At 40.2% G+C, this 144,179-nt stretch overlaps 1 protein-coding gene, 2 long non-coding RNA genes and 1 pseudogene across 5 annotated transcripts; 3 read left to right on the plus strand and 1 right to left on the minus strand.

Moving 5' to 3' along the window:
* The first annotated feature begins 3,267 nt into the window (after positions 1-3,267).
* LOC148115550 (uncharacterized) lies at positions 3,268-7,563 on the plus strand (annotated as a pseudogene).
* A 19,035-nt stretch (positions 7,564-26,598) lies between these two features.
* Positions 26,599-27,918, minus strand: LOC117678999 (uncharacterized). Its single transcript, XR_015732684.1, has 2 exons — positions 27,571-27,918; positions 26,599-27,109 (listed from the first exon to the last, which is right to left on the minus strand). It is a non-coding gene; the product is annotated as an uncharacterized LOC117678999 (long non-coding RNA).
* A 131-nt stretch (positions 27,919-28,049) lies between these two features.
* RYBP (RING1 and YY1 binding protein) lies at positions 28,050-103,780 on the plus strand. Of its 3 annotated transcripts, XM_087887926.1 has the most exons (6): positions 28,050-28,781; positions 29,961-30,086; positions 90,976-91,152; positions 92,117-92,212; positions 94,311-94,400; positions 99,699-103,780. In XM_087887926.1, exons 1-6 carry the CDS (start codon positions 28,750-28,752, stop codon positions 99,949-99,951), a joined length of 774 nt encoding a protein of 257 aa, XP_087744052.1. In that variant the 5' UTR covers positions 28,050-28,749; the 3' UTR covers positions 99,952-103,780. The 3 variants fall into 3 exon arrangements, with proteins under 3 accessions (XP_087744052.1, XP_034296456.1, XP_087744051.1); XM_034440565.3 differs by lacking the exon at positions 94,311-94,400; XM_087887925.1 differs by lacking the exons at positions 28,050-28,781; positions 90,976-91,152; positions 92,117-92,212; positions 94,311-94,400; positions 99,699-103,780 and adding an exon at positions 41,465-54,174 and having other exon boundaries at positions 29,970-30,086.
* Positions 103,781-126,058: 22,278 nt separating this feature from the next.
* Positions 126,059-140,110, plus strand: LOC148115551 (uncharacterized). The gene is made up of 2 exons (XR_015732685.1): positions 126,059-127,340; positions 137,051-140,110. It is a non-coding gene; the product is annotated as an uncharacterized LOC148115551 (long non-coding RNA).
* Positions 140,111-144,179: the final 4,069 nt, after the last annotated feature.

Genomic DNA, 144,179 nt, shown 5'->3' on the forward strand with positions numbered 1-144,179 from the left:
TCATGGAAGCCATGAACCCCCGGACTGCCTCTGACATTTCACCAACAGATGGCAGGTTGAAATCCCCCATGACCATAAGTCTGGGGGTATCCACCGCCACCCCGGCTATTACATTGAGCAGCTCGGGCAGGGCCGCTGCTACATGGCAGGGAGCCAGGTACGCAATCAGCAAGCCCATCTGTACCCCACGACCCCACTTCACAAGGAGGGACTCACATCCGGCTATCTGAAGTACAGTGGTCTCCCTTGGATAAAGACTTTCCTTTATAATAGCCGCCACCCCACCGCCCCTACCCTGAGCCCTCGGCTGATGGAATGCACGGAAGCCTGGTGGGCACATTTCAACAAGGGGAACCCCCCTCCCAGCCCAACCAGGTCTCCATAATACCCGCCAAGTCAGCACCCCCCTCTTGAACCAGATTGTAAATGAGGTAGGGGGTCCTGTCCACCATTAAACCATCTTTCCAATTGGCCCCCATGTTTCCAGTGTCTTTCTTGGTGACTTTCTTGGTCCACTTGGAACTGAACCCAGATGGACATTTCTTCCAACAGTACATAAAATGGTATTGAACAATGCAAGATTGAATTTGAAACAGAATTATGTACTAAAGATAAATATGTTGTTGCTAGAACATAAAAACTTCTGTTGAAATAAGAACAACTGAAAGAATGTATGATAAAATGAGCTAAATTTTTAGTTACAATATATAAATGGAACAATGGGAAAATATATAAGTGAAAGAATTTAAATTTACATTATGTTCTAACTTCAAAGATAATTTTTATAACATGCTACGTTGCTATTATTTGTCACCAGAGAAATTGTCTAAATTGTATAAAAGTGCTTTGTATCTTTATTGGAAATGTAAACATGAAGCGACATTTTATTATGTTTGGTGGACATAAAAAAACCTCAAAACAGTTTGAATACAAATACACACTTTAATTCAGAAGATTGCGAAAATTAAAATACTACTGAAACCAGAAACTTTTCTTTTGGGACTAATAGACAAATAACTAGGAAAAAAGGCATGGCACTTTGTTTTTATATATGACAACTACAGTGAGGCTACTATATGCTCAAATGTGGAAAAATTTGATACCACCAAGAATAGTTGGTGAAATGATGGAACTGGCAGAGATGGCTAAATTAACTTTCTTAATCAGCAAAAAGGCAATATCTACATTTTTACTTCACTGGCAATCCCTTATAGACATTTTTTATGAAATGGAAAAAATGCATTCATGATTTATGTTTTGATGATTAGAAACAAATATTGATAATAGGAAAAATGTGAGGGTTTTTTTAAAGATAGAGCAAGAGATAATTTTGTAACCATACTTATATTTGCTGAAATTGGAAATGTTTCTCACTGGACTTTTCCTTTGTTCTATTTTGTTTTAGTCTGTTAGTTTTTAAGTTTCCTTTTAATGAAATCTAATTTAAAAAATAGAATAGCACTCTCTTTTTACAATCCTGTAATCTCTTAATTCAGGGTAGAAACTATTTGTAGAAAGTTAGCACCCACCCTTCTCCTAGAAAAATGAAACATTCTAGGAAATATTAAAAAGGCAGAATATTATATTTTCCTGGATGAGAAATGGAGAAACATGTTCTTTTAGGCAGGAAGCAGACTCACTCTTAATAGCCCCCACCCTCCTCAATAGCCCACAGCAGATGTCAGCATTAAAAGATAAAGAGATGGCTAGGTCTATTCATAAGCAAATACCCTCACCCAAGATCCAACAAAGATAGGATTAGCCCTCAGCCATAATAGGAATTGCCCCAAACCCTCTTCATTACATCATCACTCAGCAAGATTCAACCAAGTCTGTGACTCAAGACAACCTACAAAGTTGTCCATCTGCATGGCCCCATGGGAGTCTGACAACCAATCAGGATGCCCTTACACAGGAACAGGAAGCTCTAAGGCGGGGCCCAAGAGAGGGTATAAATATCTCTCTCTCTCTCTCTCTCTCTCTCTCTCTCTCTCTCTCTCTCTCTCTCTCTCGTGCTCATTTTGCCCAGGACCCAAAAAAACACCATTTGATCCTATCCACCATTAAACCATCTTTCCAAATAGCCTCCATGTTTCCAATGTCTTTCACCCCACTTGGAACTGAACTCGGATGGACATTTCTTCCAACATATTTTTTATATTTTATTTATATGCCTTTATTATTTTTATAAATAATTCAAGCTGGCAAACATATTTAATACTCCTTCCCCCTCCTATTTTTCCCACAACAACAGTGAAGTGGGTTCATCTGAGAGAAAATAACAGGCCCAAAGTCACCCAGCCGGTTTTCATGCCTAAGGCAATAATAGAACTCAGTCTCCAAATTTTAGCTGGATGTCCTAACCACTAGACCAAACTATGAAATCTGAGCATTCTGATTCATCAGTCATTTTCTTATCATAGAGGATAGTATTTTTAAAAGTGAAGAGTTGAGATCAGCTTTAAATTAGATTTATGTATTTGCAAATATATAAGCATTCATATAAATATATGTATAGACACTTAATCTCCCCCTTATTGGGGAAATAAGGCTTGAATTCAGGCAGGTTCTTCTCTGCAGCATTGAGAACTGGGGTGGGAAATTTGAAAAAGTGGCCATTCAAGGTATTGCCAGGTTGCTAACCACTATCCCCAGGAAATAGATGGAACCCTCCATAACTCACAACTCCATACACCAGTTTTGATTGCCCCACTGAAAATGTAGTTGAGAAGTTGATGCTTTCTCCTGATAAGTAAGTCAGAACCCTAAGGAGAAAACTGGACTCCCTCCTACTTCATGTCCCGGCCCAATTTCCTACACAAAACCCAAACATCAGAAAATTATGGGAATTGCAATCCCAATGCAATTCTAAAAATCATCAGTTCGGCCCGTGTCCAGTCTGCTGGAATTTACCATCTTTCCATTCACTCCCCACTTTATCATCTCCCAATATGGCCACTGCACTGACTTCGTGGACTGACTTCTGTTTCCTGGCCACATGGACAGGCGTTGCTCCATCTTCTCTCCCTAACCGGACAGAGAATCATATCTTGGGATATGAGTATTGAGAGAGTCGGCTCCTGGCAGTTATTTTAACATCAACACCATTGACACCTTGGACTATCTTGAGACTCCTCCCACTGCCATGAAAGGGCAATGGAGTTTCCAAAGTACAAATACCTAAGACTTATGTTTTCTCTTTGTTGGACTTTTTAATCATCATAGCCAACCCCCTGGCTATAAGCCACCATTTACTCCTGATATTAGATGTATTCAACAGCTGAGCTCCTTGGGCTGTGAGACTCCCCTCTCTCGCAGATTTGGCCCTCTACCCTATCGAGGGCCTACCTCGATGAGGGGTCTTGGAACCCCAAGAGGTGGCAAGCAGCAAAAAAGAGAGTGAGGGATTTTTTAACAAAAGCTTGTGTAAAGTTTTTAAGGGGTTTTGGGAAGGGGTGGGAAGGACCTGGGGGGGTCCACAGAACCTCAGAGCGGCTGAGTGGGTCTAAGGGTCAAGGCGGGAGGAGAGAGGGAGGGGGTTTAGATAGGGAACCAGGGGTCGAGGTGAAGGGCTATGCCATCAAAATAGTGGGTGGCAGGGGCAGATATGGTAGGCGCAGGGGGCCATATCATGTTCAGGGAGTACGCACTCGCTGCTTACGAGCAGTGGCATGCTCCGGCCCTCAAAACACCTCTTGTATTCCAGGTTGTGCAGAATCTCAGGGCCCGAACCTTCGGCTGCTGTTGTGTAATGTCAGGTCGGCGACTAATAAAGCCCCCCTCATTCATGATTTATGAGGGGGTGCAGACCTGGCAGGGATTACGGAGACCTGGTTGGGCCACGAGGGGGGGGTTCCCCTCGTGGAGATGTGCCCACCAGGCTTCCATGCATTTCATCAGCTGAGGGCCCAGGGGAGGGGTGGGGGGGTAGCGGTGATTATTAAAGAAAGTCTTAGTCCGAGGGAGGCCACTGTTCCTCAGATAGCCAGCTGTGAATCCCTCTTTGTGAAGTGGGGTCATGGGGTACAGATGGGTTTGTTGACTGCGTACCTGGCTCCCTGCCACGTGACAGCAGCCCTGCCTGAGCTGCTCGACGTAATAGCCGGGGTGGTGCTGGATACCCCCAGGCTTCTGGTCATGGGGGATTTCAACCTGCCATCCATCGGTGAAACGTCAGAAGCAGCTCAGGAGTTCATGGTTTCCATGACGGCCATGGACCTGACCCAGTTAGTTCATGACCCCACCCACATCGGGGGACACACGCTGGACTTGGTTTTTGTCTCTGGTCAGTGGTTGAATGATCTTACAATAGGGGACCTAGTTATTAAGCCCTTGTCATGGACAGATCATTCGCTCCTTCAGCTAGACTTTCGAACCGCTTCCCCTCGTCGCAGGGAGACAGAACCTACCAGGTGGTTCCGTCCCAGGCACCTGATGGACCCTGAGAGGTTCCTGACAGAGCTTGGGCCATTCCCAGAGACTCTGACTCGCAACTCGGCTGAGGAACTGGTGGCCGCCTGGGATAGGGCAGCAGCTGGAGCCTTGGACCATGTCGCGCCTTTGCGCCCTCTGACTCAGTGCCGATCTCAACCAGCTCCTTGGTTCTCTGAGGAGCTGAGGGAGATGAAGCGCCAGAAAAGATGCCTAGAGAGCGACTGGAGGTCCAGCCGCACCGAATCTGACCAGACACTAGTGAGATCTTATATCAAGACCTACCTAGTGGCAATAAGAGTGGTGAAATCCAACTATTTTTCCACTCTTATTGCATCTGCAGAGAACCGCCCAGCTGCCCTGTTTAGGGTGACCCGCTCTCTCCTATGGGTGGGAGCGAGGGAGGATCCCTTGCAGGGTAGAGCTGAGGATTTTGGACAATTCCTGCATGATAAAATTGCTCAAATTCGGACCGGCCTGGACTCTGATTGGATAGCCTTGGACGGGATGATGGAGGTGAGTCTTGAGAGTGTCACCTGGGAAGAGTTTGACCATGTGACTCCTGAGGACGTGGACAGGATTTTGGGGAGGCTTAACGCTACCACATGTTTACTGGACCCGTGTCCCTCCTGGTTGGTGCTGGCCTCCCGGGAGTTTACACGAGACTGGTTTCAGGAGATTACCAATGCTTCATTGAGTGAGGGTGTCTTCCCATCTGCCCTGAAAGAGGCGGTAGTGAGGCCCCTCCTCAAGAAGCCTTCCCTGGACCGGCTGTATTAGCTAACTATCATCCTGTCCCCAAAGTTCGGATCGCGGTGAAGGTTGTTGAGAGTGTGGTGGCTGGACAACTTCCTCGATTCCTAGATGAAGCTGTCTACCTAGATCCATGCCAGTTGGGCTTCAGGGCGGGTTACAGCACGGAAACGGCATTGATCGCATTGGTTGATGATCTTTGGAGGGCCCAGGACAGCGGTTGCTCCTCTGTCCTGGTCCTCCTAGATCTCTCAGCGGCTTTTGATACCATCGATCATGGTATCATGCTACGTCGGCTAGAGGGGGTGGGAGTGGGGGGCACCATGCTACGGTGGTTCTCCTCCTTCCTCTCTGACCGTACGCAGTTTGTGTTGACGGGGGCAGAGGTCGACCTCGAGGTTCCTCACTTGTGGGGTGCCACATGGGTCGGTCCTCTCGCCCCTTCTGTTCAACATTTATGTGAAGCCGCTGGGTGAGATCATCTGTGGCTTTGGGGTGAAGTGTCAACTGTATGCCATTGACACGCAGTTGTACATTTCAACCCCAGGCCACCCCAATGATGCCCTTGACATGATGTCCTGCTGCCTGGAGGCCGTGCAGATCTGGATGGGGAGGAACAGGCTCAGACTCAACCCCTCCAAGACTGAGTGGCTGTGGCTCCCGACGGCCCGATATAGCCAGCTGACACCATCGCTGGCTATTGGGGATGAGATCTTACCCCCCTCAGAGAGGGCTTGCAACTTGGGCGTCCTCCTGGATTCACAGCTGTCCTTGGAGGATCATATGACGGCCATGGCCAGGGGGGCTTTTTATCAGGTTCGCCTGATCTCCCAGTTGCGTCCCTTTCTGGATCGGGACGCCCTGCGCACAGTCACTCACACCCTCGTCACTTCCCGGCTGGACTATCGTAATGTTCTCTACATGGGGCTCCCCTTGAGGAGCACCCGGAGGCTCCAGCTGGTCCAGAATGCACCTGCACCAGTAATAATGGGGGCGACTCGTTGCTCTCATGTAACACCCTCTTGCGCAAGCTGCACTGGCTCCCGGTGGTCTTCCGGGTGCGCTTCAAGGTGTTGGTTACCACCTTTAAAGTGCTCCATGGCTTAGGACCTGGTTACCTACAGGACTGCATTTTGCCACCGATTGCCTCCCACCGACCAATACGCTCCCACAGAGAGGGCCTCCTCAGGGTGCCGTCAGCCAAACAGTGTAGGCTGGCGACCCCCAGGGGGAGAGCCTTCTCTGTGGGGGCCCCGGCCCTATGGAATGAATTGCCCCGGACATATGAAGGATCCCCGACCTCCGTGCCTTCCGTCGCGCTCTGAAGACCCTATTATTCCAGCAAGCTGGTCTGACAGGATAAAGGTTTTTTAAATTGGGTTTAGATAGGGGTTTTAAAATGATTTTAGTTGGATGTTTTAAATTTGGCCAAATGATTGAATTATTTTAATAAGCTTTTAATTTTTGTTGTATATTGTTTTTACTATGGCTGTTCACTGCCCTGAGTCCCTCAGGAGAAGGGCGGTATATAAATATAATAAACTAAACTAAACTAAACTAAACTGTGGAATTATAGCCCTTTATATTTTAAAATATTTTTCTGAAAAAGGTTTGTTGAAGGTTACGTGCTGCACACAATTTCTGTTTGATGAAGTATCTCTTTTACATGCATGGTTATGACAACCTAGTTTTTCTCACAGGAATGTCTAAAGTAGACCTGTGACTTAACTGTGCCAGAAAATTTTGTTTTGCTTACTCTAACGTGCTGTTCCTTGTTTTCCAAGCACAGCATGTTCTGCAAATTTTAAGTATGTAGCTTTGCTTATAGTATATATAACCTCACTGCTGTCTTGATTACTAGGTCATTCTTTGAAAATGGAAGATAACTGGGCTTATCCATCTCCAGAATGAAAACTGTAGTAATTCTGTTGTTCTAGGGCAAAATAAATTGTGCTACAATCTCTCTCTCTCTCCCTCTTCCTCCCCCCCACCTCCTATAGTTTTTCTATGCTACAGTTTTTTGAATCAGCAACAGAGATAGGTGACTATTAATCCAATCAGGAATAGCAAAAAATCACATCGAAAAAGAAAGATGATAATTTCATAAATTAAAATTTGAAACAAGTCCTACATAATTTTGAGTTCTAAACAATATGTGTTGTGTGACACATTAAGGAATAAAATTGTTTATTTGGTTTTGTCTTAATGTGAATATTGTCACCGTGATTGTAAGCAGTTTATGCAAATCTACTCAATGTTGGGTTATTTTATAAACCATGGCTTTTACTGCAATACGCAAATCTAGATCAGTATATTTTAACCAAAGTGCAGGGTTTTGCTCTTTTTTTTTTCCCCTTCAAGTTAGCTTTTGACTCCTAGAGACTGCTTGGACAAAACTTCCTGCAGTTTTCTTGGCAAGATTTCCAGAAGTGGTTTGCCCTTACTTCCTTCTCAGGACTGAAAAAAAGTGACTGGCCCAAGGTCACCCAGCAGGCTTTAGATCTAAGACAGGACTGGAATTCACAGTCTCCCACATTTCTAGCCAGATGCCTTGATCATTACACCAAGTAGCTCTATAGGAATACAAATTTATAAAAGTACGATACAGCTTTCATCCTAATAGAATTTTCAGAGATTTACTTACAAAACAATGTAAAATGAGATATTCCACTGGACTTGGGTTGAGATGGTGATGCAGAGTATATGAACTCCATCTGCTAATTTTAAATTTTTATTTTATAAATATTGGATAGGAGCTTTTTAATTGGATTCTAATTGAAGCACACAGCGTCAGGAACAGCTGTGGTTTATCTATGACAAGCTAAGTTTATTGCAAGAAGTATGGTATGCCAACAATAAATAAAGAATGTAAACTGAAGGTGGCATTCCAAACATTTTATCTTCCAAATAACACAAAAGAAGTTTAAAAAAACAAAAAGACTAAATAACAACCCTCCAAAAAAAAAGGTTTTCGCGGGTGTTTGTATGTAGGTCTTTGGTTATTCGGGTCTTCTCCCACGTAAAATTGGAAGTGTCTTGGCGACGTTTCGATGAAGTCTCATTCGTCATCTTCAGGCTGGTGTTCTCGGCTTCGTGCTCCTGGAAGCACGAAGCCGAGAACACCAGCCTGAAGATGACGAATGAGACTTCGTCGAAACGTCGCCAAGACACTTCCAATTTTACGTGGGAGAAGACCCGAATAACCAAAGACCTACATATATATATATATATATATATATATATATATATATATATATATATATATATATAATCTTATGTGTTTCTGATCATTTAAATAAATTTAAATTTAAATATAATTTAAATAAATAAATGGAAAACAAACTTCTTATGAAGCAAATCTCTAGCTTTAAGCATAATCTCTGCTTTGAAGAATGCCTCTTGATCATTCCTGGAACATAAAATGGTGGGCGATGGCGGCTGAGAAAAGTGAATGCAAAGCAGAGGAGTTACTAGAAAATGTATCAGTATGTCTTCTTGGTAAGAAATGTAATTGGTTATGCCTAGCAGGGCAGCCATTTTATGAAAGTTATTCAAAAGTCTATACGGTGAGGTCCTTGGTGTTTTCTTAATTTGGCTCTTTGCTTTTAGACCTTTTGTTATTCAACTAAGTAATATCAACAGTGCAAGCATACTAATTCCATAGTTGAACCCTGAGCTACAGATATATTCTTCTATTAAAAGCTTATGGTATGGTAAGATTTCAAAATTCCAACTACACCCACTGTTTTCCAAAAGTTGAAAACTTTTGTCTTACATTTACTGTTAATCCTTAAATGCTTTGGAATGTGATTTTTTTTTTTTTTGCTTTTGAAAGAACTTTAGAATCATATGCGTTTCCAATACAAACCTATTTCTGATATTTATTATATACCAACCACATATTGTTTGTTATACTTGGAGCCCACTGCAGCTGCAATTATCAAAGAAGGGATAAAATGCAGATGGAAGAAATCTGGCTGTCAGAAAAGTTGAGAAAAGACAAAACTGAAAAACCAGACAGCTATATTCTTCCAAAAAATCTTGCTAATAGCCACAAGCTAAAATCAAATATTTGTTTATTTATTTGTATAATTGACTATTGATTATTATGGTTTTCCACTATACTACCTCCACATTTCCTCACGTTAGGACTTTTCCCCATAACATGTGTCAGTTCTAAAAACTAGCTCACTTATAAAAGGACATGTTCAGACTGCAAGGTTGTTTATGGCATCCCCTTGTTATTTATTTTAATTCAATGCACTGGTAATACATGATCTGGAACTACTCAGTCATCCAATAGCTATGCTAGCAGTTTTTACAGCCTTGTAAAAGGAAGTGAAGAACCTAAGTCTTTTCCTTCTCATTATTGTTCTTTTCCACTGGAGCAAAACAGAAACCCGTGATGGCACAATTGTGATCAGTGCCACCTTGTTTACTTCTGGGAGGTCCTACCCATTTCTATTCCTTTACATCTCCCTGAGAAACTATGAAGGGATGGAAACATAGAGAGCCACTGAATGCCTAGAGAGTCTTTATTTTGTCCCTTCTAGGATATTGTTTCAACTGTCCGAGGTGGTGACATTAACTCTAAACATACCTCAGCTATTTAAATGAAATCTAGTTTATTAAAGGTTGATGGCTGGGTCCACTGACTTACTTTTTATGTTCATCCAAAATACTATCTCTTCCCCATTTTACAGTTATCCGTCATGCGGAAAGGCTAAAGGATGCAAAAAATGCCAGGCCTACAAGAACAGAGCAATTTATTTATCATTAAAACAAGGTACACAGGGAAGGAGGAAAAAAAGCAAACAAGCAATTCTTTTTCCTGTGTGCATTTATTTTAATATTAAAATTAGGCTTTATTAAGATCTTTGTTTTACAGGGTAAACACCACATGAGCAACAAATCAGCTTACATATACACGGTGACCGTGGTGGATACAGATTATAGGCAGGGGTGGGTTCTACTTACCTTTACTACCGGTTCACAAGGGGATTGTGCGCGCGCTGAGCTTCTGCGCATGTGCAGAAGCTTCTGCGCATGCACAGATCGCCTATGACGACATCTGGGGTGGTGGGCAGAGCCTCCCGCCAGTTTTACTACCGGTTCTTGTGAACCGATCCGAACCGGGGGTAACCCACCACTGATTATAGGACAAGGTAAGGAGATTGATTAATTTCACATCTTGTGTTAAATTTTGATAGGGCTTGCTTGACAAACTTGTTGTGTGATTCCAGCCAACTATGGCTTATTCAACCAACTAGGTTTAAAACAATTTATGGTTTAGCACAAGCTATAGTATTAAAAAGGTCTTTGACTACCAACAACTCGACCTCAAAATATTAGCATCCCTTGGTTCTCCCAGGAAAGACTGTCTGTACAATTTCTGCCTGGATGAGTTATGGCCCTCGCAGAAATGCTGAAGCTGAACAGTCAATCCTATCCCCACAACTTTCACTTGATGCTTGGAATATTTTATATTGCAAATAAAGCCAATGTTTAGAACAGTTAGAACAGAAAAGCCCTCTGCTTGTTTTCTTTTCACCACGAGCATTACTCACATGTTTCTGTATGCTTGGCTCAGCTGGCTTAGTCGACTTTTGCTCTGGATTCCCCTTCCACTGGATTCCTTTGCACTTAAAATCGTATTTTAATCGGTGTTTATTTCCATTTGCATTTTTTTACTTCTATTTATCATTGCTTCAGAGGTCCTTCTCAGACCCATTTATCATTTTCCATTATCCTGTTGCAGCAATCTATAAGCTGTCTTGGTGTCGATTCACACTGAGAGCCCGACTGTCCTACAAATTGTTCAGGGCTCAAAGGCCACTGTAGTTTTCCTTGGTTGCTAGCATCACAATGGCTGGGGGAGGAGTCAGAGCTCTTTGTTGTTTCTATGGATTATAATCAATAAGGCCCATTAGTGAGACAACTACATACATCACTAAACTTTGACCTATGCTCCCTAGAGCAGTCTCAAGGTGCTCATTCAAATACTGGCGACATCCAGGCTGCCATATTGCAAACTCAATAGGAAAGAGATCACAGATTTGCATTAGAGTGCCTTTACCATCTGCACACTCATTCAGTCTAAATAGTGGGTCTAGCTCTGGCTTGTGCGGTCCATAATTTAATACTATAAATCCTTACAATGGAAATACTGGTTGAACCATGTCTAATTATTATCTACTTATTTATTGTATTAAAAGAGAGTAATTAGTTCCCTGAATTAAGCCAACACCCATCTAGCCCAATAATTTGTATTGAAGTATGGTAGCCTCTGTGCATGCAAAAGCTGAAATGGCAGGGATGGTTTTCATCCTGTCTTAAGGCTACAGGATCCAAGTTGCTAAAATCAGGACAGCTGTAGAGAAAAGCAAAGACATAGATAATAATTCTTGCTGCTATCTAGCAGTTGTCCAAAGTTTGGCAAACCAGATAGTTTGACAATAAGGCATCCTATATTTGGACACAAAATTATTCTGGCTAATAACCCTTGAAATATTCTTTCTCCAGAGGTGGGTTTCAGCAGGTTCTGACCAGTTCTGGAGAACCGGTAGCAGAAATTTTGAGTAGTTTGGAAAACCGGTAGTAAAAATTCTGACTGGCCCCGCCCCTATCTATTCTCTGCCTTCCAAGTCCCAGCTGATCGGAAGGAAATGGGGATTTTGCAGTAACCTACCCCTGGAGTGGGGAGGGAATGAGATTTTACAGTATCCTTTTCCTGAAGTGGTGGGAATGGAGATTTTACAGTATCCTTTCCCTGCCACGCCCAAGCCACGCCCACCAAGCCATGCCACGCCCACCAAGCCACACCCACGGAACCGGTAGTAAAAAATTTTGAAACCCACCACTGCCTTTCTCCATGAGCTTGTAACATAATCTAACCTTCTATGTGTGAATGGGTTATTGTTCCCATGGTATTTAACAACTGCATAAAACTGCCAGATGGATATTTGGGTTGGGAGAACTGGTTTAACAATGGAGAAGATGCTTAAGTGAGCTTTCCCCATCCTGGTGCTTTCTGAGTAGCAGTAGTCAGTATGTTCCCTGGGAGGCTGCTGGTTGTAGTACCATTATCTCTTATTGGGGAAGTCTGACAAATACCCATGTTTCCCCGAAAATAAGACCCTGTCTTATATTTTTTTGAACCCTGAAATAAGCATTTGGCCTTATTGCCATGCGCTCAAAAGCCCGCTTGGGCTTCTTATCAGGGGATGTCTTATTTTGAGGGAAAACAGGGTATTAATATTGAGTGTCACACACTTTTAGTAGCAACATTTTATTCACTTAAATACAGACTGCAATATGTATCCATAACTGTTTTTAGGTTAAATAAGACTGTTGGTGAAGCATTGGTAAAGTTTCGTATTTAAAGGATATAATATTACTCTGTTGGTAAAACTAAATTAATGAATATGGATGGATGTCGACACACTCACAAACACTCTTGTAATGATTTAGATCTACCAAACCAGAGCAATAACACATTAAAAAGACAATGTAGTTTATGGAAAAAATGATTTCAAGTTATGTTAAAAATTTATATGAGTGTCATATAACATGACATGAGATATTGACATGTTTTAAAATCTTTTATAACTCAGTTGTTATTATTTATAATAGTTTCCATTTTTGAAGATAAGAACAAAGCCTTGGATTTTTTTAAAAAAATTATTCTAGGCAGTTAGAAAATGTTTTACATTCAATAAAATGTCCCTCTAAATAGACGGTTGAGTGATATGTAAATAGATGTCTGAGTACATATTACTGGGCTATGAGATTGTATAAAAGAGGAACACACAAGCAATAAGGAAGTCATGAACTTTTCTGCAATTCCACAAATAATAGCTTATATTTCTTACTAATAAAGGAGAATATTTGTAGCTCAGGGTTGAAATGAGGGTTCCTTGGTGCTCTCTGAGCTTGCTTGTTTTCTTGCAAATGTTTCATTACCCTAACTAGGTAACATCATCAATCCTAGTCCTATAATGACTAGCACTGATGAAGTTACCTAGTTAGGGTAATGAAACATTTGCAAGAAAACAAGCAAGCTTATTATTTGTGCAATAATGGTCAGTCAATTTCTCCTTATTTCTAAGTTGGTTCTCTCCTTAATTAGCTTCCATCTGTTGCTTCTTGTCCTGCCTTCAGGTGCTTTGGAGAATAGGGTGACCCCATCTTTTTTGTGGCAGCCCCTTAGAAGTTGGAAGACTGCTATCATGTTACCTCTAGTCCTTCTTTTCATTAAACTGGACATACCTAATTCCTGAAACTTCTGTTTGTATGTTTTAGCCTCTAGTCTCCTAATCATCTCTGTTGCTTTTTTCTGCACTCTATCTAGAATCTCAACATCTTTTTTAATATTGTGGTGACCAAAACTGGATGCAATATTCCAAGTGTGGTCTTACCAAGGCATTATGAAAGTGATATTAACACTTCATGTGATCATGATTTTATCCTTCTATTAATGCAGCCTATGACTGTGTTGGCTTTTTTGGCAGCTGCAGCACACTGTTGGCTCACATGTAAATGATTGCCCACTAAGACTCCAAGATCCCTCTCACAGTTACTACTATTGAGCTAGGTACCTCCTATTCTATACCTGTGCATTTGGCTTTTCTTGCCTAACTATAGAACCTTACTTTTCTCATTATTGAATTCTCATCATTATTTTTGTTAGATAGGGCCCAGCGTTCAGGTCTGTCAAGATTCTTCTGTGTCTTAAACCTATCTTCTGGAATGTGTTGGCTATTCCTGGGATGTATGAGGATTGTATTAGCTCTTCCTGGGGGTGGATGAGGGAGGGTATCCTGTTATATCTCTCAGCAGTCTTCAGTACCAGCAACCATGGTAGTCCTCTGAAATGAGTGCAGTTGGGGATATCATTTTGTGGTGGTTCTGCTACTGCATCTATGAGCACTTCTAGTCAGTGGTCATGATGAGTAAGAATAAGAAGAATAAGAATAATTTTATTTCTATACCGCCCTTCTCCCGAAGGACTCAGGGCAGTGTACAGCCTATCAAAAGCACAAGACAAACATCAATTAAAATAATTTAAAATTATTAAATAATTCAGCTCAATTTAAAACCCCAGAAATTTAAAACACCCAATTTAAAATTATTATGTTGATAGCCCGGCCTGGCGGAACAACAGGGACTTGAGTGCACAGCGAAATACCCGGAGGTCAGAGGTCTTACGCACTTCTGGGGGCAGTTCATTCCACAGGGCTGGGGTTCCCACAGAGAAGGCCCTCCCCCTGGGTATCGCCAGCTAACATAACTTGGTCGATGGCACCCTGAGGAGACCCTCTCTGTGGGAGCTAACTGGCCAGTGGGAGGCTATTGGTGGCAGAAGTCGGTCTCGAAGGTACCCGGGTCCTATGCCATGGAGAGCTTTAAAGGTGGTGACCAACACCTTGAATCACACCCGAAAGACCACTGAGAGCCAGTGCAGCTCGCGCAGAGGGATGTCACATGGGCACAATGAGTTGTGCCCATAACCACCCGCGCAGCCGCATTCTGGACCAGTTGGAGCCTCCGATTGCTCTTCAAGGGGAGCACCACGTAGAGAGCATTACAATCCAGCCGGGAGTCCAGCCGGGAGGTGACAAGGGCGTGAGTGACCGTGCACAAGGTGTCCCAGTCCACAAAGGGCTGCAACTGGCGAATCAGGCAAACCTGATAAAAGGCCCCCCTGGCCACGGCCATCATATGCTCTTCAAAAGACAGCCGTGCATCCAGGAGGACACCCAGATTGCGAGCCCTCTCTGTGGGGGGCAAAGATTCACCCCCAATAGTCAGTGATGGCGCCTGCTGACTATATCGGGACGCCGGAAGCCACAGCCACTCGGTCTTGGAAGGGTTGAGTCTGAGCCTGTTCCTCCCCATCCAGACCCGCACGGCCTCCAGGCAGCGAGACATCACATCAAGGGCATCGTTGGGGTGGTCTGGGGTGGAGATGTACAGCTGAGTATCATCAGCGTACAGATGACACTTCATCCCAAAACCACGGATGATCTCACCCAGCGGCTTCACATAAATGTTGAACAGAAGAAGCGAGAGGACCGACCCTTGCGGCATTTCCCATGTGAGGCGCCTCGAGGTCAACCTCTGCCCCCCTGCCAACACAAACTGCAAGCGGTCAAAGAGGAAAGAGGAGAACCACCGCAGAATGGTGCCCCCTATTCCTAACCTCCTCAACCGCTGCAGCATGATACCATGGTCAATGGTATCAAAAGCTGCTGAGAGATCTAATAGGACTAGGACAGAGGAGCAACCCCTGTCCCGAGCCCTCCAGAGATCATCCACCAACACGACCAATGCCGTTTCTGTGCTGTACCCCTGCCTGAAGCTCGACTGGTACGGGTCCAGATAAATAGCTTCATCCAGGTGCCGGGGAAGCTGTCGTGCCACCACACTCTCAACAACCTTCGCCACAAAACGAAGGTTGGAGACCGGACAGTAGTTGGCTAATTCAGCCGGGTCCAGGAAGGGCTTCTTGAGGAGGAACCTCACTACCGCCTCTTTCAAGGCAGCAGGAAAGGCACCCTCACTCAGAGATGCATTTATAATTCCCTGGAGCCAGCCTCGTGTAACCTCCCGGGAGGCCAGTACCAACCAGGAGGGACACGGGTCCAATAAACACGTGGCAGCACTAATCTTACCCAGTACCCTGTCCACATCCTCGGGAGCCACAGGATCAAACTCCTCCCAGATAACATTCTCAAGACCTACCCTCGTCTCCTCCCCTGGACTCATCCAATCGGAGTCCAAGCCATCCCGAATCCGAGCGACTTTATCATGCAGGAATTGCACAAAATCCTCAGCACGACTCTGCAAGGGATCTTCCCGCACTCCCCCCCCGAAGAAGGGAGTGGGTCACCCTGAACAGGGCAACTGGGCGGTTCTCTGCAGATGCGATAAGAGCAGAAAAATGGTTAGATTTTGCCGCTTTTATCGCCACTAGGTAGGTCTTGATATAAGACCTCACCTGTGTCTGGTCGGAATCAGATGTGACACAGTAGTGTTCAAACCCTTCAGAACTTCACCCAGTGTGGGTTCCTCAGGATTTTTAGGCATTCTCCTTTATTATTTAACATTTACATAAAACTGCTGGGAATGTCATTTGTTGGTACAGGATGAGATTCATTACATATTGATGACATCTATGTAATTATACCTTGCCACTCCAAGATGAGCCATTGGTGCCATTAAAGTCTGAACTAGTGTTTGGAGACTGTAAGGACAAAAGGATGAGACAAAACAAATTCAGATTAAATCCTGCTGAGATAGAACTACGGTATTTGTCTTCATTAGATATCATGGCAATGTTGTAACATCTGCTGTGGTAGTTATTCTGGGTGGTGTACAATTCCCTCAAATTCACTTAAAATTGGGAATTCTGGATTTGTAACTCCTGTTTAAACAACAAGTGGGAGTGTGGACAGGGAATCCTTTGCTCAACTTCAGCTAGTATACCACTGATGACTCACCATGGACCAAGAGCTCCTAGCAACAGTAACTCAGATTGTGACCATCACCCTAATGTAAAGCTTGTTGAGAAATAAGAAGATAACAGTAATAACCAACATCAACAATAAGAACTATAAAGAGAAAATAAAGGAAAGCTCAGCCCTGAGAAAGAGGAAGACATGAGAAATAAGTTCAGAATTATTCTGCCTTATTTCCATTTGACATACATCAGTAAAGTAGCATTCCAGAAATCTTTGCGCTGTCAGTTTTCTTTCCTGGCCTAACTCTGAGGGCTGACATTGACTCTTGATGAGTTAATCTTGTCTGAGAGGGTAACATTTTTTTTTAAAGTTGCTGCATTGGTTGCCATTAAGCTACTGGACCCAATTCAAAATGCTCATTATCACTTTTAAAGCCCTTTATAGTACAGCACCAGTATATATCAGGTGAAGTCTTGTCAAACTCAGATTTGCCCATCCAGCCTAGCCCTTTGGAGAGGACCTATTATGGGTTTTCTCCTCATGAGGTTCCTGAGTTGAAGGGCAAGCAACAGGCCTTCACAGTGGTAATGCTACTTAATGGAACACTCTCCTCCCAGAGAAAAGATGGCCTCAGCTTTACAACTATTTTTTACAATAGGTGAAGGTGGGCTTTTGACCCTTAGATTATTTATATGAGCTTTTAGTGCATGAGGCAGGGGGTTTTGTAGTACCCAGCCCAGAATCCATTAGCATTGGGATGTGCTATAAACGCTGTATGAATGAATGAATAAACAAAAACATACCCTTTGAAAGGTTTGATTTAATTTCTGAAAAACTCTCTTTTTTGAGGGATAGTGATTTCCAGAAATAAAAGGTGCAACCTGAAGAGCCATAGAATTCATAGATATCTCTGAAAATAAGAGATATCATGAAAAGACTATGTTTTCAAGACGTTTACTCATAATTTATTGAATTATTGCAACTGCTTGGATTTATACAACCTATAGTACTGTACAACCTGTACAGTAATCATGCCCTAGATCTGAGAGAGGTCACTTTGATTCACTTTGATGAAATGTGTTGCCTCTTCCAGTTGTTTGAAGTACCAGAGGATACTCTGGAAGAGGTTGTAGAGGAGATCGAAGCAGGACAAAGCAAGGTGGTATGGGTGCTTTATTTCACTTTTAGGAGAAAGTAGGTCCTATTGCTTTATAAAGGGGTGCAACATATGTGGTACAACTGGTGATGTTTACACAAAAGTAATTCTCATTGTATTTTACTCACATTTATTCTCAAATAGATATCCATATGATTCAACCTTAAATTCCATTTCTATTTATAGATCTGATCTTAACAATGTTTTCTCAGATATAAATCCCTTTGAATGTATTGATAAACATGCATGACTGGATTTTATTATTACTTTCAATCAATTTCTGTTGAGTGGGCTGATATCTCACACTCATCCACAATTTGTTTTAAACCAAAATTATTAAACAATCCATCAGATCTTAATCATCATTTACAAACCAAAATGGCTAGGTTCATATGTCCTAAGTCAGAACCAAAGGGACCACAGTTAATAGCATTTACTTCAATGGGTCTCAACCTTCCTAATGCCGCGACCCTTTAATACAGTTCCTCATGTTGTGGTGACCCCCAACCATAAAATTATTCCTAAAACCATTGAAAATATGTGTTTTTGGATGGTCTTAGGCGACCCCTGTGAAAGAGTCGTTTGACCCCCAAAGGGGTCCCGACCCACAGGTTGAGAACCACTGATTTAATTAATCAGATGTCTATCTTTTTCTATTCAGACAAGGCATCAAGACTGTTCACAACAAAATGGCTCTCTTCTTTAAGGAAGAGGGTAAAGGTGCTTTTGATTCCTAGACACTATATGGACAAAGCTATGCCATTTTCTTGGCAACAGAATGATGAGGGTTCGCTACTGTCTTCTTTTAGGATGGGTTTTTTAAAAAAACTTTTCCCAATCTAGCCTACAGAAGGGCTACAACATTTAGCTTGCAAAAATCCAGGAAGTCACTAGATGGCAGCAAAAAAAGAGCCTTGATAGTACAGTGGTTTAGTGCACCCTGTTATTAACACAGCTGCCTGCAATTTCTGCTGGTTCGAATCTCTCCAAGGCTCAAGGTTGACTCAGCCTTCCATCCTTTCTAAGGTAGGTGAAATGAGGACCCAGTTTGTGGGGGCAATAAGCTGACTTTGTATAAATATGCAAAAGTATGAAGGCTATTGCTTAACACATTGTAAGCCGCCCTGAGTCTCCGGAGAAGGGCGGCATATAAATCAAATTAAAAAAAAAAAAGAAATTTACTATTTGCTGCTAACTAGTGGCTGCCTGGATTTTGCAGCCTAGGTATGGTAGCCATAGGTTAATGTGTGAGCTTTCTTGATTGATTGCAATTCAGGTATTAGTTAGTCCCTAGTTAGCTGCTAAGCTCAGAGAAGGTCAGCCAGATGCTACCTACCATCTGTTTAAATTAAAGAAAAGGGGAGGGACATAATCCTGTTCCAGAAATAATGTATTGCATAGCCTGAAAGCTGTTTAGTCCTCCATATTTCAGATAAAGAAGTATTTGAAATAAGGAAGGAGGACCCTAGAGGCACCTTCAGAGTGTTTTCTATGGTGGTTTTTAAAGCAATCAAGTTCATTATCTTTCCTTCGAGGAGCTCAGTTAACAGAAAACATTCTACCTCTCAATTTATCCTTACAAAACTCTGTATGATAGACAACATTGAGAGACAAGTGTGTTAATACATATCTATAATTAACAATCATGGTTTCTTCAGTGCCATTTTCCGCATTTGAACAACTCAATGAACCATACACTAACATTTACAGAGGATGATTGATTGATTGATTATATGCCATCAAGTTGGTACCTACTTGTAGCAAACATATACATACATACCCTGTTTCCCCCAAAATAAGACATCCCCTGATAATAAGCCCAATTGGGCTTTTGAGCGCATGGCAGTAAGGCCAAGCACTTATTTCAGGGTTCAAAAAAATATAAGACAGGCAGTGGGGGGTTGCCCCCGGTTTGGACCGGTTCGCAAGAACCAGTAGTAAAACCGGTGGGAGGTTCCACCCACTGACATGGATGTCATCATCGGTGATCTGTGCATGCACAGAAGCGGGCGCGATGCGAACCGATAGTAAAGGTAAGTAGAACCCACACCTGAAGACAGGGTCTTATTTTCGGGAAAACATGGTAGCTTTTTTCCCCATGATAATCTGTTCCTGACCAGGCCTTTCAGGTCCAATATTGCACCCATTGCTACTATAGCTGCTTGCTTGTGGTCATCTTCTTTCCCAGACTCAGAGGTTTCAACAGAGTGCTAGGTCTTTGTATAATGTGGTCACAGTAGGATAATTTGGGCCTGGTCATTTGTGCTGTGAGTGAGAACTCTGAATTGGTTTATTTGATGATCCATTTGTTTCTATTCTTGGCTCTCTCTGGTATACTCAGGAGTCTTCTTCTATACCAAAAGCATCAATACTCTTCCTCTTCTGCTTCTTCAAAGTCCAATTTTTCCTTCCATATAGTGTCACAAGGAAGATCATTGCTTGCACAATTCTGATATTTGTAGGTACATTTGCTATGTACCTGCAAAAATTTTGTTGGCTAGTTTGTGGTGCATTTTTTTACTCAAGTGCGTTTTCAATGACCAGTCAATGGTACCAAGGAGTTCCATAGATCTGAATTTAGATTTCCTTGAATCAAGTCTTGCTAGGCTGATCATTGAACTACTCTACGGTGGCTCTTCAATAATAAAGAAAAGCTTGTTCCTTGTTATATCCTCAAATTTCATTTATTTTTGAGAATATTCACTCACCAAATCACTTTTCAACAGATAGATGGCATTTCTAAGAACCCAAACCAATTAAAAGCAAACTTCAAGGCTGGACTAAGTAGATTAAATACTTTGATTAGTGATGTAATGAGTTAACAATTTATAGTTAGCATTAATTTTATACAAAAATGCTGACATAGATTTGTAACATTTCATAGCAGTTTAAAAAGCTTTATGCTGGCAGTGCTGGTAAATAAACTTGGGATCTCATCAGCTCTATGCTGGTGAGAATCCAGACACAACAGAAATGATCAGGTTAGCGGTTGCTTTAAGGATGGCATACTTTGAAAGCAAGGGAAAGCTCCCTGCTAGCTGAATTTGTATTTGTATAAGGTAGACATGACACACCTACTTAGCAAAAGCAAAAGAAAATACGGTACATCAGCTACACTTAATAAATGAAGAAAAATGGAAAGCACGTCCATTCAGGATTCAAAATTTACAACTGGGGAGAAACATTTTTACCAATTCCTGTTCCTTTTGTCATCAAAGGATTTGGAGGGTCATCTTGTAAGGCAGAGACTGGTAATGTATGCCTTGGACACTGTTTTATATATGACTATGGCATTAGATTATACTCGTACAAAAAATACACCCCAGTTATCATCAATACACACTTAAACATGCCTTATTTCCAATCAATCCCTTTGAATTTATCAAATTTATATAGCTGCCCAATCACATGAATGTGACTCCGGTGGCATAACTGGCATATACTAAAAGAAATAAATAAAACACTTAAAGTTCCCAAGGTGTAGGTGTTGCTGTTCTCTCCAGATAAAATTTTCCCTTCTGGGCTGATAGTTAAGCTGCCACCATCTGTTCTTAAATACAGAGGTGTCCTTCCTATGGAATCTGGATGAGGCAGAATAGGAAATCCACAGGACTAGACATAATAAATTGTTCCAGTTTTATTTTTTAAGTAGGGGTTACCAAGGCCAAGCAGGGGCTGCTGATACAAACTCAGTGCTTTATTTATTTCTTTTAACAAAGGCAAGAAATAAGAATTTGAAAAATAGATTATCAGCCATTAGACTTAGATCTGCATACCAAAGTAAGCAATCATTAACTGACAATCCAGCAAGCAAAACAAAGAGGGAGAGACAGAGAAGGGAAATAATGATAAGGCTACCAGCTAAGCAAAGCACCACTGAAAAAAGATAAAAGAACTCAGATGTTTCTATCCACACATATTTACTAATTTTAGCTTGCCAGATTCTCCAGGGGTTTGGGCAGAGGGTTTGAATTCCAGATCCAATAGAGAAAATCTGCTTCAAAAATCCTTTGCTGATTTAAGAATCTATACTTGATATTGATTGAAGACAATGAAATGCTCTGAATCCCAGCACCCATCTCTCACTGAAAGAGAACAAGGGTTTTACAGGTATAGAATACTTACAAGTACTAGCTAGTCCGTAGACCCTTCATTTAAAGGTCTCATAGATGGATTGCAAAAATTCAGACAAATATTAAGACAGCAGGAAAAGAAAAACCAACCAAAAAAGTCTAATGAACACCTGGAATTTTGCAACTCAGATCTCATAGTCCCACTATCACTCCACCATAGCGCTACATGAAAAATGAGTTACTATACACATTACATTAGCTCACACAATGTATTGTATAAAACAGTTTATTGAATAAAACATAATTGGCTGGGAATACAAATGCGCTAAACAAAACCAAAACAACTATGGTGACCGTAATCATCTTTCTCCTTTTGCAAACAAGATTACCCCTCAGCAGGTAAGAAAAAGCACTTGCGTGAACTTTGGCAGAATTGAGAGATGGATTTAAAATGTCAGCATAAATCAACAGGAATGGCAGCACTTTATACTATCCTATGAAAGTCATTGATGCAGAAGTGTGACCTTTGATAATAGCCACATGAGATCACAGTCATCCCTACTTTATATTAATCTAAGAATTGTTCTCTGATCTCTGGAATCAAAACTGAAATCTCTTGACGGATTTAAAGTTGCACAATCAAGTTCTTAGATAAAAACACAACACCCAAAACTGGGTCTAAAAATTACATATTAAGAGTGTATTTCATGAACAGCATAATTACCTTGTGTCACATATGTTATAAATCATGTGAAATTACACTCTCGTAAGAAGGGCTGGCAGGCTTTCAGTGTCTAATGTTATAATATTTGCTAAGAAACAAAGAAGACTGAAGAACTACATAATTAATCTTTTGCTATGAAAGCTCAATGTTGTAATGAAAACAAACGCACAACTTTTCAAAGAATAAATTATTGTTCTTGTAGTCTGCCCAAGCATTCTAGTTTATCTCACAGTTATTCTGCATTTGTATGGAATGATGTTTAACATAAAGGAGGGTATGAATTGAATTTTTTTTGTTATTTAAATGACCTTGTCCAAATCTCTTCCTGGACACAATTTCTCATTACTATAGTATTTCTTCTTCAGAGGGTTTGTATCATGGGGAAAACAAATAATCTTATCAGTATTATCCAGAGTTCTAGTTTCTTTGTGAAATCTTTTTATTTACAGTTTTACAAGATGCCATCTGCAAAGAAGAGCAAAATAAGCTCTAAATGTAGAGTCCAAGGTCAGTTTCTTATAGTGACTGTTTGACCACCCAAACAGCTCTGAAAGAATCACCAGCTGGACAACTGAGGAACTTGCTATTTGCCAAAAGTACATGAAAGCATTCCTCTTCTGAACGCAGACTGAATCTTTCATACAACTCTGCCGTCCTTGAATTTATCTGATTTTAGAACATGTGGATCTTCACTATTTATTTCCTACAATTGCCGAAATTGCCATGAGTTCCTGTTTTTTCTCTTCCAGATAACTATTACTGGTACTTATATAGTCTTTCATTTTATCTTTCATGGAAAGTACAAATGTGATATCTTTATCAAAGTTCAGCTTATCTATGCTACTTCTCTTTTTTCTCTATTCCTTCATTTAAAAAAAAAGTTTTGAGTTTTTATTTATTTGTTGAATTCATATAGCCACCCATATCATAAAACAAGTACCTCTGGACATCATATAACAAAGCTCAAAACAATTAGATAATAAAGATCTCAAGTAATTAGTATTATTGTTGTTAAAAATATTTTAAAAACTATAAAAACAAACAGAGCCACCTCACTAACTCACCAGTCCCCTGGGGTTCTGAGACCTGATAACCAGGTTTAGTTAATAAAAAATAAAGCAGTTTCTGCTTTAGTTTTGCTCTTGTCTTCCATTCACCTGCTCTTCAATCTCTTTTCCTTCTCAAATTGCCTTTTTCTGTTATATTCAACATGGTTTGCATGTAGTATATAGTCTAGTTGGTTATGCAGCTTGCAAGACTTTTATCTACCTACATGTCTCTTATATACTTAGGCTCAATATGATTGTAGAGCATTTCTTTTTCCTTTGGACAGATGCATCTGTAAGCAAGGCAGCAGGCACTGGTGCTCTTTATTTTCACTTTTTGGCTACCTGTCCGCCTCTTCTTTGCTGCCTGTCTGCCTGTTATGGAGAAGGTAATCACACAGAACAGCTGAATCAGGACAAGCAGCATCCAGAACTTGCTCTCAAAATAAAATTAGTATTTGTCAGCTATTGTCCATATTTCTTTAATTAATACTTGAATCGTATTTTCACAGAAACCAACAGGTATTATTATTATTATTATTATTATTATTATTATTATTTAATCTTTAGTGAGATTCACAGCCTTTGAGGCTGGTTAATAGCTCAGCAGCTCGAGTCCTAACCAAGGACCTAGGAACTGTTAAGGTATCGTCGGAGGATGTAAGCTGTTCCGAGTAAGGTGGTTTTTTGTAGAGTCAAAATGTTCAAGTCCGGCAAATTTAGAATTTCTAAACAGCGGGGTAGCCCTTTGGGTATTGCTCCAAGGGCTCCAATTTCAATCGGGACAACACACGATTTCTTTTTCCACAGTCGCTCAACTTCAATTTGCAAGTCCCGGTACTTTGTGATTTTTTCTTGCTGCTTATCTTCAATCCGTGCATCACCAGGTATTGCAATGTCAATGAACCATACTTTTTTCTTTTCAACTATTGTTATGTCAGGTGTGTTGTGGACCAAGTGCCTGTCAGTCTGAATCCTAAAGTCCCACAAGATCTTGAGTTTCTCATTCTCTAAAACTTTCTCAACCTGATGTTCCCATCCAAACTTCTGGCACAATTTCCAGTGAATGATCTTAGCAACACGGTCATGGCGTTGTAGGTAGTCAGTTTGTGAAATTTTGCTGCACCCACTGATCAGGTGGTCAACTGTCTGATCTTTCTCATTACAGAAGCGGCATTTGCTGTTGGTGGTAACATGTTGAATTTTTGCCTTCATGCAGTTTGTGGCTAGGGCTTGTTCTTGAGCTGCCAAAATAAAGCTTTCTGTTTCTTTTTTCAGTACTCCTGATCTTAACCAGTTCCAAGTTAGTTTCTGGTCAGTTTTGCCTTCAATACTTTTCAAGTATTGGCCATGCAGAGCTTTGCTTTTCCAATTTTCAGCTCACTGCTCAATTACTTCTTTCTTATATTCTGCTTTTGTTTTAGTTGTCTTTAAAAGGCCTCCTTTATTTACTTCCTTAATCATTGGTTCTTCACTTTTCTGGATGTGTATTATTATTATTATTATTATTATTATTAATCATCATCATCATCATCACACAATCAGCCAGATGCTCAGACTGGATTTGGCATTTTCATCTATCTATCGAGTTCTTACCAAGGACCAGGGGTAGGTAGATGTGGATGTTTGATGGTGTTACAGATATCGTCGCAGGATGGAAGTTCTGAGTAAAGCCGCCTTTTGCAATTGACTGATGGCGAATTTGTCAATTCCAATGGCATTCAAGCAGTGATCCAGTTGTTATTGCTGTTGATGTTATTATTAAATTTATATGCTATCCATCTCACTGTACAGACTGGTTTATAAGTAATAGAAATAGCAATATAAAAACCAATTATAAATATGAGAACAATTAAAATGACAAAGTATTAAATATAGGTTAAAAACACATGTTCAAGTGGGACGGGGGTGCTGCACCTACACCAACCACCTCCAGTTTAAAACATCTACATCGGGACTCAAGTCTTAAAGCTCTTGGGTCTTCCTTTTGATGGATCATATTATTACAAGAGGTTTCAATGGGTCATGGAAAGATTATTTTTCAAAAAAGTCACCACTTCATGCTAATTAAGGATCTTCACAAAACCCTTAGATTCCAACCTATAAGCACCTATTTGAGATTAAGCCCCATTTTAGTTATGTATAGAACTGAGATACATGTAGATATCTGTATCTGTATATTTCTATTTTATTTTTGCATGCTTCATTAGGCATATAAATTTATGAAAATAATATTCTTTTTGGTAAGTAGTAAACATTTGGTTTACACAAACATGTGAAGGAGAATTACGTATCAGTTGCATAGACCTGCAACTAAATTCCACTTGAAGTTTGTTTAGTTGTGCTTCTAACCATAGAAAAGGCAGACTGAAGTCTGCATTAAGCACTAAAATTAAAAGGCTCTTCTTGTTGTCTACTTTTTATAATATACGCCACAAGTGGATGCATAAAAGTCACTTCTATTTGGCACCATGAGGTAACATAATTATACTGGCACAGGAGTATTTAGCAGTGGTTATATTGGCAAATCTCCTAAACTTCTGAAACACATTAGAATCTGTCAATTTTTGGTAAACTTGCTGGTGTAACTAGATTTTGTAAATGTGCATATGGCCAAGTTTTAATTAATTTTTCCTTTTTTTTTTTTTTAAATCAAGGATTTTGTCTCATGCTTGGTCTTTGGGTTTGTGACTGAATATTCAGAGAGAATATATACTACATATTTTATCTCCAGAATACTTTTCTTCTTCTAGAGAGGATTAATAAAGCTAAGATTGATATTTAAGAATGAAAACAGTCCAAAGATACTGTTGAACTCAGAAGTGCATCACAGGATTTCATACTTTTTCTTCAAAAAATTTTTGAAGATGGAAATCTAGGCAAAACAATGACTGATTTCTGCTTCTAAAATCAGAATCATGTCTCACACAAAGAAATCTCTAGCAGCAAAAAATACTGTTTTATGCTCTTTATTTCATAATGGAAAAGCAAGAATAAAGAGAAATTTAAATTATACATTATAAATTATACAATTATACATTTTAAGATATCAAAAAACAAGAAAATTATTAGCTTTAATAATTGTCCTGTTATGTGATATTGAAATATTTAATTTTCAGGTAAATTTTAGGGATTTTCTGGAAGTTACACTCCAAAATTACATGTTACAAAACCTTACATTGAGAGGAAAAAATACTAATGGATAAAGCTTCTCATCTTTAGATATCAGATTGATAGGCAATAAACAATAAATAAATGTATATATGTATGTATAGCTTAGTTGGCAATAAAGAAATATATGCAAGAGATTCAATTTCTGAGGGAAACAGAGAAGCTCTTTGAGGTGCTAGTTTGGTGGCATATTCTTTCTCCTCTGTGATTTGTGGATTCAAAGTGTCTTCATGGTCTTGACAAAGTTTTCTGACTTCATGTCTCTAATAGTACATCTAATTTTGAACTAGTTTCTGCAACAGATGAAAATATTCACAAGTAAACATATATACATGGGATAAATGTATCTGCCATAAATCAGAAGGGTTTGCATTTTAATAATCCCTGTAAGTTAGAAAAGGTGATAACATTTTTTCCCCCACTGGGCTTTTTTTCCACTAGGCTGACATGACTCTCCTGTTATGACCTCTTAATAGATCACTGACAATTTAATCCTGAGACGACAGAAATTTAAAAATTGGCTGCATTTTAACCACCCGAATTGGTTTCCCAGATTGTTAACTTGAAATTCATCTACATGCATGATGCAATTCCATGGCGGGGCGGCGTGCACCCAGCGTATCAAGGACTGCTTGCAGAGTAACCTTGAATAATGCAGCTTCGCAGGTAAATGACATAGGAAGAGCAAATGTTGACACATTTCTCAATTCCCAGAAAACGTGACTGAAAGGAAGACTCTGAAGGCTGTTGGTACCGGTGGCTAAACGAAGTGTATGTGAGCGTTGGCAACGCACCACCCCTACTTTTTTTGGGGGGGGGGGTGTAGTTTCCAGAGGAGGCCGAGTAATCACACAGTCCGGAGGGTCAAGGTGTGTGGTGGGCATGTCTTCTCTCCAATTCATGTTCCAGCGGGGCTAAAGTGGGGGGGGAAAGGTGGGCTCGCTTCCTCCTTTTTTAACGTTAACCGTCGGCCGGACCGACTCCTACCCCCCCCCTTGGTTGGCACACGCGGGCGTCAGAGAGGGCAACAGCCACCGCGCGAGCCAGGTGACACGCTTTAACGGGATAAATCCGGGGTAGACCACGCGGGCGTTGACAGGCGGGCGGCAGTTTGAAAGCACCTTCACGCGAGGGGGGCCAGCAACTTCAGAGACGCGGCGGGCTCCTCCGCGTCCTCTTCCGACCGACTCCTCACACTTGTTTCTCTCCCCCCCCCCCCCATCCCACATCCCCTTTTGAGGCGCAGACACACCAACACAGGGGAGGGCGAAGCGCACGCCTCTTCCCTCACCCACCCACCCACTAACTCACTCCCCCTCCCCGCCACACTTTCGCCGGAGGGCGGGGGGACAGATCCGACCCGCACACACCGGCCACCCTCTCGGCTCCCAGCGGCAGGCGGTTGAACCGAGGCGGGGTCACATGCTGGCCTTGTGGGTGGCCAGGCGCCGCCCAAACGACGACGACGACGGCGACACGCTCCTCTCGGTTCTCGCACGAAATCGGGGCGACCTCCGTTCGTCGCCGAGGGAGCCGTTTGCCCGCCGCCGCCGCCGCCGCGACTGACGGGCTTGAAGGGGGTGCGCGTGTGTGAGGTGGAGCGGGGGGGGGAGGTTGCACGTTCCCCTTCCCTCGCGCCAGCGGTAGCCCAAGGCCGAGCTGCCCGGATTGGCCGGGGAGGGCCGCGAGCTCCGCCCGCTGTAGCCGTGCTTGCCTGGCTTGGAAAGAGAGAGAGAGAGAGAGGGAGGGGAAGAAGAGCGGGGCTGCGCTCCCTGCGCTGCCTAGTCTGGAGCGGGAGCCTGGCAGCGGCAGGAGCGGCGGCGGCGGCGGCTGCTGAGGAGCCGCCGGAGCCTGCTGGTCGGAGGAGTCAGCCCCGTTGCCTTCCGCTTCGGGTGCGCGAGGCGAGGAGAGGGGGCCCCGTCTCCACCGATCCATGACCATGGGCGACAAGAAGAGCCCGACCAGGTAAGGAAGAGGGTAAAGAAGTCGGGGCGCTTTGGCGAAGCGGGCTTTAAAAGAGAGAGAGAGAGAGAGAGAGCTTCTCCTAAGATGGAGGGACTGTGGAAAGGGAATAGAAAAGAGTATGCGCGGGTGCCAGCTTAAGAGCACCCACCTCCGCCTTATGCTCTGGGGAGGCGCTGCGTGTGGGGACTAGGCCACAGAGTGGTAGTAGTGGTGGTGGTAGTAGTAGTAGTGGTGGTGGTAGAGGAGGGGGCTTTTAAGATGGAGGAAGTGAGTAAGGAAGAGAGCCTTATTTGTTTGCCTGCCTGCCTCCCTCCCAGCCAGGTACGGAAAACTCCTTTTTTTTTTTTCAATGGTGTTGGGTGGAGAGGAGGAAAAGCTGGAAGCTCCTTGTGTGGTAAGACGTAAGGAAGGGGGGGGAGAGGCTGCATTCGGTGCCCAGGGTGGCTCTTAAGATGGAGGGAGTGTGTAAAAGCAAAGCGGAGAGCAAATGTTTGTGTTCCTCTCTCTCTCTCTCTCTCTCTCTCTCTCTCTCTCTCTGTGTGTATGTATGTGTGTCGGTGCCAGGGCTAATCTGGTGTTAGAGCAGCTATGGCGGCTCCTCACTCTCTTTTCACACACATACATCTCCTCTCACTGACTTCTTCCAGACAAAGGGAGATTTAACAAGGTAAAAGAGAGAGACAGACAGACAGACAGAGGGGGCGCATGGAGGGACACGCCTACAATCCTTTAAAGTACAATTAAGCTCCCCCTCCCCACCAAAAAAAGAGGGAGGGTTTCAAGCCCTCTCAGATGCCTTTCACCATCCTTTTCCCTTCCCTTCTAGATTCACTGGTACTCAGTGTTGAGTGAAAATCGATTGTCTTGGGATTGAAGATTGAGAGGAAATGTTATCCTTTCCTCTCTCACTCAGGGATATAGTAATGGGGGAAAGCAGAATATGTATCTGGTGAGAGTAAAGCACAGTGTGGTTCAGGTTTATAAATGTTTTGCACCTCTTCCTGCTCCCCCTCCCTTTTACCTCTTTCCAAAAAATGTGATTACTTTTTTAGCCAGAGGAAAAGAAAAAAGCAGACAAGCAGAATGTAACATGAAATGGCCTTGTTTTATTATCTTGTTTCTAACATGTTTTATTTCTTCTCTCCTCCTTTACCCTTCTTCATATATGCACTTCTCAAGACCCAAAAGGCAAGCTAAACCTGTAGCTGATGAAGGTTTTTGGGATTGTAGTGTCTGCACCTTTAGAAACAGCGCTGAAGCCTTCAAATGCAGCATATGTGATGTCAGGAAAGGCACCTCTACAAGGTACATAGTCATATTGAAATATCTCCATTCTTAATTATAATAAAGTTAACTTGTTGATTTACCATAGTGGTAGCAGCATGAAATAACTGGAAGAGAAAGGTGTTTAAACTTGGTATTTTGTGTTGTGACCTTTCAATAAAATTGAATATTTGTATAGGTATAATATTTGATATTGTTAATAATATGGCCTGTTTATAAGTCAAAAGTTACTGAATATTTCTTGGGACATTTAGATATAATTGGAAGCTTGGGTTTTTCTGCCATTTTGGTTTCAGGAATGCTGCTAAATAAAATAAGAGATGATAAGAGAAAGGGGCATTAACAATCTTCAATTTATCAATATATTTGGATGTGGAATTGTATGGTACAGTAAGAAGAGTGTAAACATTCAGATTTGTGTGTGTAGCAGTGCTGTAAAAATAATAGATTTATGAGAAGTTGGGGTATCCGTGCTCTTATTCTGATTGTTATCCAGATTGCTGGAAATTCTTTCAAAAGACTAAAACTGTTACTGATATTTCTTTCATGTGGTTAAGTTTAGAAGTTACCTATTCAGTATCCTCACAGGTTTTGTTTATGATTAAAGTATTGCCATATGTTGTTGCAGACTTTTTATGTTAATTATTTCTATAGAAATAGTTATTTGTGTGAAGTTTAAACTTTTAGGCAGCAAATTATTTGGGGAGTTAAGTGACTTGGAACAGTTTAGAATGTGTTCACAATATTTGGATATTTTTTTAATCAAACAAAATCTTTCTACAGGAGTGAAAACTTTATGTGATATGAAGCCTTTTTTTGTGTGTCTTCTGAATACATAGATAATGCCTTTATCTTTGCAAGTATTATACTTTTGTAAACAACTAATTTTATGTTGTGAAAGTAAGTATTGTAAAGAGACAATACTTATCTGAAGCCACCTGTAGCTCGTGTTTTCAAACCTGTTGATATTCATTTGTTCCTTTATTAAAATATTTTTAAGATTAGCATTTTAGTCTGCATTTATTGGGGATAGACAACCAGTTTTTGGATAGATATAGTCTGTGTTTGTGTTTACACTGTGCATGATTGAGACCTCTCTTCCAATCAAGAAAATCATCTTTGTATGCTGGTACCACATGTCACATGTTGTGTGGATCTATCTTTTAGCTTTAGCTGCTACAAAGGAGGCTGGAAGGCTATTACTTCCAAATACAATTATTTTCTTATTCTCTACTCTCACCCTGCTTTGGAGTATTGTTTCAATTGTATGATATTACTTGGTTCTTTGTGGTAGATTCTTATCCACCCCTCACCTCTTTCTGCCTCTTTCATACATTCCTTGCTGGGCTGTGGAAGAGCCCACTGAGGAGATGGACAGGAGTTTTCATAAGTTCTGTCTGGTTGGGTTTGTCTCAGGAATAAGATCAACTAATTCCCCAGTAATTAGGGGTTGCTTTTTGATACACAGAATAATTGACTAGGGAATGAATATGTATTTTTTAAAATAAATCTATTGTATATAGTTGCCCATCTTACAACAGGATTCTGGATGACATACAACAATAAACAAAATAACAATACAACAATAAAAGAAAACTATATATAAAAACAATCATTATTAAAATATGATTCTTAAAAATCATTCTTGAAAATGCAAACCATCATATAGGAAAGATTATAAATGAATAAAAGAGCCATCTAAAAATATCCCCAGTCCCCTAGGACCTCCAGCCTAATGACAAAGGCAGGTCTTGAGGGACTTATGGAACATTAGCAGGATGAAACTAACCTCGCTTGGGGGAGGTGGGGAGAGAAGATTTCAGAGGCAGACCCTACAACAGAGAGGACCCACCTCCTGGGACCACCAAATGTAAGTCCCTAGCAGATGGGACACAAAGCATGCCCTCTCTGCTAAACCTAGCGGCACAGGCAGATATAATTGTGGAGATTTAGTTCCTCAGGTAACCTAGATAAATATAACTCAGATAAATATAGTCCATAATAAGATTGTGCCTGTTAGGGGCAATATCTAACATCCTTTGGGTTAGTTAAATGAGTCATTTGTGCAGGTTAGAGAATTCATATGAATTCATATCCCTCATTCCATTATCTATTTCAGTGTGCTTTGCACATAGGACTACTGTCTAAACTTTCTCCATAGTTTTTTTCCCCCTTTTTTTGGAATGTTATAAGTACTGTCTTGTGTTTAATTTATTTTATGTTGGTAATCAATTGCAATTTTTCTGTATATTAGATATACTTGTAAGCCCTTTCTATAGGGCTGGGCAGACTTTATTATGGAGATTTCATTCCCATGAGCAATTGCATTTATGAAGTAAAACAAACTTCAAACCCTCCCATATTACAGCTGACAAAATGTTTCCTTGTGAGATGCAGAAGCTGATCACCATATCTGTATAACTAAATTCCAAGACCTCTGTGTCTGTCTTAGTATAATGCATTTAATATGTTTTTTTGAAATAAAACAATTTCATAATTAACATAACATAATTATTTATAATGATGATTTATATAATTTTAACTATCATAGAGTGAAACTGAATATGGCAAACAGTATAAATAACAGTATGTATCTGAACTTTAGATATGAGTTTTTGGTTGTGGCTTGGAATTATGAGTTACTGTATATGACGCAAGTTGTTTTCCAGGGGAATTTTTAAATTTTTTTAATAGATACGTGAAGTACAAAAATGCCACACTAATTGACTATTACTCAGAATATTTACATCTAACACAACAGTTGGTTTGCATGTTTTCATACAGAAAAGTTGCCTGTTAAGATAATTTAAAATCTAATTCAGCCTCTTTGTATTAATAGCAATCTTTAACAAATTGAGTGATATTACTGTGAGAAGGGAAATTTAGAACTGTGAAATTGGATTGATGCAGACAGACTTTTCTATCCCTTTCCTCCAAAATTATACAGAGAAGTTAATGTGACTTTATGTATTTGATTAGTGACCTGCCTTTCTTACAGGCGCCTCAAATAGTATGCATAGAATTCCATTCTTGCACCTGTGCCTCCCCTCCCCCCCACTTGTTGATTATGCTGGAATTTTAAAAATCCCTGAAGATTGAGTAGTGATATTGTCCATTAATTGAGCTATTTAGAGAAGATGTCTTTTATAGCATTGTGTAATCCATGTGTATCATTTAGAGGAAGAGGGGTACAGTGATATGTTGTGAATAAGGGGTGGACAAATGGCTTGTACCTAAATCTGAATTGAAGTTAGAGTTACTCTTTGTATCGGGTAGTAGCAGCAGCAGGATGTATGAATACTTCTTACCCTGTGTAATATTTTGTTGTGTTTTTCATACTCCTTTAACAATAAGGGCCACATATATAAACAATAATGCAGGCCACATATTGTAGACCAGATCAGCTAAGTATTGGTTTATTATAGTTTTATATAGTTTTGTATGTTTGTTTATAGATTTTGAACTGAATTATGAGAGTTGTTGTGTATTGATACTCTAACTTTAACTTTCTCTAATACATTTTTGATATGTTGATGTGTTGGTATTTATGACTAAAAGTGAAACCATTGCTTGTTTTTTTTTTTTAATTTAGGAAATTCTGCAGTGTTCTAATAAATATAAAATAAGGATTTCTATTGATACGAAAAGAGAATATAATCATAAGTTACAACTAAAAGTTTCTAATCATCTTATGTGTTTTAAATATCAGAAACATATTTAAATACTTCCATTCAAATATGTAAACATGTTATTAATCTAAAATCAAATATAAATTTTACATTTTCATTGTATTTTTAAAATATGCAGTACAACAACAGTGATATATTAAAATGATAGCGATTGTCTTTATGAGAATAATTGTGAATGGAATTTCTATCATTAAGTGATGCAGTCATAAAGTACAATGTCACATGACTGCATTGCTTAGTGATGGCAATCCCAGACTCCCTGTTGTTGTTATTAAGCAAATTCTGTCAGTTGTTAGTTGAGGGCCCACATCAATATATGCCATTTTGAACTCTGTCCCCCCCAGTCCCAAGCCTTGATAAGTAAGGGGCTGCCTCCTCTTCAACTCCCCCTACCCACCTATCAACTCCCCATCTCTGTCTGTTTGGCCATCCTACCCTCTGTCTTGTGCCTCAGCAAAGCCACACACACTCCTGGAAGCCTCAGCTACCCTAGCCCACCCCAGCTACATGGCACGAAGCCCTAGCTGCCCCAACAGTCCAGTATAAAGCAGTATCCTGGGAAACTCCAGCAGTACAGTGCAAAGCCCTTATATTGTAGTGTATTAGGTTTCACAATCAAGAATATAAAGAAAATGAGAGCAAGTTAGAAATTGGAGGAAGTAATGGAAATACAAGAATTGAAAAGCATTGGAGACATTATGGTGCTTATTGTTTTAGACTTTCACCTTGTTTTTTGGAGCTTGAAAATATAGTATTGTAAAAATACTTGAAATTTCTGAAGTTTCAGAAGTTTGCCATGTATATAAGTTAGGAACTACATTGGATTTTCAAACTTCCAACAATTTTTAAAGCTCTTTCTATTTTTAAAAAATACTATGTAATCTCGGTTCATATGTTTGAATGATAGGAGCAAAGAATGTGGTATGTGCAAGGAACAGCTTTTGACTTTTAGATAAATAGTATTTCTGCTGTTAATATTGTTTGGCACATGAGTGGATAATAGTAACATTTTTATTATCAAAACTGGTCTTTTGTTTATCTCAACAGTTTGTATCTTTCGGTGTTTTTAACTAATTTCAACTATGTCTAGAGAGATAAGAGTGCTTGGGGGAACAATAAGTGACCGGTCAGCTGGGAAAAATAGGGAGGGGGAAAACAAACTTTTTATACATTTCCCCTATGACTTCATATCACACTTTCTGGATTCCCCTTCCATCTGGTGAAACATATTGTACTGCTAGACATTTCCCCTTGAAAATTAACATTGAATTAACAATACTCACATTTATGTTGGTTGGATTTAGTTATTGTTTGTAAATAATATTTTTCTATTATGCTGCTACAACTAGGAAATATTTTTCTTTGTGCTTATGTATTTGTTTATATACACATACAAACACAACTTAATAGCAGTTTGTTTTGAATAAATTGATTTAAAGCAGTATTTTTATATTTGTATTATGCTTTGAAAATGGTAACCTTGAATATAAGCAGTATAATATAGTGAGGGAATTAAGATCATTATTAGCACTGATTATAGTATACCTAGAGATATGTGTGTAAAGTTTATATTTTTAATTGACTGTTGCATAGTATTTTGACAAGTCCCATATGCTGGTTTCAAAGTACAAGATAAAATTAATAATCCTCCTCATTTAGATAGTTTCATCATATAGTAAGAAACAATGGGAACACTTCTCCAGAACCTTAGAGGACAAATTCATTAATTGAGATCAGGCTAGAAACAAAAGGAGACACTGAATGGCTATTTGTTAGTCACATATCTCCTCCTTGTTCTCTGAATCTTGAAGGCAGAGTGCTTCCCAACAGATGCTTTAACTTCAGGAGTTAAGAAACTATCCACATGAAACCATTCAGCTAATCTCATCTGATAACTCAGAAAGCAGCACCTGATGGCATTGTTCAAAATTGAAACATCAACTCAGTATGTGTCACAGAATTGCTGTATAATTATCTAAAATTTATTATCGAGAACAATTTATTTTAAGGCAAGTTTATTTTACAGGTGGAGGATAAATTAAGTAGTATTGGTTATAGGTAAAAAATAAAAGTTTGGGAAAGATGGAAGAAATAATGTAATAGTATATAAATAGGAGTTTTTCCATATTGGCACCATTCAGTTTTTTGATTGGGGTCTTCAATTTGTCATACAAAAACAAGTAGTCCTTGACTCCAAAGAAACTTTCATGCTCTTTTATTTAAGCGGACATCACTTTTGGATTTAGTTATAGTTAACTAAGTATCTATATTTAGTGTAGCAATCATGAAAATAAAAGTTCAGTGGAATTAAGATTAGCATAATGGAGAAGTATGTGAATTACAATATAAAGTCTTTGCATTTTTTAAGAAGTAAACTTTAGTCAAGAATTTGTGAGGCACAAAGGATTATACAAGTCAAGTTGCAGTTCAAAAGATTTATTGCTTAAGCCTATACACAATCTAGTCAAGCAAAGTTCAGTACTAAATTGGCTTCGGGTAAGGGCCAACAGAATTCAAGCGGTTGAACTTGGACCATTTGCGGTAACATAACAATTCTAAGCTGATGGTGTGCTTAATTCCTCCCCCAGCTCTGCCTGCTCTTCTACAAATTAAGTATTTATGTTACATTCTTTGTAGATTTATTTTTTTTATTTTTTAAAAAACAACTAAGCTAAAGTGTAAGCATATTTCCCCCAGATTTTTATAACATCTAAAAGTACTGCACCACTGTACCCTAAAGATGAATAGGCTAGATGTATTAAAGCCTACACAATGCTCTTAATAGTATAAAGTGTTGTTTTGAAAATGTCCCGTTCAGATAATGTTAAAAGTATTTCAAAATGTTACTAGGAGTTGTTCTCTTCTATGCTTACATTTACTTTGAATTTATGCATAGGTACATATTATTACGCCATTCCTTTTTGGAATAAGTAGTATTATATAAAATGGAGAAGAGTGAAACTAATGAGAAAAAGCAGATTAAAGGCAGAAAATAATAGAAAAGGGAATAAAGTTAAATTGTGTTTATATTTCCCAATATCTTTTCATCCTTGCTTCCACCACATTTGTTGTCTACCCAGTTGTTGTCTTTTATTCTTGAAACTACTTCCCCCCCCTCTCTCTTTCTCCATACCTTTTTCAATCTTCCCCTTCTTTCTCAATCTACTTCCCCCCTCCCCATGTTTTTGATATATAAATGTTGTTTATCTGTATATTACTGTATCTTTGGAGAATCTAAATAGAATTTCAGGTGATTTCTTAATAGGAAGAAGAAACCAGCCAGGTGACTTGAAAGCAGTAGTCTTAGACTGGGTCATTTGATTGGAAAACTATTTGTTTTTATTTAGGCTTAGTTGTTGTATGTCTCTTTTTCTTTATAGAAAGAAGAAACCGGCCAAGTGACCTGAAAGCAGTAGTTTTAATCTGGGTCATTTGATTGGAAAACTATTTGTTTTTATTTAGGCTTAGTTGTTGTAGGTCTTTTTTTTTTCCAGCTTACAAATGATGAACCTCAATAATCTACTTCATGAGCTTATATAGTGGTTCTATATGTCACTGGGTCTCTTGAAAAATATAGGTCATTTGGAAAAGCGTATATTTCTTCCATAACAAGGAGCTTTTGACCTATGGTAGAATGTCATAGGTTAGGTATGCAGGTTCCACTCACCTATACTAGGTAACAGTTTTGCAATATACAACAAATAAAAACCATTTCATTTTTAAAAGAAGGTATATTTTAGAAAACAATTGGTCTGAATTTTTCTGAAAAATAAAAATATCATTTTAATGTTTATCAGAATAGCTGAGAAAAAATTGATGTGGCTATGAGATTGTAATATAGAAACTTGATTATATGATTGTGTGCTTGCTATATTATCTCAAACTTATTTAGAAAATACATTCATATATAATGAGTGATATTTCAAAGCAAGTTTCTTAGAATAAAAACAAAAATTCTGCTACGAATCAACATAGTTGCCCTCCTAGAAAGTTGTTCAGAAAGCATTCTTTTGAATATTACAAAACAGTTCATTAGTGCAAATATTTTTCTTATATAAAGCACCCAGAGTTGTCTGGAGTTAAACATTCTTTAAATCTATGCAAATAAACCAATAAAGATAAGGGTAGGCAAAGACTCTGCAGCCATGGCCCTCACCTGCCTATCCAGCAATAGCCATGAGTCCAGGAAGATATTTGCTGCCTCAGGAAAAATGCTAGCTACCCCTTCAAGAACCAATGAGATCTCAGTGTACAAATAACAACTTGATCTTGCTTGGGTTCAGTTTCAGCCTGTTTCTTCGCAACCAGACACTAAAAGTCTTCACATTTGGTACAAGGTTTTGACTGTATTTCTTGTGTCCTGGGGTCATAATGCAGCATTTTGATGATGCTGTACCCTGAATCTACAGATGTCCTATTCCAGAGGCTATATGGAAATGTTTTAACATAGAGGGAAGAGAATTAGAGAACAATAGAGAAACATATTGGAGGCCATTGTACTACTTTTCCTGTCCTGTAACTATTTTCTGGAACCAACAACTGAAGGAAGAGTGAAACCTCTGAAGCCCAGTGCCCCAATCCCCAACCTCTGTAAGTGGCATAGAAGAATTACATGTTTGATAATAACAAAGGCTATCAAGGTTTCTGAAAAGAATAAAAGGGCATATTTCTCCCCTCCATGTCTTAACAAACACAATCTATTATCATGATGCTGCATCTTGTGTTTCATGCACAAACCTGAACCCAGATTAAAAAGTATCCAGATAACCATCTTCTCTAGGATACTTTTTAGTTGTTTTCTGTCATCAGTACAGGTATCCTTGACTTACAATCACTCATTTAACAATGGTTTGAAAGAAAGGGTGCTTATCTGTTTCTAAAGCACTTCTGACCATTGCAGAATGTTGCACACACATCCCTAACTGTCATGTGATTATGATCTGGGTGCTTGTTCATACTTATGACCAATTGCCAAGTGCCCCTCAAGGTTGCAGGGTGCTTCCACCTGCTGAGGGGACTCCTCTGGGGGTTGACTAATACAGTTCCCTGCCAAAGGATTTTAGCTCTGTTCCTGTTTGCATGGAACTGAAATCCTTCATGCCTAATAGCACAGAACTGGAATCTTTGGCAGGGAGCTCTTTCATCCAGCCTTCAGAGACCAGAGGGGATTCCCTCTGGATTTTGTCAGGAAGGATTTTCAGCTCCTGAATGGAGAGGCAGCATAGTAAGGCAAAGGATATGGGATGCCTTTGCAGGCAGCATGTGAGTATCACTCTGTTCAGTGATTGAAAATCTGCTTGGATTATGGCAGGGAAGATTTTTGGCTCCTGAGGAGAAAGGTGCTATTGTGTGGCTTGTGCTGGGCCTCCCAGGGTTTTCTCTACCCCATTAAGGCACCCCATACTCTTTACCTGGGATTTCATCTGCTTAACAACCTGTGAGATCACTTACCAAGCACAACTGGGAGTTCCAGGATTGCAATCACATGATGTTTTGCCAATGACTATTCCACTCATGACCAAAATTTGGGTCCCAACTGTGATTGTAAGTCAAGGACTATTTGTATTCCTTAAAAAGGGAAGGTTGTTGACAGGGTAATATTTGTCTAACACAGCAGGGTCCAAGAATGTCTTTTAAGGAGCAGACATAATACAACCTCTTTCAGAGTAGCACCACCACTCACAATAACACATTGATTATTTCCTCAGTCCCGCTGACTATACCACACACAGTTTTCCACAAGTGAGAGGAGCATAGATATTGTTCACAAGTGCTGGAAGACAGAGTAGCAAGCACCCTATTGCTTCATGAGTCTCCTGGCCAGAAGGAACTGCATATGACATGACAAAATATTGCCCCAATTTCCATCAAGACACCCTTACCCATGAAGAGCTGGACACTGATGTATCTCAGTGACTTTTTCATCAAAGTTCTGTGCAAAATGGTTGGAGCTGCCAGGGAGGAAATCTAACAATAACCCTGCCCCACATAAGCAGGTTATAACTCTAAACAAGCTAACCAACAGCTTTCTGGTGCAATAAGGGGGAAAATGTAAGAGCACTTCACTTTTTTTACTGCCACAATGTAGGCTGAAACATAAGTTTATATACATGCTAGTGCATGCTTACTTCAAGTGTTCCTCTAGTAGTGATCCAGGCATTACTTTTGCCACCTCCCAAAGTTCTCAGTGAATAAGGATTAAACTGGGATCACTGAACAGAGAAAGCCAGAATGTAGGACAACAAGCTGACTTGTAAAAAAAAAAGAAAAGAAAAAAAGTTATTGTATATTCCAAGGGCTACACTTAAATTTAGGATACATACATTATCAGGATTGAGCTGTGCTTCTCTCTGAGCAATAGATTCCAGGCTTTTTGGTGCTAGTTTGAGCATTGACGTCGGGCACCATTACATTAATAACAGGAAGGGTCTTTTATTAGCTTTGATTGATAAATCAGATGGTCCTCATTTTCTTGAAGCAGAGACTTAGTGTTTGTAAAGTTTCTACTTGAAATACTAAAGATGGACTACTGCAATTATTATTCATGTGGGGTAGCTCTTGAAGACAAATTGGTAATAGAAAGTCCTGAAATACTGAGTGGTGTTTCTAGGAGATACCACATTAGCCTTTGTTGTAATAATTGCACTGGTTACTGGCCACTTTCTGAGTTTAATTCAGTGTGAATATACAGCATGTATACAAACTTTTTTGGTTGTTGATTTGACAGTGTTGTTATCCATTCAGTCATGCCCGACTTGGCAATTCTATGGGCCAGGTTTCTCCACATCTTCCGATCTTACACTGCTTCTTTGAGTTGTCCTGTGCTCTAGCTGGTGTCAGCTTTGATAGTGTCAAGCCACTGTGTTCTTTGGCGGCCTGGTTTTCTTTTATCACTAACTCTTCCAAGGATAATTGCTTTCTCCAGTGAATTTCCCTGCATGATATGGCCAAAGTAAGTGAGACTCAGTTCCATGATTTTGCCTTCTAGTGACATGTCTGGTGTTTTGTGCTCCCGTACTTGCTTGTTAGTCACTTTCACATCGAAGGAATACGCAGGAGCCTTCTGTAGCACCACAGCTCAAATGAATTGATTTTTTTCCCCTGTCTTGCTTTTTTAAGATCCAACATTCACAACCATAGGAGCTATGGGGAACACTAAGACTGGACTAACCTACATCTGGTTGCCAGGCTGATGTCCTTGCTTTTCTATATTTGGCTCATGTTTATCATTGCTGCACGACCCAGTACAATCTGACATTTTATTTCTGAGCTGCATTCACTGCTTTGAGGGATCTGCAGTCCTAGGAAAGTCATTTTCCCTCACACATTCTATTCACTGTCAATTTCTATTTTGATGTTTCCATTCCTTGCCGTGGTCATGAGTTTAGTCTTTTTAATGTTCAGAAAGGGATCAAAATTCTCTCTTCTTTGATTTTCTTGATTTTCTAGGCCTTCCTTGGTTTCTGAGAGGAGAGTTGTATCATCAGAAGTTGTTGATTTATGTCCTTCCTTTTATTCAGGAGTTCAAAGAAGCATCTACAGTTCTCATCTCCTATTTTTTCGCTGACACAAATGTATAAGATAGTTTGAGTTGAGAGAGAGAGAGAGAGAGAGAGAGAGAACCATTGTATTAAGTCACGTAGTGTTGAAGGTAGACTAGAACTTTTCTGCTATTAATTGGTTCTACTATTAATCAATGCTTTACCACAGGGGTCCACAACTCCCAGTCCATGCAAACAAGCAAAGCCCTATCCACGGGATGCAGGCAGCAAGCGAGACTATGCCCCCACCGGTCTGTGGAAAAACCTCTCTCTATGGAACCAGTGGCCAAAAGGTTGGGGGCCACTACTTTACTATAGTATACAAGAATTTTGTCTATTTTATTTGTAATCTTAGCATTTTGTTGGGCAAGAAAGCCAATTCTGTTCTTTCTGTCAAGGACTAGACCTAGAACAGTTTGCCTTTGGGAGTTGAATGTCTCAAATAATAGTTTAAAGAAAGTTAAACTGTTATTCTTACTCAAGCTACTTAGAATTTTTTTTTTAAGTATTTGGAATCTCTTAATTGGGCTTTAATAGTTTATTACTTGTATCAATATTTGTAAGTCATTCAGAGTGATAAAGGTAGATGTCATGTATAATTTTAAATGAATAAATGGCACAGCAAGAAAGCTTCAGGCTAGACGTGATCATGTTCCATATCTTAAAAGTCACTTTCCTGAATAGGTAAATACAAGATTTGGTGTGCCCAAAGCAATTTTTAACATAATTGTGTTCTGAGGCTATCACGCTTGATGATTTTATTAAAAGAATCTATTGCTTATTTTGAAGGGCATATATATGATACATCACAGTGCTTAATTTAACATGTAGCATTATGTAAACTGATTAATGTCTCTTGAATGTTGTGTAAATAGGGAACCCAATACTGATGGAAGTATTGTCTTCAGGCCTTGTTTGGAAATACGTTTGGATGTAGTGAGATTTTAATTTTCATGGCTATGTCTTTAGAATAGGGATTTGACTCTTGTTAGATAGAAATGTCCAAAGTAGGTTGCAGTCTGGTATGAATATAAAGATCTAGATGGCTGCTTCAGCATTACAAATTTATTTATTTATTTATTGGTTCGATTTATATGCTGCCCTTCTCCGGAGACTCAGGGCGGCTTACAATGTGTTAAGCAATAGCGGTGTTCTTTTTTTATACAAAGTCATCTTATTGCCCCCACAAACCGGGTCCTCATTTTACCTACCTCGAAAGGATGGAAGGCTGAGTCAACCTTGAGTCTGGTGAGATTTGAACTTGCAGTAATTGCAGGCAGCTGGTGTTACTTAACAGCACTTTTAACTGCTGCGCCATCAAGGCTCTGGCACCAAATGCCATGTTTCAGTCATTTATTTTGTGATTTCTTACTGTTGTTGCTGCTGCTTGTATGATTATACCCAATTCAAATGTGTTTTTTGATTGTCTTCTTTCTGAGTTATGCTTGTTCCTTGTTTGATCTTATTCCAGTATCTGGAATGAACATCTAGATTGATTCTTTGGCAATGGGCATCTCATTTAATTGGATACAAAAATGCATATTGTACAATTAGAGTGAAATTGTCTTTAAAAAAAAGAATCCTATCAGTTCCCTTGAGTAAGGTATAACTGAAGTAAATATATGTAGGATTTGCAGATTAATTACCAATTGGAACATGTACAGAAAGTGTTGCTTTTTAGAAATGCCAAGAGAGCAACTACCTTTTTGTCAATTATTCCCAAATTGGCAGGAACTAATTATATAAGTTTTATTGTTAAATGTAAACATATTGCTGTACAAATTAAGTTCTGTTGTAATGTTTCTAAAAAAAATAAATTAAATTCCCAAGGGAAAGATTTTGTTCTTAACAGAATGTGTGTAACTTCTGCACATAGCTACCAAAGGCATGTATATTCTCTGGTTATTTTGGTTGCTTATATAACTTGACTAAAGTGCAATGTAACACTTTTCAGAAACTGAGTTCCATGTGAGTAGTTTCTCCTTCCAGAGGTTCCAGTAGAATAGGCAATACTTTGACAGACAGTAACTTTGTGTTTGGAGTCTATCAACACATTCATTTGCCTTGATGGAATACTCAGAGCACATCACTAGCAGAAAAGGGAAAAGCTTTCCTCTGGAAATGCTAATCTGGTATATTAGCTTTCTTGTTCTTTTATTATTACTGAGCCATGTTAACTCCCATTGGGAGCAACAAAGAAAAATATGTAAATAATTTGTAGCACATATTATTTTGACAATACTGTTTTGTTGTACATTACCAACCCTAAAACAAATTGCTACTTCATCCTTCTAAAGCAGAATGAAATGAAAAAGACTTAATTCTAATAAGCTATGCTGAATCACCATGTCCACAATTCTCAATTAGATGCCAATGAGACATGATGATATTAATATTTACCACCAATTGATATAAAAAGATAACCACCTCAGTTATTTAAGGTAATATATAATTGTGATTATAGTAGTAGCCATTACTAGTCTTATCTTTAATGAATTTGTCTCACTGCTTTTTAAAGGTGCCTATGTAGCAGGGGTGAAATGCTCCCGGTTCAGACCGGCTAGCCCGATCCAGTAGTGATGGCAGTGGGTGGTTCAGAGAACCGGTAGCAAAAAACCCTGCCCTCCCACATGCCCAGCTGAGCCGCGCAATCATCAGAGGCTTTTTTATTTTATTTTTCTACAACCTCATCGGCCAAAAAAATGCTTTTAAAAATAAAAAAAAAGCTTCTGATGAGCACCCAGCTCAGCTAGGATTGTCAGAGGCTTTTAAAAGCATTTTTTTACAACCTTTTCGGCCAAAGAGGATGTAGAAAAAATGTTTTTAAAAGAAAAAAAGGCTCTGATGATCAGGCAACTCAGCTGGGATCGTCAGAGGCTTTTAAAAACATTTTTTACAACTTCTTCAGCTGAAGAGGTGGTAGAAAAAATGGTTTAAAAAAAAAAAGTTGGCCACACCCACCCAGTCACATTCCCCCCCCACCAAGCCATGCCCACAGAACCAGTAGTAACAAATTTTACATTTCACTACTGCTATGTAGTAAACTATCACTACATGTGATAGTTAATTCAACAATTGAAGTTTGTGTAATGTGAATAATAGTTGTCTTTCATACTTTCTTGAATATGCTACTGTTTAGTTTCATTTGATAATTCTGGGATCTAATACTATGAAACATAAAACTATCAACATTTTTGCCTAATTTTTACACTTGTATAAATCGCCTTTTCCGCTTTAGGTGTCCTAAACATCATTTTTGTTTTAGGAGAGTGTTCTAGCTCTCTCACATTGTTTTGAATCTCTTTTCCCAGCACTACAGTATGATGCCATTTTTCATTTTATTTTATTCTTATTGGGAAACAACAGCAGCATAACAGTGTTTTCATGGAGTTAATCTGCTACTCAGCCAGAGTATTCAACCTTTAAAGTCTACATGGTACAGGTCTAGATTATTTGTGGGACTACCTGTCCCAGATTATATCTGCCATCCCACCAGATCCAGAAAAAAAGGCATACTACAGGACCTGTCATGCAGGGAACATACATTCGGTGGGCTTTGGGTACCTTTTCTGGCATGGCACCCATATTATGCACCCATTCTCCTGCACCTCATCCCAAAGAAAGCCTGGTTCTGTATCTGTTGATTTTCCAGAAGTCCCTCAAAATCTGGTGGGGATCAAGATTTTTTTATAACAAGAATTGCTTTTTATATGTTAATTGTTAATATTTTTCTTAAAAACACCGCTAAAGCAAATTGTTTAGTCACCTGAAATAAGAAAAGTTGATTTTTTCTGTCAAATTTTTAATTCTTATAACAAATTTCTGAGAGAATTAGTGAAAGATGTAAGGGTGATGAAATGATGAGAAACATGTTGCCTGGTGAATTCTGGGAGTTGAAGTCCATACATATTCAAGTTGCAAAGATTGAGAAACACTGGATTGATAGAACTTCCAATATCTTTTTCTATAGGAGTAGTAGTTTTTCTTTCTGTAATCTTTATATTTCATTTCTTTCACTTCTTTCTTTTTCTATCATATTTATTTTCCCTTAATCTCTACTGTTGACATTGTGAAAAAATGGTCAAATTCATACATAGAACATTTCATCATTTCATCACCCTTGTATCCCTCACTAGTTGTCTCAGAACTTTGTTTTATAAAAATTCAATCATGCTTTACAATTTATTTTCCATCTGTACGCACAAATAGACCTTTGCTTACCAAAATCTCCTATAGCTGCTTATCTGCTGCAGAACTTCAATCCTGCTTTCTCCTTTCTTTCTATCTTAGCATCTTTTTCTTTTTGAGTCACTTCTAAAATGCTTCTTAGTTTCTCTTCACAAATGAACTTCTACCTTTTCATGTCCAGCTATTTCTCTGATATTCCTAGTAAAAGGAATATCTTTCTCTGCACCCCTTGCAGATGAGCAGTTGGAATGGATGGGTGGAGGGGATATTTCCAAATGTTCTTCCTTTTCTCTCACCTCATCTCCCTGTCTCTTACCGTTTTCTCTTACAGCACCCATGGTTCTTAGCTAGCCCTGTCTTTACTCTCTTCGTTCTGCTTCTTTTACTCAGTTTTACACTTTTTCCCATTGCCTTACTTTTAGGATTAGGATACAGGTAGTTCTCACATAATAATTACCCTGTTTGTTGACCATTCAAAGTTACAACATTGATGATAAAGTAACTTTCCAACCAGCTCTCACACTTGAGGCCATTGGAGTGTTCCCACTGTGACATGATTGAGACACTTCACAGCCAGTGATTTGCTTAAGGACCTCAGCTGAATTAAGGATCACAACAGAAGTAAGGATGTAACTATTACATGATGTTTCACTTAATGACCACATTACTTAGCTACTAAGTCCCGATTGTGGTTGTTAAACAAAGAGTACTTCTAGTTAAACTATAATCTTATTAGGAAATATTTCTTAGGAATTTAGGAAAACTGTACTACTATTCATCTTAGGAGTCTTGTTTACTGCATAATGCAATCTAGATATATATCTTACTTTTTTAAGCTTTCTCAACTTCTTTGGAAAACTAGATATGTTTGAAACATACTCACTGCTGATACTCCCCAGCAATCACCATTTTAATGGATTTGTGAACCTCCAAATGACAGTTACTTTTTCTATTCTCTCTTATTTAAACCCATAATTTATATTATGTAGTAAAATAATTTATCTTGATATCTCATGCATTTTTAATTTCCCCCCAAATTCATCCCTGGTTCTTTCATTATCACAGTTCATAAAGGTGCAGTGGTCATAGGCCTACAAATTTCTCTTTTCCTATGTACACACAATAGTCTAGATAACACAAATTCATACTTTCTGACATATATTTAGCATTTTCATGCATAATTAAATCATTATCTGCCATGCATGTATTCATCAATTTCATCACGTCAGACTACCTTCAGATAGATTACATCCTTCCCATTTCTATTAGTTTCACAGAAACACATATAATCATTGATCTTTACCACTTACTCTTCTTATATTCCAAGTTATACTCTGACATATAATATGGTCATAAATAGATGGGCCTATGGATATTAGTCTTACCAACTCTCATAGATTTTGTCAACCAAGGATTCCAAAATCACTAATGCTTTTAGTAAAAGAAGGAAAAAAGTTGAATAGAATTGCCTTCCTTGGTCACAGTAGTAGCAGATCTGCATTCCCTGCTAACAGTCAGTACAGAGTACAAGACAGTTCTGGAACATGATACCCAACATGTGGACCTTCCTTCACAGGACTTTTCCGCCCCTCCATGTTTAAGTCCTTGCTCCACAAGGCCAAGACTACCACTAACATGGGATTATCATCTTCCCAGCCGTCTCAACAGACTGACCTGAATCCTCATGGCGATCTCTTCCATTTGCATAAACCGGATGAGGATTTCATTCCATGTCTGGAATTATTCACGGATGTGGTCCAAAGATCATGGTCCCAACCCGCTTACATTTCTGCTCCTACTGGCCTTGATAAGCGGTTGTACTGCTCAGATCCTTCCTTGCAAGATTTAATTCACTTACCTTCAGTGGACGCCCCTGTGGCCCAGTTGACGTCTTCCTCTGTGATTTTCAGTGATGTCCTAGATGGACTCAAGGCTGAGGACAAGAAGGCTGAGCTGTCTCTCCGCAAGACCCATCAAGCTGCGGCCTGGGCCATCAGGTCAGCTACTTCTACTTCGTTTTTTGCTCGCGCATCCATCATCTGGTTGCGCCAATTACAGGAGCGGCTTCCGCTGGATGACAGCAGACTTCACCATGACATTAATAAAATCGTGGCCGCCACCGAGTACTGTGCAGACGCATCCTTGAATGCAGCTAAGTTCTCTTCGCGAGCCCTTGTCTCCAATGTCACCTCTCGGCGCCTTCTTTGGCTCCGCCACTGGAGTGCCGATCTCAAATCAAAGTGGAAGCTGGCATCTGCTCCATACAAGGGTTCCCTTCTCTTTGGAGAAGCCTTAGACCCTATTCTTGTGGAGGATAAGGATAAACGAAAAGTTATGCCTTCCTCTTACAAACGTCACAATAGGAGATTTGCTCCTTATAACCACAGGCAGCCCTTTCGTACTGATTCAGGACCCAGCGGGTCCTATTTTTCCAGGCAATATTCTCATGGAGGAGATCGAGCCACTGAGCGACCTGCCTACGGTGATAGGGGCAGGGGTCAACCCAATACCAGACGCCAGTATCGTGGGACCTCCAACCATCCCTTCAGAAGAGGCAAGTGACTATACCACACACCTACCCATTGGAGGTCGTCTTCTTCACTTCTTGCCCCAATGGGTGGTTACCACAACAGATGCTTGGGTTCTTCAGACTGTGAGGTTCGGCCTTACTTTGGACTTCCTCTCCAGCCCTCCGAACCGCTTCCTTCAGTGCTCTCTTCCGAGCAATCCGGAGAAGAGAGCATTAATGGTTGCAGAAATACAACATCTGCTCGACATCTGTGCCATAGAACTCGTGCCGATAGAACAACGGGGCTCTGGATTCTACTTGCGCCTGTTTCTCGTCCCCAAGTCTTCCGGGGACTGGAGAGGGATTTTAGACCTGAAAGCACTCAACAAGTTCGTCAGATACCATCATTTCAAAATGCAGTCGCTCAAATCGATCCTACAGGGCATCCGACGGGGCGACTTTATGACGTCAATCGATCTCAAAGAGGCTTACTTGCATGTCCCGATCTGTCCGTCACATCGACGTTTTCTTCGGTTTGCCTATTCCAACAGGCATTTCCAATATCGGGCCATGCGGTTTGGCCTCTCATCCGCCCCTCGGACCTTCACGAAGCTGCTGGCGACTCTGGCTGCTTCCCTGCGACAGGTCCCCATCAGGGTCATGTGCTATCTGGACGACATCATCATCCTGTCTGCCTCTCGATATCAGGCGGTCGTCGATCTGAGGACCGTCTCTCATCTTCTGTAACAGCACGGGTTCTCTCTGAACCTCGACAAAAGTCAGCTCTCGTCTACCACTCGCATCCTCCATCTAGGAGCTGTCATAGACTCTATCAGTTGCCTTGTCTTCCTGTCCCCCGACAGGGTTCACAACATCCACTCCTTGGTGACCAAGGTTCTATCTCTCAGATCTGTTGCCCTGATCACCTTGTCCCAACTGCTCGGCAAGCTAATTTCGTGCATCTCAATTGTCCCATGGGCTTGTCTTCACAGTCGTCCTTTTCAATGGTTCCTCCTGCCTTATCAGAGATCCTTCCGAGCATGTTCGAACATCACAGTTGTCCTCCCTGCGGCAGTACGGTTGTCTCTGAAATGGTGGATCTCCCCGTCCATACGGAGGGGCTCTTTCTTTCTGGAACCCAGTTGGTTAATCCTGACGACGGACGTCAGTCAATTCGGCTGGGGCGCTCATCTGCTGTCATCGGTTGCCCAAGGCCGCTGGTCCACTCTGGACCTACAGCATGACATAAATTGGCTGGAACTATGAGCGGTCCACCTCGCTCTCCGTCATTTCAGAACATCAGTGAAGAGACATCATGTTCTAGTCCTAACGGACAATACAACAACAAAAGCCCACATCAACAGGGAAGGGGGAACACGCTCCAGGCAACTGATGGACGAGGCGACGAGAATGCTCATTTGGGCGGAGAAGTCCGTTCTCTCCCTGACAGCTGAGCACATATCCGGGGTCGAAAACGTCATGGCAGATTGGCTCAGCCGGACGCAACGGGATCAGGCGGAATGGCGACTACATCCGGCCTTGTTCAGAGATCTATCGAAACGGTTTGGCCTCCCAAAGGTCGATCTGCTTGCAATACATCTGAACGCCCATCTTCCCCGATTTCCCTGTCCAGGAGCAGAGGGGTGCGATGCACTTCGAAGCAAGTGGACACAAGGTCTGCTCTAGGCCTTTCCCCCTCTGCCGCTCATCCCTCGGGTGATTCGCAAGTTGTTGGAGGAGAAAGTGGACCTCATCTTGGTCGCCCCCAACTGGCCGCGTCGCTCCTGGTACGCGGACCTCCGGAATCTCTTGGTGGAGCGTCCTTGGCACACCCCCAACGACCGGATATCTCTCAGCCAGGGGGTCATCCTGCACCCAAGCCCTCAGTGGTTGCAGTTGACCGTCTGGCGTTTGAGAGGATTCACCTGAGGAAAGACAACATCCCGGCTAGCGTGATCCACATTATGCAGTCTGCCAGGCGTGCCTCAACAAACTGTATTTATGACGCCACCTGGCGCTCTTTTTGCACCTGGTGTTCCAAGTCCCATCAGGACCCCACAACAGCGTCCCCCTCTGAGGTTCTTGTGTTCCTGCAGAAAGGTTTGGACCGTGGCCTAGCTCCTAATACCCTGAGGCGTCAAGTGGCGGCCCTTAGCACAGTTCTCTCTTCTGTGGACGATCGACCTTTGACCCTAAATCCCCGTATACGGACATTCTTACGGGGAGCATCCAATCTCCGTCCTCCTACTGTCCATTGATACCCAACTTGGGACTTACCATTAGTACTGTCAGCCCTCATGTCACCCCCATTTGAGCCACTGGCTTCTATATCTCTTCGATGTCTGACTCTCAAGGTCGCCTTCTTAGTGGCGATTACTTCGGCGAGACAGGTGTCTGAGCTGGCTGCTCTGTCTGTACGGCCCGACCTTTGTGTTTTCCATCCCAATAAAGTGGTGCTTCGTACGGATCCTTCTTTTCTACCCAAGGTAAATTCTCTGTACCACCGAACCCAAGAATTGGTTCTACCTGACGTCTGTCTGGCTCCTAGCCATCATCTTGAACAACAATGGCATACCTTGGACGTTAAAAGAGCTCTCCGTAGATACATCAAGCGGACTGCTTCTTTCCGTAAATCCGAAGCCTTATTCCTGTCTTTCAATCCTTCTACATTGGGCATGAAAGTTTCATCATCCACAATTGGTCGTTGGATCAAAGCATGCATCGTCACAGCATACCGAAACAAGAGGACTCCTCTGCCAGGGAGGATCCTCCCTCACTCTACCCGTAGCGCAGCCACCTCAGCGGCTTGGGCTACTCAGGCATCCATCCTTGACATTTGTAGGGCTGCAACATGGACTACCTTGACACCTTTTCTTCGACATTACAAAATTGACTCCTTTGCATCGGCTGAAGCTTCATTTGGTCGTCGAGTGCTACAGTCTGTCCTGGCTGTTTCGTCCCGGGATGACGCAGCCTCCCACTCTACTTCTGACTAGCTTGGGTATATCCCATAATTTGGATTCTCCAAGCAGCGCGCTGGAGAACGAACATTGACTTACCTGAATGTTCCTTCTCGGCGCGCTGATGGAGAATCCAACCCATCCCTTCGGCTGCTGATAGCCAGGACTGTTCTGTTTCTTTTTTGTCTCTTATTGTTTGTTTCATAACAGCACCATCTTCTGTTGACCTCGCGAATGAACTGGAGCTTAGCCAAGCAAGGGAGGAGTGGCCAAGGACGTTTCTTAAAGGACCATTCACCCAGTCTAGCAATCAAGCTGAGGAACTGCCCCATAATTTGGATTCTCCATCAGGGCGCCGAGAAGGAATGTTCAAGTAAGTCAACGTTCGTTCTGGAACATGATACCCAGCATGACTCCAGTGCAACTGAAATTCAACTTTGTCCAAGATCCCATGCAAGAATTTCTATCTTTCTCTTTCTTATGTATTAAATATTAATATCCTATTAATATGTGGTGTACAGATACACTCAAGATACGTTTAAAAACATGCTATATCCCCTAAATCAGGTGTTTAAGAAAGCTTTTTTGTGTTGGGTGTACAATGATGTTTTTATCATCATCTACAATCTATCTGGATATATTTATAACAAGGTGGTTCTAACAAGGGAGTGATGTTGTTTGAAAACTTATCCTTTATCTATAGAGTCTTAGACCCTTTTGTTATACGGGTATGTGTTATTTTCAAGTTACAAAGATACTTCCTGTTGCAAGAAAAAAAATATGAATTGTACACTCACGTTTAATGCAACCCTTTTTGTATTATATGCTAAATAAATAAATAAGCCAAGGGTCTACAAAGTTCTTGCTATCCTAAATGTGAGAATTAGTGATAATAATTTCAAAATAAATGTTAAAGAGAGACAGGAAATCTACAGAAATTAGAGATTCAGGTCTTCAGGCCCTCTAAGGATGATTTCACCAGCTAGTCCACCCATGATACTCTTCAATAAAATTTTCTTTAGTTAGGAAAGATTTCTTCTATAGAAGTTCTTTTAGCCATATACAACAAAGCCATCTGCCACCAGCAGTCATTCTTCCACAGTCTTGAAACAGACTATTGTTCGTTACTAAAACTAAAATCAATAGAATTGATTTGTATGTAAGCATGACTTACTTCCACTGAAACTTTTCTATTTTTATTTTAGACACACAAAGATTGTTATAATGCAATTACATAAAAAACTATGAATTAAAAAGGATTTTTAAATTTCTAAAATATTTATAAAACTGTAATTCTTTTTTATCTACTGTATTTTATTTAAATAAATGCCATATTTCATTATACTTGTCCATTCAAAACTTGTATCTGTAGGCAATCTGTTTATAGGCGGCAGATGTGATAGGGTTTTCAACCCATTGAATGAATGGGGCCATGCCTTTATCTTTCTAATTTTTTTTAAAATTTGATTTATATGCCGCCCTTCTCCGGAGACTCAGGGCGGCTTACAATGTGCTCAGCAATAGCCTTCATCCTTTTGTATATTTATACAAAGTCAGCTTATTGCCCCCACAACTGGGTCCTCAATTTACCTACCTTAGAAAGGATGGAAGGCTGAGTCAACCTTGAGCCTTGGCGAGATTCGAACCTGCAGTAATTGCAGCAGCTGATCTTAATAACCAGCTTAATAACAGGGTGCCTTAGACCACTGTACTACCAAGGCTCTAATGTGGCTATATCAAGTTTTTTAGCCTTAGTAAAGGTACAGAGAATCTATTTACATTGTCTAGTTGTCAGATTTCATGTACTAGATATAAAATCCAAAAGAATATTGTCCTCTGAAAATTTTATCTTTTGTCCCAACAGATATGTATATATACTACACCACTGCACAAAATTCTGTAAGATTTGTTCCCTGATAAAATTGCTGTAAACTTGGAGTGTGGGATAGAGAGAATCTAAGAATTCAGTATCTATTTCCTGTTGATTATATCCTTAACAATATATCCAGGTGGAGCCTATAACTGTAATTTAGTTGGACTTCAGCAGATTTAAGTCCCACTAGAATCATAAGTGTAGGCTAAATGTAAAGGTTTCCACTCCATTTGTGTCTGACTCTAGGAGTGGTACTTATCTCTGTTTCTTAGCGGAGGGAGCCAGCGTTTTTGAAGACACTTCCGTGGTCATGAATATATGCCAAGGCACATGTAATACTGTCACCTTCCCACTGAAGTGGTACATTTTTATCCACTTACATTTGCATGCTTTTGAACTGCTAGGTGAGCAGGAGCTGGAGCAAGGACAGGAAGTCGCCCCATCGCATGGCTTCAGGTCTCAAACCTGGGCTGTTAATTTTCCAGCTGACAAGCTCAGTGTCTTTAACCACCGAGCCATCATGCCCCTCAGGTTTAGGCTACAATCTAGTAAAAACTCCAGTGGAGAAGCTCTGGAGAACAGACCAGGGTAAGTTTGGTCCATTAAATCCCAATGTTTCTAGATTATTTTATTTTTGAAAAACTATCCTTAATGAATTGTGGGAATATGTTTTGTCATGTACCTTATGACACATTTATTAGCCGGCTAGTTAGTTATAAGAGGAATGAAAAAACAGATTTCCAAGATTGTGTTAATATAAACCTTAGTTTATATTATAAACCTTAGCTCTTCTTAAGGAGTCTGTTTCCTAATCTAATGTCAAAGGACTGACAGGTAGCTAGCTAATTTGAAAACTGTATCCAAAAAGTGGTAATCAGAGGTTCTTCATCAAATTAATGACGGCTATAAAGAGGGGTGCGAAAATTATTGGTATTAGATTAACAACTCATCATACTCATGGTTTAAAAATACAATCAAATGCTGGACTTCCGCTTGGCTCCGCGAGCCTTGAAGACGCTCTTTTACGAGCGCCCGATCCCCGGTTCCATAAAAGCCCCAGAACAGCCGAAAAACAGCTGTCTGGAGGCTTGGAACCCTCTCCCCGGGCAAAGGGGAGAGAGAAGAGCCGACAGGCGGAGGTAGAGCCCCCCAAGTGTGCTAGGAGAAATCCTGGGGCGCAAAGGGTGCGGGCTCCCTATAGAAGCCTGTCAAGCTGCTCCGGACCAGGGATGACTCCGCTAAAGCAGAGCTAGAAGCCGCGACCAGAATCTTCTGAAAACAACTGGGGGGACTTTTAACATCTTTACTTTGATTGCAGACAGAGCAAATCAGGAGAAAAAAAAGAAAAATCGCAAGTAACACTTTAACTCCGTTTTAAAATGCAGAAAATGGCGCCTGAGAGCGGGAGGAGGAAGCTACTAGGGAAAGTGCTTGTTAATGCTTGTTAACGTTTGCAACAGTGATACAGCTACTGGATTATACCTTGTGAGAAGGTTTTAAAGTGGAAGCGTCCAGGAAAAGAATTTGGTACTGAGGAAAGAATTTGGTACTGATTTTAATTAAAATTTTGCTTTTATACTGTGTGGAAAATAGTTGGAATTGTCGTCCTGATAGCTGGATGAATACAAAGTGGCTGAAATATGGCTGACATCAGGGCTGGTGAATCAGCAAATTCTCAAGCGGTGACTGTTCAGGTTTTTCAAGAACTTTTAGACTCTTTTAATTCTGCTCTTTTGGATACAATTGAAAGAGCTTTTTCAAAAAACAGCTCGGAAAAACATAAGCAGTTGCTGGAGGGGCAGCAGGAAATTACTCAGGAGTTTGCTTTTGGAAGATCAAAAGGATGTCAGGATTGAAAGGCAGGCTGGCACAGTTGAAATAAAGGTTTTGGCGGACATTTCCATTCAATTGATAGAAAAGCAACAAATAGACTCTTTATTGCAAGCTGACAATCTTTATGGCAACAAATTTTGGCTATATGGACAAAAGAATGGATTGAATGATTATACAAGCAAGAAGAGTCGAAATGGGGATTTCAAATTAGAAAACGTGACCTCAAGAAGAGAGCGAGTATTTCAGAAACATCAACCTCAAATCAACATTTTAAAATTTTCAAAAATAAAATTGGGGGGAATGTTGAAAGAATTTATTAAAAAAAAGGATTGGAAAAAATATAGAAAGAAGTGAAGAACAGAAGATTAAGAAAGATATCATCCTGTAGATTTTGAAATTTGCATTTGGCAAATATGTGTTTTAATGGTATTAAGAGATTTTCAAAATGTTTAACATAAGATTATATTATTTTAAAAGATATATGAGGTAAATTGTGTAAGTTTTCAAGATGCCCAACTTTTTGAAGCAAAGAGGATTAATGTTAAATTTAGACTTCTATTACAAAATGATAATTAGTTTTGGATAGTAAAAGGGCTGCTTTCTAAAAAGTTAGAGGTATTAAAATGGTTAATTGAAAATTTGAAAGATATCCTCCTGTAGATTTTGAAATTTATATTTGGTAAATAAGTGTTTTAATGGCATTAAGAGATTTTTAAAATGTTTAACATAAGATTATATTATTTCAAAAGATATATGAGAAAATGTGTAAGATTTCAAGATGCCCAATTTTTTGAAGGAAAGAGGATTAATATTAAATTCAGAATTTTATTAGGGAGTAATGTTCAAAAAGAATGATGTTTGAGGGTAAGGAAATGAAATTTATTCATGATTTTTACTGCTTGTAATACTGCTAAAGTATTGGATTATACATCAAGAAAAAAGTTTTTTTATAACGGAAGAATGAATTTAATTTAATTGGTCTTGAGAATTTATAAAAAGGAGATTGATGAATTGGAGCAAGGGGAGTTAAAGAACGTGTGGCAGTTTTGAACTTTATAATTAGTTAGTTTATTTTAGCATATATTTGTTAGATGCTATACCCTGTTTTTGCTCTGGGAAGTCAGGGGGAGGGTGGGATAAGGGTTGGGGTGGGGAAAAACTGGTGACTAGAGAAACGTTTTAACAGAAGAAAGTATCTACGATTAGAATACAGGAGTTGCTCAGATACTAAAGGAGGAGAATATTTCACAGCAAAGAAGTTAGAAAGGAGAGAGGAGGAGAGGGTAGGAGGAGGAGATGAAGGGAGAGGAATGGAAGAAAGGAGAGGAGAGGGAAGGGGACAGGAGCAGGAGTGAAGGTGAGAAGGGGAAAAGAGAGAAGTGGGGGAAAGGAAAAGGAAGTAGGATGAGGTAGGAGAGGAGAAAGGAGAGAAGAGGGAGGGAAGGGAAAGAAAGGAGAAGAAGGTTTTTTGTGGAATGAGGGAAGGAAGAGAAGAAGAGCAACTCCAAATGTAATTAAAATGTCTTATTTTAATGCTTTCTTTAAGGGAAACATGTATATGTAGGATTTATCATGTATAAGAAAATGTACATTTTCTATTATGTGGGGAGGGGGAAAGGGTGGGGGGGAGAAAATTGTATTTTTTATAAAACTTTTCAATAAAAAAAATACAATCAAATGCTCTAGTACTTTAGAAGGTAAAAAAGATGAAGAAGACAGAAATAAAAGTGATACTGGTAAATGTAAGTAATGAGTTAGTACTACCAATAAGACAGTGGTGAAATTTAAAAAAATCCCCTATTGGTTCTGTGGGCGTGGCTTGGTGGGGCGTGGTCAACTCAACGTCACTCACACCCACGTCCACTCAGTCACATGACACCACCCCCCAGCCATTCCCATACATGCTCTGGGGCAAGGCCAGAGCTGGGGAATGGTATATTCCCCAACCTGATCGAGGCAGGCAGCAAGCGGACAGCGGTTCTGGGGCTTCGGGAAATCTCATATCCCTGGGCCCTGGCCCCAGACCCAAGGCGAAGGGTGAGGGGGTGGCATGCATTGCTTACCTTTGGTGAGCTGAACAGGCAAGGCAACTGGTGAGGCAAGTAGCTGGGCTGTTTGGTGAAGGGAACTTATATAGGGCGGGGATGGACTGAGCAACTGGAAGCGGCGAGCAAGCTGGAAGAGGTGAGCGGCGACTGGGTGGGCGTGGGCGGGGTCAACCAGGGGTGATTTCTACAGGTTCAGCAAACTGATGCCAATAGTCCCTACCGGTTCGCCCGAAGCAGTCGGATTTCACCCCTGCAATAAGAAATTTAACAGAGACAAGAACTGAATTCTTCATTTAGGAAACAAAAATCAGATGCACAGGTATAAGATAAGGATATAGTATTACATAACCTTATCAAATACTTTGGCCACCTAATGAGAAGGAAAGACTCACTAGAGAAGAGCCTAATGCTGGGAACAATTGAGGGCAAAAGAAGGGAGAGCAGCGTAAGACTAAATGGACTCCGGGGGATGGTAGAGGGTAGGAAGACCTGGAGGAACGTTGTCTATGGGGTCGCGATTGGTCGGACACGACTTCGCAACTAACAGCAACAATAGTATTACCGTTTTGAAATAGTAACTGATTTAAAATTGAATATAGGTGGTCCTTGATTAACAAGTACTCCTTCAGCGATCATTCAAATTTGTGATGGTGTTAAACAAGTGATACTTACGACTGATGCTGGAAGTTCTGGCTATTTCAGGACTCTTGCAGTCACATGACAATGATATGGATGCTTGGCAATGGTCCTAGATTTTTGATCATCATAGCATCTCATGGAAATGTGATCGCAATTTGCAATCTTTCCTGCCGACTACCCACAAGTAAAGTCCCTTGGGCAGGCTGGCAGAAATTGGAGTTACGTGAGTTTCTTTCTTGTTGACCTGCTTAACAGCTTAAAAAGATATTTAAAGAAGATGTACAGAGAACAATGACAAAAATTAAGTCCTGTGGAAAAAATTTTCTTAGATTTTAAAAAGCCTAGGAATTAATAGTTGATCGTTCTGGGACATATTTATTGGGAAGTTCAAAAAAAGTTCTATAAAGTGTTAAGCTTTTTAAAAAGATCAAAACTATTTGTGGAACTCCTTGCAATGTTTCACTTGTTTCTTGTGTTGTTTTGTCTGGACTTGTGTGGTTTTTCTTTCATGTTATGTATTCTTTTAAAATTATAAACTGCCCAAAGTCTTTTTGAAATCAAGCAACCTCCAAAACTAATAAATAAATAAGAATTATCTAGGGCCCCTTTTCAGCTCTGCAAAAAAAATTCAGCTCCACCTAATTTGGTCAGTCTTTTTCCACAAGTGATCAAATACTAACCGTACTAAATTCTGACTTGTATTTGTTCTATCATGGATTTTCTGGGAATAAAATTTTTGTTTCAGTCAGCTCAGTTGCCAAATTCTTTTAATCCCTATACTTCATTGCTCTTCCTTTCTGATCTCCTAGAATATCTTCAACAGGAATTAAAAGGACTGATGAGAAAGAATGGGGAAAGAAAGAAGTAGGAGTATGAATGTAGGAGAGATAAAATTAAGGATTTTCTCAAATGTAATTCTATTCATATGTGTTAATATTTAAACGTGTTTGTAAATGCTTCTTTTTAAAATGTTCCAGAAGATTAAAATATGGTAATCAGTCTGTGTTTATTCAAACTAGGGATGTAAAGAATATTCTCCACTGTAGTGGTGGCAGCATCCAGAAGTGGGTTGTCCTCATCTGTTAGCCAATAGGACTGAGACTGTCAAAATTGTGAGGACCCGCCTACACCAACGGTCCCCAGCTTTTGTCTCAGTCTTGGGCTAGGACAGACGTGTTTTTTTGACAATCTATTTCTAGATGTTCCTACATTGGAAGGCTAGTTAGATTAATTGATTAGTTATTGATTTGTGGCAGCTATACTACCACCGTATTGCTGTGCTACCAATATACTGGTGTGAAATGCTTTTAGCTCGAGCCCGCCGAAGGCTGCCCTGCGGCAAGCAGGTCACCAGCCGGTGACTCTGCTGGGTAGCCAGTCGAGCCCAGCTTGCTGTGCTGACCCGAGAGCGTCTTGCCAAGGCTCCAAAGTTTTCCGGCTTGGCGGTTAGCTCAGTGCTCTGCTTCTGGCTGAAGGACAGCCGGGAGAATAGGAGGCCCAGCTGTCAGTGACTGCAGCCGCCGCCGCCGGGATCAGTAAGGCTTTGCCCTTTATGGGCTTTTCTGTGAGGAACCGGCCAGTGCCCATACCTGGGCACGATTCCCAAGTCTCTGCTCCTTTGAGCACGATCGGAAGCAGCCAAGGGCTGAAGTTTGTTGCAGATGCAGCCTTTGATCGGCTTATCTGTTGTGCGGCGCTTGGAAAATGGCGGATGCGGCGCCCAGCACCAGCGGGATCTTGCCTGCCTCCTCAGCCTTCTCACAATCTGGCACCCTGGACAGTAAGTGTGCAGAGACCTTGGGAGCGAGGTCGGCCAGCAGGAAGGCAGCTGCAAAGATCTCGAAGAGAAGATCAAAGAAGATTCCCAAGCCGTCAAAAGCAGTGCAGAGGGATGAGGAGAGGCGCCATAAGGCTATTGATAAGCTCTGGGCTCTGGCCAGCAGTGAGTTCCTGCTCATTCCCCTGGGGCACATTCTTCCCGCCATTATACAGAACAGCAGTTTAATCTGCCTCATGAATCTGACAGCCAAGCTAACCATTCTCTGTCACCAGATGGCGCTGCTGAGCTGCCTCTAGCAGGCAATCTGCCTGGCAACAGGGAAAGTTCCTCCCTCCCTAATCCTTTTTCTGCCTCTCCTACATGGCAACAGCCTATTAGAGCCAGGGGTTTGGGCCCAGAGGCCACAATTGCCCCAACCGCCCCAGATAATCAATCGGGACAGGCTACAAGGCCAATTTCCATCTAATATGGAGGCCATTATTTCTGAGGCTATTGAAAGAGGCATTGCAGCTGGGACGCAAAACAGCCATAGCCACAGAGAGGCTTCTCTCAAGATCAGAATATTCTGGATCAGTAGATGTACCCATAAGGGGATAGGTTGCAGGAAGGTCACGTCCTCATAGGTCTTACTCCCCAGAATCGTCCTCCCACTCTGATTCTCAGGAGGACATGGATAGGGATATGGAGCTTTCAGAGGATGAGGGTTTATCCCCTGACCAGCCGGCCTTTGTGGGACTGTTTCGTCCTTACCTGTTTAAGTCCTTATTATACAAGGCCACGACCACGGCACGCTTGGCTGATCATCTGCCTGCGCCAGCCCCACCTGCTGAGTCTCCAGCAGGGGAATCTTTCTTCTCTGAACCCAAAGCTGAGGCCGAGGTGGTCTCCTCCCCACAGTTGTTTGTAGATGTGGTAGGCAGACCATGGGCAACTCCAGGGGTGGGAGCAAATCCTAGCTCCCTGAACAAACGATTCTTCAACATGTCCCCAGAATTGTCTCAGACACTTCAGGTACCAACGATGGATGGGCCAGTGGTCTCCTTAGTCACCTCATCCATTCTGACGGATGCCCTGGAAGAGGTCCTTCGGCCAGAGGATAGACGTAATGAGCAATCCCTGAAGAAGGCTCACCAGTCGGCGGCATGGGCCGTAAAGGCTTCAACGGCAGCGTCCTTTTTGAACCAGGCCGCCTTGATGTGGCTAAGACAATTGCAGGACAAAATCCCTGTGTCTGACATTAGAGTCCACCAGGACCTGAATAAATTATCTGCAGCTCTGGAGTTCTCAGCTGATGCGACACTGGGAGCAGCGCGATTCGCCTCCAAAGCCATTGCTTCATCTGTGGCGTCCAGACGCCTTCTTTGGCTCCGCCAGTGGCAGAGAAGATCAAGATGCGCTGAGAGCAAAATGGCCCAGCGGACTACTATACGCCTTTCCCCCAATTCCAATGATTACACACGTAATAAGGAAAATGATAGTAGAAAAGGCGAATCTAATCTTGGTGGCACCATATTGGCCACGTCGGGAGTGGTTTGCAGACCTGAGAGATCGATCAATAGAAACACCATGGAAATTGCCAGTGAACAGCAAATCTCTAAAGTCAAGGAGCCGTATTTCATCCAAATCCAGAATGGTTCCAGTTGACCGCCTGGCGCTTGAACGGATACGTCTCATGAAAGATCAATTACCAAATGATGTCACTGATACTATTCAAGCTGCCAGGCGACCAGCAACAATACGTATTTACGACGCAACTTGGAAAAAGTTTGCTCAGTGGTGCATAAGTCAACATACAGATCCAACGTCTGCAACCATTCAAGACATTCTCAAATTCTTACAATTAGGTTTCAATAAGGGTCTACCTACAGCGACTCTAAGATGACAGGTGGCAGCATTAGCAACAGTAATTTCTACAAATGAAGGTCATCCTTTATCACAGGATGGCAGAATCGGATCATTTTTACTGGATGCTGGAAATTTAAGACTGCCAAGGGTGCACAGATTTCCAACTTGGGATCCAAATTTTGTTTTACAATCACTAACATCAGGTCCTTATGAGCCTATACAGGAATCTTCATTACGTCATCTAACAGTAAAAATGGTGTTCTTGATAGCTATTACGTCAGCACGTAGAGTTTCAGAATTGGCAGCCTTGTCAGTTAGAAAAGATTTGTGTGTGTTTTTCCCAGATAGAGTAGTCATGAGACCGGATCCAGTATTTATACCAAAAATTAATACACTATTTCATCGTACTCAAGAAATTATATTACCAAATTTCTGTCTGGATCCAAAACATCCGAAGGAGAGAAAGTGGCATACATTAGACGTACGTCAAACCCTAAAATGTTATATACAAATAACGTTATCATTCAGAAAGTCTGAAGCTTTACTAGTATCCTTTTTACCATCAACAATGGGACAAAAGGTATCATCAGTAACGATTGGTAGATGGATAAAATTATGCATTTCGTCTGCCTACAAATTAAAAGATTTACAGGTCCCGGGGGGTATAGTTCCACACTGTACACTAAGTGCGGCTACTTCAGTGGCTTGGGCCACACAGGCATCGATAGATGAGATTTGCAGAGCGGCCACATGGTCATCTATATCATTTATACGACATTATAGGTTAGATACATTTGCATCAGCGGAAGCTGCTTTTGGTAGAAGCGTTCTACAGGCAATAATTCCCAGCAGGGCACAGCAGGTGGAAAAGTTCCCTCCCAAAATTAAATAGGCTTGGGTATGTCCCAATGAGTGGAGTGTCGGAACAACGAGGAGGAAAAAGGGACGTTGTCTTACCTGAACGTCCGTTTTGTCCTCGTTGTTCTGACACTCCGACCCTCCCTGTAATACATAATCTTGCCCGGCTGGGGAGTTTGTACTTTTTGTTTATATCCTCTACAGCGAAGGAGAATTAATAAAATTAAGAAGTAAAAGAAACAGAAGTAAGATGGTTCAGAAGTTCAAAGAAGTTGCAGGAAGTTAGTCACAGACAAATAGAGACTTCGCGAAAAGACTGACCATGCGCAGAAGGAGGAGGCGGAACCAAGCTGTGGAGGAAAATTTGATTGGCACTCAGTCTGTCTAATGGCGAAGAGGAAATCCCAATGAGTAGTGTGTCGGAACAACGAGGACAAAACGGATGTTCAGGTAAGACAACGTCCCTTTCGCCTCCAAAGCCATTGCTTCATCTGTGGCGTCCAGACACCACCTTTGGCTCCGCCAGTGGCAGGCGGATGCCAAGCAAAAGTGGTGACTTGCCTCTGCCCCGTTCTCTGGAAAACATCTGTTTGGAGAGTCGCTGGAGCCGCTGCTCATGGAAACGAAGGAGAAACGTAAGATCCTCCCATCTCTTTCCAGGCGGACGGATCCACGCCTTTCCCCTTACTACAAACACCAGTCTTTCAGGGGACAGGATGGGGGGGGGTGGTTCAGTCAGGGTTCAGCGCTCCTTCCAGCCTAGGCAGGATCAGCATCAGGATAGGGCAGGGAAATTTAAACAGTTCCCTTCCAGACGGCCCTTTCGAGGGGGAGGAAGCCAGCGATAGTCGCCTCACTGACCCTCCCATTGGAGGATGCCGGGAAATGGGAGGGCATTACTACAGATGCAGGGGTTTTAGATACGGTCCGTTTGGACCTATCTCTAGAGTTCCTTTCTGCTCCCCAGAGGTTTTTCATCTCTTGCCCCGTTTCAGGTAATTCGATCAAACGAGGCCTCATGGAAACTGCTATCCAGCACCTTTTGAATATACATGCTATTCAACCAGTTCCAGAGGCCAAACAGGGGCTGGGGTTTTATTCCATCCTCTTTGTGATTCCAAAAGCCTCGGGGGTATAGGGCAATTCTGGATCTCAAATGTCTGAATCGCTGTATTATTTACAAACAGTTCAAGATGCATTCTCTTAAATCCATTTTGGAAGGCGTCAGGGAGGGCGACTTCCTCACATCTATAGATTTAACTGAGGCTTATTTACATATCCCCATTTGTCAGGGTCATAGAAAGTATCTCCGCTTCTGTTATGCCGGCCGGCATTTTCAATATCGAGCCTTGCCCTTTGGCCTCTCTTCAGCGCCTAGGGTGTTTACGAAAGTATTGGCGGTTATCGCGGCTCACCTTCGGGCTCGTCCTGTGCACGTCCAGTGTTATCAGGATGACATCATGATCCAATCAACCTCTAGGAAACAAGCGTGTGTGGACACCAATGTCACCATGCGGGTGCTTCAGGAGCACGGGTTTTCTTTGAATCGGCAGAAGAGTCACTTGACACCAACGACATGGCTGCTGCATTTGGGAGTGGAGATTGACACCATTGCATGCAGGGTATTCCTTTCCCAGGAACGCCAGGCCAGCCTGGTTGAGCTTGTGAATCACATCAAAGGGACTCACTTGGTGTCTCTGGCAACGCTTTCGTGGCTTCTGGGCAAGATGGTGTCCTGCATTTCAATTGTGCCATGGGCACGCTTGCACGCCAGGTCAGTTCAGTGGTTCCTTCTTCCCTATCAAAGGGCAGGTACCAGCACTTCTCTTCACAAGGTTAGGTTACCTCCCGCGACATTGCATTCCCTGGAGTGGTGCGTTTCCCCGGCGCTGGCTGACGGTTGTGTCTTTAAGGAACCTGAGCGCTTGACAGTAACGACTGATGCCAGTCTCTATGGTTGGGGGGCTCACCTACAGGATAGGGTGGCTCAGGGCTCAGGGAGACTTAGCCCACAACATTAATTGGCTGGAGCTCAGGGCAGTCCACCTGGCTCTTAGGGAGTTCCAAGACCTAGTGTTTGGCAGGCCTTTTACTCATTCTGACTGACAAATGTGGCCACTAAGGCTCACATTAACAGGCAAGGGGGAACCCAGTCTAGGGTCCTTATCGAAGAGGCAGAACGGCTTTGTCTTTGGGCAGAGAGCCTCCAGATTTCATTGAGGGCGGAGCACATTGCAGGGACCGCCAACGTTCAGGCAGATTGGCTCAGCAGGGCCACAATTGACCACGCGGAATGGCGCCTGCATCCAGATTAGTTTCAGGAGCTGGTGGAGCACTTCGGACAGCCGATCCGGTGGACAGGTGGACCTCTTTGCCATCCCGGACAACGCTCACCTGGACAGATTCTTCACAAGGTTTGCGGCTCCGGGAGAGGAGAAAGTCGATGCACTTCGCAGCCCTTGGCCGGCAGCGCTGCTCTACGCCTTTCCACCGCTTCCCCTCATTCTGAGGGTGGTAAGGAAGATACTTGCAGAGTGGGCGGAGGTGATCCTGGTTGCTCCGCACTGGCCACGGTGCCCTTGGTTTGCTGACTTGGTGGCTCTTTCCATGGCCAGACCCTGGAAGATGCCGCTGGACAGAGTCCCCTCACCCAGGGGGTACTGGTCCACCCGGACCCTCAGTGGTTCCAGTTGACCGCCTGGTGTTTGAGCGACAGACTCTGAGCCAGAGCAACTATTCCGCCGAAGTTATTGACATCATTCAGGCCTCTAGGAGGGCCTCAACCAACCAGATTTATGATGCCACTTGGAGGGCATTTTGTTCCTGGTGTAGTAAGTCGGGTCTGGACCCAACCTTAGTGACAGTGCTGCACATTCTCCAGTTTCTGCACGTTGGTCTGCACACGGGGCTTTCCCCCAACACTCTACGTTGCCAGTTGGCGGCGGATTTCTGAATTGGCGGCTCTTTCGGTTCTCCCGGACCTGTGTGTATTTCATGACAACAGGGTGATGTTACGTTTGGACCCTTCTTTCCTACCAAAAGTTAACTCATGGTTTCACAGGGCACAGGAGCTGGTGCTCCCAAAATTTTGTCCCACCCCAGTGCGTGCACTGGAATGTAAGTGGCACACGTTAAACATGCGGAGAGCACTCCGGATATATTTAAAGCGAACCTCTTCCTTCTGGAGGATGGAGTCTCTCTTTGTTTCATTTCAACCAGCCTCCTTGGGGACCAAGGTCACCTCTTCAATCCTGGGCCGTTGGATTCGGGCGTGTATCGACAAATCTTATGAGATGCAAGCTCTTCCACTGCCCAAGAGTATTACGGCACACTCCACGAGGAGTGCAGCCACAAGTGCAGCATGAGCTACTCAGGCCTCCCTAGAGGAGATTTGCCGTGCGGCTACCTGGTCATCACCTTCCTCATTTATCAGTCACTATAAGTTAAATGGCTATGCCTTGGCTGAGGCGGCCTTTAGGAGGTGGGTCCTCCAATGAGTGCATGCCAGTGGGGGGACCTAGGGCCAAGCTGTGGCCCACCCGTAAGGACAGCACCGCTTTGGTATGTCCCACTTCTGGATGCTGCCACCACTACAATGGAGAAGGGACGTTGGTCTTACCTGATACGATCCTTCTCGTTGAGTGGTGGCAGCATCCAGCCCCATCCTGGTCAGGATCTGGCCTAGGTCCTTTAGGGGATGGCGGTTTGCTTGTTTGACTGCTTGTGTTTTGTTTTCCTGGTCACCACACGTTGAGACTGTTGCAATTCCTTCACCAAAAGCTGGGGACCGTTGGTGTAGGCGGGTCCTCGCAACTTTGACAGTTTCAGTCCTATTGGCTAACAGACAAAGACAACCCACTTCTGGATGCTGCCACCACTCAACGAGAAAGATCGTATCAGGTAAGACCAATGTTCCTTCCATTTGAGAGAGAGAACTTCATGGAAAACTGAAATATTTCATTCTTTCTGTCTCTTCCTAATATACTGACAGCTGTTCCAGATATGGTTTGATGCTTATCTGAAAATAAATCTTCAGGAAATGATAAGAGATTTATGATGTTCTAGATGGCTTATACTAGAAGAATTCTTCAAAATGTGAATTTCTCAATGCATTGATATTATGAAAGAGGAATTTGTTCTGGAATCTATACTGATTAACACCAGTTAAAGAGGAGGTGCTACTAATATGTGTTTGGAGGTACTAAAAACTGAGTTTTGTCTTCTGCCTTGGTTCTGTCAGTAGGGGTCAGCCTGTTTCATGGTTGATTTGTATGTGAGACATTGTGAATATTCTCAGCTATTCTATGCTAATTGATACTGGGTTGTTTTGTTTTTTTTTTTACATTTTTCTTGTTTTATCCTGACTTTGTTTTTAATTGTTTGTAGCCCAGAATCATATATATGAGATGGCTGGCCATATAAATTTACTAAATAATTAAATTCATGATCTACTCTGTTGAAATAGTGTTGCTAGTCCATAAACTTGATAAACATTTTCCAAATCCAACCATGTGATTTTTGTCAAAAGGTTTTCCTGTGTGTCTGATTTAATTATACTGCGTTTCTCTGAAAATAAGACCTTCCTGGATAATAAGCCCAATCAGGCTTTTGAGCGCATGTGCTAAAATAAGACACCCCCCTGAAAATAAGACCTAGTGAAGGGGTGCGTGTGGCCAGCACAGGAGACAGCCCTTCCCTTCCCTGGTCACCTTATGGAAACTCTGCATCTTAATTGCGGCCCGTGTATCAGCTGAACCAGCAAGGGCTGGAAGCGGCCTCTCATTCTGGCTCTCTGCGGTGGCCTCCCAGTGCAATGCTGTGCCGCAGCTTCGAAGCAAACCTCTGTCTTCCCTGCACAGGATTGCAAAGCTGAAGGCTTTAAAGGGAGCATTTTTGTGTCTGTGCAGAGCTCCCCAAGGATAGAACAATCGGCAGGGAAATGGGGGGATTTTCTTGCTGATCGGAGCAAGGCAAAGCCTCCAGCCTCCGCAGGGAAGGGGGAACTATGTTCTGCAGCAGAGCATTGCACCAGGAGACCTCCGGAGGTAACATTTCTGAAATGTTAACTTTCAAGAACATACTAACAGGAAAATCCCCCCCTTGTCATGTTTGATTTGCTTTCTGTGAAGCTTTGTGCTGAGAAAGGTCCGTGCTTTCTCATCCCTTCTCTCCCCCCCCCTCCAGCTGTCCATCTCAGCTTTCACAAACAACCGTCCGCCAGGGTGGAGGCTCCTTCGTGGGGTGTGATCAAATTTCTAACTCAATGGACCCGGTGGGCATGAGCTACCCCAACCCAGAAAGGGGAAGGAGCTGATGTGGGGGGCTGTGGGAAGTTCTGGGTGTTGAAATCCACAAGTCTTTAAATGGCTAAGTGGCTGCCCATGTTGCTGCTGGCCTCTTCGCCCTCCTGGCAGAGCTGCTCTTGGCAGCACTGCAGGACTGCTTCTGCTTGGCCGGGTTGAATCATCCCAGATTGAAAACCTTCGAAAACATCCTGAGTGCCGCCAGCCTGCCAGGGCCCCTTCAGGAGCGGCTGCTTGTGTCTCCTTGCCTGCCACCGCCTTTGGGCTTTTGAGCACCAGCCTGCACGCCTATTTGGTGCTGCAGAAACCAGGCTTATTGTACATCTCTGCTGATGATCTTTGGATCCTATCTTACTGGCTGTTTGAGGTAGGCGTGCCCTTAGTTGCCTTTGGCGCCTGCCTCATCTGTGGTGGTTCTGTAACCACCTCACCTACTGCCCGGCCCAGCCCACCACCAAGACCCGATCGAAAACCTCTGAAAATCTGAGCGCCACCAGCCTGCCAGGTCCCCTTCATGAGCGGCCATTGGTGGAGCCATGCCATCTCACCCACTGCCATTCCACACCCAGCAGGAATGAGAGTTGCAGCGCCCGCCAAGGCCCGAAGAGCACCGGGCTCAGTGTAGCTGTAGCCCAGCGCCTGCAGCACCGAGTAGGCCTGCAGGCTGGCACTCAGCAGCCCAAAGGCTACAGTGAGCGAGGCTGCACAGGCAGCATGACTCCACCCGTGACACCAGCAGCATGGGGCCTGCCACATCCAAGAAGCATCCCAGCAGCAGTTGAGCCAGCAGGCAGGATGGGAAGCTTCCCACCGGCCAGGCACTGAAGTTCCGCCATTGCTGCTGGGTTGGAGGGAGGGATAGATAGATAGAGAGAGAGAGATCCAATTCAACCTTGGAGGGCTGGTGGCAATGTTCTCTCTCTCCCTCCCTCATACACACACACACACGTCCCTCACACACACGCCACCCCTCCAAGGCAGCGAAAGTTAGAATATTTTAGACATGTGATGTGACACCCAGAAAAATACAGCATCCTTCACTTAATCCTCCACAGAAAAATTGAAGGCAAACGAGGCCCAGGCAGAAGAACAACATCATGGCTTCAAAACCTAAGGGACTGGTTTGGACAACACTCAGCAGCACTTTTTCATACGGCTGTTGACAAAAATAGGATTGCCAACATGATCGCCAACGTCCGATGATGGACATGGCACAAGAAGAAGAATAAATATTACCTGTATATATATAGGAGATGCATCAGGAGGATTCTAACTCTCTTAAGGACTGTCTGACATATACTCTGTTTGACAGAGACTGCTTCCATTTTTATGATGCAGCGCTTGTGGTTCGCATATGGTTGTGTACTTGAGGACCCTTCCTCATAATTTCAGCAACTTTAACCTATTCTGTGGTTGCAATGTGTAGGTTGGTAGGAAAGGCTAGATTGTTGTCAGTTCTTTTTCCGTCAAAATAAAATTTGTAATGAGTCTGGAATGAGTTAGCAGCTTATCTCTAAATATTGTAAGTAGGGTAATACTTCATTATTATCTAACAAATTAGTTTTTATATTAGAGTCTGTCAGAGATGAGACACGTTTTTGCCTTTGAGGAATATACCACTTTAATGCTTGGACCTTATACATACCTTACATTCATGAACATAGCAGGGTAAGGAGGACTACCTTTATGGTTCTATGCAACACAATGATGATTTTGGGATTTTTGCAGCCTTGCCAGTAAGTCCAGAATATCTGTGGCGTTGTACACGCTTATCTCAGTACAAGTCTCAATGGAACTTTTGAATAAATCTGATGTATTTGCTACTTCCCCTTCACTCAAAAAAATAAAACTTTTCAAGCTAATCACATATTGCCTGCCAGAACTTCTGTAGAAGTTCCTTGCTTTTTTGCTAGCAAGTGGTTTGATCAGATCTTTTAGTTTCTTTAATCCTTTGAACAGTAATGTAAGAAACCTGCCTTTTATCTATGTAAGATGGGCAGGCATAGAGTTGTTTGAGATTGAATATTGAAATGTCTTCTAGATGAAGTTTGTTTGACGTTTTTAACAAAAAGAAATTGCAATTCTTTCTTTCAGTGAAAGAAAGAAAAGAGGAAAAATGCAGAGGTCATACGGCATAAAAAGGGCAAAATAGTTATTTTATGGTTGCACATATAAATGCTTTATTAATTTATTCATTAATTCATCAAATTATTGAACCGTCCAATTTCAGGATGACTCAAGGTGCCTTTCCAATTAGAAACAGAGAATAAAGAGCAGTCTCGAAGAGAGTGGAGACCAAAATTTTGGGGCTCTCTATCCTTCATGGACACTGAATGGAACCAGCTGCAGAGAAAGAAGAAGCATATTTCCCAAGCCCTATTCCTTATAGTTGCTCTATGAAGATCATCAGATTGAATCAAAAGCTGCCGAGAAAGCAAGAAAAACTAAGACAATTGTACTACATCCATCCCAGCTCTACCATACAGTAGATCGTCAGGCACAATCAATGCAATCTCAGTACTAATTTCTGTGCTTGTCCTCTATTGAAGATAGACAAGCACTACAAGCTGTCTTCTAAAAATATAGCTTGTGTAAATATGCTCAGAGTGACTACAAATTACATTAGAGGAGTTGTAAGCTTTCTGTGTCTTTTTTTAGCAGTACTTGATGAAAATTGTTGCTCAAAGAAACCTTGAGATAGATGTTCAAATAGATACCGCTACTCTCAGCAAGACAGGTACCCTGAAATGGATGAATTACTATAAATGTTAATTTTAAATTTTTAAAAACTATTTCATTACTAAAATTCCCAAGATGTTGGGGGGAGGTGTTTACTCATGTGATCAGCAATTAAGTAGTATTAAAAAATAGTAGACCAACAGATTTATATCTCTGGTGAACCAGAGATTACGGACATAGCTAATGTATCATTTAAGTGCCAGTGATAAGAGCACAGAAAGAGATCATTATCTTGAACCATATAGAAGATGAATCTCTCACTGGGACCCACATCTCAGAACATATTTTATGTGTGTCAAAATTCAAGCATCACATATAAAACAGCCTCATTTTTTAATAAAACATTACAGTTGAGAGCCACATATATAGATCTAATTAGCGTAAATTGTAAGGCTAATAAGAATATACTGTATAAATTGAATTTTTGTTTTGAGTTATTCTGTTGTGGGTGGTTTTGTTAATCTCTTGTATTATGACATGGGGTTGTAACCAATCAACAAAACACTATTGCTACTGGTCAGTAGTGGAATGTAGTGGATGTAGTGTATAATGCTTAAATCAGTCTGATACACACAACCTATACACGTACATAGGGAGTCAGGCGGTATACAAATTTAGTTGAATGGCTTTAAACAATAAAAAGTAATTTTATCATTATATCACTATAAATCTAGCAACAGTTAATGCATTGAATTTTGAAAGAACTTTCAAAGTTTTATTTAATCCAATATGTTTCTAAAGCTGAAGGGAGAGGATTGTTGTATATCACTATATTCATTTTTTAACAATAACTGATCAAATTTATTCCATTTATATGCTGCACCATTTTATTTAGCACTTAGTAATAATATCTTACCAGCTTTAAAATAATTTCAACCGATTTCTTTACTCTTGGTGAACATGTGTGGGACTTTCTAATGTTTCTTTCTTCTGATTTTTTTCTCCTTTTCCTCTTTCCTACTTGCCTGATTTGAAAAGCTTCAGAGCAGTATCCAGACACTATTCTTATAACATTCAAGAGATGTACTCACATTTATTCTGTTCTCTCATCTGTTACATGCATGTGATTACAAGTATACACAGATCAGATTTTTGAATGCATTATATTGTGGACACCTTTCAGCTGGCCTGACATGCACACATTTCCCCCTTTTCCCCAATGACTTAGTTTTATTCCTATCAGCAGGAAGAGCTTCACTTGATGTTATAGGACAAAAGTGTCTTTTTGACCAGCCAATAACATTTTGCGTTCAACATTTTTACTTAAATATTTCATTCTTAGTTCCATAAAATTACCTCAGGTGCTTAAATTGCACATTTCTAAATATGTTTAGAGTACAGTGGATGAAAATGGCAAGGGAGAAATTGTAAACTACACTGGAGGTTGCTTCTTTATTTTTAACCATAAGTAAGATGAATGGCTGTAATCCAGCTATGTTTATATAGGAAACATATCCTTTTTCTTTATGATAGCTCCAATCTAGAAACTATTAATTTGACCAAATTATCAGTTTGTTAAATATATTTTACTGAAAAATAACTACATAATAATTTAATAATTATTAAATCCCTTTTTAAGAAAGAAGTAAACAAAGATTCAGCTTCAGTCTGCTTTACTTTGGCTTTTCAAAGATGAGGAAAGAAAACGTGACCGTTAAAAAATGTGAAAGCAGACCAAGAAATGGATGATGGAAGAAAGAGGGGAATATCAGCACCTTCTCCTATTTCTGTCCAAGTACAATATAGTAACATGCAGGTGAAATAATGGATATTTGTGCCAAAAAAACTAAGTTCTTTCTATAGAGTTGTACATTGTAGCAAAACCAAATAGTTGATTGGTCCTGAAAAATTAAATTTCCAGGTGGAGCCAGGAGCAATGACTTCTTATACTTTCAACATTCTCTTTAATAAGATACAATACGGTAAGTCTTTTGTTAGAAATGAGTTGTAGCATATACAAAGCTTAGGATACCCCATGTTCTCCAGTGTGCTGACGAGAGAATCCAGGAATGGGTTAACTCTGTCTTGTAGCTCATTAGACAGACTGTGTCTGTCAAAGTTGTGTGGATACACCTCTGCTGCTTGCGATCCCCAGCTTTTGACTCAGTCGTTCGCTCATATCGGCGTGTCAGAATTCAAATCCAACTTTTAACCTTTACTCAAGCAAATAATATTCCTGGATTCTTCTCAGCAGATGGGAGACGTTCCTGGGAGGTATTCAACTCCCGACTGGCTGGCTCCTGTCCTGGCAGGTGGAGCTGCCGTGGCTTGTTCCAGCATGAAGAGCCTTGGCTCAAGCCTGCTGAAGGCCGAGGATTCAGCTTAACCGAAAGGAGGTACTCCTTCGAATTGGCTGGTTTAGCGTGAAACAGCATTGCTCAGTGCCGCTAATGACTAGGGGCTCAGTGAATTTGATAGGAGCACTCTTTTGCTCCTTGTTGGCTGGCTTAGCATGAAGAGCATGGCTTGATTCCGCTGAAAGCCGAGGGAATGCGCAGCTGTCAGGAGACAAACCCGAGCTTTCGCGAAAGATGTGAACGGGCGGCCTGGCTCCCGGACCACCTGGCTCAACAGCCCGAAGCCTCATTGACTTCCCACCACCGGCTGAGGCAATTTGAGTCCCTGCCCAGTCCCCAGGCACACTCCTCAGCGCCAAGGCATTTTTCCGCGCCAGCAGCAGGGTTCCAGATGGAACAAGTCTGCATTGACCGGCCAGTTTTAATATGGAGGAGACTGCAGCTTCTTGCAGCTGCAAAAATACAGCTTAAAGCAAGGACTGTTGCCTCACGGAAGGCCTCTAAGGCCGAAGAAAAGGATGCCAAGAGTCATCGGAAGGCCCTAGATTGGCAGATCGCTAAAGGGCAAAAAGAGGCTGAATGGCGGAGTCAGATAGTACCTCCCAGGGGAGAACTTACCATTTCCCACCAATTTTATCCACAGCCGTTGGAGATTCAAAGTGTGAGGCAAGCCAAATAAACAAGCTGTGCTCCCAGGCCTGGTCACCAGATGGGCACTGGAGAGCAAGCTTCTCAGCAATACCTCACATTGCCTTACAGCAGTGGTTCTCAACCTTCCTAATGCTGCGACCCTTTAATACAGTTCCTCATGTTGTGGTGACCCCCAACCATAAAATTATTCTTAAGACCATTGAAAATATGTGTTTTCCAATGGTCTTAGGCAACCCCTGTGAAAGGGTCATTCGACCCCCAAAGGGTCGCGACCCACAGGTTGAGAACCACTGCCTTACAGCAATGAGGCCTGTTTGAATTACCCATCAAACCTGCTTCCAACAGCAGGAAATTGGGAACAACCTTTGGGAAGGATGAGGCCTGGCACAGAAGCCACATTTACCCCTACAGCAGCGGGGCTCTGCCCAGGGGATATCACAGAATCTGAAATCCCCTCTAGCATGAGGTTTTTGATTTCAGAAGCTATTAAGCAAGGAATTGCAGGCATGCGGCAAAGCCCGCAAGCAGCCTTTGTGGTGTCTGAGCTCTCCCTGCATCCAGGGCAGCATCAGACAATCCAGATCCCAAAGGATTTTTCTGTCCTCCCGGGGTCCTATTCTCCCATTCCCTCCATACAGAGCCGATCATCGCTGTCCAAGGAGGACAGACAGAAAGACCTGGAACTTTCGGAGGACAAAGGACTAGCATCTGACTACCTGGCCTTCACAGTGCTCTTTTGCCCTTTCCTATTCAAATGCCTCCTCTTCAAGGCCAAGAACACGGCCCATATGAGGACAGACTCTGCGGCCCCAGATCTGGCCCTGGAATTAGCTGATCCAAGCGAATCCATTTTCTCAGAGCCGGCCACAGAAACTGAAGATTTCTTCACCCAAGTTGTTTCTGGATGTGGTCCAACGACAATGGGCCTCATTAGGAGCAGGCCCCAACCTGAGTAACACTGACAGAAAATTCTATAACGTGGCCCTGGAGCTTGCTACAGCTCTCCAATTGCCAGTCGTAGATGGGCCTGTGGCAGTCTTGGCAGCCTTCGGCAGGCGAGTCCTCCAGAGGGTGCATACAGAACCAGGAACTCCAGACCGGACTGTTGCCCAACCATAGGACAAGCCAGCTTTGGTATATCCCATTCCCGGATTCTCTCGTCAGTACACTGGAGAAGGGGATTGGTCTTACCTGATACACTCCTCAGTGTGCTGAGAGAGAATCCAGCCCCACCCTGGAGACCGTCTGGTCCTGAGTTCCAGGAGTGGGCGCCATTAGAAGAGAAACATGTCAAGTCTGTCATTCTGGCTTTGTCCAAAGCTGAGGATCGCAGGCAGCAGAGGCGTGTCCACATAACTTTGACAGACTCAGTCTAATGAGCTACGAGACAGTTAATCCATTCCTGGATTCTCTCTCAGGACACCGAGAAGGAACGTATCAGGTAAGACCAACGGCCCTTTTTTGAATAGATGGGGACAAGTTACTCACATATATTAATAGAGGATTTTCACTAGAAATCATTCAACATGAAAGTCTGCTAGCTCATCTTCATAAGAAAAAAAAAGTGCATTTTTTTTGAGTAAAGCACTTATGAAGAGATGCACAAAGTGTTAGCAGAGCATTAAATCAAACAATTTTATCAGTCTGATACTTTGATCATTTTTATTGTTTGATTTTACTATCTATAATGAGGTAGTTAAAATATAAACTTGGAGTAGAGCTATATTTAAACGATTGATTATGTGCTAGCCAGTTGTTTTCAGCTCTTAGTGATCGCTTAGACAAATTTTATCTATTACAATCTACCCGTAGCCTGGACTTTCAGTGAGACTTTCAACTAAATCCATCCACATTGCTACTGGTCATAGTCTTCTCTTTCCTTCCATTTTTCCCAGTATTAGAGGCTTTATCAGAGACCTAGGTCTTCACATAATGTGTCCAAAGTAGGATAATTTGAATCTGGACATTCATGCCCAGAATGAAAACTCTGAATTGGTTTGTTTGATAAGCCATGTGTTTGTTTTCTTGGCTGTCTATTGTATTTCCAGGAATCTGATGCAACACCAAAGTGCAACTATTGCTTCTTGCTTCTCTGAATATTTGGTAAAAGATAAAATATAAAAAATAAATAAAATGTTATGACGATAAAAGTTGCAGTAGAAGATTTTAAAATATACTCAAATGTTCAAATGATTAAAAGTAATAATACAACAGCTATTAAAAAAAGAAAAAACTATAAGGAATATTTTTGAGGCCACTGCCAGAAAAAAAAAATGCTGTGCTGAATGGTCATTTTTATTTTAATGTGAATTAAAATAATATTTTAATGTGAATTCATATCTCATCTTTCTAATACAGTAATTACAATACAGTAATTGTGATTGTAAGTCCTCGACTTACAACCACAATTAAGCCCTAAATTAATGTTGCTAAGTGAGACAGTTGTTAAGTGAACTTTGCTCCATTTTACGACCTTTCTTACCACAATTGTTAAGGGAATTACTGCAGCTGTTAATTTAGTGACACGGATATTAAGTTGATCTGTCCCCGTCTACACACACACACAAACACAGCCAGCCGAGGCTTAAGAAAGTACATGGCACGCACACAGGTCATTATCTCAAACTTGGCAACAATATAAGCACCGTCTGCCAAGAGCTTTACTGCAACAGATAACATAAAATTACATACGCATTGCAAATAGTCCAGCAAAACAATATTCCTTCGGCAGCTTCAGACGTTGTTCAAGTGATTAGCCAGAGTTAGTTTTTGTTCGTCACGGAGTTTTACCAGCCACCACCCTCTCTTATATAGTCTCTGGGGTGTGGTCCAGTGACTCAGTTCTAATCCCTAGCACGCCTCCTTAACTGCTGCAACCGTTTATCACGCCTTCGTTGGCGTGCATCCAGGAACGACGGCTCTCCTTCCTTGCTCTCATCAGAGACACCTGGCTCCTGGCTAATCTCCTCTCCCTCAGCCGGCACCTGAGACGGTGCCAGAGGGGAGGGGCCTGGAGAGGGAGGCCTGGCTGACTCCTCTCCCTCATGTTCGGAGCCTTCTTCCTCCGATGAGATAGGCTCAGAGGGCGGGGCCACAACATAAGTGAATATGGCTTCTTCATTGATTTTGCTGGTCAGAAGGTCACAAAAGGGGAATCATATGACTCCGAGATACTGCTACCATCATAAATATGAATAAGTTGCCAACTGTCTGAATTTTGATCATATGACCCTGGGGATGCTGCAATGGTTGTAAGTGTGAAAAATGGTCTTAAGTCACTTTTTTCAGTGATGTTGTAACTTTGAACAGTCATTAAATGAACTGTTGTAAATCATAGACTTAGAACAAGTTATATGGTTGTTAGGCCAACTTCCTAGTTGTAATTGCAAGTCTCCTATTTTAAATCAATATAATGAAGAGCCTGCATATACAATCAGTAAAAGGATAATTTAACAGAATAAATTTTAGCTTTATTCAGTAAACAGTACCTTTTAAGTTTTTTTCATGGCTCAAATAATATAATCCAGCAAAGCAGACATTTCTATGTGACTTTATTTTACTACAGCAGTGCCAGTCTTTCTGTGACCTATTCATGTATCTCATATACATTTCATATTTTAATATATCTATAGTAACTGTTTTAAAAAATCAATGCTAATGAATGAAAAATTTACAAGTAGGAATATTATACTTGCTATGAAGTTACTGTTTAGTCCTTAATCTTAATTTTAAGGCTTTCTGAATGACATATGTTAACAGATAATTTTACACAGTTTGAGGGTCAGGCAAGCATGCTGTTTAGTTCTTAAGCATTTTGCCAACCAGAAGTCAAAACAGTTAAAAATCTCAGTAACCCCACATATCATCTGTTATATTACTTAGTAAATGACATGAGATATAAACATTCATTATCTTAAATAGTCAAAGGCTATCTCATTTTATTTTACAGTATCATTTTATTTTATTTATTATTATATCCCGCTTTTATTCTTTTTACAAATAACTAGGTAGTGATATACCCGACATATCCAATATACTTCCTTCTCCAATTTTCCAGACACAAAAACAACTCTGTAAATTGGGCAGAAAGAGAGTGACTGGTTCAAGGTCACCCAGATGGTTTTCATAGCTTTTTAAAGAGAAAACAACTACAATTTATAGGATAATTAACATGATTTACAGTTGTAGCATTGCAGAAGAACTATATGAACACTTCAACTTGGTTTCTTGCCCCTAGATTTGGTTTGCTTTGGTATGTACATATTATTGGGAAGATGAAAATCAAACTATGTTACGAGAACTTCAATATAATGTTGGCAAATGAATAATAGTAGGTAAATACGTAAAGTTCTTCTGCTGTAATTAGAAGATTAACAGAAATGGAGAACAACTTTGTGCTGCTTGTTATAATGAAAGGGGCATTGGTCTTACCTGACACGCTCCTTCTCGTTGAGTGGGAACAGCATCCAGTGTCCTCGTCTGCTAGCCAATAGGACTGAGTCTGCCAAAGTTTGAGGACACGCCTACACCAACAGTCCCCAGCTTTTGGCGAAGGCGTAGAGACAGACTCGACGTGTCTTCCTCAGAGGTTTCACCCTCCAATGGACCGAGAACCAGCCGGTCACTAGAGTGAGGCTGGATGCTGTTCCCACTCAACAAGAAGGAATGTTTCAGGTAAGACCAATGCCCCTTCTCCATTGTAGTGGGAACAGCATCCAGGAATGGGACATACCAAAGCGGTCTTGTCCTTATGGTGCGCTGCAGCTTGGTCCAAGGTCCCCTCATCTGCATGCACCCTCTGGAGGACTTGCCTACCAAAGGCTGCCTCAGCCGAGGCATAGCTGTCCAGTTTATAGTGCTTGATGAAAGGGGACGGAGAGGACCATGTAGCCGCATGGCAAACCTCTTCCAGCAAGGCTTGTGTTGCCCATACCGACGTTGTGGCCGCACTCCTCTTGGAGTGTGCCATGGTACTCTTGGGCAATGGAAGGGCCTGTAACTCGTATTTATTTATTTATTAGTTCGATTTATATGCCGTCCTTCTCCGGAGACTCAGGGCGGCTTACAGTGCGTTAAGCAATAGCCTTCATACTTTTGTATATACCTGCTTAGTAGGGCTTTCGGCCCCCCCAAGCGGTGTTCTTTTTTATACAAAGTCAGCTTATTGCCCCCACAATCCGGATTTGCGATACATGCCCGGGGTTGATGGAGTCACCTTGGCTCCTAAGGAGGCTGGCTGGAGTGATACAAAGAGCAACTCTTGTCTTCCTGAAGGGGGAAGTTTGCTTTATATAGATTCAGAGGGCCTGTCTCACGTCTAGCATGTGTCACTACTTTTCCATGCACTGGATTGGGGCAGAAGTTGGGCAAGACAAGCTCCTGGGCCCTGTGGAACCACGAGTTGATCTTCGGTATGAAGGAAGGGTCCTGACGTAATACCACTCTGTTAGGGTGGAAGACAGAGATCACTCCTGATGGAGAGTGCCGCCAACTCGGATATCCATCTAGCCGATGTAATGGCTACCAGGAAGGCCACCTTGCAGGTTAGGAAGCGCAATGTGGCTGATCTCAGAGGTTCGAATGGGGCCTCGGTCAGTGCCTGCAGTACCTTAGTGAGGTCCCAAATAGGGTATCCACTGGAGGCCATAGGTTTGTTGCGCCCCTAATGAATCTGCGGATGGTCAGGTGTTGAGCCAGGGAGTCTGTACTGTACATTGGTGGCCCCTGCAAACGGATTACCCCCGGTGGCAACCTAACCTTGGACAGGGAAGTGCTCCTGCCTCTCCTCTGGTAAGGAAAGAGGAACCACTGGAGAGCCCTGGCGTGCAAGCGTGGCAAGGCACAATCGAAATGCAGGACACCATCTTGCCCAGGAATTGCCAAAGTGTGGCCAGGGGCACTGCACAGTCCCACCTGATCAGACTCACCAAATCCCTTATACTCGCCTGCTGCTCCTGGGAGAGATGTACCTTGCACGCAATGTTGTCTTTCTCCGCTCCTAAATGCAGCAACAGCTTAGTTGGTGTCAAATGGCTCTTGTTGGTATTTATTGAAAATCCATGCTCCTGAAGCACCTGGATGGTGATTCTGAGATCCTCACATGCCTGGGGTTCAGAGGTGGACTGGATCAGGATGTCGTCCATGTAGAATTGGACACGCACAGGAAGAGTCTGGAGGTCCACCATCAAGGCAGCCAACAATTTTGTGAATGCCCTGGGCACTGATGACAGGCTGAAGGGCAAGGCCCTGTACTGATAGTGCCGGCCTTCATAATAAAAGTGGACAAACTGCCTATGTCCCTGAAAAATGGGGACATGAAAAGTCTCTGAGATTAATAGAAGTGAGGAAGTCGCCCTCTCTGACGCCGTCCAAGATGGACTGAAGTGAATGTACCGCTTGTAGATTATGCAGCGGTTCAGTCTTTTGAGGTCCAAAATTGCCCTGTACCCCCCACCCCAAGGGTTTTGCAATTACAGAAGGATGGAATAAAATCGCATCCCCTGCTGGTCCTCTAGAACCGGTTGGATCACTTGAATATCCAACAGATGTTGAATAGTGGTTTCCATGAGGTTCCGCTTGATCCTGTTCCCTGAAATAGTGCAGTGAATGAAAAACCTCGGGGGTGTGGAGAGGAATTCTAAGGAGAGGCTCGATCAGACCGTCCCCAGAACCCATGTATCTGTAGTGATGTTCTCCCATTGGCCAGGCATCCCCCAATGAGACAGCTGGCGCTGTTATTACTTCTGGCGTCTGAAAGAACGGCTTCTTCCCCCTCAAAAGGGCCATCTGGGGGAAATTGCTTGTACCTCCCCACTCTATCCTGCTGTTGGTCCTGCCGCTGTTGGAAGTGGCGTTGTGGGCAAGGTGGCCCAAAGCCACTGACTGACCTCCTGAAGGTCTGGCAGCAGAAGTACAGCTGCGGGCGGGAATCTACCCACCGGAGAGAGATGGGAGGATCTTACGTTTATCATGTGATTCCACCAGGATCGGATCAAGGGATTCTCCAAAGAGCCACTCCCCTGAGAACGGGGTGGAAGCCAGTCTCCACTTGTGTTTGGCATCCGCCTGCCACTGGCAGAGCCACAGGAGTTGTCTGGAAGCCATTGTAGAGGTGATGGCCTTTGAAGCGAACCGTGCTGCGTTGAGCGTGGCGATCGCAAAGAATTCCAAGGGAGCTGACAGCTTTTTAAGATCTTGATGAGACTGTACATTTGTCACAGGGATTCTGTCCTGCAATTGTCTAAGCCACATCAAGGAGGCCCTATTAAAAAATGATGCTGCTGTGGATACTTTCACAGCCCACATTGCTGCTTGGTGGCCTTTCCTGAGGGACTGCTCTGCCCGTCTGTCCTCAGGTCAGAGGGCATCCTCAGGTGAGTCCGCCAGTATGGATGGTGCAGTTAATGCCACCACTGGCCCATCTACTATGGTCACTTGGAGTGCCTTGGACAAGTCTGGGCCCATACTATAGAATCTCTTGTCCAGGGTGTTGGGATTTGCCCTCACCCTAGGAGCCGCCCACTGCCTTTGCACAACATTCAGAAATAATTGTGGCGAAGAGACTACCTCTGCCTCTGCCATCGGCTCAGAAAACAGCGAGCTTATGGGTCGCGATGTGTCTGGTGGTGGTTCTGGCACGCAGACCAACTCAAGAGCCCTTCCACCAAAAGTGGTGGCTGCTGGCTACTCGGGAGCAAGCCCGGACTCTGGCAGAGGTTCAGGAGTCAGGCCGCGATGTGTGGCGGCGGCAGTCTCTTGCTTCCGAGTATACCTGCAATCGGGCAGAGGCTCGGGAATCGGGGACATGATTGGCGGCGCCGGCTGTCGCTGGCTCTCAAGTGTGCCCGCAATCAGGCAGGGACTCACTAAAGGAGCTGTTTAAGCGACAGTCTCAGGCTTACCTGACAGCCTGGTCGCCCTTTGGCTAGATGCGGAGCATGAAGCCTCTCGACAAGCCAGAATGCGCCAGAGTCTCGATCCTGCTCCAAACGAAGCCCTTGGGTCAGCACTGCAAGCAAGGCTCAATCTGGCTGCCCAGACAGAATCACCGTCAGGTGATCTGACACGCCACTGTGCAACCCTCAGTGGGCTCGACCTGAAAGCTCTTGCTGGAGTTGTTGGTGGTACAGCTGTCAGTTGGTGATATAGCTGCCACATTGGTAGTAAAACTGTTAAAGTTAGGATCAGTATCCAGGAATTAGAAAACCTAAGCAAAAACCATGTCTGTCTTTAGTAAGGACTGAGTCAAAAGCTGGGGACCGTTGATGTAGGCGTGTCCTCGCAACTTCGGCAGGCTCAGTCCTATTGGCTATCAGACGAGGACAACCAATTCCTGGATGCTGTTCCCACTACAATGGAGAATGAAAAGCTTTTACTTTTATATAGACTTATGTCATCGACTATGGTTTTAAAAAACTAAAACATGTAATATAACAGAAAAAAGTAAAAAAGAGAATTCAATGTCTGAAGCACAAGCATTTATTTGGATATCAATTTGTTAGGCCTTGCCATAATTTGCAAACAGTAGAACAAAACTTTGCCATATTTAGAGAGATAAGATAGATGGATTTTTAGCAGAGGGTAAATGTTTTAAATAAAATAACTTTGAGCAGTAAAATCATTCTTAATAATAGTGATATAAGAGAGAGATTAAGTAGCCATAAAGAGTTGACTATAAAGAGGAACGTGTAGAACTTTTATAGTTGCCCTCCATGGCTGATGTTGAAAGGGCATTTAAATAGCTTATATGTAATAGGGCAGATAGGCGGAGGCGTTAAAACAGAGGTGAGTGTGACAGAACAAAGGAAGTATAGGGTCCTTGACTAAGGATGGTGTGCATGGACAGCAATCAGGACTAACAAAACTGCCCTAAACAGTCAGGTCATGTTAGGTTTTGCCTAACAACTGCATTGCTTAATGACAGAAATTCCAGTGCCAATTAGGGTTGCTAAGCAAACTAAAATTAGGGTCATTAAGCAAACTACTTTACTAAAAGATAAAATAGATGTCATACTTTGCCCTGTGTGGACGAACCATCAATCTAAAATAGGAGATTCTTTTAACCAGGGGGAAAAAAACCATTTCCTGGATACTTTCAGCTAGCACTTGGTGGAGAAAATGGGCAGGAATGCCAGGTGTGCAAGAATAGAAATGGCAATATGAGCCTGGTGAAAAAACTTCAAATGTATACATGGAAATGTTTGGAGGTGGGTGGCAACCAGTGCACTTTTAAAGTATATGTGACAAGACTGACTCTGAATATAACGTTAAGCTTAAAGCAGTCATTTTGAACCTTAAATCTTTCTTTCAAAAATGAAGAATGAATCTGACTAGTTAGTTGTTTAGATGCCATGATCAGATATATTCCAATTACATGTTTTTAAAAGGGATAAGTTATAAAAGGAAGGCAGTTTAGGATATGGATTCATGAATATTTTATCCAGGTTATGTTTTTTGCTTAAACAGGCTAATAAAGGCTGAGACTGGTCCATATGGGGTACTGCATTCTTTTCCCTGCTCACCTGACATTTGGCAACAATGAAATAAAACATTTTTATGGCAGTTCAATTTAAGAAGATGTACCAATTGAACCATAATCCCTTAATATAAACCTTCAAAGGATACTTGTGCAGGGTTCTCTTATGTTTGTATTATTTCATTAAGTGAGAGTCAGTTTGGTATAGTGATTTAAGGCACAAGCTCTAAAAAGTGGAAAACTCCTGCCTTAGGTGCAAATCAAGCTGGTTGACTTTGGACCAGTCACTCTAGGAAGAAAGCAGTGGCAAACCACTGAAAATCTTGCCAAGAAAACTGCAGGTACTAGTCTAGGGAGATGCTAATTGTCAAGACGACTGACTTGAAGCTCCTGACACCTCCTCCATCATTTCTATGAGAGACATTCAAAGGTACCGTTCCTCAGAATAATGAATTTGAGGAACAAAAAATTAAGTAAGAGAAGTGCCTTCTTTAAAAGGTAACACATTATGTCTTGTTCTAGATGACAATATTCTGCTTTTTTTCTTTCTTGTTTCTTATGCTTATACTGTCCTAGATCTTAAACAGTCACTTCCTGTACTGTTGCAGAGAACTGCTAGTGTTTGTGTCGGTGGTAGTCTGGGCAGGGTTGCCTGTGTTGTGAAGACTGTGATGAATGCTGAGGGAGCAGAGGGAAGAAGTTTGGCAGGCTGCTGTCAGAGCCTACTGTGCACATGCAAGATTGGATGTATTAAAGCAGCTGTGAATTCATGGAGAGAAGCCAGACGGCTTGGAAACAGCTATTCACCACTTAACCCGTAGCCATGGGAGTTCATTTACAGAAATGATAAATAAGACAAGATGCTACTATCCCTGAACCCACCCACCCCTTCCTGCTTCAAACTTTCTTCCTGGCCACTCTAGGTCCTTCAGAGCCTCTTAGAATACAGGGTCACACTGTTGAAGAAACTGTAGGTACCATATTCTAATTTGTAAATGCGAATTCTTTGGCATGAATGACTAAAGTTTTTTTTAAAACAAAACTCCAGAGCCTGAATCATGATCATGAATACACAATGCTGTAGCTCTTAGAACTCTTATCTTTAACTTGAATTTTTAAAAGTTGAAACAGAGCAGTTCCAGAAAGTATTCTAAGCATCATGTACAGAAATAATTTCAGAAAAAATAATTTAGGAACAAAAATGTTAAGAAATTTATAATCACGCATATAAGATAATCTATACCAGAATTATGTAGTACTTTTAGAAGGGCTAAATAGGATCTTAATTCTTTTTATTAACTTGAAACAGAATATTCATTGAATTACCTGTATATAAAGCCAAAATATTTGTAAAGACTTAGTGCTTACCAGCTTCTCAGTTGAAAAAGTTGCAACAATGTAATATTGCCTCTTCTGTTAAGAATATCCTATATAAAATGATGATTGTAACTCAGAATAATACTTAATTAGCTTTAACTGACAAAGAAATTAATCAGTTTCTGTATAATGTAATTCTAAGATTACACTTATCAAGCTGCCTTTTTAACTTGATAATACATGTTTATCTCCCCTCAAATTACAGATACCAGTAATAGGATTTAGAAAAAGTTCCTAACAAATTATTTCTCTGTTGAGTGGTCTAAGTCATATTGACTTCTTCTTTGCTAACAGAATATTATCAGAGACGTATAATGATATATTTTACATAGTTTTCCCAGGCTCCTTCAGTTAAGATTATATTCATGTAAATTTGAGAGCTGCTGATTATCATCTGATTTTCTTGATAAAATGTTGATGTAAAAATATTAATAGTAACTCTTGTATTTAGATAATAGAGGATTGTTACTTTTGATTATTTATCCTGCTAGGTATCTGATATTAGTATACCAATTGACATTTTGGATGTACATTCAGAAAAATTAAGATCTGTATTAGTGATCTCAGATATGAAAAAAGCATTTGATATGGTACAGTAGTCATTTTTGAAACATGTTTTGTCTAAATATGAATATAACTATGTTTGCATAATACGTATTTCATACAAAATTAATATTGTGCAACAATTTATTAATTTATAATGTTATTCAATTAATTAGAGTAAACATCATATGCTATCTGTAAATCCATAAAAATGGGATTTTATCTGTTGCTTTAAACAATTCAAATAAAAGGAGTGTGGTGGCTCATGAGGTTAGGACATTGCACTGGCTCATGTTTGATACCTGGTTGGTGTGGTGGAATGAGGTGACCTCCCATCACTCCAACTCCTGTTGACCCAACAGTTTGAAAGTGGGCAACCACGAGTAGATAAATGGGTACAAATTAAGTAGGCAATTTAATGGTGACATGAAAGGAGCTCTCAACTGGGCATCCCTCTAGGTAATGGTGATGTCACCATTCAATCTTTTCAACCCAGAAGCACTTAGATGCTCCCATGACTGCAATAGTAGTATTAAAAGCTAAATAAGTTGGAAAAATGACACCAAAATTTATTTTGGGGTGAAAATATATCAACTTTTTCAGATAAAAATTAACATAAACTGATATTTAAAAATCCTATCACGTTTGCAGGGAAAAGTAAATATTAAAATGAATATCATTTCCAGATTGATGTATTGATTTAAAAGGATTCATATGCTAATATCTGTAAGCTACTTTTAGCAGATCGCTATTTTTTTAAAATGTGAAAAACAACACTAGGTTTTTTTCTTCCAAATTCTGTTTATCATATGATGGGGTGGGGGTGGTAACTTTCTGACTTTCAATTTTATCACTAACATGTATTTTGACTTCAGTTTCTCTATGGAACATAAGAAACCAAGTCATAAATCACTAGGAACAGAATTACTCCTTAAGACATAATGGCAGGGGCTTGGTTTCATTTTTATTAGTAGTTCTCTTGAATTTACTTCATGAAAGGCTGCACATGATATTTGGAGCTATTAGGATGAAAATATAATTTCAGTCATTATTCATATGAGTTACACCTTGGGATAATTTGTATTTGAAAATTGCAGTAAATCTTTCTGATTGATTATAGTCAAAGGCAGATTGACATATTAAAATATTAGATCAGTCTAATTGCCAAGCATTTAGTTATTACAAGAGAAATTTGGATTGCCTATAATTGCAACATGGCAGTGTATTCATTAAAATATATCCTGGTTTTACAGTTTGGCCCAGGTGCCAAATTCCTAAATTATTTTAGTTTTAAAATGAGATTTGAATTATTCCAACAATAGTGTATTTTTAATAAAGCAAAGAGTATTATTTATTTACTAAACTTAAAAGTTGCCCATGTCGCCTACAGGTGATTTGACTCTTAAGTCACTTGTATTTGTTAAGATGGATATTAGTTATTTGCAAAACCCCTGAATTAAAAAATTACAATATCCCACATTAAATAACATAACAGCATCATCATGATACAAGCCCCCATCCCTTTTATCTATGACATGCATGCATATCCCTCTAGGTCAGTGATGGCTAACCTTTTTGCCATCGTGTGCGAAAAGCGGGAGGAGTACGGGGTGGTCGCAAGTGTGCGTGCCCACACCCATAATTCTATGTGCCCAGCACCCCACACATGCACGTGCAGCCCCCTGTGCTCCCCCCGCTTTTAGCATGTGTTGGCACAGTGGACCCGGTAGGCCTGTTTTTCGCCCTCCCCAAGCTCCAGAGGCTTTCTAGGAGCCTGGGAAGGGCGAAAACAGCCCAGAGGCCCTCCGGAGGCCAGAAACAGCCCATTTGCCGACTTCCGGTGGGCCCAGAAGACTCGAAAATCAGCTGGCCAGAGCGCGCATGCATGCTGGAGCTGAGCTAGGACAACGCTCGCGTGCCACAGGTTCGCCATCACAGCTCTAGGTATTCATATAACATTCTGCAGATGCCTAATGACTTTTATGAAGATGAAACTTACTCAGCTGAAGGGATTTTTTTTTTTTTTTACATTTATTGGGCATGCAAGAGAATATTTAAAAAGTTTGTAGTCAATTTTGTTTTGTTGGAAATTTAAAATGGGTAAGATATAACTTCTAGAGACCATCTCACACACTTGTCACTGTCTCAGGAAACCCACAGTGAAAAACACAAGCTATAGAATAACATGCATGACCAAGCAAACCACCCGTTTCATATGCGCGCAATGTATGTTACGTGTTAAAAGGGATGGGCTTATTGCCTAGTTGCACAATCCATTTTGATGCCTCTGACTTTAGATGCACCTGTACCTGTTATTTCATTAAATTGTTGTTTGCTGTTTGATAGTTTGTCTGAGCAAACCCAAACTTCCTTCAAGCACTGACAACGTTACCTAGTTGGGCAATGAAACTCTGCAACAACCAAAGTCCCCAGTTTTAATTATGTATTAAAAAGTGTTCTATATTTTTAAAAACACAAATATAAAGACTTTTCCTTTTTTCTGTTTTAAAATGTCTGTTACTTTTTCTTTTGTATATTGAAGCAATCAAAGTTTTAAAAATTCTTGTACTTTCAAGCTTATGATATTATGTCTTGTACATTTTCTTTCTTTTAATTCAGATAGCATTCTTAATTGTATTCTTTCAGTTAAAATTGTGACTCTGATATTTTGGATATAAATACAATAATACTGCAAAATATGTATCTAATTCTTAGCCTATAATTGCACAAACTGTGAAGTTCTGTTGAAGACATCTGTATTTTATTGACTTGAAGTATGAAGTCTTTGGTAATGATTGATGAGTAGTATAAAAGCACAAAATGTTTATTTGCTCAGCATATGAAACAGTTTGCAATTCAGCTTTTGTGAAGGAAAACCAAGTTGTTACTTTGTCCTACCAATGTGATTTAATTCAAGACAAAGATCCTGATTGTTCTAAAGTAATGGGATAGAGAGCCCATTTAATTGAAGAAAATTAAATGAAATGTGGAATAGGCAATAGATTGAAGAAGGTATTTGGAGGATGAAGCATTGGGAGAAAGTGGGCTAGGTGTTTTCTCAACAATACTCTTATCAATTTAAGGGAAAGTAAGAATTTAAAAAAGTAAAAATCTTAAAAAGTGAAAAGTGCCATTTCATCCTGCTCAATTAGGAATTCAATTTAAAGCAATAACTATATTATTTAAATTTATGTTTAGTTAAGGAACGTAGTGGCTAAGATGCTGAGCTTGTCGATTGGCGGTTCAAATCCCTAGCACCGTGTAATGGAGCAAGCTTCCGTTACTTGTGCCAGCTTCTGCCAACCTAGCAGTTCAAAAGTATCTAAAAATGCAAGTAGAAAAATAGGGACCACCTTTGGTGGGAAGGTAACAGTGTTCCGGGTGCCTTTGACGTTTAGTCATGCCGGCCACATGACCACGGAGGCAACTTCGGACAGCGCTGGCTCTTTGGCTTTGAAACGGAGATGAGCACCGCTCCCTAGAATCAGGAATGAGTAGCACATATGTGAGAGGGGAACTTTTACCTTTACCTTATGTTTAGTCAGGTGCCATCAACATAACATCAATGTGGAGTGGGCAACACTTGGGTTGTGCGTGGGAAGTTAACAAATAACCCATTGATTAATCCTGAGTTTTTGAATTACTGCTCTCACATACACAGTTCTTTATTGTAATTAATGTGCAGTTAACCTCATAACAATGAGGTTGCTGTGGACACTGCTATCAATATGAAGTAGTTTGAAAGTAAAAGCAAAGATTATACCTCAGTGATTTATATCAGGCTCCTGAAGTACATTGTATCTGTTCCGCACATTGGTTTCAATCCCTTAGGAACAGTACTTTTGCTTGAAAGACATCTCCTCCATGGGACAGTTCTCCAGGCATCTGCTGTTTCTAACTTTAGAATTTTAGAACTTTTAATTTATCCTTGAAATGATTGTTGGCAGTACAGTTTGTATAACAAGTAGAAAATGAAGAGGCATAACTTCATCTACCTTGTGAAGAAAATAAACCTTTTTGAATATTGATTGATTTTTATCCCCCAATTAATAATTGCAAATACCTCAATTGCCCGTCTGTCAGTACAGTTATAAGTAGCCTTTGAGTTCCCACTGTAATGGAGTCTCTCCATCATGGTCATAAAGTGGATTGGTCATATGACTAACCCAGTCTTATGACCTTTTTGTAGGACTCATTAAGTGAACCAATAGTTTGCTATGGATGCAGTTTTGCCAAAAACTGGAAGTAAATGCAAATTTTCAGGAAAACCATTATAAAACATGGTTATATAGCTATGGGGTGCTACAAATGGCCATCAATGTGTCCCAGTTGCTGAGTGCTCATGATCAAGTGTGATCATGTCATAGGGAACTATCATTGGAAGTTTTGCATCCAGGCTGTCAGAACATCAAACAGTCACTAAATGACTGGTTGTAAGTTGAAGACTACCTGTAGTTGGTTAACAAATCTTTGCTTCATTTTACAAAAACCTGTCCGTGTAAGGAATTGTTTTAAATATTAATCGGGATTTCTGTTAGCAATCAACTAGCTCTTCTACCAGATGTATTCTGGTTTGACAATAAACATGAGTTCTATGTGCCTCGGTGTATAGTCATGCTGGCCACATGACCACTGAAATGTCTTTAGACAACACTGTTTTCCCTGGCTAAGAAACGGGAGATGAACACTGCCCCCTAGAGTGAGACACAACTGGACAGAGGAACCTAAGCCTTTATGAAAAGTATATGGGTGCCCTTGTAGACCACAAATTAAACAAGTCAGTAGTCTAATGCAGTTGTTAAAGGGCAAATATTATATTGGGGTACAAGATAATAGCAACAGGAGCATAAGATCCAGATCACAGGAAGTAATTGTTCCATTCTACCCTGTCCTGGTTAGATTCTGTTTGAAGTACTATGTTTAATTCTGGTCACCACATTCAAAAAGGACAGTAACATTGGAGCAAATTCAGAGCAGTACTAATGTAGACACTAAGAAGGATAACATTGCAAAGATAAGCTGACTGTTGGTAAGGCAATGGGACTACAATTTTTTTTTTAGTCCAGAATTTTCAGATAATGTTTGGAAGCAGCTCAGACACATATTTCTCTAATTCATTGAATTATAAAAAGAAAATACAGAAAGTATAGCAAAATTAAACTTGCAAGACTGTTATAGCCAATCTCAAATAAAAGTTGCTGTAGACATCCTGTGGGGTTGATTTCATGGTCTGATATATCTAGTGGAGCTGAAAACTAATAAGATAGTGAAAGGTTTGAAACCTAACCCTTTGAGGAATGATTATCTGAAGAGATGTCACACGGGAGATGAAATTAACTTATTCCCTATTGCTCTAGTTAGCAATAGATTGGGTTAAAACTAAAGGAAGGAACTTCTGGGTTGATATTAGGAGGAGTGTCTTGTCTGTACAAACTGCCAACCAGGGGAACAAGCTGTTACATGAGTTGGCAAGTTCTCCTTCACTACAAGTCTTCAAGAAGTCATGTGTGATTGTATGCACTTCAATAAGATAGAGCCCTGGTGGCGCAGCAGACTAAAGCACTGTTATTAACACCAGCTGCCTGCAATTACTGCAAGTTCAAATTTCACCAGGCTCAAGGTTGACTCAGCCTTCCATCCTTTCTAAGGTAGGTAAAATGAGGACCCAGATTGTGGGGGCAATAAACTGACTTTGTATAAAATATACAAAAGTATGAAGGCTATTGCTTAACGCATTGTAAGCCGCCCTGAGTCTCCGGAGAAGGGCGGCATATAAATCAATTTTTTAAAAAAATAATAATAATATCTGCTGTCAAATCTTTTTCCAAACTAAAAAGTTCCAAACAGTATTTTCCTGAAAGAAAGATTTTTGAGCCTTTGGTCATTTTAGTAGATCAATTCTGCACTTTTCCAGTTCTGTTATATCCTTAAAAATCTGGTGATCAGAATGTAGCCAAGAAAGAAACCATGACCTGAATCAAAGACTTTATGAATCTCATTTTCCTACTCTTGGATTATAGGTTACTAGCTGCCACATAGCAGTTACTTCTTAGTGATGATGACTGGCCAATGTTATGTCTTTTGTTTGAAGAAATTCTAAAAAAGCCTTTCCAAATTGTAGTTTTCTAGTTGCGCTCAGCTTTAAGTCTCAGTATGTTATAACAATTATAGAAAATTACAGAAAGTAGCGTTCACAATCAGTACCAGTTGGAGGCTGGTAGAGACATGACTTCTAATTATGACACTCTGAATGTATTGTTTGTTTTTAACTTTGCTTTGATTGACAGACTCTCAGCTTTTAAATTTAAGGAAGAAGGATTTATTCTGATTGATAATAGTTAAATGAGACATTACTAACTCTATTCGTAGTTGTTCAACAAAATAGCAGTGTCCATGTAATGAAATAATGAAATGACTTTGAAAACGTCATGGTGTACAGAATATGCAGTGGCCCACAGAGTACATCTTCGTATCTTCATATTTTAAACAAAATTATTACATTCATATATTTTTGAGAAATATATGAGTGTTCTTCAAAACAAGCATAGGCTAGAATTCTATTTTAAATATAAGGGATGTTCAATATTTTGGTGAACATAGTGTTTAAAAATTTTAGACATTACATTTTTGTTAATTAAGATTAAGCATTGCTTACTTCGATAAAACACTTCTTTTATTGATATTTTTTTCACCAGTTGCCCATTTATTTTAATAAAGTCACTGACAATGCGTATTCCTTTTCTATTTCCTCCCATCTTATAGGAAACCTAGGATAAATTCTCAGCTTGTAGCACAACAAGTTGCTCAGCAATATGCTACCCCACCACCTCCTAAAAAGGAGAAGAAAGAAAAGGTGGAAAAGCAAGAAGAGAAAAAAACAGACAAAGAAAAAGAAGTTAGTCAAAGTGTTATAAAGAAGAATACCAACAAGAAGACTAAGTATGTTTCTGTATCACCCATTAAAAGTTATGCGGACAAACTAATTTGTATCTGTAACTCATGCATGTGCATACCTATTTTCCCCAGTCTTGAAATTCCAGACAGCTTGATATTTTTTGAAGAATTCTTAATCCTAATTGGCAATGATTTCTAAATTGTGATCCCACAGTAATTCTCTCCTTCTCTATGTCAACTCTACCACTTAATTCAAGTTACATGACTTTTTCCTGAATGCTGTCCTCATTTTATAAATTACATGCCATTTTAAATTTTCCCACAATAGAAAGAAATATAATTCTTGTTAAAAACATTAGCATGAATTTATTTTATTTTGTTCTCCACATGACTTTATTGAGCTACTCTCGTTGATTTCATAGATGAATAATGCAGAAAACCTGCATTAATTATATAATGATGTATCTCTCTGTGTGTGTGTGTACACACACACAGACACACACACACTTATGTATGTGTATATATGTGTGTGTGTGTGTGTGTGTGTGTGTTGTTGTTAGTTGCGAAGTCGTGTCCGACCCATCATGACCCCATGGACAACGTTCCTCCAGGCCTTCCTGTCCTCTACCATCCCCTGGAGACCATTTAAGCTCATAACGACTGCTTCAGGGACTCCCATCCAGCCACCTTGTTCTCTGCTGTCTCCTTCTTCTTTTGCCCTCAATCATTCCCAGCATTAGGGTCTTCTCCAGTGAGTCCTTCCTTGTATATATATGTGTGTGTGTGTGTACATACATACATACATATATACACACACACATACATATACACATACATATAGAGACATATAGATATACATAAACGTATGTATGTATGTTTGTATATGTATGAGAGAAGGTTTACCTTTAGGTTACTAATTATCCCAGTTTCAGGAATGATATTCCCAGAATACCAGTATATGTATAATGTATTGTTAACTTTTCTTCCGGCATTCTTTTTTTTTTTTCAGGCCAAAGTCAGATATTGTGAAAGATCCTCCTAGTGAAGCAAATAGTATACAATCTGGAAATACAACAAAGACCAGTGACTCAAATCACACCTCAAGGTAACTTTTTACTATAAAGAATTGTCTGATTATAAGGTTATGGAAGTATAGGAACTTTTCTTTAGTTTTTTTTCCCCTGCAGCCCGTCCTTTAATTTACCACTTTGAGGCTTGTGTTAAAATTTGTGATAATACTTCAAATCTTATCAGTGTTTCTGTTTCATTCTGTTTCATTCATTCACACTTAGAATATATAATAAATTAAAATGTGAAATATTAACTTGTGCTAATCATAAGTGAGCATTTTGTAACTATTGTATAATCATCAGGGATGACCTGAACTTTCAATTGCAATAAACCAGATTACCTTTTAGAGCATTAATTGGATAACCTGTCCAAGTCTACATTGTTGATCCACTTCAAAGGCTAAGTTAATACCTAATTTGTATTTCCTGGGATTTAGAGATTGCTAGCCAGATTAATAATAACTTTGCTATTACAAGATCAGCCAACCTATAAATGTTGAGTTCTTTGATACATATCCTATTGGATATTTATTGGTTTTTTAGCATAATGAGAAAGGGTAGCCCCTATATTTTAAATTTGGGTTGAATGCCTATATATAAACATGGCATGCAAATAAGGTTCATATATTTATTTAATTCCATTCCTTCTTTAGTAATTAAGAGGAGGAGCTAATCCATTGTAGGCTGAGGTGGCTAAAGACTCTTATTCTAGTATTACATCTTTGATAAAGAAACAAAATCCATTATTCACTGTAATACAGGTAGTCCTCAATTTACAACAGTTCCATTAGTGACCTTTCAAAGTTAAAATAGCACTGAAAAAAGTGATTTACGACTGTTTTTCACACTTAACGACCATTGCAGCATCCCCATGGTCACATGATCAAAATTCAGATACTTGGCAACTGACCCATATTTATGATGGTTGCACTGTCCTGGGTCATGTGATCACCTTTTGTGAGTTTCTGACAAGCAAAGTGGGGAAGCCAGATTCACTTAACAACCGTGTTACTAACTTAACGATTGCAATATTCATTTTTAACAACTGTGACAAGAAAGGTGAGGAAAACTCACTTAACAAATGTCTCACTTAACAACAGAAAGTTTGGTCTCAATTGTAAGTCGATATATATATAAAACATTACTTCTGCTTACTACAAAAAAGAACAGTGCAATCGTTTTCTTACTTGTTCTTATATGGAAAATAGAGAAAGAAAATAAAGGCAATTGCATCATAATTTAATTTGGAAGAGAAGCTATGAACTACGTGTTACAAAGATTTTGTATGAGTGTCATTTAAATACTATCTAAATACATTATGAAAAAAGTATATAGTATGCCCACCAAAAATGGTAACATCTTGCTTAATTTAAAGGCTTCTTTCAGTTGATAAACTAAATTTTCCAGTACCTAATTTCTTCAGGAAGAACTGCTATTGCAGTTTGCCTTTCATGGGAAACCCCTGTGCTAAATATTGTACAGTCACAGAATGAAAATATTTTAGCATTATGCAGGACTGGATGTTCCTTTTGTTTTTAATCTTTTAATTCAGTTCTTTGTAACTCATCAAGTACTGCAAAGCTTTATTCAGTTTAAAGAGAGGTGGAATAGTCTTTGCATTCTTTCTCTGTCATTTTTCTGCCTTTGTGACATATTTTTTAGATATTCTATCTACTTAAGCTATAATAAACCTGCAGTAAATGCACCCCTCCTCTAGCTCTCCTTGTTTGCTTAAGGACTGCTGCTAAATTACCTAGACAGTTTAGAGGCTGATACTGAACTATTCAAGCCCTGGCTTGAAATTCTATCTCATCCATAAAATGAAAGCTGAGTTTCTTCAGCCAGCATTTCCATCAGGTCTAAATTTCTCAAAATCAGAACAAATAAGATACAGCTATTTGGATTTTCTGAAGTATCACAACTCTGCTGTAACGACTCTGAAAACAAAAATGGATGATAGAAGATTTGAGAATACAAAATCCATAAATGTTTTGGCAAGAGATCATAGTTGAAATAAGAGAAATAAGGCAAGCAAGGTTTAGAACAATAAAAACAGAATTGTTTTCTTTGCTGCCATTTTGTTACCTTTAAAAGTTACTAGACAACCTGGGTTTTGTTGGGTAATTCTTTCAGAGATACATCCTTACCTAAACAGAGGAACAGAATGACCACGGGCAAGCAAAAAAGCAGTGGAAGCATGAAAGATCTCTGCCTTCCTGCCAGGTTTCTCTTTGTATTTCCTTGTGGGAATCTGATAGGGAGTACATTCCCTTCCCTTCCCTTCCCTTCCAGCAGGCAGGTATAAAATGCTGTTTAGGAAAGGGACCAAGAAAGTGCATGGGTGGCTGGGAAACTGTTCCAGAATGTTGAAAATGAAGATCACGTGATCAGTATGAGCTGATACAGGTGCAGTATGAGTCGGTAGCATTGAAGCAGCCATAACTTTCCCAAATTTAATTTCCTCAGGAGTCATTGGTCCCATGTTTTGGATGCATTTTGTAAGTTAGCCCATTTGAACTGCTTTGGTTCAAAAATTGTTGCCCTATGATGTACCATTTTGCCCAGTTAAAGATCATGACAACAAATATATAGATAAGCTTGGGATATTTTTAGATTGCCCTGTCAACTTGTAGTCTTCTCTAGTGTTACTGCTAGAATGATTAAAAATGAAATGTTCTTCAATCACAGTTTAATATGAAGGAATTGGTTCATTTGAAATATTTTGTTTGAGAGCTAAGTGAATAATTTGAGAAGAACTATCTAATAATATTCACTTAGGATTACTTGCTCAGAAGAGCAAGATGGGATTTGACAGACTAACCCTTTGAATCAAATCATCAGTTGCCTCCAATTAATAGCAGCACTTTATAGAACTTAGACTTATATACCTCTTCACAGTGCTTTACAGCCCTCTCTAAGCAGTTTACAGAGTCAACATATGCCCCTCAACAATCTGGGTCCTCATTTTTCTGACCTCAGAAGGATGGAAAGCTGATTCAATCTTGAGCCAGTGAGAATTGAAGAGTCGGCAGAATTAGCCTGAAATACTGCATTCTAACCGCTGCGCCACCATGACTCTTAATCCAATGATTCTGTGGCTTTTTGCAGATCTGGGCTGATTTGATTTAATTTAAATTAATTTGATCAACCCAAAACAAAGCTAGTTCAGTGTAGTGGTTAAGGTCCTGGCCTAGAAACCAGGAGTTCTAGTCCTACCTTAAGCATGAAAGCCAACTGGGTGACCTTGAGCCAGTCACTTCCTCTCAGCTTAACCCACCACACTGGATTGTTGTTGTAAGATAAATAGGAGGAAAGATATTGGAATTGCAGTTGTAAACCAGTGCGGTCATAAATTGAGTCATCACATGATTAAATCTGATTTTATGACCATTTTTATGATGACCATTAAGCAAAGCATGTGGTCATTAAGCAAATTGAACTTCCCTAATGAACAATCACAAATAGCAATCACATGAGCACAGAGCAGTGCAACCATAGTTAATGCAACCAGGGTCTTGGCAGTCACCCAAGCTCGATTACATGAGATAGGCATAATGCAAGTAAAGGTTGTAAGCAGTTATTTCAAGATGGTCATAATTCAAATTATTGTTAAATGAATGGTTCTAGCTGAAGTTTGTGTACTGCCCAATATCACAGTTGTTGACTAATTCTTATTTTTTCCTTTTGTGTAGATAGTAACAATATTTGCCCTTCTCCAGTTCTCTGGTGCTTAGCCTGATCTCCATATTATTCAAAAATCACAAAAAAGGGTTCTGAGATGACTCTCATATGTAATTAATCTTGTCTAGACATTTAATCTCCTTTTCAGTGTCCATGTATTCCCTGAGAAATCATATTTCTCTAGCTTGTTGAAATTAGCTGTCTGAAATCTACAGTGCACAAACAGCTGTCTTCCAGTTTCTATTTCTATGGTATCTTAAACCTTAAGATGTTGCCACAACTTCTTCTCAAAGTGACTTCTTCTCAAACTGCTTTTATCTCTTCAACCAGCTCTTCCCTATTGTCCAAACAGAACTAGGAAAATCTTGTCTCTTCTTTAGCTTTCTGGAACATGAAACAGTTAGCAAGATACAGAGTAATTTCAAGATGTTCCTCTTCTTGGCACAGTTGTTTTTCTAACAGAATATTGGGTAGTTTAAATTTCACATTATTATTGTGTTTCTCCTTTTGAGATTCTGTAACTTTCCCAGGATGGCATAATTGTGATGTTCCTCCTTGATAATCTGTAGCACACCATCACAATAATACTTTTTAGTTTCCCTTCCTTCGGTTCTTACTCAAATGCTTTTGTCAGGAACCTTATGCTCCAATTCCTGGCTCTCGGTACATGTGTGCATTTCTTACATATGTAATGTCACTCCTACTCTCTTTATGTTTGTCCCATTCCTGTTAAGTAAGTTTTATTTCTACTTATGAATATTATCCCAGTTTCAGAATTTTCCTGAATTATGCTAGTAGGTTATTGCTTCATCCTCCTGGACAGTTTATCACAGTGCCTTGGAGGTGCTCTTGTTCTTTTCAAATAGTTTGGAATAGGCACTTATTCTGGGTCCAGAAAATCATAAAATCATTAAATATCATGTTAATAAGCCTCTGCTTAAGTGATGAATGCCTCCCTTACAGGGAGCCCTTTCTATAATGTCTATACCTATACTAGCAGTGATGGCGAACCTTTTTGCCATCACGTGCCAGGAGCGAGGGGGGGGTCGCATATGCGTCCCGCGCATACACGCATGAGCCCCCTCCCGCTTCTGACACGCGATGGCCCGTTTTTCTCTCTCCCCAAGCTCCAGAGCCTTTCTAGGAGCTTGGGGAGGGCGAAAACGGCCTCCCGCCTCTGTGGGGGGAGGCCATTTTCACCCTTACCAGGCTCCTAGAAGGGGTCTGGAGGCTGGGGAAAAGCAAAAAACGGGCTTTCCGGTCCCACCGGAAGTTGGCAAACAGGCCATTTCCTACCTCTGGAAGGCCTCCATATCAGAGGGTATGTGAGCTCAGCTTCGGTACTCATGTGCGCGCCAGCCAGCTGATTTTCAGGCCTTTTGGGCCCACAGGAAGTAGGGAAACAGGCTGTTTCCTGCCTCCGGAGGGCCTCCGGGGGGGTGGGGGAAAGGCCGTTTTCACCCTCCCCAAGCTCCTAGAAGGGCTCTGGAGGCTGGGGAGAGAAAAACGGGCCTTCCCCATCACAACCCCAGGCCTTCCAGAGGCAGGAAACAGCCTGTCTCCCTACTTCCAGTGGGCCCAGAAGGCCTGAAAATCAGCTGGCTGGCACACACGAGTGCCAGAGCTGAGCTAACGTACCCTCCGATATGGTGGCACGCATGCCATAGGTTTGCCATCACGGTTATATAGAAATATTTCTAAATTATAATATCCCCTTGTGCATTAATATTGCAATTGATTATTATGAATTTTTGTTTGGATCTCTGCTTTGGCTGTAAGAATGTAACTGCATTCGTTCACAGTGGCCTCTGAATCCCACTTTGTTTTCAAGCACTTTTCTTTCTGGTGAGATCCAGGTTATATGACAGAACGATTGGTGGAATATAAACCACTTTCAATCTAGATTGAAGGCTGATTTTTAACAATGAAACCACCTGTTTACTTCTGTCAAGAGAGGCTCTGTAGGACTTTGATTTCTTTGATTAGCTTTGCTCTTTCAGCAGCATAGAGAATTCTCAGATTTCATTAAATCATTGGTGAATGTTTTGCCATGGATTGGGTTAAGCATCCCTGAAATAAATGCCTCATGGTTCTGTGTACTCCCAAGATTGGTTCATTAATTTTGTCTGTATTGGACTAATAGTCAGTAGAACCTGCACAAAGTTTTTTGAATCACAATTTGAAATGTTACCGTACATATTTGATGACAGCAGCATATAAAGTATATACACTTGACAATTTATTATATAATTATATCAATCAATTGTTCAACTGGTTGCCAGTTTCTTCTAAACATTTATTTACTTGTTTAACCCGTAACCTTCGAACCTTTCTAAGTACGGTAACATTTTCTCTGAAAAAAAATAAAACATTGTGATTGGTGTATGCAGCTAACATGCGGTGGACTGTCTTCTAAGTTTTCCATTCATCCCATTTGTTATATTATAAACTAGCAGTAAGCAGTGAAAGAAGCTGAAATATCAAAATTCATCTGATAGTTGACAGTGCTAGTTTTCACCTCCAATTTCAGTGCCTACCAAATTATTTCACGTGTTACTTCATTAATGTGGATAATGAGAACTAATGTCCACATTCCTTGCTTCCTGGCAAAAGAATATTGAGCTTGGCCTTTTGCTAGCTCAAGTGGATCATGAGTTGTATCTCACTCTGTCAACTCTGTAAAAATACTTTTGCAACTATCTGAATAAATAATACTTTGAGCATTTTAATTTTTAAAGTTTTGTTTCTGAAATAAGTCTTTATTGTCTCTTATTTTGGCTGTTAAAAGGAGCCATTCATGTTTGTTCAAAACCTTCCTTGTTTTTTTTTCCTTTCTGACATGATAATGGAGATTTTGTTTAGTTTCCCAAATAATGAACAATATTACTTTGTATTTCTATTAAAGTTGTGAACTGAAAATTTTACTTTATGTGAATGTGAGCCAGTACTTTATTAATTTTTATTCCCTCGGGAGTTGGGCGGCATAGAAATGCGACTAAATAAATAAATAAATAAATAAATAAATGGATAAATAAATGGATAAATAAATGGATAAATAAATGGATAAATAAATGGTTTAATTGCTTAACATCATGGCACAAATCTAAGATTATAGTAAGACTTACATTATTCTAAGTCCTTTTTAAAAAAATTGTACAGTTCTGTTGGGCAATATTTATATTCCGTAGCTTGTATTCAGCAGTGCATTCAGAAAAGACTTTATAAGCCATTTTTATAAGGTTATGTGGAGTTTTTCTCCTATGCATTCCAGCAATTGGGAAAGATGCCAAATTTTACTGGCATTGATACATTTGCAACAGTTTAGATCCTGACCCTTTACATTGTCACGTGCAGATGCTTTTTTTGTCCTACAAAATTGCAGCTTTCAGGGGCGTAAGAGGCTGAAGGATTCCAAGCACAGAATTTTTGTATTCCAAAAGGGACTCTCAAAAGCTTCCTTTTGATACCTTTGTATCTTTAGCATATTGCTATACTTCTGGCTGAATGCAACAGAGAATAATTTCCTACGACTCTAAAGCTCAAAAATTGATTCCCAAAGTACATTTACCCACTGGGAATTGAAAATGCTGCTACTACAGACTTTTTAGACTAAGCATTTAAAGACAGCAAAAGATCAGATACTGCAAGGACTGGGACGGGTAAACAGTGTTTCTTTTGTTTGTTTTTAATGTAGAACATCTGCAGTTTTTAGAATTCTTATGTATAAGCTGAATAAAAGTGTCTTAGCAGAAGGTTCATCTATTATTTATATTCTATGTTGTTGCTGTTGTTATCATTGTTGCTGCTGCTATTACTACTCTTTTACTGTTGTTATTGTAGACCCAGACTGAAAAATGTGGACAGAAGTACCGCTCAGCAGCTGGCAGTCACAGTAGGGAATGTCACAGTAATTATCACAGACTTTAAAGAAAAGACTCGCTCTTCCTCCACATCTTCATCCACAGTGACCTCCAGTGCTGGATCTGAACAGCAAAATCAGAGTAGTTCGGGCTCCGAGAGCACAGACAAGGGCTCATCCCGCTCTTCTACGCCAAAGGGCGACATGTCAGCAGTCAACGATGAATCTTTCTAAGAATTGCACATGGAGTTGTGGGAAACTTATGAAATCAGGGTATGAAATTCAAATATTCCACCTGTCCACCAGGACAACCTGAGAAAGCTGCCAGTGCCACTTCCTCTTCCTTTTCTCCTTGTGCTCCAACATGCTTTTTGGATATCCTTCCCTTAATTGATGACACCTGGACGCTTTGGTCTGACTGTGGGCATCTGGCTACCAAGGAATTTCGCACCCTGAGAATTACTTTCTGATGTTTATGTATTCCATTGTTTTATATGATTTTCCTAACAATCATTTATAATTGGATGTGCTCCTGACTCTTACTTTTTTATAAATACGCTGTGCACAGTTTTTCCATGAATCTTACCACCAATTTTATTTTTGTTTTGGGTGAGGGAATGTGATGTAAGGGGAAGGGCGGGCTTATAGGAGGGTTTTTATTTATTGTATTCACAAACTTCATTCTCTCTTGTTTTTTCAGCATATTTTTTGAGTTCAAATCTCCCTCTTCCAGTTATACTGTGTACTATCAGTTTTGATATAAATTATATATATATAAATATATAAATATATATATAAATAAAGTATATATAGGGTTATTTGAAACCAATACATGGAAACGCTGGTGCTTGAAACACTGTGAAGCTAAGCAATTTAAGATCTGGGACAGCAAGTGCCGTTTGGCGAGTGCTGAAACCCAACCGGAACCAGTCTTAGATCAACAAAGTGTTCCCAGAGGTTCTACCAGAAACAGGACCTAGTTTTTCTCTTGTGCTTTGGCTGAAGAGTACTGGACAAAAATAGATATCTATTTTCTTATTTTCTGTTCTTTTTGAAATCCAAAAGGTGCTCCAAGTCATTGCATTTCCAGTTAGAGTATCGGAAAACAATAAATTTCTAGCCCTTTCCTACCACAGTGTACAAATTTTAAAAACAATGAACAACACCAATTTCAAAATGCTTAGTATTAATGTCCCTGATGACTGCACATTAACACTGCCTATTTTGAATAACAAATCTCATTCTCTTATTGTCCAGATTTATATTGGTGATGGGGAAAAGATTTTTGAATATCAGTGGGGAAATGTCAGACAGCTTTTATAATAGAAGGCAGTCCAAGGCCCTAATAATAAGTGCTCCCCTTACAATAACATGAACCGAGATCTATTGTCACACGACTTGTTTTCAGTTCAAATCTTCTATATGTGACTCTGCTTTTTTGTTAGTAATTTAATTCATTTAATTCCATTTCCTTAGGATTATCAGTGCTTAGACATATCTCTCTACCACAACTTGGTATGAGAGCAAAAGTTGTGAAGACATTTTTATATTAATAAGGGAGCATCAGAATGGCAAATAACTTCAATTTTCGCTTTGAAAGCTATTCTGAGAACGTTTACTTGCAGATCCAAATTCTATTACAGTTTTATCTAGCCCGTATGTTTTTCTGCTTAAAACACTAGAAAGAAGATGGAACACTTAAAAAAAAATCTTCAAACTCTTATTGTGTGCTTTTTAGGCGACCCAGAGTGCTTTGCTATAATTTCAGTAACCATTTTTTAGTTTTATCAGAATGATTTCCATGTAGGTTTTCTCAAAGGGCCACTCAGCAGAACTTGGTGCTAGACAATTACTGTACTCATTTCTTGTTTGAATAATATAAATTATTTCTGTTCTAGAGAAGCATGAAATGGTTGCATTTTATCAGTTTAAAACCACAAACACAAACTCATTTTATATCACTCTGAAAATTTTAACCTATGCTTAACTGAATAAAGTAATTCTGCTCAAGGAGGTAGAGTAGCAGAGCAGTGCCTTTGCAGCTGCATCTATTTTGGTGGGTTTCTCATTCAGTTGTTCTTATATCTATTCTTTTCTCTTTTTTTTTTTTGAAAACTTATTTTTAAAGTATTTATTAAAAAATAAAAAAGAACCAAAGGAAAAACAGATGTTTCTTAAGCTCTGATAATACAATATTATCGTAGTTTTTAATAGTCCACATCAATCCACATTTTAACATTGGTAAACATTCCTTTTACAAGTTTGACTATTCCTTTAAAGGATCTCAGGGAGGGTAAATTGGTCAGCCATAATTTATTTTTGGAGAAAAAAATAATAATTTTTAGAGATGTTTTCAACTTAGTCCCAGATGTGTGTGATTTGCACAGATTTTTTTAAAAAGAAACTTACATCTAAATGAATTAGGCCTGTATGCATTTAGCTCCTTCCCAGCAAAGACCCAATCTCTGAGCATGTCTGCTGGAAGTTCACCAGTATATACAAGTGGTGTGATTCCTCCTGTGGCTTGCTAGAATATGGCCTTGGTTGGAGGGGGAAGCAGTGTGCGTGTTTAAGAAAACCAGTTACAGCAGATACCACCCTCCAATCATTGCTGCTCCATTCATTTCTAAGGTGGCTTCTTGTGGGCTGTCATTCCAATGGGTAAGCAGCAGGGGTTGATAGGTTCTTCCTTATGAAATCTGTCCCTTAGGTTAGGGAATAAAAGCTTTAACCGCAATGAGCTGCTCATTGGCTTACCAATTCAGTGAAATCCTCTTTGGGTTTTCTTTTTCCTTTTTCCCCCTATGTGTACCTCTGTGCTATATTATCTTGTTAGAATAAAGTATGCAAATCCATCTTTGGCACAAGCGGAGTGATTGAAACTGCATTTGGCTGAAATTGTCAGCTAAGCATTCAAACTTTCTTGGGCCGCATTTTTTACTGTTATGTTGTAACCAAGCAAACACCCTTTTTTAAAAAAAAAAAAAGCATGAGATTTAAAAATTGGATTATCTTAACTTCCTGCATTTCATTTAACTATTCAGTAGTTGGAGAGCATGCTTTAAAATATTAGTGTATAAGAAGGGCCAGAAACGCTTTGTAGCCAGTGGCGCAGAAAGCAGGTAAGGAATAAGCACAGTGTTACATTTTCAAAGTTAAATTTTTACACACACACATGCACACCCATACACATTCATACACACAACAGGTTGCTTGACTTCCTCTGTTTGAATATTTTAAATATGTCATGCAAAGAGAACAATGAAAAGCAAAAATGTTTAAGATGGGCAGTTTTAATTGAAAGCATTTTGCTTCTTCAAAATCAGTTTCTATTTTAAAACTGGGCAGTGGCTATATTCATAGAAATACATCTGCCTTACCAGTACCATTTCCAGTCTACTTTTTTAAAACTGTTACCATAAATTATTGAAGTTATTACTTGCTGACTATATAACCTTTGCTTGTATGTAACTGAAAAAAATGATTTGAGAGCCAACATTTACAATACGACAATGGAGCTGAACAGTTTTTAATGCGCAAGCAGTTCTGTTCTTGTGTATGACTTGTAACCTTAATTTACTGTGTAAAGATGGTTACATTATTTCTTTAGCTTTGTTTGTTTGGAGACAAATAGAGAATGCTTGTTTAAGTATGTCAAAACATAATTTTATCTTGTGAATTTTTATGTTAATGTATTATACGAGCTATATTTTTCATTTGCCCAGAAAGACAGCTTGTATAACGCTTTGGAAGTTTTCTGCTCTGTAAAGTCTTTAGAGCTGACAGTCCTGTTAGATTTGTTTTTAATCTTCATGCTAAAAGTGTCAATGGTGATTTTGTGAACTGGTCAGAAAAATTCACAGGTCTTAAATGTTTTTGGGAAATTTATATTGGACACTGCTCTTTGTCTAGCAAATAAAAGATGTTAATATATTCCTGTTACCGGCATGTGCACGACTGTTATTAGAAGCCACTTTATCATTTTCTTGCTTTAAATAGAAATGTCTATTTATGAATTCTGCTTGTAGTTTTTTCACAAATAAAATAGTAACATTTAATTAAATCTGAATTTCTATTTTTTGGTGTTGAGGAAAGGACCAAGTCAATTTGCTTTGCTTATATCTTTCTAGGTAAACTTTTGATTTTATTTTACATGTTTAATATGACATTTGTATATGAACAGTATACATATTTTAGGATACTGATGATCTAAATAAGCCATTTATATTAATACTTTTGTTTCTTGCACTTGATCATATCCATGAAGTGCCAAGCTTGGAAATGTGTACCTTTTCATTCTTTCCAGCAAAAGAATATCTTTTACTAATACTAATATGTTGGGGACATGTATTAACCGAACATGTTCCTTGTTGGATCTAATGTTCTATCAGATTATTAATAGCCACAAGTTTCTATTGAAGTGGATATCCTTGTCAAGTTATATAGAAAAAAATCACCACTGTAAAAGATTTGTGAAACACTGTACCTAGAATGAAAAGGTCATGAGTCCCTTACATGTTCAAATGTTTAAATGTATCTGAGGAACACTGATAAATTTAAATTTTTGTTCTCTGAAACACTGTTTTTTTGCTATATTGTATCTAGTTAGTTCAAACAGTAGACTATAAGAACGAAGTTACAGACAATCTAGATCAGGAGTGTTAATCTGGCAGCCCGCAGGCCAGATGTGTCATGCACAGGCCACGCCCACCCCAGCTCTGCAAAGGGGAAAACGTCGCAATATGTCACGTGACGACAATATGGCACTGTGAGTTTGACACCCTTGGTCTAAATTGATTTGACCACTGTTTCTACTGTATATCCTGTTAAAGCTGCCAATTCAGAGTTTCAACTCTCAGGGAATTACTCTTTTTACAGGGCCAGAATTTTATAAAGTATAAATCATTAAACACAATGAGTTTATCATGTAGAAGCATCATTGGGAATCTAAAGTTTGTTTCTATTGAACTGTTCCAATGTGCATGATGGTTTTCAGCTATTAAAGTAATTTGTGGAAATTTATGTAATTCTGAGCTTGATTGTTTGCTTGCAGAAATTTTGTTACCTGACATCTTGAGTGTCAGAAGGGAGTAGGATTTGCTTTCTGCTTATATATAGTATCTTGCCCTGACATTGTTGGTGGGAGTGTTGCTTCCTCATTTGGTTCCTTGATTAGGCTATTGTTTACTGGTTGAGTTGGTTGTTCCTCGATTACAATATTGTTTACTGCTTGTTTATCTGGTGTTAATCCCTGTTTATCTTGGTGTTGATGACTGGAGAGGAGGCAATCTGGTGTTTGGGGGGCAGTTAGTTTCTCTTGTGTGTGTGTGTGTGTGTGTGTGTGACTCTTAAATGATGGGTAAAGGTGGTTTATCCCTGTTTGCCTATTGATGGCTGATTTGTCTCAGTTCCAAGCTTTCAGGAATTCCCTAGTATTTTTTTATTTTGCTTAGTCTAGAATGCTTATGGTTTCCTTGGTTGAAATTATGGTTAAGTCTGTCTATGTATTGCAAAATTAAGGTTTCCATTGGGTCTTCTCACTGTTAGTTGGTGTTTCTGGATGCAGTCTGCCTGTTCTACATAGTGGCTGTTACAGCCCTTATACTGTATGTTTTAGATGATTCCTGGGGTTTTTTTTTCTCCTTGGTCTTTTGATTTACTTAAGATGTTCTAGAGGTTTTTAGCTGGTTTATCTATTGAGGCAATGCTATATATATATATATATATATATATATATATATATATATATATATATATATATATATATATATATATATATATATATATATATAGTTTATGTGCTACCATGATGCTGTGTGGTTGTAATTGTCTATTGGTTGTTTCTGAGATGTTTTTCATGGATGGAACTGTTTATTTATTTATCAAATTGATATGCTATCCATCTGTTTGATAAGGTGGCTCTGGGTGGCTTACAAAGAGTAAAAAGAATAAAATAGGAAACCAATTAAAATTTTAAAAACTATATAAAAACTAGAACCAAGGCAATGGACAGTACGGGGATGAGATCTTATCGAGTCAGCCGCTTCCAATGGTGTGCACTGCTCTCGGGGCTCCTAATGTTGTTTTTTATAACTTATGTTGATTGTGCTACAGTGGTTAACTGGTCAGGCTTTTGGGGGGGGGGGATAAAGTTGTGTGAGTATTCATTTTGTTGACGTTGTATAGACAGTCTGTTACTTGAGTTACTGCAGTACATTTATGCTCACCTTAACTTCCTAACACATGGACAGATTTAATCATAATTTTAACTGAGAAATGTGAGCATCCTAGACCAAGCTCAATCAAAAAATGATAGGAAAATCCTGGAAGCTTGACACTCAGACATATCAACCATCATGAGACACATAGATTCAAAAGATACAATAAAAAAGCTAGCAACAAAAGAGACCAGAACATCTCCTTTCAAGCATTCAACACCCAGGTAAGCAGGGTTTAATACCACAATTTACACCAGACTAGTAGTAAACAACAGCCTAATCAAGGAACTACCAAGGAAAAAACAATACTTCCACCACCAACACTGACAGGGCAAGCCACCATATATAAACTACGAGCAAATCCATTCCTCTCTACCGGTAGCACTGAAGGTGTTATCTGGTCATGTAACACAATTCTGCCAGCAAACAACCAGGCTCCAAAAACACCAAGAACTCCACAGTCCAACCCTGAGCTACAGATTTTCTCTTCTATGTAGCCTCCCTTCCCAAGAACAATATTTTCCAAATCAATATTTTTATACCATGCAATGCTTGATTGCTCTTTCACAATCCATAGTTTACATTAATATTAGTGTCAACTATATAAATGGGTGTTATTTTATGAAGCAAGAAATCTGGTACAGTATGTGCTGAAGCAAAATCCAGCAGATTTTCAATGATCGCATTAAGCAGAGTTGTGCATTTTTTTTTTATTTTGGGGATGCTCACAGTTCAATACCTTCAAATCTGATGAATATTTTTTAATGCATAGAAACTTGATATATATATTGGGAGGCTGTTTAGCCGTATTGTTAGTTTTCTCAGATATAAATTCTATAGAGAAAGGAAGCTTGCAAATAATTTAGATGAGATGGGTGGCACACAAATCTAGTAAAGAAATAAATGTCCAGTTTAAAAGTTTATAATGATGTCTGGCAGATGAATTATAAAATATGAATAAAGCTGACAAAGTCAAATTGACTAGCTATTTTTTTAGATAAATTAGTGAACAAAGCTAAGTTGAAATTAAATAGTGTAGAAAAAATATGACTGAAGTGTAACTCAAGTGTAAGTGAAAAGAATGAAAAGCAGGAATACAAACATTTTAAAAACTTTAAAATATTCACTATTCACTAAAGTTAGTGCGAAAAAGTATGCATGAAAAAATCAAGGTGAAATAGGGGAGGAAAACAAGTTGTGTATATCTAAAGTGCCATTTAATAAATGATACAAAATATATTTTATCAGAGACCACTGAATATAATAAATATTCTGCTGTAGCCATTTCCCTTGAGCAACCACCAGTAAAGAAAAGATGGTAAAGTAATGAATGAAATTCATACGAGTGTTATAAGTTTTAACCTTAATGAATAGTATGTGGTGCAGTGGTTAGAATGCAGTATTGCAGGCTAATTCTGCTGCCTGCCAACTGCCAACAGTTCGGCAATTTGAGTCTCATAGGTTCAAGGTTAACTCAGCCTTCCATCTTTTTGAGGTCAGTAAAATGATGGCCCAGATTATTGGGGGCAATATGCTAACTCTGTAATCTGTTTAGAGAGGGCTGTAAAGCACTACGAAGCAGTTATATAAGTCTACATGCTATTGCTATGTGTTGGTTCCTTACAGGGCAACAAGAGAATCCTTGATTAAAAAGAGCAGCAAACTCATAATGCTGATCATAAAAGATTATTTTTTTCCTCCGGTCTTCTGGAGAAGCAATAGCAAACTGAAGATGGCTCTTTCCCAGAGCTGACAACTGTGGTGGAAAAAAGAGCTAGAGAATGGATGGACTCTTTGGAACTCCTCTCCAGATCAAGGAGACGACTAGGATTACCCACAAGTTTGCTCAATACAGAGGCTACTCATGAAGAGATCATAAAACTCCCAACTGGTTTGACACTCTGGGATCCAGAGGAATTTCATCCCAGTTGACGGTTCAGGGCCTTTATTTGGACACTGGTTCACCCACTTCACTTAGGAATTGCTTGTTATTGAATCTTTGGATGTTGAGAACCTCTTGAAAAGCAAATATCGTCTCACTTGGACAGTTTCCTTCGATCCTGAATGAAAAAAGTTTCATGAAAGCTTTAATAAAGTTTTTATCTCTGGAAATTAGAAAAGGAGAATAGAATGTTGATTTTGGGAAGCTAAGAGACCATGTGAAATTGAAAGAATAATTTCTATGGGTTGTTTAAAATTCTATAAAAGCATATATGAATATTTTGAAATTATAAGAAATTTTCCCTTGGAAAAGTTTTATTGATTGAAAAATAAGCATAGGATAAGAAGGTAGTTTGACTAGAGGGACCCAAAGAAAATCAAGGATTACAATTAAAGAAGGAGACACCTGTTAACATTATGGGGCAATATTATTGGCTGCAGTGGAATTTAAGGCTGTTTGGGAACAATGTACTCAGAAATTACTTTCAAGAATCTCTGACATCATAAAATGTATTTAACAAAGACTATAGAAGAAGAGCAGATTTTACTGGATATAATAGAGACTGAAGCACATGTGGATTTGAAAACGGATTTTGAAAAAATGCCAGACTACAAAAGTGACAAGAAAAAAGGTGTCGTGGACTTGAAATGGATTTTAAAATGGTAGACTACCAAAGTGACATTGAAAAAGATGCCACAATGGATTTACAGCTAACATCGACTGATGCATTCATAACTAAAGAGGACATACAAATAATAAATCACAAGAATGACTTGGAAAATTTTCTTATCTTGGATTTACAAAAGGGATGTATTAAACAACTGAAGCTGTCCTTAGAGGAAGCAAAGAGAAAATATTAAGAAACCAACTTGTGGAGCATTTTTTGACTAGATTAAAGATTAAGCTTTGTAAAAGTAAATGGCAGGAATATAAAATGGATTTATTCAACCAAGGTTAAAATTCAACTGTTGTGATTTCTGATAGGCATTAACATTTAAAAAAAAAAACCAGGACTGAATGATGAGGTTTTGAAGATTTGTTTATAAATGGGGAAAGAGCTCTTTTGCTTTATTTTTCAAAGAAAGTGGTAAGTTTGAATACAAAAATTATTTAAAATTAAAATGTATATGTTACTCACAAATGAAGGCAAATATACATGTACCACGATAATGTTGCAGGAGTCAGTCTGGGTCGATCACCGGTTTTTAAACTAAACCTCTAGCTCCAATGACCAACCCAGATTGAATCCTGCAACATATGCTACTACTTCTAATAATGGATTTGTGCTGATTAAAACTGAATGTTGAATTTTCACAATATGTTTATTGATAAAGAGATGAGATGGGATTTTTTTTTTTTACCTTTCATACTAGAGAAGGTGTTAAGTTACTGAAGTTTCCCTTGTCTGAAGGGGAAGGGAAGTCATTTTTGGCTTTTTTCTTTTCTTTCATTTTGCATTTTTCTTAATTAATATTAGTATAGTTGCATTTAATACAGCGTCAAAGTAGAATATTATTTCTGTCTTAAGTAAAGTGTAAAATATGATTATATATCTCAAGGCTTGTACACATTAACATTCTTTTATGAAGTTAATATTTGTTGCTAATAACTTTTGGTATTTAATTTTACTTTGAGCAGAATTGATTGCTTAATTATACTTATACAGAGAGAATTACACTGCTTGGAGCATTTTTCATCAATTTGGGCCATCTAGATATGTGAAAACTACAACTCCCAGAATTCTTGGCCACCAAGATCATTGGTAATTCTTGTAGGGCAATTCTGCAAATTGAAACCAAACAATACAAACTTTACAGCTTCTTTCCTCTCCTCCCTAGCTATGCACTTTGTATGGAAAATTCAAGATAGAATCATTCAGATTGCCCCCTTACATGAGAAAATTAGTCCATTTGGGGGTTATGCTATATAAGCATAATCCAATAGCCAGGTAGTTTATACATATAGAAATTCAACATGGACTCTGTGAATGGAAGGTGAGAGGAAGAACATCAGCTGGCCTAAAAAGAAAGTGGGGAAGTATGCTGTGTCACCTTCATGGAAAACTTATGGAAACCTTCTCCCTTATAAGGACTTTGATTATGAGTTCCTGACAGAGGATCTCAATATATAATTGCAAGAACATCTTAATTTGCCATTCAAAAGGAACGGTTTTCTGAAAAGCCCCTAATAAATAATTCTCCTCCTCCTCCTCCTCCTCCTTCTTCTTCTTCTCCTTCGTCTTCGTCTTCTCCTTCCCCTTCCCCTTCTTCTTCCTCTTCCTCCTTCTCCTCCTTCCTTCTCCCCCCTCCTCCTCCTCCCCCTCTTTCTTCTTTTAGAACAAACAAATGGCAAACAAGACAGATCCACTAAAAGTAGAGTGAATGACTGGTGGAATGAAGAGCTGGCAAACAGACTGGCTCTTCATATTTCCTCTTTGGGTAAGGAGGAGGCTCAAGGCCCACAAGTGCACTATGTAATTGATTCTCATAAAGAAGCTGCCAGAAAGCAGTATCTGGTGAGCTTAGAGTACTGGGAGATTACAAAATAGCCATCTTTTTTCTCAAATTCTAGGCAGCACCTTCAAAAAGGGCCCTGGGTTTGCATACTTCTTTTTTCTAATCACTTTTGGAAATTGCTTGTTAACTGCTTTTCAGCTATTAGGAACCTTTGGATACATACGTTTTACAGCACCAGGTGTAAAACGTTACAGCACCTTCAACCATTAGTGAAAGTTTTAAATACAATCTTAAAACTTAATTTGTTTATTCTTTAGAATAAACATAAAAAGGGTTATTAGAACTTTGATTTTGGAAAGTTACAAACAGACTAAGGGTCTAGATGGATTTGAAGTAAGGTTTTGGAATTAATTATAAGAATCCTTTTCATGGAAAAATGCTTTATTTTAAATATATATAATAGGACTGAAGGTTGAACACTAAAGGGAACAAGAAGGAAGTAAATATTTTATTTCAAAGAAAAAAAAACACTTAAATTTAACTTAGCAGTACAGAATGGTGCAAAATATTTTAACATTGGACATATTGGAGAATATTTTTGAACAATGGAGCCAGAAGTTAATTTTAAGAATGTTTATCCCTATAGATCAATTGTGTTTAAAAGATGTTATGGAAGAGGAACAGGTTTTACTGGACAGATCCAAAAGTGGATTTAAAAACAACAGGCTACAAGAAGTCTACAAGAGGGAAAAGATGCTGTCCTGGGCACACAAATGAAACCGGCTGATATCTTAATAATTAAAATGGATATACAAATAACAAACCAAAAGAGTAACCTGGGTAACGCCCCTACATTAGATTTACAAAACAGGCTAGTTTTATGTTTTGAAGAACTTTGTGAGAAGGGACAAAGAAAAATCTCCTACTGGGAGACTGGTGGGCTTCCTTGTGAAGTGGGATGGCCATTGTGAGAGTAGACTACTGGACTAGATGGGTCAGGATCTGATCCAGCAGGGTGCTGGTTATGTTCACTGTTCGTCTGGTTGCTGACAAAACATCTATTATCTAGGATTGAATCTTGGATGAGAATGTTGACCTGACCAACAGAAAATAACTGTATTGTCCACCCCACCCCACCCCACCCCATGCTTCATGTTCACCCATCTCCTTCATGTTACAGTAGTTTAGGATTGGAGATCAGGAGATTAATTATTAGTTGTAGGAATTTTATTTTATTGATCATTTGGAAATCTGCCATTTTTTAATTCTTGCTGTTGCATTTGGAACCAGGGCCTTAGGTGGATACTGTAAATGTAAAATCTACATAACCATTCTGCTTCTTGAGCAAGGCAGGTAATCTTGGGCTTGGTGTTGGATTGTCTTGGGTTCCTTGTCTTGAAGGATTTCACGTCCATTGCTCATTCATGAATTGTTCAGGATTTTATATCCTTCTGATGTCTATGAAGAAAATGTCCTTACCTGTCCCAGCTGGTGTATTCCTTCAGATATGCAAGACATCATTTTTACATGAGTAGAGCTGTTGATTTGAAAATGGAGGACTCCTCTGTGATATAGACAGATAATTATAACTTAGAATAACTTTATTGTCACTTTGAATGTACACTAATCGTATACATTAAAATGAAATTCTGTTGCATACAGTTCTCAAAGGATCCCCACTTCCAATATACACTACATAAACATGACAATAAATAAATAAATAAATAAATAAATAAATAAATAAATAAATAAATAAATACAAAATTATGCATATACCCATATATATTGTATGACACAGAGAAACCACACAGTCTAGTTCGGATGTCTACATGTACATGGCGAGAAAAATGAATCTTGCAAGTTTACCAGATGGATGGCATAGGACAGGGGTCCCCAACCTTTTAGACCCCAGAGACCACCAAGTTCATAATTTTAAATCCCGTGGACCACTAATACGAATCCAGTGCGCCACTTGCTGAAGCGCCTGGATTCCCAGTGACAGGATGGGGTCCTTCAGGCACTCTCCCTCCTCTTTCTCTCTTTCTCTCTTTCTTCCCTCTCTCTCCCAGTCTTTCTCTCTCATTCTCTCTTTCTCTTTCTCCCCCTCTTTTTCTCTCTCCCCACTCTCTCTCTCATTCTGATTCTCTCTTTCATTCTGTTTCTCATTCTCTCTCACTCTCTCTCTGATTCTATCTCTTTCTTTCTCTCTATGTCTCTCTCTCCCTTTCATTCTGATTCTCTCTCATTCTCTCTCTGATTCTCTCTCTCTCTCATCTCATGGGCCAGCCAGTGTCTTGGGGCTGAGAGGAAGTCAGTCATCTCCCTGAGAGACCGAGGTGCGCGGAGCACTAACAAGGGCAAGAAGAAGTGCGGGAGCAAAACACTACTTGAACTTGCACGGCATCAGCATTCACCTTGGTATATTTGCGCCAGCTGGTGGCGCAAAGCAGCCCTCATCTCCTGCCGCTTGGGACTCAGAGCAGTAAATGGTGACTGGTCCTGGAGCAGCCGGATTTTGCTTTCCATTGCGGATGCCAGATCGGCCGCCTGCAAGCTCATGTCTCTCAAGGAGCGCTCCCTGAAGTGGTGCAGGAAACTTTGGTTGGGCTCTTCAAGAGAAGAGAGCTTGCAGGGGGCCCATCTGGTGTCTACAATGGAGAGCAAAATCCAGCTGCTCCCCGGAACAGACGCTGCTTACCGCTCTGAGTCCCAAACAGCAGGAAACGAGGGCTGCTTTGCGCCTCAAATATACCAAGGCAGAATCCTGATGCCACACTACAGCAGAGAGAAGAAGCCAGATTTTGCTCCCCATTGCAGATGCCAGATTGGTCCCCTGCAAGCTCTCGATAAGATGAGGGCTGCCTTGCGCCACCGGCTGGCGCAAATATAAGGAGGCGGAATGCTGTTGCCACGCAAATGAAAGTAGTGCTTCGCTCCCACAGCTTCCAGCCATCACAACTGCCACTTCTGCCCACTTGCGCTGCCCCGTCCCGCCACAACAGCACCATTATTTCATTCTGGACAGCGAGGGCTGCGCTCCTTTTTCTGTATTGCACCACCTGCAAAGTTGCACATTGCACATGCCACCCCAGGGCAGAGATTTCCAGCCCCGCCATGGCCAGTCCCATATTCCAGAGCTGTAGTAGTCTCACTCACAGGACTGGCTGGTTGGTCATCCCAGAGCAGCTCCTCCACCCAGGTGGCAGGCAGCTCCCCGACAGGCTGGTGCACCCGGGTGGAGGAGCTGCTTCAGGATGACCAACCGGCCAGTCCTGTGACTACTACAGTCCCACCTAGAGGCCTTGCAGAAGGAGAGGCCTGAAAGGCAGCTGAACCTTCCCCTCCCCCCTCCCCCCCGCAGGCAGCCATTTGGCTGAGCGTAGCGAGATCTTGTTCTTACCTTCCAGATCCAATTTGTGTGGCTCGCACCGCTCTACTCAAAGTGAGGTTTGCGCTGGGCCTTATGTGAGGGCTGGTGTGTGGATGGGGTAATGTGGGCGGTGCAGCCGTGTGTTCCTGCGCGCGGGCTGGATTAATTGCTCTCAGGGGCCATATCCTTCCCAGAGACCATAACTTGAGGATGAGTGCAATATAAAAAATGCAAAAATACAAAAATTTCTCCGCGGACCACCAGTGGTTCACAGACCACTGGTTGGTGACCACTGGCATTGGGAACAAAGCTGTTGCAGAATCTGATAGTCCTGCTAGAAATACTTCGAAATCTCCTCCCAGAGGGGAGAAACAGAAACAGATTGTAAAGTGGGTGTGTGGGGTCTCTAAAAATGCTTTGAGTTCTAAGCACATACTGTAGCACTCATAAGCAGTATCCTGAATAACAGGAAGGTAATTCTTTACCCGGTTTCAGAATGATAGTAGGCATAAACCTCTGCAGAGGCGAAGGACCATTAAAATAATCCCCATCCAGTACTGGATAGATTCAAGATAGATAGATAGTCTTCCTGAAAGTGCTTGAGAAATCACTCCAATATCTTTCAATAGTTCTGTCAATGCCCTAGTGCACAGTTGACTACACAGTGAACTTCCAAGGTTGACATTATCTCTCCAAGTACCCTCTTACCATAACACACCTATAGGACTATAGCAACCCTTTAATTTGCTAAGAAATAGAGAAATGGCTTGCCATAACACAAGTAGAAGAATTGTCAGCATAGATCAGATCTAGGATGAAATGAAATCCCTCTGAAGACCATTTGAACTACTTGAATTATTACTCTGCTACACTAGAGACAACACAGAGTGCTTCCTTTCCCTCTTGCACTGCATCTGCACAAATTAGTGAGGTAGTACAGCCCAGGATTAAAGTATTGGACTAGGATTTGGGAGATCAAATTCTTCTACTCTACATTCAGTCACAGAAACTCACTGGGAAACATTGAGCCAATAATGATCCCTTGGCCCAATCTACTTCATCAGATTGTTGTTCTTTTTTTAAAAAAGGTCTTGTACTTATAAGCAGAGACAAAAGAAAAATAGGTAAGAAATACATATTGGTGTTGTTTTTTCACATTATGAGGCATTTTTACCAAGATATCAAGAAAAGGGAGTCTGAACATTTCAGTACTGAAAAACACCTGAAACTGAAGAGCAGGAGTAGACAATCCTAACCTTCTTATCATTAAGTGAATTGAAAAATAATACGTACTGTATAAATTTGCAATTTTAAGGAAATACTGCAGGTTCAAGTGTGAATTATTGTTATCATATCCCCCATTTCTAATAACACCTAGAGCTGAAAGTAAATTAAAATTAAATACTTTGTGGCCAGAAATAAAATTGAACTTATTTTATATCCTAAAAACATCCCAAGTCTCTTGGAGCATCTTTTTCTTTATAGCAGATAAAGATAAAGGTTTTCCCCTGTCCAGTAGTATCCGACTCTAGGGAAAGGTGCTCATTTCCATTTCTTAGCCAAGGGAGCCAGCATTGTCTGAAGACACTTCCATGTTCATGTGGCCAGCATGACTATACACCAAAGCCAGGGGTGGGATCCTACCGGTTTAACAACCGGTTCACTAAGCACGCGTGCGCAGTTTGAAGAAAACTCACCTACCGCATTGCTGCCAGCAAGGAAAACAGCTGAGGTGCAGCAATTCACTCTGCTGTGCTGATCAGCTGGGCTTCGGAAACGAAAATATAGGTGAGTACAACAGGCTCACTTCAAAATTGGAGCGAACCAGTTCGCTCATGGCTGATAATGCTAACGTTTCGCCCGAACCGGTCCAAACTGGTAGAAACCCACCACTGACCAAAGCGCATGGAACGCATTGCCTTCCACCAAAGGGGTACCTATTTATCCACTCTCACTTGCATGCTTTTGAACTGCTAGGTAGGCAAGAGCTGGGACAAGTAACGGGAGCTCACCCAGTTACATGGTTTTCCAGCTGACAAATTCAGCATCTTTAACCATTGAGCTATTGCACCTGACTCCTTTAAAGTGATTCCAAAACTTTCTCCTTTGTTACCACAAAACCATTTTTATTTTGTGCTCTTTGTGAAGGCTAGAAAAATCTTACTTCGTGCATATAGATGGTTGGAAATGGCAATACTCACATCATGGCTTCCCAGATACCACAGGATTTTCATTGTGAATTGGTTAACCAGAAGGACTTGAAATAGTCTGTCTTTTCTTCTAGTAGCATTTTGCTCTGACTGTTTGACAAAAGCTCAATCATTTATCCTACAAAATGATTAATGGATTCCTGTGTTGTTATCCAAAGTGTGTGCGGGGGAAACACTTTATCCAGTTTGGGGTATTTTACCCAGTTTTGGGAAGCACTGATTTAGAAATGGCAAATATTGCTACATCCCGTTTGGATTTTGAAGGCCATTCCTGTTGCCTGTTTGAAATGAAGTTCTCCTGAGATTTAATAAAACTGTCTGCTCAACATTGCTCTTTAGAACAGAAAATTCTCATCACTGCTTCTTGGCCTTCTAGTAAGCTGGTGACTTGGAAGTATCTGAAGCATGTAATGCTGACAGATTTCACTTAAGTACTGTGAAATTCCCTGCGTAATACACATGAATGAGAAGAGTGAATGAATGAGAACCTCCATAGACACTCCCTGCGTAATATACATTTCTGTGTTGCAGAGCCAATAATGTTAAGAAAGTATTAAGCGGACATAATTAGTCAGATTGACTGAATTTTAGAAATGGGAAAGGTGCAAGTTTGTGGAATTAAAATCTATATCAAGGGATGAGAGAAACGGTTCAGATATGAAGAAATATGACACCGCAATAATTTAAAGGAAACCACATGGAAGAGGTGATACCCAATTAAAGGGGCAATTAGTTTGTACTTTTCATTATAATAATTCATTATTTTCATTCTGTTCTTCATATCTTCTCATGGACGTTCCAGAGTTTCATTGAAAATGGGTAATAGGAAAATGTATGCTTAAATATACTTTGGACATCTATTGTTTATTAAAGCTGTCAGTCTTCTTTTCTTCATTTAAGTCTAAATAAAAATGCCATGGATTTAGGAAAATAGTAAACTTGATGTAACACTTCAAGCAACTGCATTTTTCCCTCTTCAGTTTCATGAAAGAAGCAGCTCCTTTAACAAACATTAGAGAAGTGTGACGTTTCTGGGTTGTTGGTTTTTTTGTTTTGTTTTGTTTTTTTGAAGAAGGCTGAAACCATTCCTTCTGAATTATTTTCAAAGGCTGTCAGCCACTGAAGTTAGAATGTTACTTCTTGTTAAGAAATTCACTACGTTTTTATTTGATTGTAAAACTCCAGGGCAAAGACGAAGAATGCAGCAGTCATGTACTGTAACTTTGATGTTACCTGCAAAGCTCCCGTAAATCATGTAATTTTTCAACTAGTATGAACAGGAAAATGCACAGTTGTGCTATCGTGGGAAATATTGTCCCTGGGGGTGGACCACAGCTCGAAATTTCATAGTCAACAGCCAGCTGCTCCTTTCCAACCTTTTCAGCAGAGCCATCGATTTTGACTTGTGATTTTCCATCTCCTTGTTTGGGAACAAGCCCTGCTGAACTCAAGGGGATTTATTTCTGTGAGCTGGGACACACAGGATTGCACTACTGATTACTTTTTATGCAGCATCACTACCACCAACTCTTTTTTTTTTTCATCTTTTGCCTGTGAATGATTCTGAACTTTCTGGGATTCAAGAGAACCAAGGAACAGCCTCCACTATTCAACTCTCCTAGCAAAATGTGTGGATAATACTTAATATAAGACAGGATTTTTCAAGAACTACTAAGCTGAAAAAGAAAGAAGTATGTTAAGTAAATGAAGAGTGTGGTTTGTTTCCTCTAAAAGATGGTTCTGAAAACAATCAGCAAATTAGTGAGTTACCCCTGAATGAAATCTTTGAGAAGTCTTGGAGCACAGGGAAATTGCCAAAGAACTGGACTGGAAAAGAGTTCATGTGATTCTGATCTTTTTTTAAAAAGGTGAGGGGGATGGATCCAGGAAACTATAAACCAATCAGCTACACATCAATACTGGGAAATCCTGGAAAAAGTAATCAAGCAGTGGGTTTGTGAGTGCCTAGAAATAAACAAGTTATTAATAAAAGCCAGCATGGGTTTATTAAGAACAGGTTATCCCAAACAAATTTCTTTCATAAAATGACTAAGTTCCTGGATCAAGGAAATGCTGTGGATATAGCATACTTAGAATTCAGTAAGACATTTGATAAAATAGACCAGGCCACCTTCTTGGTAAGATAGAAAAGTGTGAGATAGACAGTGACACCACCACATCAGGGGCGGGTTCCAAATCCCGTCACTACCGGTTTGCTCGTGTGTGTGTGTGCTCTAGCACGGGCACGGCACTTCTGTGCATGTGCAGAAGCATCCGGGCAGGTGGGCGGAGTCTCCCACCACCACCGCTACCAGTTCACCCGATCCAGTGCGAACCAGTAGCAACCCACTACTGCACCACATGTATTTTCAGTTGGCTGACCAACCACACTTAGCTTATGGTCTTTCATGATTGAACTATATCTACAGCTATGTGGAAGGAAATATGCAGTAGGGTTTCTTAAGGTTCTGTCTGCTCTTCAATATCTTCATAAATCACGTAGATGAGAGAACGGAAGGGGTGCGAGATACAAAATAAGGTCCTATACGTAGGCAGGAAAAACCAGATGCACAGGTACAGGATAGGCAGTACAGCCTATGAGAAGGATGTACAGTAAGTGTCCTAGTTAAGCACCACTTAAGTATGAATGAGCAGTGTGCTGCAGCTGCCAAAAAAGGCAATGCACTGGGCTGCATCAATGGATGGATAGTATCAATATCAAAAGAAGTGATAGAACTACTCTATATCGCACTGGTGAAGCCATAATTGGAATACTGCATCCAGTTCTGGTTATCACAATCCAAAAAAAAAATGCTGCGACCATAAAAAGAGTGCAATTCAAAAATGATATGGGATCTGAAGGCTAAAGAAATCAGGTATGTTCAGTTTAAGAAAGAGAAGACTGAGGAGAGATGCTTGAAGTTTGCCAGAAAGAAGAGGTTGTCTATTTAATTGCTGTGCCATAGCAGCTGAGGCTAGGACAAGAAGCAACAGGAGGAAGCTTGTCCCCTGTCCAACCTAGAAATATGGAGAAATTTCCTGACAATGAGAACTATTAAGCAGTGGAACAGATTGCCTCCTAGAGTTGTAGGTGCTCTGTTGCTGGAGGTTCTCAAGAAAAGATTGGACAACCATTTGTATGAGATGGTTTGAGGGTTCCTGCCTTGGGCAGGGGCTTGGATTTACAAGGTCTCTTCCTACCATATGATTCTTAGATATGCTGATGAGAGAAGCAGTGCCATGAGTGGTTCCACTTTTATTGCAGCCTTCTCTGTAGATGTGTTGGACTACAACTTCCAGAGTTCCCAGCAAGCATGACTGATGACTATTAGTCAAGCCAAGAATATTTATAGATATTTGAAACTTTATATGTTATATGGGCAGGAGAGTTTAATGAATTATATTATAGCTCCTTAACACAACCTAGATCTGTATCTGTATCATCTCCTTGTTGCAATATTTTTCATCAACCCACTTTCCTCAAGTAGCTAGTCATGTACTTTTACTGGGTGGGTCGATCCTGAAACTCTCCTGCTGCAACAATAATTACAATAAAAGCATGTTTTTGAAGTTCCCTGAAAATGTATTTTGTTCTTCAGGTTCAGACCTTCCAGTTTTAGAAGACAACATTTCAATTACTATTTGCTTTATTATATAGACTAACTAAGCCCATTGATTTTGACTACATGCACTGATATAACTGCATTTAATCTCAAGATGGACTGTAGATTTTTAATTTTTCACTAAAATTTGAAACAACCCTTTATATTAAAAAGCAGAGCAGAGTTAAACATGAACATATGTATCTGATATTGCTCTCTTTAATTCTAGCTAATACTTCTAGGTATACATGAGGGGCATCAAACTTGAATTCTTTGGGGGCTGCATGAGGATTGTGTTTGACCTCGGGGGGCTGGGGTGGGCATGGCCAGCTCAATGTCACTCATGTCGGGGGCACCTGTGGTGGCCCGAGCACTCTGCCAGCGAAAATGGGCTCCCGACCTCCGTTTTCAGCTGCAACAATCTCCTGCAATCCTCTGCCAGCAAAAACGGAGCTCAGGAGAGCAGCCTGCAGCCTGCAGCCCTCCAAAGCTCTGTTTTTGCTGGCAGAGGCACCGTGGGCCGCTGTTTCCAGGGCGACCCTGAGGGCCAGATCAAAGCACCCCACAGGCTGGATCCGGCCTGCGGAACTTGAGTTTGACATCCCTGGTATACATGAATGAAATTGAATTAATCACAATTGGATATCAAGCTAGAGCATATATATTTCAAATCCGCAACATCCAGCTTGATGTTTTGAGGTTAACATAAAGATTTCAAATTTTTCGTCAGCTCCAAATAAAATTCAGCATTGCAACCCATATTGCTTGAAACTCTAATTCCAACGTAGACTGGCAGTAGATGAGGGGACAGTGGGATGGGAGAGAAGATAAGTCATTTGAACATATTCTCATTGAGGACAATTTTGGAGTAAGAAAAAGATTGCCATCTTCTAATAAAAAGATTTCCTGCTGCTTTTTTTTTTTTTTTTAATTTGATTTATATGCCGCCCTTCTCCGGAGACTCAGGGCGGCTTACAGTGCGTTAAGCAATAGCCTTCATACTTTTGTATATTTATACAAAGTCAGCTTATTGCCCCCACAAATTGGGTCCTCAATTTACCTACTTTAGAAAGGATGGAAGGCTGAGTCAACCTTGAGCCTGGCAAGATTCGATCTTACTTTAATTGCAGACAGCTGGTGTTAAATTACAGTGCTTCTGTCTGTTGAGCTATCCAGGCTTTTAAGCTTTAAGGCTTTTAAAGCCTTCCCATGGGAAAGTTAGAGTTGTTATATAGAGTTGTGAAGAAGAATTAATCCAAGATTCAGAATAATATATCTGAGTTGTTCCTTTGTTCATGGGTTGTGTTGAAGTAAATCCACCCATGTATTCATTAAATCCAGCTCTTATTTCTTGTGGAATTCCGTTCTGTAGCTATTTGTGTAGGAAGGCTAGGCTGTAAGAAGCATTTTCATTATTTTGTTCTTGCTATGGGATTTTTTTTTAATGAATTTTTAAAAATACTGTTAGCCAAATTTTCTGTAAATTGACTGTAGATAGCAGGCTCCTCTAAATAAGCAGTACTTATCCCAAAGCAGTTCTTAGCCCTTTGGGACAACTATGACCTAGATGACTGAGAATCTCCACAGACATGAAGCAGTTCCTATATTATTTATTTTTATATATGTATGTGTTTATTTATCACATTTATATGCTGCCTATCTCATTACCCAGTAACATCTCTGATCCTGTCCATCCACATTATCCATTGTCCACCTATAAGTAGTTCAGATCTATCTGCTCTGTTTGACACATAGTACTATGATGCTTTTGTATTACTATCTCTTTTATTCATTAAACATGAAACTCAGTCAACTGAACATTTAAAAATGTATCATAAATACCACTGATTGGTACTAATGGTTGATACGGGTTGCTGCCAGCATCCTAGGTATCAACCAAGTATCTTCTTAAAATATACGATGTTCCGAGTAGCACAGTTTTTTGCAGTTCCGCAGGAAGCTGCAATTTTTTGACATGTTTAGTAAAATTCTTAGACATGGTACCAAGTGTCCCGATGACAATGGGTACCACTGTTACATGTTTCATCCATAACCGTGTAGTTTCAATGGCCAGGTCACGATATTTCATGATTTTTTCCAGTTCTTTTTCTTTGACTGGCATCTCCTGGTACAGCGATATCAATAAATTGTACACTTTGGTCCTCGACAACTGTAATATCTGGTGTGTTGTGTTCCAAATGACGATCTGTCTGTATTTGAAAGTCAGATGATGATGATGATGATGATGATGATTACTATTACGACTTGTAAACTGTTTCATGGTTACTGGTCCACAGCTTTTGATAGATGTTTCACCTGTAGGAGATACTTAAATGGGAATGGGAATATTTCTTACATTTTTGGAATGAATGATTCCAGCAGAGTTTTCTGAGGGCAGTTCCTTTTTTTTAGCCTAAACAAGAGAGTCAACTAATTGACAACGAAGAGGGCAAGAGCTTAATTTTTATGAGAGGAGTGATTATAAACAGAGACAAAGGTGGGAGAAAACATCACTATTTATTTCTCCCTGCTTTGCTTATGCATAAATAAAACAGCATAAGTCCCCTGTGTACTGTCAGTGGAAGCAAATTAAACCTAGTCATGTAGCCCATGGAATTTCCCGTTGCTTGAAAATTGTATGCGGATGTAATAAGATGAACAAAACCGATTATATAATCGGAGGCAATCAGGTACCAGCAAGAGCCCGAGCGCTCTGCCAAAATATATGATGAATAACTTAATAAGAATAAACTGGATTACTAGAATAGATGGTTGAGAAACCAAATCATCTGGATGTTTTTCAGACAAAGGCAAAACTATGAGACTCAAGACAATTGGCTTTGATCATAACATGAGGGCACCCGTACACATTCAGAATAACAACAGCGTAGAGCTTCTAAGGGCTATCCTGATTCAATTTATGGATCTAGGATTAGGTACTCTACTGGATTAAAAAAAATTACTCAGAAAACAAAAAGGTCCATTAGAAGAAGCTAAACCCATAACTATTTTCTTTATATATACTTGTTTTTTTCCCCCACCCGTAGGGTTGTCATCTTCTAATGTGAGGGAACTATTTAGCTATGTGATTATGGTGAAACTCCTCCAAAATACATTCTTTAGGCTTACAAAACTTGTTAAACAATAATGTAATTTGTTTCATATTGGCTTGTGCAATGCACCAAGTTATTCACGGAGGTTTATAAATGATGATTTTTGAAATAGTGAAAGTATGGTATCGTAGTATGTATTTCTATACTATTTTTTATGTTTTATTGGAAACCAGCCAGAGTCAATTAGGCAAGATGGGTTGTATAAACATGGTAGGAAGAAAGGAAGGAAGGAAGGAAGGAAGGAAGGAAGGAAGGAAGGAAGGAAGGAAGGAAGGAAGGATCCAACAATTGCTTTTCTGCCCCCTAGAATTCCTACAATTGTAAAAAAAATAAAGCATAAGCTCAAAAGTGGGTTTGCTATATTTTATAAAATCAAAGAAAACCTCAAAATTTCTACTCCACAGAAAAGAAGAAAATGAAAATCCTGTCCCTGTCTAAAGAAGAAGTATTATTGTCAGGGTTCCAAGTAACACCCACAACGAAATCAAACTCCGAGCCTTGAGTTTCCTCAAAGCTAATTTTTATTAGAGATGTCATATTTACACATCTGGGAAAACTCGAATCTGAGAGCTTCCGGGTTTTCCTCACCCAAAAGAAAGTTCAAGTCCTTGCCCCTCACCCACATGTCCATCACATGAACCAATCAGGTACCCTCCGGAATAGAAGATACCTCCTCATTTCTTCAGCTGCAGGGCACCACGGCCTTGACTTTCTAAAAGAATTTTATTTTGACTACACATCCTCTTCGCTTTACACAATCCCCCCTCCCATTTTCCCACAGTAGAATTTGTGGTAGGCCTGAAGCCTGAAGGCACAAAGGTAGAAAGATGGCTTCCAGGTCTGACAATTGTCCTGTCTTAGCCCTTGTCTTTTACCAGAGTTAAAGGTGATTCTTAAGGACCAAAAGATGCTTAGTACAGACAGTGCCGTGTCCATCCATTCAGAATCCCCAAATGGATCAGGAATCCATCACTAGGGTAAGTGGTGAAAAAGAATAGTTTTTTCTTTATACTAACTTGGCCTTTTATATCTTCAGTGCTGAGCATTTGGAGACCCATTTCTTAATTTTAATTGCAAATTTTTATGAAATAATATTGCTTATGCAAGTCATTTTTTTCATACATTATGAGCCAGATTGGATCCTTAACAGCTATTGAAGTTTTCCTGAGTAGGGATGTTGAACTCAAGTTGTATGTGAGCACAACTCCTCACAATTGGCTAGGAATAGTACTTTGAGCAATATCTTGCTACCTTCCAGATGCACGAACTTCAACTCTTAAAATTTTCAACAATACCACACTGGCTAGGGAATTCTGGGAGTTGTAGTTCTCTCAACTGGAGGGTGCCATTATCTCTTCTTTTCTCTTGAAATCTCTTGCTTTAATCTCTTGCTTTTTCTTTCCATCTTAACACAAGTTTTTCATTAGTTTTTTTTCTTGTATGTTTTTCTGCATACAGGAACATACATACAGCAAAGGGACACAGGGTAGAAAACATCCTGTAGCTAAGAAGGCTCCACACATATTTGCACTACTCAGGTGATCCTGAAGACACAGATAAACTTCCAAGAGGTCTCAATGACTCTCTAAAAGAATGCAAATGACCAACCGTTTGCAAGGACTATAAATCCTTCCATTCTCCACCATCCAGTCAGAGCTGAAGAAGCTTCTTGGATGAGAAGCGAAACATCTTCAACCCCCCCCCCCCCAGAAAATCCAGTTGCCTTCTGAAGAAGCACATTTGGGACTACATGTAGTACCAGTTGCTGCTTTTTTTCACTCATCCCATGAAAATTTTATTTATTAATATGGGATTTGATGGCAGGAATCATGATTGGATCTAGAACGCCTTCTGTATATGTAACAAGGATGGGTTTTAAAAATAACCATCTAGCTGCACTTATCTATCCAGGAGGGAGTTTCTAAGTAGCAGAGATGTCAAGTGTGATGGGTCCATGACAAGCATGTTGTGACAATAACACAATTTGCAGCCATTAGAGTACAAAAATAAAGGAGGGAGCTGTGAAACATTTTTGATAGCAAATTATTTGAAATGTTTGAAATATTCTATCTTTGGGGGCAAGGCAGATTGATGACATGACTATGCGAAAAGTTACAAGGTACCTCACATTGTGAATATTTTAATTTGTATGTTTTATTATAGTCTTTTACAATGACAACTTGACTGCTGCATTGAGAGTCTCACAGAAAGAAATCCATGCATAAACCTCTACCAATTGTTCCTACCTAGAACAAATGCATTCTGTTCACAAACTGATCCTGTTTTGTTGATTTGTTTTTAAACTACAGATTTGCCTCATATGCCAAAGTGCTCTCGCAAAAGATACGAAATCCTGAGTTGATGCCTGTATGCCTGTTAAATCAATTCATGAAAAAGAGTGATCAAGAGCCTTTAAAAAAAAACCGATCACATCTCCTACATTTGCAAATGAGATGAGTATGCTTCAAGTAGTAAAATACTGTACTTATGGAGTTAAAAACTGTTTCTTTTTCTACCCTATTGCAATGAAAAGTTGAACCTTACTGAGGGGCACAACAGCAGATCAGTCCCTTTAGGAGTTAGTCATTCTGTGAGTTATTGTCACAGAATAACTGTTTGACAGTTGAGCCAGAAAGAGGGAAATATAGGACAGGATAGGGTGGGGGTGGGTGGGCAGGGCCAGCTGATCTTCGGAACTACCAGTTTGTTTGAACCGGTCCAAACCGGCGGCAGCCCACCACTGCTATAAGCATTTCAAAGAAGTTATGGCTTACTATAGTTGCTTGCAGTTTACCCTGAAACTATTACCATTGAAACGTGTTCTTGGAGAGCAGAAATTCTACAGTCAGAGGGAGAGTGGCTTGGACCTTGGAGTACTCATTTCTAAAGATCTAAGTGCCCGAGCCCACTGTAACAACATTGCCAAAAAGGCATTAAGAGTTGTTAATCTTGTGTAGCTTTTTCTCTGGTAATGTTGTACTACCAACTAGAGCATACAAAACATTTGCTAGACCAATTCTTGAATACAGCTCATCTGTCTGGAACCTGCACTGCATATCGAACATAAATACAATCGAGAGAGTCCAGAGATATTTTACGAGAAGTGTCCTCCATTCCTCTAATCGCAATAAAATACCTTATGCCACCAGACTCCAAATTTTGGGCTTAGACAACTTAGAACTACGCCGACTTCAGTCTGACGTAAGCATAGTACATAAAATTATCTGCCACAATGTCCTTCCTGTCAATGACTACTTCAGCTTCAACCACAATACATGAGCAAATAATAGATACAAACTCAAGGTAAACCGCTCCAAACTCGATTGCAGAAAATATGACTTCAGTAACAAAGTGGTCAATGCCTAGAATGCACTACCTGACTCTGTGGTTTCATCCCCCAAACCCCCAAAACTTTAACCTTAAACTGTCTACTGTTGACCTCACCCCATTCCTAAGAGGTCTGTAAGGGGCGTGCATAAGTGCACCAGCGTGCCTACCGTCCCTGTCCTAATATTCCTTTTTACTTACTCTTTTCATGTATTCAAATTATGTTTATACTTTTACCTGTTATCTTATATATGCTTGATAAATAAACTTATGAATATGAATATATACCCCTTCCCCTTTTTCTTTCCAATAGACTTTTGGGAGAGAGAGAGAATTCTGGCAGTTATGGTGCCACATGTAAACAAAGGAAGGATTCACAGGGAGAAATTGCCCATTCAGCACAATAAAGGCCAACTTTTTAATACAAGACGACCCCACTACAGCTAATTTTCTTCCAAACTGGTGGTATGCTTGTGAAAAATGCTACGAACCCATTAATTATTCTGTCATTAGTTGGGAAACTAACTCCTCCAAGTGTGGTTTTTCCAGGAAATTCCTGCCCTGCCTTGTTAACTACTTTCTCCCTCAGAACATGGAGGAAGGTGCAACGTATCTTCTTTGCAGACTTAGTTGAGCCAGAAAAGTAGTGAGTATTGTAGACGAATATAACAATGTAAAGCAGGAAGATCTGATATTAAGAGATGCTATAGTTGAGTGTAATTAAGGACACATCGGACTTCAATAACACCAATTTTAATAAATTCAGAGAAATGTTAAAATTAGGATGCCAAACTACAGATGGATTTCTAGATCAAAACCAGCACCTTAGATTGTACTTGGAAATAAATTGATAGGGACAGGATCCACATAATTGATGTTATGCAATTACAAGTTGCTTCAAATGAATTGCTGCATCAGTTGCAGTTTCTGAGTAGACTTTAAAGAGCACTCCAATGTACAACTCATTAGTGCAGCATGGTGGCAATGCAGTTGGTACACTAGGTGAAGATAGGCAGCCTCTCTGGCCATGGCTTCTATTGCCACTCAAGCAGAAGTCATGAGTACAAAGCACTTCCAAATTACAGACCTGCTCTTTTCATTGAAGATGCTCCACGCTCATTTGCACTACTCAGGTGAACCTGAAGGTATAGACAAATCCCCCAAGTGGCCTCAATGAATTGCTAAAACAATGCAAATGACCAGCTCTCTGCAAGGAATCCTTCCATTCCCCACCATCCAGTCAGAGCTGAAGAAGCTTCTTGGATGAAAAGCAATTACATCTTCAAAGAAAAATAAGGAAGTCCAGTTGCCTGCTGAAAAAGCACCTTTGAAAGAAGGAGCTTACCTGTCAAGAAACAACCCTGATGGCAATAGAGAAGTTTAAGGTACAAGCAACTACTTCAACCTGTTCTCTCCCATCCAGACCCTTAGCAAGAAGGGTACCAATAGCAACTCCCTTGCAACTTGGAGTAGCAATGTACAGTTAGCTATGTTCTGCATATTGGCAGTACCATAATCCACACTCTTAAATGTCATGTCAGGTTAATAAAAAGACCTTTATTTTTAAAATCACAGAATGTTTTATTCCCGTGAACATCCTGTACTGGTCAGATCCCATTTCAATTACTGTGTCTACTTCTGGTCAGTGCCCTTTAGTAAAGATTCAAAGATAGGCGACAAGGTTGATAAGTGGACTGGGAACTAACTCTTACGAGGAAAAATAAGAGAAATTGGGAGAATGCTCAGCTTTGAGAAAAAGGCAGCTGAAGAGTGAGAAAAGAGCCCTTTCGAAAAACCCAACCTATTCTTTGTCTTTCAGAGTGCAGGATATAGAATAATGAATTTACAGGGAAACAGATTTCAGCTGAATGTTAGAAAACCCTTTCTAGTGATAGGAGCTGTTAGGGGAGCCAATTACTAAGGGAAATATCGAGCATTTTTTTTACAGGACAACTTTAAGCAGAGGCTGAACAGCCACTGTCAATGATGCTTTCACTTCAATTACTACACCTGGCAGAAAGTTAAACTTGATGGCCTCAGTGGCTTTCTAAGTCTAGGACCTGGAAAACATTAAGCTTTTGGACAGTGTCCTAACTCTCAATAAGCATTATGGTTGTGAAAAGCAACAGTAAAAGGTGGTATGCCAAGCCCTGCTCCTTGAAGAGGTAAAGTGGCATTCTTCTGTATCTATTTTGAAGGCTGCTGCATGTGTGTGCATAATTTGCCTTCCACACTGTTCCACGTTGTCTATGCATGCAGATACCAGGGACAACCTGCAGAGCAGTGAATGGCCTTTCCAACCCTAGTCCATCTAGCATTTTAAAGTGCATTGGACATTCAGTTCCATTGGCCCTAGTCAGCACAATCATACGGATGATTATTATAATATCTGGAGGGCGTTGAAGAAAGCTGTTTTATTATTGGATGGATGTGCTAGAGATAGATGTCTCAAAAGCTATTCTTTGTACAGTGCATAATTAAAAAAAAAAAAGATTTTCAGCAAAGATTTTAAAAATATGGATCTCATTGGAAACTATCCTGACCAAATGGAAAATAATAGAATGGCCAAATAAGACATTGTACAAATAGCCAGAACACTGAAAAGTTAAAAGTGTATGTCAGGTGTGATCATATTGGATTATATGTTATTAGATTGCTTGTTAAAAATGCATGTGTTTAATGAGCTTTGAACTGCTTAAGTATGAGTTACCTAAAATTAATTATGCCCAAGTCCATTTGAAAGCAAGAAAGCTATTGAGTTGATCCTACTATTATGTCAAATACCATAGTAGTACAACTAGTGTTGTACTATTGTTATACACTACAGAATGAGGCAGAAGCCTGAGACACCAGGTTGTTATTTTTATCAGTAAATACGATAAAAGGCACTTGTGGGACTTTCTGCCTTACGGTCCATTGTTCACAAATATCCTTCAATACATCCAGTGTTAAAGTGTTTTGCTCCATTATGTATTGGGTATGTCAAATTTAAGTGTTCTTCTCTTTAATTGTAATCTTTAGTTCCTTCTGATTCCCTGTAATATACAACCCTCAAAGTTCCATACTGCAACATTTTTCCACTAGAAGGATTCTTATAATTAATTTCAAATTTTTATTTCAAATCCATCTGGACCCTTAGTCCATTGGTAACTTTCCAAAATTTACATTTTAATCACCTTGTTGTTTCTTCCAAAAAAAAATCTTTATAAAGTACTTAAACTTGTATTTTAAACAAAGAAATTTACTCAGTGCTATGAAATATGTGTAGCCAAAGGTTTCTAATAGCTGAAAAGCAGTTATCAAAAAATTTCCAAAAGTGATTAGAAAAGGAAATATGCAAACCAGGTGTTCATAAAGGTATTGACTGCGGTTTGTGCAGAGACAACTTTTCCTCATCTAAACCTGCTGGAGACCACTGTCTTGCAGACACCTCATGAGGAACAACTGTCTGGAGCACTTGTGGGCAATCTCAGGTCATCTATTTGTACAGAGAGGAATTATGAAGAATTAGCCTGCGTGCCAGCTCTTCATTCTGCCCTAGTTGACAGCTCCTCTTTTAATAAACCATTTTTAGTGTGCAGTAGGACAACTCACCGTGGCCAACTCGCCATGGCCCTCTCACCACAGCCAACTTGCCATGGGACAATTCAACAAATACAAAAGTTAAATTAATTTTGACGGAACTTTGATGGCCATTAATAATAAAGTCAATCCAGAAATACAATGTTTACAATTTCAAAGAAAACATGGTCACCAATAATAATAGTAACTGAGTGAAGCAATTAATGCAGTTTTGAATTGTTCTGTGACAAGTTGTCCTGTGGTGAGTTGTCCCATGGCGAATTGGCTGCAGCAAGTTGTCCTAAACCACAGGTGTCAAACTTCCAGCGTCACATTGTCATCATGTGACGTATTGCAATGTTTTTCCCCTTCGCAGAGCTGCAGTAGGCGTGGCCTATGTGTGGCGGGCCACCAGTTTGACACCCCTGTCCTAGATCCTTTCTTTCCCAGATGTTTGTCTCCAAATGCCTTTACAACCAGGATTTTTTTTTCAGCTGGTTTAGCACTGAATGTGCTCAAATCTGAAGCTAGATATGTGCCAGCTAACTCTGTCAGATGTTGACTCAGGGTTAAAGGCATAGTTAGCATTGACTCCCTGCTGGGACAAGACTCTAACAAGAAAATAAACTCTCAAAGAATTGCAGGGAAATTTCAGCTATGGCAAGAAAGAGCACAATTTCCAAGCCCTTCATATTTTCCAATATTCAACAAGTGTCAAAAAAATTAAAAGAATCCCTGGGTGAATTTTCATGGTTTTGCTCATGTTTGCTCTTAAACCACCATAGATGAGTAGGTACGAGCTATTGTCTCTTGAGGCTGTGGTCTGGGATTTGCTTGGAGACCACAGGGTAAAGTTTTGCAATCTTCGCCTTGAAGTTAGGTATTAAATACAAGAATTTCCAGGAGACATAATCCCAAGGGGAATGTACCCTCTGAGAGATTCAGAAAACAAGCCCATTTTCTGGTGCTGCACGCACAATCTCAGTATAAATCAGAGCGCTTGAAAAGCAAAAGTAACAGATCCTGGTTGCTGCAGTTAATGAAAGTTCTCATAGATTTTCTTCTCCATGGGACTGGGAAGCTCAGGTACCCATTAGGGTAAAAGCCAAGAAAAGTGGCAGGCATCTGATTTGAATTATAGAAGTTGATAGCAATCAGGCGAAAGCTCCAGCTGGAGTGCTGAGCATCATTCATCCACTTTTTTTTATTTATTTAGCTTGTCTTGATTTATGGCATTTCAATTGCTTTGGTGGGGGCTAGTGCAATCACTCACTTCTCCTTTCTGATTTACATCTTGCATTAGAATAAAGACAGGGAGGACTGGGGCTAAAAGGAGACAATTGGAAAATGGCTGAGGAGAAAGGACTTAGATGTGCCTATCAGATGTTCATATCCTGCAAAGTGTTTTTCCCCAGGATTGCATATGCTTGGTTTAAGAAGTTGCTGACAAAGACTATTCACGCCCCAGACTGTCTTAAGCACCTTTTTGCCTTTGAATGCAAAGCGTTGCACATTTCTACATTTTAGTAGTGCCTCTAGATTCTCAACCTAGTACTGGAAAGCATCAATATGTTCCGTAGCTTCTTCCTGTCCAAATTGGTTGAACTGCATGAAGATCATTTTAATTGATAAAAATAAGCAACTGGGAAACTGACATACGAAAAAACCCAACATCAGCTTAATCTGTCTTCCCAATAATACAAGGGCACCATATATAGACCATAGAGGCTTTTTAGGTACTAACGTGATAGATTTGCGAATGTGCCTATCTGCGCCCCCCCCCCTCCCCATGGAAAAGTAAGATGAGAGTATGTTTGGAAGGTAGAGGAGTTGATATGCATTGCCTTTTGGAAATAGTGTCAATAGAAGAGAATAATTGTAGTTCAGGGTTGAACTGTGGAATCCTTGGTGGTCTCTGAGCTTGGTTGTTTTCATGCAGATGTTTCATTACCCAACATCAGTGCTAGAAGGGAGTGGGGTTTGCTCTCTGTTTATATACAAGCGGCTCGCTCTTTCAGTGTTGGTGGAAGTGTTCTGGGTGATTCCTTGACTAGAATGTTGTTTGTGGTTGAATGGCTTGTCAGAGATAGTAGTTCCCTGATTGGGGATATTCTTTATTGCTTGATTGTTAGTCTAGTATTAATCTTGATGTTAATCACTCCTTATCTGGGTGTTCATTGCTGATTAATTGATTAATCAATATTCCTTATTGGCCAAGTGTGATTGACACACAAAGAATTTGTCTCTGGTGCGTAAACTCTCAGTTTAGCTTTTCAGTTGTCTCATTTGAATGGCATGTAGGTGTTGTGTATTTCTTTGAGTCTTTTGATGGCTGATTTGTCTGAGTGCCAGGCTTCTAGGAATTCTCAGGCATTTTTTAGATTTGGCTTGATCAAAGATGCTCACAGTTTCCAAGTTGAAACTATGGTGATGTCTGTCCATGTATTCTGCAATTAAGGAATTTTAAGCATGTCTTTTGACTGCTAGTTGGTGTTCATGTACTCTGCTAGTCTTTTTACCTGTTTGTCCTAAATAATGGCTTTTATAGACCTTACACTGATATCTTTTTTTCTTCTTCTGGGGCTACTGGGTCTTTTGGTTTACTTAAGATGGTTTGCAGGCTTTAGTTGGTTTGTGTGCTACAGTGATGCCATGTGATTGTAATAATCTATTGGTTGTTTCCGAGATGTTTTTTTGATGTATGGCAGTGTTATCCATTTAACAGTTGTGTTGATTGTGCTGCAGTGAGTGGAGTAGTCAGGGATTTTGGATTAAATTGCATGGGTATCGATTTTATTGAAAGATGTATAGATGATCAGGTTCATTTTCTTGACATTTGGGTTTGCTGCAACATGTTTATGTTCATCTAAGTGAGTGTTTTATGATTGGCTTGGGCCACTATGTTGGTCAGTTTTGTGAGAGTCATCATAGCCTGTTCTAGGTGTGTCTGCCAGTCCCAAATCATCATCCACATCAGGGGTGGGTCCTACTTACCTTTACTACCGGTTCGCAACCGGCGCGCATGCAGAAGTTTCTGCGCATGCACAGATCATTCTTTATGACATCTGGGCGGTTGGGCGGAGCCTCCTGCCTCTTTTACTACCAGTTCAGAAGAACTGGACAGAACCGGAAACAACCTACCACTGATCCACATCTGAAAAGCATCTTCACTCCAGAGCTTGGGGTATCCTTGTAAAACTTTCTTTAAAAACTTTTTAGAAACATCCATGGCAGAGCTTTGGAGAGAATCCAGTGGCATAAAAAATGTCCTAGATTTGCCTTTGGGACTGTCATGAAGTTGCTGCTGTTGTATACTTCTCTATCAAACACCTTGAGGCTCTAGGGGACAGTTGGGATGAAAGGGGAAAGAGGACTAATGGTCCTCTCGTGTCTTCCTTCTTAAATAAGAACTGGGTCATATTTCAAGTATCTTTCCCTCCCTCCCCATACTGTTTTTGAGAAGTATATCTACTGCAGTGCTGAATTCATCTTGTTCTCATCAAACCACCTAGCATCAAGAATAAGCTTAAGGGAGAAAAATGGTTGAATGGCCAAAGCAGAAAACAATTATAAAATAAAACGTCATCTTGGTCCCATTATAAATCCTGCCAGCTGGCACCTCAATCTTCTTCCAGAATATGTTTAATCATCACAATCATTCTTTAAAGTTGGTTCCTTCCCAAAGTATTTGGGTTAAATTGGCAGCATGGGGGTCATAGTTCAAGTTTATATTCAGTCTTCTTTCAGGGTTCTGATTTTCTTTGCAGACCAGCCAAATACACCCTTCTGCCAAATCCAACCCACCCACCCCCAACTTTGAAGGAGAAAAAAAAAGTACTCAGAATATAAAACAACATGGAAAACAGCTGCCTCAATAGGAAGACAAGTTTCTCTTCCAGCTCCTTGGGCTTTGGTATGAAGGAACAAGATAGATATACTGCTCCAAGGCTGGGTTGATTCTGATTAGAGCTACAGGATTAAGAAAAAAAAATATTTAACCCTTTCCATATGGCCCTAATAGTTAAGGATGAGTTCATTTTCAGCCCTTCTTTCTTCCCTTATCAATCCTCCTCTGCATTGAAACCTGTAGCCCAGTAAATGGCAATGTATGGGGAAATTCAAACAGTTCTGTTTCAGTGGTTTAGTTAGTTTAAAGGTATCCATCCAGCGAGGGGCGAGTTCTACTTACCTTTACTACCTGTTCACAACGTGAGCACACGTGTGTGCTCGCTTTGCTCGTGTGCTTCTGCGTGCTTCTGCGCATGTGCAGTTCATCAATTATGATGTCCGGGCGGGTGGGCGGAGCCTCCCGCCACTCTAAAGAACCGGACCGAACCAGGAGCAACCCAACACTGCATCCAGCTGATCCTTTGAGAGTCATACGTTGGAGGAGTCCTTTCTCCATGAATGAGCCAAGGCAACTGACACTGTCAAAGGATTCAAAAAATGAATGGTACTAGCATATTAATAATGATTTTTAGAGAGGATCTGAAATATTGCTGGACTGCTCTATGTCTTTTGATTTCTTGAAAGGGGTTTCCCCTTGAAAAATACTTTTTTAAAAGATTCATATGATATCCTTTCCATTTTCTTGTGTGGTGTTTTGTGTTGTTTGCTACAGGTGGCAGAGTGCTGGCGTTTTCTGATGCACATTCATTCATAATTTTGAAGCTTCTTTTATTCACCACCTAACAGGACAAGAAGAGGAATTTCCTCAGGGTCTCTTCCCTTGGGATCTCAATGCAGTTTGAGAAACCTGGGAGGCTGTAAGCCACAGAGAGATGGTTGTATGGTGGCAATCAGGGCAGTGGCTAATTCTAAATGAAAACAGGACAAGTTCATTGTTCTCCATCCATAAAAACTTCACAGAACTCTCCTGTTTAATAATTTGGAAGTAAAATTTATCTAATCAGTTTTGGAACTGGTAGGAAAAAAATGCAGATTTATTTGTTTGTTTGTTGTGCAGTGTGAACCTACTTGAGGCTTGGTACCTCTTGATCAAAAATAGACTTCTCCATGGTTTAGCCACTGAGATACTGATGCTCTTTTGATGAAGTCCTCTTTTCCACAGCTGCTATAATTGGCAGATTCTGTTTGACAACAAGACAGTGCTAAAGCTTCATCTGCCCAATGGACTGTCTGCCCCTGAAATATCAGGCAGAAAAATCACTTTAGACTTTTTTTTAAAATTAACTTTTTAAATTGGCTTTTCCAGCTGTTAATTTTCCTGAATATGTATCTTTTTATGTATTGTCTTTACTGTTTTAATCAACGTTTTCCTGTTTTGATTTTACATTTCATGTTTGGAATGTTAAAATGAAAAATTATACATAAATATATACGTAAAAAAAATGTTTTGTACAAATAATTTGAACGATCCAATCCCTAGCAAATCAAAAACTATTATCTGCAAGTAGATCTAAACAGACAAATTAGATCCATAAAGACAAATTAATTCAATGCTGAAACTGGGTATGTCTAGTCTGATGAAAAGAAGGACGAGGGTGGACATGATAGCAGTGTTCCAATATCTCAGGGGCTGCCACAAAGAAGAGGGAGTCAAGCTATTCTCCAAAGCACAAGAGGGCAGGACAAGAAGCAATGGGTGGAAACTAATCAAGGAGAGAAGCAACTTAGAACTAAGGAGAAATTTCCTGACAGAACAATTAACCAGTGGAACAACTTGCCTCCAGAAGTTGTAAATGCACCAACACTGGAAGTTTTTAAGAAAAGATTGGATAACCATTTGTCTGAAGTGGTGTAGGGTATCCTGCCTAAGCAGCGGGTTGGACTAGAAGACCTCCAAGGTTCCTTCCAACTATTCTGTTCTGTTCTGTTCTGTTCTGTTCTGTTCTGTTCTGTTCTATTCTATTCTATCCTAGTCTAGTCCATTCCATCCCATCCCATCCCATCCCATCCCATCTCATCCCAACCTATCCTATCCTATCCTATCCTATCCTATCCTATCCTATCCTATCCTATCCTATCCTATCCTATCCTACCCTACCCTACCCTACCCTACCCTACCCTACCCTACCCTATCCTATCCTATCCTATCCTATCCTATCCTATCCTATCCTATCCTAAATGGTATTCTTTTTGTATATCTCAACCATCCCCAATATTAAGATACAGTTCAGTAACTGTTACTGAGAATTAGCATTGAACCTCTCTGAAAGAATGCAAAAAAGAAAAAAAAGTTAGAAACTGACGATTTAGTGAGTGTAGTAGGTTAGTTTGTGCACCTTTTCTTAACCCTAATTATTTCTGCCATTTTCCTCCAAAGAAACTCAGCTAAGCGTCAGGTGATGAGTAATGTAGAAGGTTATTGCCGTTATTTCAGTATCCAGCAGCCCAGTAACTCTTTCTTTTTCTGTGGCTGTGAGAATGCCACAATTAACCTGGGTGTTTTTGCAGTGTAGCTGATGCGGTGTGGAAATGTCATCTCATTAACAGCTGGCTTGGAGACCGGAATCTTCTCCTTTTCTACATAAGATGAGAGGATAACTGCAGCAGGGCACAGCCGTCATCCTACCCTTAATTAGACCATCCCCTGCTGTTTGCTGTGATGCTTATTGGTTTAAGGCAGGCTATTAATGTTCCTTAATCATGGCATTATTTTTAGTAGCTTTTAAACCAAGAGTAATGCAAAACAGGTCCAACGATTAGGATGAACTATTCAGTAATGAATGAAGGAGAACAGATGGCATGAAAATGTGACAGAAAATATGTAGAGAAAGAACCCCTCTTTATATGTAGAGGTGCTTTTCAGCCTTTACACATTTAGTAGCAATTTAAATGGGTGGATCCAAACTGCAGCCATTGTTCACATTTATTTATTTACCCATCCATCATAGGTGAAATAGTGAAATATAAAGGCAGTAAAACAAACCTTTACCTCCAACCAAAGAGGAGTGCACACAACAGATCCTGTAAAAAGTTATTTGCTTCTTGGAAAAGCAAAGTATGGTATGGCTTCCAACAGAAATGATAGAAGAGTATCCCTTGATCCTAAAGCTTCCACCCTCCCAGGGGAGAGAATTTTTTTTTTCTTGTTTCAGCATGAGAAACAATGAAAAAGGAAGAACTCACACTTCCATTTTGTCAAACTCCAAGTGAGACAGAGTTTTACCACACAAAATGACATGTTTCTATAAAAGTATGTGAATTTAATGAAAATTTTAGGTAATAAGTCCAGGGAGAAAAAATTAAAACAAGTTAACCTGGCTGTTTATATAAATGTAAGTTTACTCGTGAAGAAGGAGCGTAGGCCAAAACCAACAAATGACATGCAGACTTTCAGATAAAATTAGTGGTATAAATATGATTTAGCTAATTTCATTTCATTTGATTGGGTTTTAACTTTCCGATCCAAAAAACGTTGTTCCTTGAAAATCATTATTGATCACTTGATTCTCTAAGTACCAATGAAATCAAAAACTTTTACAGGATTATCGCTTACTATTTATGCAAAACTTAGACAAATAAACGCTGGCTTCCTTTCATCGATTTTTTTTTTCTTCCATTCACTCAGGTTCGATTCTAAGAGACTGGAAAAGACCCTGCAGGTTACTTGACAAAGTTTTTCAGAAATGGTTTCCCATCGCTTCCTTCCCAGGTCCGAGAGAGAAGAACTGGCTGAAATTCACCCAGCTGGCTTTGTTCTTCAGGTGGGACTAGAACTCACAGTCTCCTGGTTTCTAGCCTGATGCTTTAATCACTACACCAAACTGACCATACTGTATGTAGATGTGGTATGATGCAATAGCAAAAAAACACCCCTACATTTCAATTGTAAGAAACATGGACAAGTATTTCAAGTATTTATTACATTTTAACTTTTTGAATACTTCTAAATATATGTTATGAACCAGGTGACTGGCACAAACTAGTCCAGCTTTATAAGTCCAGTTTAGTAAAGCCGAGGTGGTGCAGTGGTTAGAGTGCAGCACTCCAAGCTACTTCAGTTGACTGCTAGCTGCAGTTCGTCAGTTCAAATCTCACCGGCTCAAGGTTGACTCAGCCTTCCATCCTTCCAAGGTGGGTAAAATGAGGATCCAGATTTTGGGGGGCAATATGCTGACTCTGTAAATTGCTTAGAGAGGGCTGTAAAAGCACTGTAAAGTGGTATATAAGTCTATGCGCTATTGCTATTTATAAAAGAAAGAGTTAAATGGGGAAGTGAATAGAAGATCAAATGCAGATTGCCTCTTTGAGGATACCCAGTTTCTCAGATGTTGTAGAGGGCATTATTAGCCTAAATAGAATACATTTTCTCCACCTCCAATCATTGCTAACCCCCTCATATTCTTTAAAGAAAATAATCAAACCCACTCTTTACTGGCAGTGATGATGTTATCTAGTTTAGGTAATGAAATATCTGTAAGAAAACAACCAAGCACAGAGAGCAACAAAGGCCCCTTATTTCACCCCAGAGCTACACATTTTATTGGTGTAGCTCTGGGGTACACCAATAAAATGGTAAAGAGCTAGGTCTTTGCCTAATGTTTCCAAAACAGGTTTACTTGAATCTGGTTATTTGCGCTTTTAGTGATAACTCTGCACTGCTGTGTTCATGGTGCATTTGTTTGTTTCCTTGACTATTCACGGCATTCCCAGGAGTCTTCTCCAAACAAAAATCAGAAGCATCAATACACTTCTATTTCGTCTTCAGAATCTACGCTAGCTTTGGCCTATAAAACTGCATGCGTTTTGAATGTAACACGCAGCAGGAGCAACAATTATAAAGATAAATACATTATTGCAGGGATACATATTCTGGGATATTGGAAACATATTGAGAGACACCCACACATCGACACAAACATTTATACACAATTCTTTGATGCCAAAACATCAAAAGACATCCACCAAACAACTGGTTAAATAAGATGATTTTTCACTGGTTTATGAAATCTTCGCACAGAGGATGCAAGCATTGCTCTGAGTGTTGCAAAGTACATGACTCACTACACAGAAGAGCTGTCCTTGTGTCCATATCCCCTGATCAGTTGCAAGGAAATGACCTTAAGCAATGGTGGGTTGCCATCAGTTCGGTCCGGTTCTTGCAAACCAGTAGTAAAACCAGGGGGATGCTCCGCCCACCCACCCAGATGTCGTCATAGACGATCTGCGCATGCGCAGAAGCGATCCCATTGTGAACCAGTAGTAAAGGTAAATAGAACCCACCCCTGACCTTAAGCCTTCACTCCATATAAGCCCTCATAGCCCAGACAGTTTCCACTTGAAGAGATAGTTTAAGTGTCTTAGAGCTATATCCTGTAGATTTTATAATTCAATTGTGTTGCTGTTGTTTATTGCTTTGTTTACTTTTGTTCTGTGGGTTTTAATCCTATTTGGCTCCCAGAGTTGCAATTGCAAGATGAACTATTGCATTTTATACCAACTATAATTTTTGGGGGAGGGTTGCATTAAAAGACCAATGTATTTGTTTGTTTGTTTTATTTAGAAACGTATTTCTAAATTCAAATACGATATCAGGGCAGATTCTTGTAAAATATTTAAATCACGTTGGAATACTGATGTTAATAACACAGAGATTAATGGCAGCCTTAGCACTGTGGATGGTAATATTGAGACTGTAGCAAAGCTGAGATGATGAAAAGGAGGAAGAACAGTTGTCCATTTGCTAATGGAGATTAATGGCATAGCATGTCTACTAATAAAGTAAAATCTATAACTATCAATATCATGTGGCAAAATCCATCTGGTAAATAGGCTGCCAACGTTTTAGCTATGGCATAACATACAGTATATTGTAAAAACAGCATCTGCTAATACTTACAGTCAAGTAATACATACAAAGAGAGCAACATAGAAACAGCAAAAAAAAAAAAAAAAAAAAAACCACCACCACCTGGAGGCAATCAATTCAACTGGTTATTGATAAAATTTCCCTGGCAGAGTCCTTCATCCAAGTAAAAATAAAAAATTACAATAGGCTGCCACCAGACAACATGAATCTCCTGAAACTCATGGGGAGTTTTTCCCCAAATCTAGTAAGAGCTTTCAATTAGTTTCCATTTCACGGGTGTCAAACTCGATCGCGTCATGTGATGTCACATGATGTATTGTGACTTTTTTGCCTTTGCAGAGCTGGGGTGGATGTGGCCTACAAACGATGCATCTGGCCCACAGGCCGCCAGTTTGACACCTGTGCGATGGAAAGACAGCAGGTTCACTAGAGTGTTGTGTTTGTGGAGCTATTGGGAGTGGGTTTCATTTGAAGACAAATGCATGTGCCTGAAATATGTTTGTACATTTTGAAAAATCTAGTTTGGAATATATTATACTGTGCACTAGTTGATTTTGTCATTTCAGTTTTCAGTTATCTGATGCAACTCTTTTTTTAAAAAAAAAAACGTTCTTCATTCATTCCAAACTGCTGTGATGTTATTTGTACCCTATTGTACCCCTGATTGCTTATTTGTACCCTATGACTATCATTAAGTGTTGTACCTTATGGTTCTTGATGAACGTATCTTTTCTTTTATGTACACTGAGAGTGTATGCACCAAGACAAATTCCTTGTGTGTTCAATCACACTTGGCCAATAAAAAATTCTATTCTATTCTATTCTATTCTATTCTATTCTATTCTATTCTATTCTATTCTATTCTATTCTGGAATACTTAGGAGCATTTTAATCACTTAGGTCAGGGCTGTCAAACTTTTTTTTTTTTAATTTGATTTATATGCCGCCCTTCTCCGGAGACTCAGGGCGGCTTACAATGCATTAAGCAGTAGCCTTCATTCTTTTGTATATTTTATACAAAGTCAGCTTATTGCCCCCACAAACTGGGTCCTCATTTCACCTACCTTAGAAAGGATGGAAGGCTGAGTCAACCTTGAGCCTTGGAGAGATTCGAACCAGCAGAAATTGCAGGCAGCTGTGTTAATAACAGGGTGCACTAAACCACTGTACTATCAAGGCTCTTTTGTGGGCCAGTTGTGTCACGCGCTGGCTATGCCCATGCCCAGTTTAGCTAAGGGAAGAAAAATTGGACAATATGCCAATATGAGAAACACCCCCTTCCCCCACAAAAAAGCCATATAATTGGAAATCAAGGAATTGTGCAAAATAATCTGGAGTTGCTTTGGTGGCCCCAAAATGGAGGTTTAGAAACCATGTGGCTGATGGAAAATATGTTACCCTCTCCTAATTTAGGAAGAATTTTTAGTGATCTTCGTGATGTCTTCTGCTCCCAAACTGGCTATTTTGAAGGATGAATGACATGGCAAAACCTAAAAATATAATCACTCAGAAATATTTTAAAGCCAAACAGGCAAAGAGATAACTTTTTTTTTTCTTTTTCTTTCATTTTGCTAATTGTATGTCATCTGGAACATCTTGGAAACATTGGTTTCCAATATTGTCAAGGTTGGCTTTACAAATCATTTTATTTATGCTGTAGCTTGATCTTCCTGAGTTCTACTGATTTGTTTTTCTTTTCAAAAGCTTGAAATCCTTTTCTATTTCCTTTGCGTCTCATCTTTGGAAAGATGGCATGAGTCCAAATATTTTTATAGCAAATGGTATAAGGATTCTTGCCTTGGGCAAGAGGCTGGAATAGAAGGCCTGCAAGCTCCCTTCCCGCCCTGTGGATTCTATGATTCTCTGAGCCTGCTGTCCCAATAAAAGCAATTCATTTGGCTCCATTGTATTCTTATAAACAGAGGGGACTAAAACAGTCCGATTTTCTTTGCTACCAGGGTTTATACCGCCTATGGATATTCAGGAATGTTTGGAAGAACAACGGGCAATTTTTAGAACATTCAGTACTATTACTACTCAACAGTATTTCCAAGGAAACAAGGATGCTCTACCTTTTAATGTGTTTTTTTCTCATTTTTTCATTTTGTGAGGTATGTCACATGATTCCTTTTGCCTATTTTTAGTTTCTTAAACATACCCACAGAGTTGAGGCATTAAAAGAAAAGGGTGGGCTAATAAAATAGGTGCATTTTGTTACAGTTCCGCATTAAGCTCGCATCAATAAAAGCTGCTTGAAATTAAGCAGCTCAGGCCTTAGCAATCTCTTAGGAATAATGTGTAAACCAATGGTGTAAAGCAATGTCAACATTTGGTTGGTTTACATTTTCTTGGCCTGTCATAAAACACAAAGGCTGTGCTAAGAATGTTTTTATTCTACCAGTCAATCCATCTATCACTCATTTGTAGGCCTGGTGTTGGTGCCAGTTATACGTAACACCACATACACACAATCTGTCCGCCTCTGTACATTTTACTGTAGATCACTAAAACACATACCTGGCAGACAGACCACAGGATGGTTTACTGTGGTATGGTGTCTTACAGCAGGGGTGAAATTCATTTGCCTTCCCTACAGGTTTGCAAATGTGTGAGCACTGCATGTGCAGAGGCTTAAAATCATTACAGAAAAGTGATGTCATGACATTTGCGTGGGTGGGCGGAGCTACCAGTTCGCCGGAGCCGGATAGAACTGGCCGAATTTCACCCCTGTGTTACAGCCTTCGTTTTCTAGGCTGGGGGAGGGGGGAGTACTGTTAGCTGGTCACTAAACTTCCTGTGATTCAGAAACGGATAAAAGTGTTGAAATTACTCCATGTAGCAGCTCAATTTCTCACTATAATGTTTGTAGCAGTGAGTCTGTTTTGGGCATAGGTATGTGTCTATCTGTCTGGTTATCATCTATGTCTCAATCTATCTATTATCTTAAACTGGACAGACCTTAAATTTAGGTGACCTGCTAAGAAGCTGCAGCATCATGATGCACATCCACAGAATGTTTGGAGATGTTCTCTATATGTTTACCATGACAGACAGAAGAGATAAATAGCATAATAATGTACTCTCGACTGCTGGGGGGGAAATATATTAGCTCGAAGTTGATAGCTGTGAGCAAACTGCTTTCTCTCAACCTGAGCTTCCTAGGTGGTAGCAAAATGGAAATATTGTACACATGGGCAAAAAGGCAAACATTTAGGGGGAGAAAGAGAAAAAGAAAGGAGAATACAACATTAAAAGATGTTATTTCTATAGAAACAGCCTGTAAGCTTATAAATATCCTCTTGGGGAAAAATGTGCAATTAGACTACGATCAAGGTATGGATGCTTTGGATTGAAATCAGTGGCCCAGTCCTGGGAAAATCCATCCAGCAATACTATGCTCCATGGACATGTAGATAACAGCTGAGCAGGGTAGTAAAGGAGTGGATTTCAGCCTAATCTAACAAGAAAAGTAGCCTATTGGGCAGAGCCATCTGCAAGAGGAGGTATCAGGGTTCCAAGTAACACCCCCAATGAAAGAAGATTCTGAGGCTCAAAGTTCCTCAAAGTTCCATTTTATTAGAGATGTCGTATTGGCACATCTGGGAAAACCCAAATCTGAAAGCTTCCAGGTTTTCCCCACCAAAAGGAAAGTCCAAGTCCCTCCCTGCCCAGCACCCACATGTCTATCATATGGCCCAATCAATACACCTTCCCAACTGGAGATGCCTCCCAGTCATACCCTTCCAGGTGCAGGGCAAGATGTCCTTGACTCTCAGAGAAAGGAATGCTATTATCACTATATGTCTCCTCTGCTCCATACAATCCCCCCTCCCAGTTTCTCACAACACTAAATGTCGCAGGCCTGAAGATCCAATGCAAAGATGGCTTCCAGGCCTGACAGGAGGAGCTAAAACAGATGGCGGCTGCAATCAAATCTCCATCTCTTCTGCTGTACATGAAAAGGGGTGGATGTTAAGTTTGCAAGTTTTTGGTTGCCATTTTGATTTTCTAAACATGCACCTCCCCCTATGTGGATGCTCATTGTCTTTTTTGTAAGCATGTTAGCAATGCAGTAAAGGAGAAGAAAATTCATTTGGATGCTTCCACATGTAAAAAAAATTAAAGAACTGTAAACCTGGCTGCATGTTGTTTTTTGTGACTACAGGTCTGATGCAATGGTGAAATCCTCTGTGGGTTGCCACCGGTTTACTACCCGTGCATGCGCAGTACGTGCCACACGCCTGCTGCATGATGCACATGCACAGTGCATGCCTGATGCACGCTGCACGCGCATGTGCAGTGCACACCAAATGCACGCTGCATGCGTGCATGCACAATGCACACCAAATGTGCACTTCACATGGAAAAAGGAGCTGTTTGAAGGTAAGTACAACAGCGAAGGGGTAAACAGCTGTGCTGGGTGATTTAGATTCACTAGAAAGCAGGATTTCCTGCTTTCTAACAAATTGCGCAGTACAGCTGATTATCAGAAATACCGGTTTGGACAAACTGGTAGCTTTTTTTTACTACCGGTTCGGCAAACCGGTAGCTTTTATCACTACCGGTTCGCCTGAACCGGTGTGAACTGGTAGCATTTCACCCCTGATCTGATGGGGAAATGCAGATTTCTGTTTTATTATTAAGAATTTTTATAGACATTTATCCTTGTTTTTTAAGCATTCGCAATCTATTGATTTTGACACAACTGGTATGAGCATCACACTTTTTTTGTTGTTTGTTTCTTAAAAGTTCCAATCATACAGATTGCAATTTTTTTTTTAAATCTTTTCTTTAAAAAAATAATAATTTGAAGGCTTTGATTCCAGCAAAAATCGAAAATTCTGAGTTTTATCCTTTTCCTAATAATTATCTACAAATAATTATAATT

Source organism: Pantherophis guttatus, chromosome 2, assembly GCF_059756535.1.
Source record: "Pantherophis guttatus breed Tessera chromosome 2, ASM5975653v1, whole genome shotgun sequence".
Classification (NCBI taxonomy): domain Eukaryota; kingdom Metazoa; phylum Chordata; class Lepidosauria; order Squamata; family Colubridae; genus Pantherophis; species Pantherophis guttatus.

Excerpts from the sequence above, each read along its gene's own strand:
- RYBP (XM_087887925.1), top strand. The coding sequence starts at position 47,077 with ATGTTTAAGTCCTTGCTCCACAAGGCCAAGACTACCACTAACATGGGA.